This window comes from Lynx canadensis, chromosome E1, assembly GCF_007474595.2.
Source record: "Lynx canadensis isolate LIC74 chromosome E1, mLynCan4.pri.v2, whole genome shotgun sequence".
Taxonomy (NCBI): Eukaryota; Metazoa; Chordata; class Mammalia; order Carnivora; family Felidae; genus Lynx; species Lynx canadensis.
Window position 1 is genome coordinate 14652853 of NC_044316.2, and position 125291 is coordinate 14778143.

General features: G+C 49.3%; 5 protein-coding genes across 12 annotated transcripts; all 5 read left to right on the forward strand.

The window, feature by feature from the left end:
* The first annotated feature begins 250 nt into the window (after window positions 1-250).
* On the forward strand, window positions 251-2887 carry TLCD2 (TLC domain containing 2). The gene is made up of 4 exons (XM_030295361.1): window positions 251-447; window positions 870-952; window positions 1156-1238; window positions 1801-2887. The coding sequence occupies exons 1-4, from the start codon at window positions 278-280 to the stop codon at window positions 2251-2253; spliced, it is 789 nt and encodes a 262-aa protein (XP_030151221.1). The 5' UTR covers window positions 251-277; the 3' UTR covers window positions 2254-2887.
* Window positions 2888-22212: 19325 nt separating this feature from the next.
* PRPF8 (pre-mRNA processing factor 8) lies at window positions 22213-54503 on the forward strand. Its single transcript, XM_030294971.1, has 43 exons — window positions 22213-22282; window positions 22474-22584; window positions 23080-23248; window positions 24631-24795; window positions 24874-25092; window positions 25220-25432; window positions 25559-25684; window positions 25765-25870; window positions 26774-26964; window positions 27094-27213; window positions 27304-27493; window positions 27629-27748; window positions 27858-27992; window positions 28350-28479; window positions 28875-29071; window positions 29596-29802; window positions 29930-30093; window positions 30246-30372; window positions 30508-30700; window positions 30976-31163; window positions 31329-31567; window positions 31801-31947; window positions 32138-32348; window positions 32551-32667; window positions 44690-44937; window positions 45038-45217; window positions 45412-45547; window positions 45667-45836; window positions 45982-46111; window positions 46237-46383; window positions 46871-47031; window positions 47222-47413; window positions 47727-47964; window positions 48096-48224; window positions 49340-49453; window positions 49533-49706; window positions 50005-50198; window positions 50914-51153; window positions 51248-51389; window positions 53300-53440; window positions 53576-53715; window positions 53820-54022; window positions 54167-54503. Exons 2-43 carry the CDS (start codon window positions 22485-22487, stop codon window positions 54319-54321), a joined length of 7008 nt encoding a protein of 2335 aa, XP_030150831.1. The 5' UTR covers window positions 22213-22282; window positions 22474-22484; the 3' UTR covers window positions 54322-54503.
* Window positions 54504-55217: 714 nt separating this feature from the next.
* LOC115500469 (Rab interacting lysosomal protein) lies at window positions 55218-58941 on the forward strand. Of its 2 annotated transcripts, XM_030294898.1 has the most exons (9): window positions 55223-55766; window positions 55841-55934; window positions 56019-56125; window positions 56229-56474; window positions 56774-56901; window positions 57284-57406; window positions 58087-58170; window positions 58445-58531; window positions 58563-58941. In XM_030294898.1, exons 1-9 carry the CDS (start codon window positions 55539-55541, stop codon window positions 58666-58668), a joined length of 1203 nt encoding a protein of 400 aa, XP_030150758.1. In that variant the 5' UTR covers window positions 55223-55538; the 3' UTR covers window positions 58669-58941. The 2 variants fall into 2 exon arrangements, with proteins under 2 accessions (XP_030150757.1, XP_030150758.1); XM_030294897.1 differs by lacking the exon at window positions 58087-58170 and having other exon boundaries at window positions 55218-55766; window positions 58445-58941.
* Window positions 58942-59013: 72 nt separating this feature from the next.
* On the forward strand, window positions 59014-69818 carry SCARF1 (scavenger receptor class F member 1). 2 transcript variants are annotated; one of them, XM_030294889.1, is made up of 11 exons: window positions 59014-59511; window positions 59836-59897; window positions 60154-60255; window positions 61127-61652; window positions 63631-63849; window positions 64254-64382; window positions 65195-65298; window positions 65788-65908; window positions 67157-67278; window positions 67363-67509; window positions 68166-69818. In XM_030294889.1, the coding sequence occupies exons 1-11, from the start codon at window positions 59294-59296 to the stop codon at window positions 69023-69025; spliced, it is 2610 nt and encodes an 869-aa protein (XP_030150749.1). In that variant the 5' UTR covers window positions 59014-59293; the 3' UTR covers window positions 69026-69818. The 2 variants fall into 2 exon arrangements, with proteins under 2 accessions (XP_030150749.1, XP_030150750.1); XM_030294890.1 differs by having other exon boundaries at window positions 67400-67509; window positions 68166-68373.
* A 7563-nt stretch (window positions 69819-77381) lies between these two features.
* Window positions 77382-115049, forward strand: SLC43A2 (solute carrier family 43 member 2). 6 transcript variants are annotated; one of them, XM_030294892.1, is made up of 14 exons: window positions 77382-77461; window positions 78332-78529; window positions 87213-87420; window positions 88717-88772; window positions 89911-89987; window positions 101800-101892; window positions 103219-103352; window positions 103436-103638; window positions 104099-104245; window positions 107359-107497; window positions 108797-108926; window positions 110962-111035; window positions 112328-112451; window positions 112966-113127. In XM_030294892.1, exons 2-14 carry the CDS (start codon window positions 78370-78372, stop codon window positions 113125-113127), a joined length of 1707 nt encoding a protein of 568 aa, XP_030150752.1. In that variant the 5' UTR covers window positions 77382-77461; window positions 78332-78369. The 6 variants fall into 6 exon arrangements, with proteins under 6 accessions (XP_030150752.1, XP_030150753.1, XP_030150751.1 ...); XM_030294893.1 differs by lacking the exon at window positions 77382-77461 and adding an exon at window positions 77846-77940; XM_030294891.1 differs by lacking the exon at window positions 77382-77461 and adding an exon at window positions 77866-78169.
* The last annotated feature ends 10242 nt before the right edge of the window (window positions 115050-125291 follow it).

Below are 125291 nucleotides of genomic sequence, written 5' to 3' on the forward strand. Positions count from 1 at the left end.
GAGCCCCCAACCCGCCACCCACCCTAGGGCGGGACAGGATCTGTTGGCTGTAGCTCCGGGGCGTGGCTCCCCGGCTGCTCCAATCACCACCTAGCCGAGTGATGGGGGCGTGGTCGAAGCCTAGAAAAGTTAAAGCGGATTCCAAAGGCGCGGTGGGCTGGGGAAACCAAAGACCCGTTCTTGCGCGAAAACCAACTCACAGCCCCCGCAGCTGACATTGGGTGCGTCCCAGCTGAGAGCGCCGGCGCCCAAGGGACTAAATTGGACCTGCCAGGCCATGTGGGGGCTCCTTGTGACCGGCGCCTCCTTCGCCGCCTTCCGGGGGCTGCACTGGGCGCTGCAGCTGCTGCCCACGCCGGGATCTGCTGCCCAGGACCGTTGGAAGTGGCGGAACATCTGTGTCTCCCTGGTGCACAGCCTGCTCACAGGGGTCGGGGCGCTGCTCGGGTGCGGGGCTTAGAGGTTCGGGAGGCACCGGGGTGAGGGGGAGCGGTCGAAAGTTGAGATTAAAAGACCCATAGGGGCACCTTCAAGAATCGAAGCAGGACCTTACACAACCCTTTTTCCTTTTCCTTTTCCTTTTCCTTTTCCTTTTCCTTTTCCTTTTCCTTTTCCTTTTCCCTTCTCCTCCTTCTCCTTCTCTTCTCTTCTCTTCTCTTCTCTTCTCTTCTCTTCTCTTTTTTGTTCTCTTCTCTTCTCGTCTCTTCTCTTTCCTTTTCTTTTCTTTCCAAGTAGGCTTCACTCCCTCGAAGCGGGACCTTGAAAGTCTGACACTGGGTGGGGGCTGTGAATGGGTGGGTGAGCGTGCACAGCGGGAGAATGGGGTCTGAGTCTGCACGATGCTGACTATGGTCCCCCATCTCCTACAGGCTCTCGCTGTACCCTCAGATGGCTGCCGACCCGATTCACGGCCACCCGTTCTGGGCCCTGGTGCTGGTGGCTGTGTCCGTGGGTGAGTCTGCAGGGAAGGTTGGGCCGGCTTGGTGGGGAACAACCTTCCGATGGTAATTCCAGGTCCCCAGGGGTCAAATGTTTCTGGCAGCTTTGCTAAAGGAAACTAAAGACCTGGAAAAAGGAGGGGATGAAGATTCCTCTCCAAGAGGTACAACAACTTGGGGAGGCCTAATGGTCCTCCCCCTCATACCATGCCCATAGGTTATTTCTTGGCGGATGGAGCTGACATGCTGTGCAACCAGACCTTGGGCCAGGCGTGGGAACTTCTCTGTCATCATTTGGTGGTGAGACTTGGGGAAAGGGAGACAGGAAGGGTGGTATGCTCGGGGTGGGGGTCCCCAATCTCTCTTCAGGTTTCTGTCCAGTGACTTTCCAGAGTCTCTGACCCTGTTGGGGCTTGATCCTCCCAACTTTGGGCTGGTTTGGGGGGAGAGGATTGACTGCTAGCCACAGCTGGAGTCTGAGCACTGCCTAGGTAGCTTGGATTCCCTCAGGTGGCTCATAGATTGCAGAAATGTTGAATAGGGAGATTTTCTGAGAAGGGGGAGTCCCAGTACAGAGAGTGGGGATGGGGCATCAAAACCCAGGATTGGAAATCGGGGCGGGGTGGGGGGTATACTGTGCAGACGCTGCTGCTGCCCCAGGGGAGACAACCTCTGGGCCGAGGGTTATTATGGAAGTTATTTTAATGCCATTTAGGCCCCAATGTAAGGGTAAGCCTAAAGGGCAGGTTTTTGATAGCATACCACAAAATGCTTAGGAGCCCCTGTCTTAGGGATTGAGATGTTGGCAATGATGGTCAGTAGTTCCTGGAAGGTCCTCTGACCTCTGACCCCTGTTCCCTAGGTAGTGAGCTGCCTCAGCACCGCCATTCTGTCCAGCCACTATGTAGGCCTCTCTATGGTGTCTTTGCTCCTGGAGCTGAACTCTGCCTGCCTGCACCTACGAAAATTGCTGCTGCTTTCCCACCAGGCCCCATCCTTGGCCTTCAGCATGGCCAGCTGGGCCACCCTGGCCACCCTGGCCCTCTTCCGCCTGGTGCCTCTGGGGTGGATAAGTCTGTGGCTGATCCGGCAGCAACACCAGGTGCCTCCTGCTCTGGTCATCCTTGGTGGAACTGGACTGGTGACTGTGGGTGCCATGAGCATCATACTGGGCGTCCGTATCTTGGTCAGTGATGTCCTACGGTCTCGGCACCACCCGCCCATCCCTGGGCACAAGGAAACCAGGGACACAAGGAGATGTTGTGATGGTGAGCTTGTCACCAGGGATGGTTCCATTCTCAGCCTGAAAGACTAGAGAGAAGCGTCAGGCTCCTCTCCGGCCAGTCCTGGGGGAGACATGGCCAGGACAAGGACATGTGGTCTACAGTGCACTGTCCCTCGATGGGGTAAGGACCGAAAGGAATTTTCAGTATCTCAATTCCTTTTCCGGCTAACTCACACCCCTCCCCATTCCTAGGATCTAAGAAGAAATGCTGATGCTCATGATGGGTGGGAAACTGGGATCCTGGGCTATTGTTCACTGAATCCCATCATCAGATGACCGCTTCGTCCAGCAGACTAATTCAAGAGGTACAGCCAGTTCTACCAATAAGAGGTGGCAGGAGGCATGAAGCTAAATGAAACTACCAATGAAATCCTTTGCTTTAGCATGGGAACAGGTGAAGAAAGGTGAGGTCCTGTTAGGATCAGAGAGATCTGGCATGGAGGGGGTGGGGTCAGAGGAAGAAAGACCTCAACTGTGACCAAATTCTAGCAATGGGAGGAGGCCACACAGGTGCTATCAGTAGCCAGTGGGGGTGGACATAATAGTCACCAAGAGACAGAAGAACTGGGCCACTACAATTGCTGCTGATATTTCTGGTTCTCAAAGCCACACTACTGTGTTTGTACTTAATGTTAGTTCTACTGCCTTAAAAAAAATTTTTTTAAGAGAGAGAGAGAGTGTGGGGGAGGGGCATAGAGAGAGAATATTTTTGTAATGTTTCTGTATTTTGAGAGAGTGCATGCGAGCAGGGGAGGGGCAGAGAGAGAGGGAGAGAGAGAGGATCTCAAGCAGGTTCCGTGCTCCCAGCACAGAGCCTGATGTAAGCCTCCATCTCACAAACCGTGAGATCACAAGCAGAGCTGAAATCCAAGAGTCCGACGCTTAGCTGACTGAGCCACCCAGGCACTGAGAGAGAGAGAGAGAGAGAGAGAGAGAGAGAGAGAGAGAGAATCTTAAGCAGGCTCCGCACTCAGTGTAGAACCCAACTCAGGGCTCAATCTCACGACCCTAGGATCATGACCTGAGCCAAAATCAAGAATTAGATGCTCAACGCACTGAGCCACCAGGTGCCCCTGCCTTCATAATTTTTAAGAAGTCCAGCATCTTTCTTTTAAATTTTCTTAGTATCTTCTGATCTTTTCAAAGAAAATGCAGATTCTTCTTTTTTAATTTTTTTAAATGTTTATTTAGTTTTGAGAGAAAGAGAGTGTGAGCCGGGGAGGGGCAGAGAGAGAGGGAGACACGGAATCCAAAGCAGGCTCCTGGCTGTGAGCTGTCCGCACAGAGCCCCACACAGGGCTCGAACTCAAGAACCGAGAGATCATGACTGAGCTAAAGTCAGATGCTTAGCCGACTGAGCCACCCAGGTGCCCACCAGGTCTGTCTTCTTAGGACAGCACTAAAGCCCAGAGCCACGGCAGGGACTCAAACACCTGATCTGGGTGCCGACTATAGGGTTTTCCCAGGCCCTGTCTTTCATGGAAGAATGAAGGCAGAGGCAGAGGTAGATGAGGGAAGGCTTCCACTTGGCTGCAGAGGGACTAAGGTGTATCTGACTCCCTTCCAGGATTCCTTTGCGAGCTCTCCCTCTCCTTTCTCCCCTAGCACTTCTGCTGCGCTTTTGTTTTTCACCACACAAAATCTCTTTTCTTCAGTCAGAACAGCCAGGTTATGGGAAGTGTAGAGCAGATTAAGTTTACTATTCTACAAAGCAATGGACAGAAAGAGATAACCCTTAATCATCCACAGAAAAAATACATGAGCAGAAGCAAGAGACAGGAAAATTAAAACAAAAAAATCCTGCCCCAAAGCTGAGCTAGAGAAAAGGGATAGTAGAAGTGGACATACATAGATCAAGGGACAAATAAAAGGATCACCTGGGGGCGCCTGGGTGGCGCAGTCGGTTAAGCGTCCGACTTCAGCCAGGTCACGATCTCGCGGTCCGTGAGTTCGAGCCCCGCGTCAGGCTCTGGGCTGATGGCTCAGAGCCTGGAGCCTGTTTCCGATTCTGAGTCTCCCTCTCTCTCTGCCCCTCCCCCGTTCATGCTCTGTCTCTCTCTGTCAAAAATAAATAAACATTGAAAAAAAAATTTAAAAAGGATCACCTGTATGGAAGAGACAGAGGTGAAGACAGATGGAGGGCAAGACAGGGAATCTTTGGCAGAAACGCTGAGAAAGACCCTCATGGTTGCTGACAGGAAGCAGTCACAGAACTGGTAAAATGGTCATAAACAAAGAGGACAAGGACGAGGAAAATCAGTATAAAAGCTGACAGGAAGGGCCCCCAAGGGTGCAAGGCACAGATGGTTTAGACAGAGAAATAGAGTGAGTGACAAGGAGGAACGACCCGACTCAGGAGAGATGGAGGTAATAGAAGCCTTTAGAGAGGTTCGCAGAGCGAGAGAAGAGAGAGGTGGAGATAGAGGCTGAGGGGGATTCGTCAGGGGAGCTGAGAAGCAAAAGAACAGAAGGTGAAGAGGCACTCAATGGGAAGATTCACTGGCAGAAAAAGAAAGTAGGAAATATGTGGAGTTGGGGACAGAAAGACAAAGGACAAACGGCTACAGTGTATAACACAAAGCCAGAGACTGCCAGGAACTGTTAGGCAGAGACTGGTAGGAAGATGAGGAAAAATAAGAATCAGGGATGTAAATTGAGTTAGAAGAATAGGCAAAGGGACTGAGGAGAACCACAGAGAGTGAAAGAAGGGGGAAGGGTGGGTGGAGAGGGGAGCAGACTGAGTAAATAAACATCCAAAGGAAGGGGCACCTGGCTGGCTCAGTTGATGGAGGATGCGTGATCTCAGAGTTGTGAGTTCGAGCCCCACGCTGGGTGTAGATATTACTTAAAAAAAAAAAAAAATCTCAGCGTGCCTGGGTGGCTCAGTTGGTTAAGCGTCCAACTTCAGTTCAGGTCGTGGTCCCAGGGTTTGTGGGTTTGAGCCCCACATCAGGATCTCTGCTGTCAGCACACAGCCTGCTTTGGATTCTTTGTCCCCCTCTCTCTGCCCCTACCCCACTTGCTCTCTCTCTCTCTCTCTCTCCCCCTCTCTCAAAAATAAATTAAAAAAAACATTAAAAAATAAATAAAATCTAAAACAAACAAAAATGCCCCAAACTAAACCAACAAAACATCCAAAGGAAAAATCAAGGAGAAGGAGGGAACAGATAAGAAAGAAAGAAAGAAAGAAAGAAAGAAAGAAAGAAAGAAAAGAGATAGGGAAAAAAGGAAGGAGGGATAGTGACAGATACCCATCAGAGATCATTAAAGCACAAAGTGGGTGGGGCACCTGGCTGGCTCAATTGGAAGAGGATTCAACCCTTGACCTCAGGGCCAAGAGGTTTTTGTTTTTTGGGTTTTTTTAATGTTTATTTATTTTGAGAGAGAGAGACAGAGCACAAGCAGGGGAGGAGCAGAGAGGGAGAGGGAGACACAGAATCTGAAGCAGGCTCCAGGTTCTGAGCTGTCAGCACAGAGCCCTACGCAGGGCTCGAACTCACAAATCGCGAGATCGTGACCTGAGCCAAACTTGGATGCTTAACTGACAGAGTCACCCAGGTGCCCCTCAGGGTTGAGAGTTTGAACCCCATGTTGGGACTAGAGATTACTTTACAAAATTAAAACATCTTTTTAAAAAAAAGTTTATTTATTTATATCTCTAAGTTTATGTATTTATTTATTTGGGGGACAAACAGAGAGAGGGAAAGAGAGGCTCCTAAGCAGGCTCTGCACTGTCAGCAGCTCAAACTCACGAACCACAAGATCGTGACCTGAGCCAAAATCAAGAGTTGGACGCCTAACTGACTGAGCCACCCAGGCACCCCCAAAATTTGAAAATCTTAAAAATTTCCAAAAAGCACAAAGGGAAAGAACAACACATAGAGGCTGAGAAGAAATTGCCACAGTTGGAAGCAAACACAGGCAGACAATAAGAGCAGAGACATCAAATGTAATCAGACAAAAGCCAGAGAGGCAAAGGTATAGAAGTTGAGACAGAAACAAAACAGAGTTGTGTCAGAGAGGTTGTCCTTGATAGAAGCAGTATCTTCAAAACTCAATTTGCCATCTTAACTGAATACCTTCATTAACAAAAACACTATCTTGAGTTTTCAAAGCAAAAGAAATGTGACAAACTCACGGAAGAAATCCGTTCCCTAAGTATGTGTTGAGGTCAATATTGATTTGTTCCAAGCCCTGCATGTTTTCTTGTGCCGCCGACACAAGTTTATGGTTCAAGCGAGTACTCCTCAAGTGACTAATTGATAGTATCTTGTGAGAGATGCCAAGACCTTGACCATTATGGAAATATAGCTGTTCCTGTGGGTTAACTAGTAAAACTTGTACAGGAAGGGTAAGATTAGCTACTAGGTAGGGGTAGGACATAAGCAAACACCTGAAGAATTTGGAATCAGACAAATTTTCATCACAGTGACCCAGTGAAACTTCAGGAAGGCAAGACTGCATTATGATTGTAATTGATTAAGTAGATATCTCATCACAGAGACCAGTTATAGATGGTGTGGACCAGATATAGATGATGGGAATTGGAGAGACATGGTCAGTTGGGTCCCTAGAAAAGAGAAACTCAAAAATGCAGAGGTTGGCAAATGCTGCATTTGGTACAATGAGTTGGGTCACCGTGGTAGTGACCTGTCAGACCTCACCATGGCCTAGTGAAGTGGCCCTCAAGACTGACTCCATGCCTACCAAGCTATTGGCTGATGAATTATTTGTCCTCTGGCACAAGGGAGTGGCTTCCGGGATGGGAGACATTGATATTTTATAGTCTTGAAACACTATCCTGATCATAAATTAATAAATTGCTATGCACATAATTGCAGTCTTTTATGTATGCGGTTTCTTTGAGTCATGTTTTCTTGGTTCCAATGGCGGTCTGATTTATAATGAAATGCTGGACTGTGGAAGCTTTGCTTTGGGAAGGTCTCGTCTTGGCACCAACTTTTTGACCTACAAAGCCCTAAAGTGTTGGAAGATCCTCTACTATCAAGAAGCAAACCCAGAGCACCTGGATGGCTCACTCTGCTAAGCGTTCGACTTGGGCTCAGATCATGATCTCACGGTTGGTGAGTTTGAGCCCTGCGTTGGGCTCTGTGCTGAGAGCTCAGAGCCTGGCGCCTGCTTCGGATTCTGTGTCTCCCTCCCTCTGCCCCTCCCCCACTCGTGCTCTGTCTCTCTGTCTCTCTCTGCCTCGCAAAAATAAATAAATGTTAAAAAAAAAAACAAAAAACAACAAACCAAAACCCAATTTATTCAATAGAATGGGCTTAGAGCAAGAGAATAGAATCAGACAATTTAGAGTGATTTGTCAATGCCAAGGTTTGAAACCGAAAGAATCTTTTAGCCAAATTAATCTTGAATTAAGAAAATTAACAGAAATCTCTATAACTGAATTGTCAAGGCTTTATCGTATATAAAATCTGGATTTCTCAGGCTGAAAATTAGGAGCCCTCACTAGACAGGAAATTATATAAGGGAAGTTACTCTTTTTTTTTAATGTTTATTTTATTTTTAAGAGAGAGAAAGACAGAGCACGAGTAGGGGAGGGGCAGAGAGAGAGGGAGACATAGAATTTGAAGCAGGCTTCAGGCTCTGAGCTGTCAGCACAGAGCCTGACAAGGGAGCTTGAACCCAAGAACCGCAAGATCACGACCTGAGCCGAAGTCAGATGCTGAACAGACTGAGCCACCCAGGCACCCCAGGGGAAGTTATTCTTTAAAGAGTTGCACTTACATTGAAATGTTTATTAGAATCACTAACTTAAAGTCACAGCTTCCCAAACTAAACATTTGCCGTGCCTCCACCACGTCATCAGTCACCTTTTATGCTTTATCCTATCTAACCCCACTCAACAGAGATGAATCCCATTATTTAGTTGAGAAAACAAAGGCTCAGAGAGGTTGAATACTTTGCTCAGGTTTAACTAGCTAGCTAGTGGCAGGGTCTGGACTCAAACCCATTTTTTTTCTATGATCCCACCTGTGGTCAACATCTGCTATTTTTGCCTGCCTAGCAGTGTAGAGATTTTCCTTAGAAAACCCTCCTCTCTCACTCCCCTCTCAATGGGCATGTGACCTAAGCCTAGCCCATCAAAACACCATATCCTCTTTCCCTGAAATGAATGCTTAACACATAAGCAGAGCTTATGAGCCTCAGCACCTTGACTTCTGCTCGACCTTTTATCAACGTTTTTTTTTGTTTTTTTTTTTTGGGGGGGGACAGAGAGAGACAGAGCATGAACGGGGGAGGGGCAGAGAGAGAGGGAGACACAGAATCGGAAACAGGCTCCAGGCTCTGAGCCATCAGCCCAGAGCCTGACGCGGGGCTCGAACTCACGGAGCGCGAGATCGTGACCTGGCTGAAGTCGGACGCTTAACCGACTGCGCCACCCAGGCGCCCCATCTGCTCGACCTTTTAGCTTCGTGCACTATGTGTGCTAACATTGCTAAGCCAGTAGGATGTGAGGGAGCATCCCTGAACATGAAGCCACCACGAAAAAGAGGGGTCAGAGATGGAGATCTCTAACATCACCTGAGTGTCTAGATCAAGCTCTGCCTGAAGCCAGAACTTTTCTCCTGGACAATTCAGTTACAAAGCCAAAAAACTCCTGATTTGCTTAAGTGAGTATGAATTGAGTTTTGTTTTGTTTTTTCACTCGTAACAGTGAGTCTTTGTTAATACATCACCTTCAAGACTATTCAGTCTTCCTATTTCAATTTGCAGGAAATTGAAACGTAGAAAAGTTAAGTGACCCATCCAAGTACACCCAGCCAGTTTGTGGCACGGCCAGACTTAGAATCCAGGTCTCTGCTTTGGTTCAGGCCTCGTTGTTACACACTATGTTGTCTTTTTCTTTATAGAAAGGCCGAGGAAGGGAGAAACATCAAGGTAAAAAGATAGGAGGCAGCTGACAACCGAAGATCTATCAGATCAGATAAATTGCCTCTGGAGTGGCTGTTTCTAAGTCAGAATGCTTCGGTTTGAAAGCCAGACTTTTATATTCACCAGGTATTGATCCCTGTGCTTTTCAGGAATGTAGCAACTGCCTCTCAGAGGTGCATTTCAGCTTTCCCCTGCAAATAAGAACACCACTTAACTCCATGGTGTGAGCATATTCTTTCCCCACCTCTAACCGGGTGGGAAACCGCCCTTCTTGCCACATCTTCTGCAGGAACATTCTGCAGGAATGTGTAGGTTTGACACAGGTGAAAGGTTATTAGACACGCCATTGTGCCATAAGGATTATTCTGAGCTGAAGTCAATTGAGAAACAGATACAGGAAAAGTTGTCTGTCCTCTCCATCTCTGCCTAGAGGCAGAATGTAAATTTCCCTTTGTTTGTTTTTTTTTTTTAATTTATTTATTTTTGAGATGGAGAGAGAGAGAGCACGAACGGGGGAGGGTCAGAGAGAGAGAGACACAGAAACCTAAACAGGCTCCAGGCTCTGTCAGCACAGAGCCCGATGCGGGGCTCGAACTCACGGACCGCGAGATCATGACCTGAGCCGAAGTCAGACGCCCAACCGACTGAGCCACCCAGGCGCCCTGTAAATTTCCCTTTGTGAAGGTGTGAAGGTGTCCACCCCGCCCGGCGCCCACCCCCACATCTTTTATCAGGAAGGGGAGAATGACTCCTAATCACCAGAGACACTCTCATCACACCGGAGGTTGAATAAGATTTAATATGGTCTGCATAGCAGACCTTACGCAAATAACCCTTATTATCGCGGAAGTGATTCTTAGACTGAGCTCAACTGAGGGTGCAGGCCACGTGACCTTTGGGGGGCGGGGAGAAGAATGGGAGTTTGTTTGTGCAGTGCGACGGGAGGGTCCCTGCAAAGGGCTCCCTGCCTACCACCATCCAACCCCCAACTCCCCACTCTGGGGTAGTATCTGACCTTCCAAAGGACCCCTTCGCCTCCTTGAACTTCACTGGTTGGCACTGTGCAATCCTGGGAGCTGAGAGACTGACGCGGTGTGTGCCACAGATCCCAGGTTGGGGCATGGCTGCAGGAGGACCGAGGGGCCTGAAGCACGGGGCTGCCACAAATTCCTGCTGCTACTCTGCTGTTGTTCCCTAACCCTAACTCTTCACAAAGTCCAAAGGATTCCCGGACAGCAAGCAACGGTGAGGAGCCAGGGAGATGACAGAAACGGGGGGGGGGGGGGGGGGGGGGGGGGGGGGGGAGGGGCAGGGACACAGGGGGCCACTGCCCAGGGAGGGCAGCTACAGCAGCACTGCCTTGACGTGTATTAAATTTTAGACATTCAGGTGAACTTTGCATCCTGCTTCAAAGTCTGTTCATATCCGTTTTAATATATAATACCATTTGAAATTACTTAGGGGTTATGGTCTGTGATTTTAAAAATTTTTACAAAATGTCAAGTGAAATTGTCGGTTTTACCATCCAGGAGGATGTGCCATGGTTTTTAAAGTTTATTTTATTTTTTTTGAGAAAGAGAGAGAGAGAGAGAGAGAGAGAGAGAGAGAGAAAATGATTGGGTGGGGGAGGGGCAGAGAGAGAGAGAAAGAGAGAGAATCCCAAGCAGGCTCCGTGCTGTTGGTGTGGGACCTGATGTGGGGCTTGAAACCATGAACCATGAGACCATGACCCTAAACCAAGAGTCAGGTGCCTAACCAACTGAGCCACCCAGGTGCCCTGGAGATGTGCCATTTTATTCTGTGGCTCCAACAATCAATGGCATGCTTCACTGTTTCTTTATTTCTCCTTTCAACAAGAACTTATAAAGTATAACATTGAGTAAACAAGCCATATCTCTCGCAGGCTAGGGGAAGCCTGCAACCAGGATTTTGTTAAAGTGGGAAATTGGGAAAGAAAGAATCATCGGTGGAGGGAGACCAGGGGTAAGAAATGTAGAAACAGATCACCGTGAGACTGAGAACAGACAAACGACGTACAGGGAGGTTAGGATTGTTGCATTCTGACATCCGAGGGGTTGTCCAGAACCTAACTCGGGATCTTTCTTCCCAGACCTGCATCCTTCCCAGTGTTCTCCCAGTCTCCCAGTCTCCCGGTGCATGGCACCGCCATCAACTCACTGTAGAAGTCAGGAATTTAGAATCGTCCTCAAGCATGCCACCCCATGTCCACCCCATACATACGTATCTGATTATCACTCAGTTGGGCATGGATCCCACATCCATTCATTCCTTTTTATTTCCTGCTTTCCCACCCTGGTCAAAGTCACCACCATCTCTAGCCTGGGTGACATGACGATGACTTCATAACTATCCTCCATGTAGCAGCCAGCCTGGGATTGTTAAAATGCAGATCTGATTCTGTCATTCCCCTGCTTCATACCATCCGGGTGCTCCTCCTTCTTTTTAAGATAAAGGCATGACTCCAGGCACCTGGGTGGCTCAGTCAGTTAAGTGTCCGACTTTGTGAGCTCAGGTCATGATCTCATGATTTGTGAGTGCAAGCCCATGGTCAGGCTCTGTGCTGACAGCTTGGAGCCTGGAGCCTGCTTCGGATACTGTGTCTCCTTCTCTTTCTGCCCCTCCCCCTCCCTCAAAAAAGAAATATACATACATACATACATACATACATAAAGATAAAGGCATGACTCAGAGGCTGTCCTATCGTGTTCTGCATAATCTCCCCTTGTCTACTCTCTGGACTCTTGGGACTTTCTGTTTGACTCTTTGTCTCATGCTTCTTTCTCAGGACCTTGCACAATGGCCAATGCCTGGTAGGCTTCCCATTATCCCTTGCTCCTGTCTTTCTGGCTGCCCTCCTCCTACTGCACCCCCTGTATCTTATACACTCTCTTTTCTTTCTCTCTCTCTCTCTCTCCCTCTCTCTCTCTCTCTCTTTTTTTTTTTTACATTCTTACTTTTCAGTGCTCATTTCCAACATGTCTTTTTCCGAGGAAAGTTCCATGACCCTCCCCCTATAATTAGGTCAAATCTCTCTGTACTTTTCACTGGAAGCACTTATTACAAGTTTAATTGAAGAACCGATCGTGCTATTTTGAGGAAAGCCTCTAACATGATACATATAGAAAAAGAAAAGGGAAAACACACAAAAAGCAAAGACTGCATGGAGAATAAAACTTCAGAAAAGCTCTTAATTGTTTTCCTCAGATAGACAAGAGAATATATTGCAACCAAGACATAAGAACATACTAGCAAAAAAGAAAGAAAGAAAAGCATTCAGAGAAAACCAAAGAGAATATTTTGAAATTAAAAATGTGACACCGGAGGGGCTCCTGGGTGGCACAGTTGTTTGGGCTTCTAACTCTTTTTTTTTTTTAATTTTTTTCAACGTTTATTTATTTTTGGGACAGGGAGAGACAGAGCATGAACGGGGGAGGGGCAGAGAGAGAGGGAGACACAGAATCGGAAACAGGCTCCAGGCTCTGAGCCATCAGCCCAGGGCCTGATGCGGGGCTCGAACTCACGGAGCGTGAGATCGTGACCTGGCTGAAGTCAGACGCTTATTCGACTGCGCCACCCAGGCGCCCCTGGGCTTCTAGCTCTTGATCTCGGCTCAAGTCACGATCTCATGGTTCAGGAGTCTGAGCCCCGCATCAGGCTCTCTGTTTTGGATTCCGTGTCTCCCTCTATCTTCCTCTCCCCTATTTGTGCTCACTCTCTCTCTCTCTTTCGCTCTCTTAAAATAAATAAATAAACTTAAAAAAATGTGATACTGGAAATGAAAAATTTATGGAGGAGTTGGAAGATGAAGTTGAGTGAATCTCCCAGAATTAGGACAGAAAAGATGAGACAATCATGGGACCAGTCCAGGAGATCCAACATCAAAATAATGGAAAGAGGCGCCTGGGTGGCTCAGTCAGTAGAGCCTGTGACTCTTGATCTCAGGGTTATGAGTTCAAATCCCATGTTGGGCATCGAGTTTACTTAAAAAAATAATAGGGGCGCCTGAGTGGCTCCGTCAGTTGAGCATCTGACACTTGATTTTGGTTCAGGTCACGATCCCAGGGTCATGGGATTGAACCCCACGTTGGGTTCCGTGCTGAGTGTAGAGCCTGCTTAAGATTCTCTCTCTCTTAGGGTGCCTGGGTAGCGCAGTCAGTTAAGCATCTGACTTCGGCTCAGGTCATGATCTCATGGTTTGTGAGTTTGAGCCCGACTTTGAGCCCTGCGCTGGGAGTGTGGAGCTTGCATGGAATTCTCTCTCTCTCCCTCTCTCGCTCTCTGCCCCTCACTTACTCTTGCTGTCTCTCAAAAGTAAACTTAAAAAAGATTCTCTCTCTCTCCCTCCCTCTGCTCCTCTCCCCCACTCATGCTCTCTCGCTCTCTAATTCTATAATTAAAAGAGAGATAGTAATAATAATGGGAATCCCAGAAAGAGAGGACTGAGGAAAGAAAGACAATCATCAATGAAGTAATAAAAGAAAATTCCTCAAAACCAAAGAACACGAGCTGCAGGTACTACATATGGATGGGTCCGTGGACCAGTGAAAGAAAATAGGCTCACATCAAGCAACATTATAGGTAAATTTCAGGACATTGAGATTAATGGTCCAGTGGGGAGGGAAAAGTTATATACAAACACCATGCTGGGTGGCTCAGTCTGTTGAATGTCCAACTCTTGATTTCAGCTCAGATCACTGTTCATGAGACCAAACCCTGTGTTGGGCTCCATGCTCAGCATGGATTCTTTTTCTCCCTCTCCCTCTGCCCCTCCCTGTCTCATGCATCTGCGTACTCTCTCCCTCAAAATAAATAAGTAAACATTTTATTTTATTTTTTAATTTTTTTAAATGTTTTATTTATTCTTGACAGAGAGACAGCATGAACGGGGGAAGAGCAGAGCAAGAGAGGGAGACACAGAAGCTGAAGCAGGCTCCAGGCTCTGAGCTGTCAGCACAGAGCCCGATGTGGGGCTCGAACTCACAAACCGTGAGATCATGACCTGAGCCGAAGTCGGATGCCCAACTGACTGAGCCACCCAGGCGCCCCGTAAACATTTTATTTTAATTTTTTAATATTTATTTATTTTTGAGACAGAGAGAGTGTGAGCAGGGGAGGGACAGAGAGAGAGAGAGAGGGACAGAGGTTATGAAGTGGGCTGTGAGCTGACAGCAACGAGCCCAATGTGGGGATCAAACTCATGAACTGCTAGATCCTGACCTGAGCTGAAGTCAGACACTCAACCAACGGAGCCACCCAGGCTTCCCAACAAATAAACATTAAAAAAAAAAAAAGACTTTGGACATCTAAACAGCACATGGGAACTAAACAGTAATGGAGTGATGTCACCAAAAATCTGAAGGAAAATTATTTCAAACTAGGATTTGATACCGAGCCAAACTACCAATCGTGTGCGAGGGTTGTCCTCCAAAATTTATTTTCCATGCACCATTCAGAGAAAGCTACTGGAAGATACACTCCACCAAAAAGAGGGAGTTAAACAAGAAACAAGAGTACATGGATAATGAAAACAGGAGATTCAACATAAAAGAGAAGAACGGACTTCGCAGGATAATGTTGAATGGGGATCCTAGGAAGAGAGCTGTATGGTAAGCAAGTAGAGAGGGAAACAGGTACATTCTACAGCGGGTCATAAATCTCCAGAAGATACTTTTTTGGGAGACTATCTTAAATGTCTGAATATTTGGGAAGAGATTTAAAAACTAATGAGGAGCCAGGGGAAACATTGCGAGAATCTATAGAAAATTGAGCAAATGCATCTGTCAATTATAGACAAAATGAACAGTTGCTTAGGAAAGGAAATGCAATCACAGTTTATTACATGAATGAGCCGCAGATCCATGGGTACCATTTGCATAGGCAGGCACAATAAAGTTTTCTTGTTTGTTGGGTTTTATTTTTATTTTGTTTTGTTTTATTTTACGTTAAAACCTTGTGTAAATTGCCGATGATAGGCACACAAATGGCAGCTGGAGGTGAGTGCACTAAACGGGGGGATAGGAGAGGTAATAACTTACAGGGAAGGTTCAGGGGAAGTATAGATTCCCCCCTATTTTTCTGAGTCCCAGTATCTTCATCTGTGCAATGGAATGACAGTAATAGGATTATCATGAGAATTAAATGAATTGACATGTGCAGTGTGCATAGACAAGGGTCTAACACAGACTACATGCTATGTAGTGCTATTGATATTGCATGCACAATTACATAAGCTTGCTTGTTAATGTTGCCAAAATTATAATATAAGCAGGCGGGGAGAATGAGGTAGTGGGAAGGGCATACATATGTATGGGAGGCTAGGGGGAGTTGGATCTCCATTTTCTACAGTGGGAAGTGAGTGGATTATCTCAAAAAGCAAAAAGTCAAGTGGCTCAGTTGGTTGAGCAACCGATTCTTGGTTTTGGCTCAAGTCATGATCTCAGGGTTGTGGGATCAAGCCCTGCTTTGGAATCTGCGTTGAGTGTTAAGATTCTCTTAAGATTCTCTCTCCCTTTCCCTCTGCCCCTCCCCCTACTGGTGCATGCACGTGCTCTCTCTCTCTCTCTCTAAAAAAATAAAATAAAATTGGGGCACCTGGGTGGCTCAGTTGGTTAAGTGTGTGACTTTGGCTCAGGTCATGATCTCACGGTGCATGAGTTTCAGCCCCACATCAGACTCTCTGCTGTCAGTGCAGAGCCTGCTTTGGATCCTCTGTTCCCCTGTCTCTGCTGCTTCCCCACTGGTTCTCTCTACGTCAAAATAAATTTAAAAACTTAAAAAAAAATTTTTTTTAATGTTTATTTATTTTTGAGACAGAGAGAGACAGAGCATGAATGGGGGAGGGTCAGAGAGAGGGAGACACAGAATCTGAAACAGGCTCCAGGCTCTGAGCTGTCAGCACAGAGCCCGATGCGGGGCTTGAACTCATGGACCGAGAGATCATGACCTGAGCCGAAGTCGGACGCTCAATGGACTGAACCACCCAGGCGCCCACCCCCAAAATTTTTTTTTTGAGAGAGAGATAGAGAGTGAGCTGAAGAGGAGCAGAGAGAGAGGGAGACACAGAATCCGAAGCAGGCTCCAGGCTCTGAGCCGTCAGCATAGAGCCTGACGCAAGGCTTGAACCCATAAGTCATGAGATCATGAGCTGAGCCGAAGTCAGATGCTTAACTGACTGAGCCACCCAGGCGCCCCTCAAAATGATTAAATAGACTTAAAAAAAATAAAAGCAAAAAGTAGCAATACACACTTGTTTGGAGATATGAGAATAAATGCCAAATTAATCAGCTAAAATTGATAGCTGGGAAAGGAGAAATGGGCAGGGGAAGCATAGGCAGCTGTTCTTTGTCACAGATTCTATGAGACTATATAACTTTGTAAAAACTGAAACTACAAACATTCATCGTATAACTAGCTGTTTAATATCCACAGGCAAGCTCTGAGCAGGCACGGCCTGGGTCTGGTTGGCTGTCTTCTGTACCCTGGCACCCTGGCAAGGCCAGCACCTGGAGGTGTGTATTCAACTTTTGTAGAAATAAATCTTTAAGGGCAGGTATGCTTTGGAAAGACTTACTGGATTGAATAGGAGTTTGGACAAGATGATCTCTGATGTCTCTGCCAGTTCTATGATTTTAATCTACCTTGCCTCTTATCTCAGTTTCTCTCTCTCTCTCTTTTTTAAACGCTTATTTATTTTTGAGACAAAGAGAGACAGAGCATGAACAGGGAAGGGTCAGGGAGAGAGGGAAACACAGAATCCGAAGCAGGCTCCAGGCTCTGAGCTGTCAGCACAGAGCCCGATGCGGGGCTTGAACTCACAGACCGCGAGATCATGACCTGAGCCGAAGTCAGACATTTAACCAACTGAGCCACCCAGGAGCCCCTTATCTCTGTTTTTCTTAACCCTCTTGCTACAGTCCAAATTCTTGTCTTTCTTTTATGCCCAAATTTTCAAATGAATGGTTGATACCCATTGTCTCCATAGGAACCTCCTTGGCAACCAGCAACCTTATTGTCCCATAATTCTTCTGAAACTGCTCTCCGAGGTCAGAGAATTCTTTCTTGCCAAGATCATGACTTTTCTTAGTCTTCCTTTACTTGCATCATCTAACATGGTAGAGGGCTTCCTTTTCTTGAAGCTCTTCCTTCCTGTGGGCCTCTCCCAAATTTTCCAGCTATTACTTCCCCAGCTTTTTCTGGCATCCTCCTGTTCCAGACTGTGTGTCCAGGCTTTCTCATCTGCTTTTCTGTTATTCTTTTCATGGCTTTACTATCTATCAGCTTTGGTCTGTCAATTGAACCTCTGGTCTGAGCTCCTAGACTTCACACTTGCGTATTTCTAGCCAGAGGACTCCTTCATTTATATGACCCACAGCCACCTTCAAGTCCAGTTTTAAACTCCTTAAACAATGAGGAGATTGGTTTGGCTGCAATGAATGGGTCCATAATAATGGCAGCCAATATTGTCCCTTCAGATCTGTTCCCGGCTTTGTCACTTTGCTACTCAACTGAGCTCCATCAGACTAACTCAAGCTATGTTTGACCAGTGAAGAGAACTTAAGAGAAGATCTTAATTCTCTAAGTCTTAAAGTTTCTTCATTTGTAAATTATTTCTTTTTTTTAATATTTTATTTTTATTTTTTAATGTTTTTAGAAACAGAATTTCGTGATTCATCAATTACATGTAAGGATGTACCCTGTGTTCATCCCAACAAGCATCCTCCTAATGCCTCTTGCCCACTTAATGTAAATTACTTAATTTGCACAAATGTTTTCCAGCTTTAAAAGAAAAAGCTTGGAAAACATTGGCAAATAGATCGAATCATTGGTAAAAAGTCAAAGTGCTGCCTGAGCTCTGGAATTCAAGACCAGCTACAATTTAGCCCAACTTTTCCCATCCAACAGTATGCTTCTTGGCATGACCATAGAAGTTGATGTAGCAGTATGGTCAAGAACATAAGCCCCCTGGGCACCTGGCTGGTTCAGTCGGTAGAGCGTGCAACTCTTAATCTCAGGGTCGTGAGTTTGAGCCCCATGTTGGGGGTAGAGTTTACTTAAAAAACAAACAAACAAAAAGCCTATAAGCTCTGGATCCAGTCGCTTAGGGTAAGACGGAGGCTTCATTATTTACTCTCTGTGGGGACATTATTTACTGTCTGTGAGCAAGTTGTCAGTTTCTTTATCTAGAAATGAGGCTAGTAAGAGTAACTACCCTGTTGGATTATTGTGACAATCAGGTGAACTAATGCATATAAAGTTGTTAGAACCTACACATACTTCATGTAATTAGCCATGTAACCCAAGACAGATTACTCGACCATTCTGAGCTTGGGTTTCTCATCATTAAAATAGGGATAATAATAACATCTATCTTGTAAGGTTGTTTTGAGGATTAAAGTAGCTTATTTATTTATTAACTTAAAAAATAATGTTAGGCTCACATGAAATTTGCAAAAATAGCACAGAGAGCGCATAAAGAGAAACATATAGATCAATGTAATAAAACTGAGAGTCAAGGAACGAACAAATGGTCAACCGATTTTTGTCAAGGGAGCCAAGACAATTCAAAGGGGAAAGAATAGTCTTTTTAACAAATGGTCCTGGGACAACTGGATATCCACATGCAAAAGAATGCATTTGGACTCCTATCTCTCACCACACGTAAAAATTAACTCAGTGACTCAGTGTGAATCGTAGACCTACATGTAAGAGCTAAAACTATACAACTCTTAGGAAAAAACATAGGAGTTCATGTTTGTGAGTTGGATTAGGCAATACTTTCTTTCATTTTTTTTTCAATATTATTCAGGTGTTTTTAGGTTTATTTAGAGAGCGAGAGAGCACGCACGTGAGCTCACATACACCTGTGTGAGAGCATGCACTGGAGGGGGGAGGGGCAGAGAGAGAGGGACAGAGAGAATCCTAAGCAGGCTCTGTGGAGTGAGACAATGTGCTGTCAGTGAGGAGCCCAACTCAGAGCTTGAACTCATGAATCGTAAGATCATGACATGAACCAAAATCAAGAGTCTGATGTTTAACTGACTGGGCCACACATGTGCCCCTAATTAGGCAATAATTTCTCCAAGATTTGATGCCAAAATCATAAGCAATAGAAGATTTGGTAAGTTGAACTTTATCCAAATTAAAAACCTTTGTTCTTCAAAGAACACCGTGAAGAAAATGAAAAGATAACCTTAAGAATGAAAGAAAATTTTTGCAAATCATGTAAAGGACTTATATCTAGGATAAAGAACTTCCAGAACACAATAATAAAAAGACAACACAATTTCAATATGGGCAAAGGATCTGAATAGACATTTCTCCAAAGAAGATTTTGTATATATGTATATGTATGTATAGGTATACATATGTGTGTGTGTATGTATGTATGTGTATATTTTGAGGACGAACCTCAAAAACATGCTAAGTAAAAGAAGCCAGTCACAAAGGATCACTATTCTATGATACTAATGATGAGAAATGTCTAGATCAGGCAAAAAACTATAGACACAGAAAATAAATTAGTGGTTGCCTAGGGCTGAGGGGTAGGAGGTAGGAGGAAATGGGCAGTGAGTGCTAATGGCTACGAGATTTGTTTTGGGGATGATGAAAATGTTCTGGAACTAGATAGTAATGATAATTTCATGACTCTAAATATGCCCAAAGTCATTGGATTGTATACTTTAAAGAGGTGAACTTTATGGAATGCAAATTATATCTTAATAATGCTGTTTAGAAATAGCATGGGGGGGGGCGCCTGGGTGGCTTAGTCGGTTAAGCGTCCGACTTCGGCTCAGGTCATGATCTGGCGGTCCGTGAGTTCGAGGCTCAGGTCACGATCTGGCGGTCCGCGAGTTCGAGCCCCGCATCGGGCTCTGGGCTGGTGGCTCCGAGCCTGGAGCCTGCTTCCGATTCTGTGTTTCCCTCTCTCTCTGCCCCTCCCCCGTTCATGCTGTGTCTCTCTCTGTCTCAAAAATAAATAAATGTTAAAAAAAAATTTTAAAAAGAAATAGTACAGGGCCTCCTGGCTTGGTCAGTTGATGGAGAACATGACTCTTGATCTTGAGGTTATTAGTTTAAGCCCCAGTTGGATGTAGATTACGTAAAAATAAAATCTTTTTTTTTTTAAATAAAGAAATAGTACAGGGAATTCCCAGTAGCTTGCTACCTTTCACCCAGTAGCAAACTTCTTACATGACACTAGCAGAACAACTGAAACCAGAAGTTGACATTGGTACTATTGACAAAACTATAGACAATACTAGTGATAGGAAAAAATCTGTTACATGATGGCCGACAGTACTGATAAGGGAATTTCAGTCCCTGCCTGAAGACTTCCCTTCTGGGTTCTTCTTCCACCCTGCTTGCCTCAGGCTCCAAATTACTACTAATGAGGAATGCAGAAGTAACAGACTATAACTTGTCCCCTCTATTGATGTTCTGGGTTCAGACCTCTGGAGAATGATCTCCTCTGAACCCACCGGTGTAAAATAAACCTCCTGCCTTCTAAGCTCTCCAAGTGCCACTTGGTTCTTCTGTCAGGTGATCCAGACCAGTTTCCATAACACTTGGATATTACCAGGGTTTAGAACAATACCTCCCACCCAACCTTATGCAGGTGGAAGGACTCCACAACAATGACAATGATGAACATAATAATGACAAGAGTGGAATTTCTACTGCTGCCAGATTGATTGGCTGTTTTCAGAGCACGCCATATTGGTTCCTCTTTTTTTTTTTTTAAGTTTATTTATTTATTTTGAGAGAGAGAGAGCCAGTGCACATTAGCTGGGGAGAGGCAGAGAGAGAGAATCGCAAGCAGGCAGAGCCTGATGTGGGTCTCAAACCCACAAACTGTGAGATCATGACCTGAGTCAAAGCCAAGAGCCAGATGCTTGACCGACTGAGCCACCAGGCACCCCTATTGGTTCCCCTTTCTAAACTTCAACTCTAGCAGTTTCCACCACCTGGGATTTCTTTCTCCTTCCTCTTTCTTTACCCCCATCAAATCCCTCACATCTACCCATTTCCATCAAATCTTTACTAATCTTTACTTGTCTGGACTCTCCTTTGCATTTTTCTCTAATCATTTCACCTTTGAGTCCTACATTTTCAACCAGTTTGAGAGGTTGTATGGGTTACAATTCCTCTGCATACTCCACAGTAGACTGTGTGAGTTCAAACAAACTTACCTGTTGACTAAGTCAGATTTAAGGTTGTTAGGATGCAATAAGAGAGATAGAAAGTGAAACCAGGATGGCAGGAGATGGAGAGCAATCCAAGTAGCAAGACACAGGCAGAGCCTGAGGGAATCAAGAAGCATTTATGTCCAGTATATACTCAGTGGTATATAATACACTATATTACACAGTGTGATCATTGCCAGAGACAGAGAGAGAGAGAGAGAGAGAGAGAGAGAATGAGAGAGAGAGAATGGAGAAGGAGGGGAAAGGTCACCCAGCAATGTTGATCTCCATGGCCTCTTTATTGTTCTAGGTGCATTGACTAACTCCTTGACTTCACTGGCAGGGTTAAAATGTCCTGCCCCTGAACTCCCATCACATTGCATTGTAAGATCCTGGGTCCTTTGGCCGCTACCCTGTGAGTTCCATGAGGTTGGCTTCCCCTCTCCCCTGCTGTTTCCAACCCCTGATACATATTGAGCATTCAATAGATGGCTTAGTGAACGAATGCATGCATGAACAAAAGAAGGATGGACTCCGAGCTAGCGGACCTCAAACCTACATTTATGAAATTAGACACAGTATAACGTGCAGATTGTTACAAATTTATTTTTCAAAACTAAGGTCTGTCGTAGTCTGATGGACCCCAATCGCAGATTAAAGTCTAGCTCCATCTACCCCAGGTCCCAAAAGCAGCCCGAAAAAGGAGGGAGGCGGGGCTTGCGCCTACCCGACCCCACCCTCTTGCGTTTTAATATTTCCGCCTATGGACCGCCCCTCTGGTCCTATGTGCAACTCTAATTGGTGAGCTCTCTAATCCGTCTGGGCACTTGGGCGCCTATTGGATCGACTGCTGAACGAGAGTTGCGTACTTCCCGGCGTTGGGAACGCACAGCGGACGTAGGCTTGCCGCCATTGTGCTGCGAAGAAAGCGGCTACCTGTGTGGGGGCCTTTGGGGGTTCGTAGCGGGCTTTAAGGGCTGTGTTGCGGGAGGTGTGAGGGGGTCGGGCTGAAAGACTTGAGGGTTGGGCTGGGCCGGGCTGGGCATACTCTGAGCAAGGAGGAACTGCAGGTCGGGGGTGTTGACGCGTTCCTGCTGGGCCCGGGCCCTATTGCTCGATACAGTTTTAATTTCTCTGCCCCCCCCAGATCCTCCGGGAATGGCCGGAGTATTTCCTTACCGAGGGCCGGGTAACCCGGTGCCCGGCCCTCTAGCCCCGTTGCCAGACTACATGTCGGAGGAGAAGCTGCAGGAGAAAGGTGAATGAAGAACGCGTGCGGGACCCGCGCCTGCGGGCCGGGAGGCTTAGGGCGGGTGTGCGCGTGCGCGCAGCGGGTTTGCTTCTTTTCCCCGTTTTGTTAAATCGGCATGAGGTGTCAACTCACTTATAACCCCATTTATTTTTTAATCTAATAGGGTAGTTAAAGGTATCTGTTATTTGCAGGCACTGATCCAATGGGGAAACAATTGCAATGGAAAAAAAAAGCCCTACTCTGATAAGGGTTAAGTTGCAATGAGTGAGGTAGACAATAAAAAACTTAAACATGTGTAACAAGAATGTCAGACAGTCATAAATGTGATGAAGGAGATAAAGGAAAAAATAAAGCAGAGGGAGGTAAGAGAATTGTCAAGGAGTGCATCTACTGTATGCCCACCCCTTCCTCATACATCCAGACAGGAGCTTACCCTGGGGCAAGAGGTGGGGATGATTAGGCTGAGGGTGTGTAGATCTTTAAACTGAGTTGTCTTTGTAGCCCGAAAATGGCAGCAATTACAGGCCAAACGCTATGCAGAAAAGCGGAAGTTTGGATTTGTGGATGCTCAGAAGGAAGACATGCCCCCAGAACACGTTAGGAAGATCATTCGAGACCATGGAGACATGACCAACAGGAAGTTCCGCCATGACAAAAGGGTCTACTTGGGGTAAGGAACCTCTTGGAATTATTTCATTTACAGTTTGGCCCCTCTCCTTTGTTCCTGTCCCATAGGTTGTAGTCCTGGATAGCAGCTCTCATTTGGGGACAGGAATCCTCTATGACAGCCCATCTTGGTGGTTATAAGCAAAGGGAGAAAACTAGGATTCTGTGATAATTTTCAGATCTTGCAGTTATTCTCTTAAAAAAAAATTTTTTTAACATGTATTTATTTTTGAGACAGAGAGAGAGAGAGCATGAACAGGGGAGGGTCAGAGAAAGAGGGAGACACAGAATCTGAAACAGGCTCCAGGCTCTGAGACGTGGGGCTCGAACCCACAGACCGCGAGATCATGACCTGAGCCGAAGTCGGACGCTTAACCGACTGAGCCACCCAGGCGCCCCTTGCAGTTATTCCCTTGATTGCCCTGATTTCTTTTCTTGATCTGCCTCTAATTCGTCCTGTTGAAGCTATGTTAAGATGTCCCTATCTTTGAATGGGTTGAAACCCAGAACAGGATACTTCATTCTTATTGTTAGTAACTCCTCAGTGACCAGAATCCTGAAGTTCAGGATATTTAACTCCTGAAGCCTCTATACTCTTGTTTTTCTCTGCTCCCAAGCTGAGTAAATACAGGTATGAGTGCCTTAGCAAATCTCCTTTCTATTTGGACACAAAAATGTTAGCCACTTAATGGTCTAAGGTGGCCATCTAAAAAAAAGAGGGCCATATGTTTTGGTTATAAAAAGTATTTTTTGAGAACTCTACTAGGGATAGAGCAGTGAATAGGACGTAATGGTCTTTCTGGATCTTATAGTCTAGTGGCATGGCCGATATGAGACAGATGGTGACAATAAAGTATGACAAATATTTTATTATTTTTTTAAGATGAATAATTTTACTTAATATTGGTTTCTTTTATTTATGTTTTTAATTTGGGAGCAATAGACTGCAAGTGGAGGAAAGGGGTAGAGAGAGAGAGAATCTCAGCACAGAGCCTGACATGGGGCTCAATCCAATGACCCTAGGATCATGATCTGAGCTGAAATCAAGGGTTGGACGCTCAACTGAGACACTCAGGCGCCTCTTATTGTTATTATTTATGGGAAGGTACAGAGAACGTAGAATGTGTGACAGCCCGAAAACTATCTCTAGAGGAAAAGAAACCCAATACTGTAGGACTGTGAAGTTGAAGAGGAAGAGTGGCACAATTGGAGAGGAGGAGGCAGGGCTCCTGGTCAAGGAGGGCCTGTGTGCTAAGTTTGGGAGTTTGGACTGTAAGGCAGGCTTTTCTGTGGAATGCTGTACTCTGATAGCATGTGGCTTCTCTGCATGGCACAGGTAGCAGAATACCTTGTCACTTACAATCGTCTTTCTCCCTAATGTTGCAGTGCCCTAAAGTATATGCCCCATGCAGTACTGAAACTCCTGGAGAACATGCCTATGCCTTGGGAGCAGATTCGAGATGTGCCTGTGCTGTACCACATCACTGGAGCCATTTCTTTTGTCAATGAGATTCCCTGGGTCATTGAGCCTGTCTACATCTCCCAGTGGGGGTAAGAAGGGCTGGAATGGGGGGAGGGTGGTTTGGGGACAGTGAACAGAAACCATAGTATGACATTTTTGGCTTCTAGGTCAATGTGGATTATGATGCGCCGTGAAAAAAGAGACAGGAGGCATTTCAAGAGGATGCGTTTCCCCCCTTTTGATGATGAAGAGCCACCTTTGGATTATGCTGACAACATCCTAGATGTTGAGCCACTGGAGGCCATTCAGCTAGAGCTGGACCCTGAAGAGGATGCCCCTGTATTGGATTGGTTCTATGACCACCAGCCACTGAGGGACAGCCGGAAGTGAGTGATGGTTAAGTTACTGCTCCTGTGAGAGTTTTGGAATTCCAGGAGTCCTGGGGGAGCAATAGGTAGAATGGCTTGGCTAGCTGGTATACCTAACTGACAGAGGCCTGTCTTTTTTTCCTAGGTATGTGAATGGCTCCACTTACCAGCGCTGGCAGTTCACACTGCCCATGATGTCCACTCTCTATCGCCTGGCCAATCAGCTCCTGACAGACTTAGTAGATGACAACTATTTCTATCTGTTTGATTTGAAGGCCTTCTTTACCTCCAAGGCACTCAATATGGCCATTCCTGGAGGCCCCAAATTTGAACCTCTTGTTCGAGACATCAACCTCCAGTAAGTTGAAGAGAGTGGGGATTTTAGGCACTTTGGGTTGAATAAGATCTACTCTTGATCCTTGAGAAACGTTTGTAGTTTCCAAATTCCCCAGCTGGTCTGCTCATCCTTGATTTTGTACCCTAGGGATGAAGACTGGAATGAATTCAATGATATTAACAAGATCATCATCCGGCAGCCTATCCGCACTGAATACAAGATTGCTTTCCCTTATCTGTACAACAATCTTCCACACCATGTCCACCTCACCTGGTGAGAGCTAGAATACATGTTGGGGAAAAGAGAAGGCTGGAGAGTCAGGAGAACTTGAGCTGATTGTTCTTCCATTTTAGGTACCATACTCCTAATGTTGTGTTCATCAAAACTGAGGATCCTGATCTGCCAGCTTTCTACTTTGATCCTTTAATCAACCCAATTTCTCATAGGCACTCTGTCAAGGTGAGAAGAGGGAACATTTGACCTTAGTTCTTGCAAGAGAAATTTCATGACTGTGGCTTAAGTGTTACTAGATGGAAATCAGCTAGAGGGAGATGTGTTTGTCATCTGCTTTAGTGTTCCCCTTGAGCTTGAAGCTAATTTGACACTTTGGCACTTGGCTCAAACCAAGTTATTGGTGTTTAATTTGTGTTTCTGTGATTGGGGCTTTCTGTGTAGTCTGTTCGGGTCTGTTTGCATTATGGCTTTTTTTGGAATACTTTTATTAAGATAGAGTTCACATATCATGTAACTCACCTATTTAAAGTGTACAATTCAGTGGTTTTTAGTGTATTCTGAGTAGTTCAGCCATCTGTACAGGCAATTTTAGGACATTTTCATCATCTCAGAAATTCCTGCACCATTAGTAGTCACTCTCTATTTCTGTTGAACCTCCCTTGCCTAGGCAACTACTAATCTTTCTGTAGATTTGCCTGTTCTGGAGATTTCATATAAATGGAATCTTCCAGTATGTGATCTTTTGTGATTGACCTTTTATACTTGAAATAATGTTTTTGATGTTTACCTATGTTCCATAGTGTTCTTAACAGACCTCCTTCCCCCAGCTCAGGTTTTGGAGCTTGGGCAGGAGGTGATTGCGTTGTGTAAGGTACTGGGGCTCCTTGGGAGGCCCTTGGTGATGAGCCATTTGGGGTGTGAGGAGTGATGCTTGCTTTCCTGATTGGCCCTGGCTTGTTCTCTGCTCCCTTGGCCCCCTTTGCCCTGGCTCTTTAGGGCTTTTCTTGTCTGGCAGCCTAGTTTCCATGGCAGATGTAGCCACTGTGCTTGGCCCCAGAGAGTTTTCTTCTCATCCCAATTCTCTTCCAAGTTCAGTGGGAGCTGAACCCTTGGGCATTCTCGTTTCAGAGCCAGGAACCGTTGCCTGATGATGATGAGGAGTTTGAGCTCCCAGAGTTTGTGGAGCCCTTCCTGAAGGACACACCCCTCTACACAGACAATACAGCCAATGGCATTGCCCTCCTCTGGGCCCCACGGCCCTTCAACCTACGCTCTGGTCGCACCCGCCGGGCCCTGGATATCCCCCTTGTCAAGAACTGGTAAGGTTTCTATCTGGGGGGATGGTAACGAATGTATTGGAGAGAACACTACAACTGGGTGGGATTGCAGCCTTTACCAGAGGGACTGGAAGGAGAGATGGGCTAACTCTTCTTGGCTTGTTTTCCCAGGTATCGAGAGCATTGTCCTGCTGGGCAGCCTGTGAAAGTGAGAGTCTCCTACCAGAAACTGCTTAAGTACTATGTGCTGAATGCCCTGAAGCACCGGCCCCCTAAAGCCCAAAAGAAGAGGTAAGGTGCCTGAGGGTCATTTCTCAGACTTCTTTTGTTCCAGACATAATCAGGAGCTAACTCTCACTCTCCCTCTTATTCCCACCCCAGATACCTGTTCCGTTCCTTCAAAGCCACCAAATTCTTCCAGTCCACGAAGCTGGACTGGGTGGAGGTGGGGCTACAGGTTTGCCGCCAGGGCTACAACATGCTCAACCTTCTCATTCACCGTAAAAACCTCAACTATCTGCACCTGGATTACAACTTCAATCTTAAGCCTGTCAAGACCCTCACCACCAAGGTGTCTGCATTTCACCTTAAGGGTCTTCTGGGTTTGAGGGATGTTACTCGTTTTGCTCTGTCCTCTGGGGAAGGAGTACATCTAGTTTGGACCATTGCTAATTAATGTTTTTTCTATTTTTGGTATCTTCTCCAGGAAAGAAAGAAATCTCGTTTTGGGAATGCTTTCCATCTCTGTCGAGAAGTTCTGCGTTTAACTAAGCTGGTGGTAGACAGTCATGTACAGTATCGTTTGGGCAATGTGGATGCCTTCCAGGTGAGGCTAGGTATCCTTGATCCCTGCCCCAGGGGGGAAGCTGAGTGAAGCCTGATCTCATCATGGAACTGACTCTAGCTTAAAGCCTGATGGGGTAATTGTGTTGCAGCTGGCAGATGGGTTGCAGTATATCTTTGCCCATGTGGGGCAGCTGACGGGCATGTACCGCTACAAGTACAAGCTGATGCGGCAGATTCGCATGTGCAAGGACCTGAAACATCTCATCTATTACCGCTTCAACACGGTGGGACCCTGCCCTCATGCACTTACTTTCTCCGATCTGTTTTAATTTTTATGTCTAGTCAGGGCTTTTTCCAGGGACCTGTTTGGAGAGAGGCCTTAAGTATGTCCTTACTTGCCCTCACTGTGTGTACTTTAACACTTCCCCTAAAAGCCCACCTTTAAATAGGGAATTTCAGTTACTGGTTTGTACCTTAGAATTTCTCACCTATTCTATTTTAGATGTTGAAGTCCAGGAGTTTTGCTTCTTTTCCTTTTATTGTCTTTGATATGTTTCCCATGACCCTACCTGTGCCCAGTTTTCAATTGCTCTCTAAAAGAATTGCTAACTTATTTTCTTGATTTCTGCTTGGGGCCACAGGGCCCTGTAGGGAAGGGCCCTGGCTGTGGCTTCTGGGCTGCAGGCTGGCGGGTCTGGCTGTTTTTCATGCGTGGCATCACCCCTTTGTTGGAGCGGTGGCTAGGCAACCTCCTGGCCCGACAGTTTGAAGGTGAGTGGTTTTCTCTGTGTCCAACATTTTTTTTTTTTTTAAATCCCTTCAAGGGTAGATCATATGTTCCCATTCTGTCCCCTCCCCTTGTTTGAGACTGAGAATCCCTTCCTGCTGGATTGCCTCTAAGTCCCGCTCTTCAGTGATTCTGACTTGGCACTGTGTTTCTTGGGTTTCTCTCCGGGGCCTTGAGGCTATCTTGGATTTGTAGGATGGAAATTCCTCAGAAGCATTGTTGTGACTATCTGAGGTAGCTTGTCTTTTTTGCATGTGCTGGGTGTGTGGACACTTTGTTTATACTTGTTGATTTCAGTGTACCCATGGTTAATGAGGGGACATGATGGTAGAGACTCACTGAGAGCAATGAATCTTGCCTTTAATCAATTCACTTTTAGGCCGACACTCTAAGGGGGTGGCAAAGACTGTAACAAAGCAGCGAGTGGAGTCACATTTTGACCTTGAGCTTCGGGCAGCTGTGATGCATGACATTCTGGACATGATGCCTGAGGGAATTAAACAGAACAAGGCCCGGACGATCCTGCAGCACCTCAGTGAAGCCTGGCGCTGCTGGAAGGCCAACATTCCCTGGAAGGTGGGTGTCACCCCAACTCTGAGAAGGCAGGAACATCATTTTCCTAGGGTTAGGGTTACCGCTCCCGGGGACACCTGGTGAGCTCAATTGATTGAGCATCTGACTCTTGATTTCAGCTCCGGTCATGAACCAGGGTTGTGGGATGGAGCCCTGCATTGGGCTTCTCTCTCCCTCTTCCACTCTCTGTCTGTCTCTTTCTCTCTCTTAAAAGAAAAAAAAAAAAAAACTTTGGGGGGGGGCCGTGCCTGGGTTGCTTAGTTGGTTGAGTGTCTGACATCAGCTTAGGTCATGATCTCACAGTCTGTGTGTTCAAGTCGTGCCTCAGGCTCTGTGCTGACAGCTCAGAGCCTGGAGCCTGCTTCAGTTTCTGTGTCTTCTCTTCTCTTTGCCCCTTGCCCACTCACACTCTTTCTGTCTCAGAAATAAATAAATGTTAAAAATTAAAAAAAGATTATCATTTTCAGACTCCTTTTGGCAGCTATGTGGCTCCTGTCACTTTCTCACTGTGCCTTTTGCACTTTCAGGTGCCTGGGCTGCCAACACCCATAGAGAATATGATCCTTCGATATGTGAAGGCCAAGGCTGATTGGTGGACTAACACTGCCCACTACAACCGAGAACGGATCCGCCGTGGAGCCACTGTGGACAAGACTGTTTGCAAAAAGAACCTGGGCCGCCTCACTCGGCTCTACCTGAAGGCAGAACAGGAGCGGCAGCACAACTACCTGAAGGTTGGGCAGCTTAGGCTGGGCTGGGTGTGGGGAGTGGGCAGGAGAATAGACCGCAGAATTGGGACTATGCCTTGTCCTGTGGGGATTAGGCTACACTGGGGGGCTAATTATCATGTCTCCTTTGCAGGATGGGCCGTACATCACAGCAGAGGAGGCGGTGGCAGTGTATACCACCACTGTGCACTGGCTGGAGAGCCGGAGGTTCTCACCCATCCCGTTCCCCCCACTCTCCTACAAGCATGATACCAAGTTGCTCATCTTGGCCTTGGAGCGGCTCAAAGAAGCTTACAGGTAAAGAGTAGAGAGTGGATTCCTTTGGGAAGGTGAGAGCGGGAAGGACAGCATCATTGTCACAGTCCAAAGAAAGAAGGTTTAGCTTCCGTGGTTTCTGGTTTTGGTTTCCTTCTTGGTTTTTCCATTCATCTTTCCTGTTTCCTTATCAGTGTGAAGTCTCGGTTAAACCAGTCTCAGAGGGAGGAGCTAGGTCTGATCGAGCAAGCCTATGACAACCCCCATGAGGCATTGTCCCGCATCAAACGTCACCTCCTCACTCAGAGAGCCTTTAAAGAAGTGAGTAAGATGCTTCCACCACCCCCGCAAGTTGTCTATTGCTATTCGTTCATGGCACCAAGAGTAGTGGGTTGCTACCAAGAGTAGTAGTAAGTGATTGGTGGATCCGTGTAAGCCAGCTTCCCTGTTCTGCAGGTGGGCATTGAGTTCATGGATCTCTATAGCCACTTGGTGCCGGTTTATGATGTGGAGCCACTGGAGAAGATCACTGACGCCTACCTGGACCAGTACCTGTGGTATGAAGCTGACAAGCGCCGCCTTTTCCCACCATGGATCAAGCCTGCTGACACGGAACCACCCCCTCTGCTTGTTTACAAGTGGTGCCAAGGTAAAGTTTTTCTGGGTTTGCCCTTGGGAATTGAGGTGAGTTGGGTTGATTTGAGGTGAATTGAGTTCTACATTAAAGTTCTCATCCAGGCAGTGTAGCTGACTCTTGCTGCGTAGTGCCAAGGAAATAGTATTGACGTGAAACTGAGCAACGCTGGCACTCCTATCAGTCCACACGTGTGAATGGAGGGCAGTGTGATGAGGTTATGGACTATGGTAGCTACTACAGGATGGGAATTTCTAACCTGCTGGACACCTGTCTTGACTACTTCTCAGGCATCAATAATCTGCAGGATGTGTGGGAGACAAGTGAGGGTGAGTGCAATGTCATGCTGGAATCGCGCTTTGAGAAGATGTATGAAAAGATCGACTTGACCCTGCTTAATAGGCTGCTGCGACTCATTGTAGACCACAACATAGCCGACTACATGACTGCCAAGAACAACGTGGTCATCAACTATAAGGTATGTCTTAGGGGCAGGGTAGCAAGGAATTGGGGAAGGGGTGTGTCTGGCTCCCTGAGTTAGGATTTGCTGAAGGGAGGACAAAAGAGGATAAGCCCCCAGAGAGGCTTCAGACATGGCCTTGGGTTAAGAATTGCCAAGAGTTTGTAAATCTTTTCTTTCTAGGACATGAACCATACAAATTCTTACGGGATCATCAGAGGCCTGCAGTTTGCCTCATTCATTGTGCAGTACTATGGCCTGGTGATGGATTTGCTTGTGTTGGGATTACATCGGGCCAGTGAGATGGCTGGGCCCCCTCAGATGCCAAATGACTTTCTCAGTTTCCAGGATATAGCCACCGAGGCTGCCCACCCCATCCGTCTCTTCTGCAGATACATTGATCGCATACATATTTTCTTCAGGTGAGGACCTTGCCTGGAGTCTTATCTTTGCAGGGCATCAAGACATATGCCCAGCCTCTGGACACAGCTTTTGTTCCTTAGTTGAGGAACTAAGGTTCCTGCTGCTGGATCGGGGCTCTAAAATGGAATGAAGTCCCGTGAGGGGGTGGGGGTTGGAGGTGGGCTCTACAAAGCTGTAGGTCTCATGAGGTTCCAGTTTATTTGGGTCTCAGCCACGCATCTTGCTGGTATAGGTTCACAGCAGATGAGGCTCGGGACCTGATCCAGCGTTACCTGACAGAGCATCCTGATCCCAACAATGAAAATATCGTTGGCTATAATAACAAGAAGTGCTGGCCCCGAGATGCCCGCATGCGCCTCATGAAGCACGATGTCAACTTGTGAGTTTAAGTTGGGGGCTGTGGAAGCTGGAAGGACATTGGTCTGAGGGACCCAGAAAACAGGGAATTTATGACTTTGTGTCCTGTGTGGGAGGAGTGTACTCTGTTAGGATATTGTCAGTCTGGCCTTCTGAGGGAAATTCCTTCAGGTTCCAGGAGACTAATGTGACCATATGTTCCCTGTGAGCAGGGGTCGGGCAGTGTTCTGGGACATCAAGAACCGTCTGCCACGATCAGTGACTACAGTTCAGTGGGAGAACAGCTTCGTATCTGTGTACAGTAAGGACAACCCCAACCTGCTGTTCAACATGTGTGGCTTTGAGTGCCGCATCCTGCCTAAATGCCGCACCAGCTATGAGGAGTTCACTCACAAGGATGGGGTCTGGAACCTACAGAATGAGGTACAGTCCGGAAAGGGGCTAGAAGTAGCATTTCCACCCCCATACCTTCGGGATACATAGGGTGAGGAACATCACACCTTTTCGTTATCAGTCATTTGAGCTTTGTTGGGTGGTAGGGCTTAGTGAGGGGTTGTGGTGTCAGAGTTGGTCCTTGCTCCCATAACAGTATCAGAGACAAATTAACCTTGACCTTGTGATTTAGGTTACTAAAGAGCGGACAGCTCAGTGTTTCCTGCGAGTGGATGATGAGTCAATGCAGCGTTTCCACAACCGCGTGCGTCAGATTCTGATGGCCTCTGGCTCCACCACCTTCACCAAGGTATATAAGTCAGTCAGCCCCAACCTCCTTCACATCCTCTATCCATCTCCTGTCCTTTTGAACTCTTCCCTTGGTTTGCTCTCCTTTTTTCCCAGTTTGGCTCAGTGTACCAGTTTCTATGCTTTATGATATAGAACCTTAGAGTGTCAAATCAACTCAGTTCCTTTCTGAGAATACCCTGTAGGGATTGTCCGTGTGATGACTGAGTTAAGGTAAGAGTAGAAGTGGGATTCTTTAATTGGGACAAAACTTGACGTTTTTTACATCTTCCCAGGGGGCTTATTGTCTATTCATATAGCTCATTTTTTAACCAGTAACTGTGTATGTTAAAAAGCAAGTATAACTAGTATTCATTTTCCCCTTCAGTTGCTTCCAGACACCCACCTGAAGGCAGCTGGAGTTAAGAAAAAATAATCTGGAGATTTGTTAACAGTGCATACCTAAGCTTCTGCGAGGTTTAAAACGTTACCTTGTTCTTCCTGCTGTCTTTCCATGGTGTCGTAAAGGTGCACATAATGTCTTGGCTGATGCTCTCAAGAACATCAATAATGCCAAAAAGAGAAATTCAGGTTCTTACTAGGCTGTGCTCCAAACAGTGCTTTTAAGGATACATTTCTGTATCTCAGTTTTTATGTTTTATGTAAGTAATCTCTATACCCAACTTGGGGCTCAGACTGTTACCTTGAGATCAAGAGTCGCATGCTCTTCTGGCTAGGTCAACCATGAGCCCCTTAGTATTTCTTAACATTTCTTACACATTTTGAATATAGTACAAGGGGAGAGTTTACCTTTTCAGGTCGAAGGGTCAGGTAATAAGAATTCCATAACTCATTCATTCCATTGGTGTTTATTGATAACTACTGCGTTCAAGGCTCTGTGCACACTGCATGTACCTTCGAGCTCACCTACCTAGTTGGAGAGACAAGATCCATAGACAAGAGAACTATACTAGGATGTAGTGTTTATAAAGCTATGGTGTTATTTGGGAATCTGTGAGAACACTCAAGTTAATGACTAGCCCAGTCTGGGAGAAGGAGAGGAGAGTCTTCCTGAAAGAAGTAATGTGTGATGACGTAGATGAGGGAGGGCCTTCCTTCAGCCTTAGGTATGGAGAGGTAACTAGCATGAAATGTGTGGAGCTGTGCAAATTCAGGGTTTACTGGAGTAGGGACTGTTAGGAGATGGGGGCGAGACAGATCACCAAGAGCCAGATCATGGAGGGGATTGCATGGCTTGTTAAGAATCCTGTGAGGGTTTTTTTTTTTTTAATGTTTATTTATTTATTTTGAAAGAGAGCACTTGCACCTGTGTGAGCGGGAGAGGGGCTGAGAGAGAGGGGGAGAGAGAATCTCAAGTGGTTCTGTGCTGTCAGCACAGAGTCTGATGTGGGGCTCGATCTCATGAACTGTGAGATCATAACTTGAGCCAAAATCAAGAGTCAGATGCTTAACCAACTGAGCCTTCCAGGTGTCTAAAGAATCCTACAAGGTTCTTAAGCATGAGAATGATTTTTCCAGCTTTCTGTGTTAGGTCCTTCACTCTTGTAGCTGTGGGGAAGATGGTTTTAGAGAAATTGGGTGGGAGATCAAGTTTGGGGATTTCTGCTTAAGTCCTGATGATAGAGATGAGAGCAGTGAGGAGACAGGAGTAGATCTGAGAAGCAGTTAGCAGGTGAAATCAGCAGCCTCATTTTGGTGGGACGCCATAGGGAAAGGAAAATAACACTCCGTTTTTGGCATGGCTGACTAGGTGGATATCGGCACTGCCAACTGGAAGAGTACAGGAAGAAGAGCAGGTTTAGGAGGGAAGATAAATGGATTTCGTTCAGGATGTAAAAAGTTTGAGGTTCCTAAGAATATCCAGATGGAGCTGTTTGGCAGGCACTTCTTATATCCTCTGTTTTCAATTCCAAGATGAGTGTGTGTGTATGTGTGTGTATATATGTATATGTATGTATATATGCAAATGTATACACACACACGTGTGTGTGTTTTTTCCACCCTAGTGATGCCTATTAAATTGATAATCTCTTAGATTTGCTGTAAAATAGTTTGAGCTTGAAGCTTCAGAGAGAGAAATGAAGTGAGAAAATGAGAGCAGTCAGGGGTAACTTTGAGGCTCCTGTAGGATGTCCAAGTGGAGATATTTTGCAGTCTGAAGCTTGGAGAAGATATCTGGGTTGAAGATGCAGGTTTAGGAGTCTGGTGGTTTAGGAGGTGTTTTAAAACTCAAGAGCGAGCAAGATTTCACAGGGTAAGGAATGAGAAGAGCAGAGGGACAGGTTTGGAACCATAGGATACACTGAGCAACAGCATGGCCAGACTGGGAGAGTGCTGGGTCATGGGAGCCAAGGATGTCAGGAATTGGGGCGGGCATTTAACAGTGTCAGTTGCCTAAGAGTCTTTCAGTTAGATAAGGCCTGAAAAGTATCCATTGGATTTGGCAGTCAGGACGTCATTGGTGACCTTAGCAAGAGCTGTTTCAGAAATAGTGGGGATAGAAGCCAGATTGCAGTGGGTGAGGCTTTATGGGAAGTGAGGGAGTGGAGACAGCAAGGACCGACAAATTGCCAGAGCTAGAAAAAGAGGAAGGGCATGAGATGCCACCTAGAGGGAGATATAGGTCAAGGCAGTATTTTTAAATGGTATTGAGTGAAGAATGTTCTAATTAGGAAGGAGCCAGGAGCAGTTCAGGGTGCAGTAGACCAGTGTAGTAAGTGATGGAGCAGCGTTCCCCAGAGTTGAGTGGGGGCAGAGTAAAGGGGAAGCAGAGGAAACCCTCCTCTAAACCTAAAAGAAAAGAGGTCTGGATATATGTGAATGTAAGGTTGAGTGGGAAGTTATAACAAATACTGAATTTTTCAGCTTTGCCTGGGTTGGTCACAGTGGTGAGGGTATGATACAGTTTTTGAAGAAACTGTGTGCTCCAGGTGGGTTTCAAGAAAATAGAAGACAGCTGTGAGTGTGAGTTCTTCCCAGAAGCACTCAGCTACTCAGTGACAGGATGGGCAAAGTGGATATATTCTATTGGTAGTTCAGGTTTTGGGGTTTTGCTGTAGGACTGTTGTGGAGTGGTAAGGGATTGAATGCAGGAGAATCAAGAGTGCTGGCCCCTGTTGGGATCCTGGATTATTGGGGGTAGCGGGGAGTGAGTAGGAAGAGACTAGAAGAGGCCAGTGGTCTTGAGTTGTAGGGATCAAGGGAGTAGATGTGTGAGAGGTGAGAGCCTGAGTAATGTCAGAGATTAGGGAGGCGATTTACTATAGTGGGTAGAAGTCAGATTGGAGTTCAGATCATAGCTCTGTCACATAACTAGTTGAGATCTTGGATAAGTCACCCACTTTGGGCCTCAGTTCTCTCTATAGAATGGGGATACCAATGATGGGGTGCCTGGCTGGCTCGGTAGAACATGGAACTCTTGATCTCGGGGTTGTGAGTTTGAGTCCCATGTTGGGTGTAGAGATTATGTAAGTAAATACACTTTTTAAAAAAAATGGGAGGCAAACCATAAGAGACTCTAAAAAACAGAGAACAAACTGAGAATTTTGGAGGGGTGTTGGGTGGGGAGATGTGCTAAATGGGGGTGGGCACTGGGTGTTCTGTGTAAGTGATGAATCACTAAATTGTCCTGAAACCATTATTATACTATATGTTAACTTGGGTTTAAATAACATTTCAAAAAAGTAAATTAAACCAAGAATACTGGGGCACCTGGGTGGCTCAGTCAGTTAAGCGTCCGACTTCAGCTCAGGCCATGATCTCACAGTTTGTGGGTTTGAGCCCCGCATCAGGCTCTGTGCTGATAGTTTAGAGCCTGGACCCTGCTTTGGATTCTGTGTCTCCTTCTATCTCTGCTCCTCCCCGCCTTGTGCTCTGTCTCTCAAAAATAAATAAACGTAAAAGAAAAAACAAAAAACAGGAATACTGATGTATTACCTAGCTCTGAGGGCTTATTGTGAGAATGAAATAGCAAATGTAATAAGTTAAATTATTCAGTAAATTGTTCAGTAAATGTTTGCTCTCATCAAGTAGAGGGATCCGGGTTTTGATCAGGTAGTAGAATATTGGAATTTGTTTCCTGAGGTGTGTTAAGGTAAAATAGTTCTTGTAACACTTCCAAGGTTGATAATAGAAGGGAAGCATCCATTAGGGTGAGAGGTGGCTGGACCTTGTGGCCCTGTTCTTGTCCTCTAAAATTGGACTCTTGCAGTCATTGCCACCACTGCCACTTTAGGTGCTCTCACCATCCTTGCTTTTGGGTGTGTGCAGCACACTAGCCCAAGCGTGCAGGCAGGGACCCTTCTCTTCGGTCCCAGTGGGAGCTAGAAAATAAGGCTGGAACGTTTAAGCAGGGCTTTCATAAGGGCCAGGCATAACCGGGAAAACAGAGATGGGCATAGATAGTCTGACTTACAAGGTGCAGCCTACTTAGCTTCAGGTTCCGAAGGGCCTTACTGCTGCCTTCCTGCCTCTTTCACTGCCTTCCCAACACGGCAGGCCCTGTTTCCCTCACCAAGGTGTCCCTTTCACCATGTCCGGATGACTTGAAGTCTAAAGCCTGAGGCAAAGGCCTCAAGAGAACATCTTTGCCTGGCAGGAGATGTATTTCTCTGTTCTTTTTTTTGAGTTTCGTTTTGACTTCTATTTCACATTATTTATTTTGAGACTTAATTTTTTAAAACAATTCAAAAAAGGGCACCTGGGTGGCTCAGTCAGTAAAGTGTCTGACTTCGACTCGGGTCATAATCTCACGATTCATGAGTTTGAGCCCCATGTTGGGCTCTGTGCTGACAGCTCGGAGCCTGGAGCCTGCTTCAGAATCTATGTCTCCCTCTCTCCATGCCTCTGTCTCTCTCAAAAATAAATAAATGTTAAATTAAAAAAATTTTTTTAAAAACTAAAACAATTTTAGTTTTATAGTGAAATTGAGAGGGAGGGACAGACTTTTCATGAACTCCCTGTCCCCGTACATGCAAGCCTCCCCTATTAACATCACGCACCAGAGTGGTACGTTTTTTACCAAGAATAAACCTACACTAATGCATCATGATCATCCAAAAGCCATAGTATACTTTCGGGTTCCATCTTGGTGATATATATTCTGTGGGTTTGGATAAATGTATAATGACATAATCGATTATTAAAACATACAGAGTGTTTTTGCTACCGTAAAAATACTAACAAGACCTAGAAAATATCTAGAATCCTGTTGTCCTAACATCAGTTTTTATTTTTCCACATTCGTTTCGGGTCATGAGGTGTGTTGAGCAAGTTGTAGAAGTTGAATTTGTTTCTTTTATGAAGACTTAAAGGCATAATGAGTGTAAAGTTCTTAACCTTGGTACCTAGCACATGTAGTCACTGATGCATTTTCTTTCCTGCCTCCCTGAATCCCCAGCAACTCTGGCTATTCTTCTTTTTTTTTTAAGGCTTTTTTGTTTGTTTGTTTTTTATGTTTTATTTACTGATTTTTTTTTTTTTTAATTTTTTTTTTCAACGTTTATTTATTTTTGGGACAGAGAGAGACAGAGCATGAACGGGGGAGGGGCAGAGAGAGAGGGAGACACAGAATCGGAAACAGGCTCCAGGCTCTGAGCCATCAGCCCAGAGCCTGACGCGGGGCTCGAACTCACGGACCGCGAGATCGTGACCTGGCTGAAGTCGGACGCTTAACCGACTGCGCCACCCAGGCACCCCTATTTACTGATTTTTGAGAGAGAAAGAGAGCAGGGGTTGGGGGGGCGGAGAGGGAATTCCAAGCCCCAAGTGTGGAGCGTGACATGGGGCTCCAGCTCACAAACTGTGAGATTATTACCTGAGCTGAAATCAAGAGTTGGATGCTTAACCGACTGAGCCGCCCAGGGACCTGCTATTGTAAAGGAATGTAGAATACTCCTGTTATTCGTAAAGGACTGTGGTACTTCTTGGGAATTCAGACTTACTCCCCTCCAGGAATAAAGCACTGGTAACTGCAGAATACAACTGGTGTGTTTTGTGATAAAAACCATGCAGCTGGCAGTTCCTAGAGCCAATTACAGTCGAAGAGCTTACTGAGCCTCACAGTTGTCCTACTCAAGTCTGTTTGACTTTACTCCCAGATCCAGCCCATTCTGGCCCATGGCCTTCCTTTCTGTTTGTCTGTTGTCTTCGTTGGTTCATCTTGAGTACAAGCTAGATGCTCAGTGTAGCTTTTGTGATTTGGTTCACGCTGTTACCTAACTCTAGAAAGTCCCTTTTTTTTTTTTTTTAAACGTTTATTTATTTTTGAGACAGAGAGAGACAGAGCATGAATGGGGGAGGGTCAGAGAGAGAGGGAGACACAGAATCGGAAGCAGGCTCCAGGCTCCGAGCTGTCAGCACAGAGCCCAACACGGGGCTCGAACTCACGGACCGTGAGATCATGACCTGAGCCGAAGTCAGATGCTCAACCGACTGAGCCACCCAGGCGCCCCTAGAAAGTCCCTTTTATCTTGCCTATCTGAAGACGGCTATTTGCTCAAGACTAATTTCCATGGTTACTCCAGCCAATGTGATCTTGCACTTCAGTAATTGTCCAGAAAACATAGTCCTTACCTTAAAATCTTGATTATATCATTTGGTATTTTGTAGTTTGCCTTTTTTTTTTTTTTTTTTAATCTTAAAGAACCAGCTTTGGTTTCATTGATTTTTCTCTGTTCTGTTTGTTTTCAAAATGCTCTTATAGTATTTTTCCTTTTGTTTACAGTTGGGTGTAATTTGCTTTAAAGTTTTCTGGTTTAAGGTAAAAAGATCAATTTGGGATCTTTTTAAATATAAGCATTCACTGCTATAAATTTCCTTCTTAGTACTACTTCAAGCTGCATCCCTCAAATTTTGATTAAGTTGGGTTATTTTCATTCAGTTAAAAATATTTTCTAATTTCCCTTGAGAGTTTTTATTTTACCCATATGTTATTTAGAAGCATGCTGTTTAGGGGTGCCTGGGTGGCTCAGTTAGTTAAGTGTCTGTCTTGAGCTCAGGTCATGATCTTGTAGTTTGTGGTTTTGAACCCCGTGTGGGGCTCTGTGCTGACAGCTCAGAGCCTGGAGCTTCCTTCAGATTCTGTTTCCCTCTCCCTCTGCCCTTCCCCCTGCTTGTGCTCTGTCTCTCAAAAATAAACAAACATTAAAAAATTAAAAAAAAAAAATAGAAGTATGCTGTTTAATTTTAAAATATTTGAGGGTTTTCCAGATATTTTTGTTATTAGTTGCTAGTAATTGTTATAGTCAGAAAACATACTTTTTATGATCTTCGTTTTTCCAGATGTCTTAATACTTGTTTTATGGTTGTGAACTTGAAAAGAATCTGTATTCTGCTTTTGGGTAGAGTGTTTTATAAATGTTAGTTAGGTCCAGTAGGTTGAATGATTGTGTTGTTCAAGTCTTTGTATATTTGTAATGACTTTTTTGTCTACTGTCAATTACTGAGAGAAGAGTCTTGGAAATCTCCAACTATAATTGCGGATTTATTTATTTCCTCTTTCAGGTCCATTTTTTTGTGGTTGGGGTTTTTTTGTTTTGTTTGTGGAAGGGGTTATTCAGAGACACAGTTAACTTTATTAGAGACATCCAAACTTTTAGCATAAAGCCACGTGACATTTTTCAAGAAAATTATATATTTTTTGAGCATGAAGAATTTCTGAAGTTCAGAAATCTGGAATTCTTAAAATACTTAGAACAAAATTACTCACATAGGTTGTAATTGTATAAAAAGGCAAATAAATGATCAGGATGTTTTGTTGAACATAATTGAAAGTTGGGCAAAATGTATTGGCTTGCAGATGGAAAACCAACAAGGAATTCATCTAAGATATTAGGCTTAGGGGAGAGGGGAGCCATTGCATTGATATCAAAATGCAAACTGACAAACCTTTTGTCCAAGGAACATTGAACCTGCATACAAATGATGACCAGGGGAGTGTGCCAGATGGAGTGTTGTCATGTACCTAAAGAGACAGCTGAACTTAGAATTGGGCCTTACAGTGGAAACACATAGATACTTCTGTACATACAAGCAACTCTGTTGATACCCTGAAAGGAATATGTAGTGTTCATGATTATTTTTGAGTTTTCTGCTTCAACATCCACCTGTTTTTACTTTATATAAACAGTTTAGAAGCTCTGTAATTAGGTATGAAATGTATTTAGGGTTAACATATATACATATACATATTTTTTTTTTAACACTCTTCAAACATTTTGGTGGGGGTGGGGGGGAAGAGGGGGAGAGAGAGAATCCCAAGCTGTCTCCACACTGTCAGCGCAGAGCCCAATGTTGGGCTCAAAACCAAGAGTTGGATGCTTAACTGACGGAGCCATCCAGGTGCCCCAAGTATTATTATATCTTCTTAATTGACTTTCTTATCATTATGAAATGTTCTTAATTCATGGTAATATTTTCTGTCCTAAAGTCTGCTTTGTCTGATAGTAGTGCTACTCAGACTTTGTGTTTGCATGGGTGTCTTTTTTCATCTTTAAGCTTTTTTTTATTTAAAAAAAAAAATACATGTGTTTTATATTTATTCATTTTTGAGAGAGAGAGAGAGCACGAGCGGGGGAAGGGCAGAGAGAGAGGGATACACAGAATCTGAAGCACGCTCCAGGCTCCAACCTGTCAGCACAGAGCCTGATGTGGGGCTCGAACTCACAAACGTGAGATCGTGACCTGAGCCGCAGTCGGATGCCCAACTGACTGAGCCACCCAGGCGCCCCAGATTTTCTTTTTCTTTTATTTATTTATTTATTTATTTATTTATTTATTTATTTATTATTTTTATTTTTTTTTTTAATTTTTTTAAACATTTTTTTTTTTCTTCAACGTTTTATTATTTTTGGGACAGAGAGAGACAGAGCATGAACGGGGGGGGGGCAGAGAGAGAGGGAGACACAGAATCGGAAACAGGCTCCAGGCTCTGAGCCATCAGCCCAGAGCCCGACACGGGGCTCGAACTCACGGACCTCGAGATCGTGACCTGGCTGAAGTCGGACGCTTAACCGACTGCGCCACCCAGGCGCCCCAGATTTTATTTTTCTTAAGTAATCTCTACACCCAACGTAGGGCTTGAACTCCTAACCCTAAGGTCAAGAGTGGCATGCTTCATGCTCCACCAGCCGAGCCAGCCAGGCACCCTGAGTGGGCTTGTTTATTTCACTCTTTGCTTAGTAACTACATTTTTTTTTTTTTTTAAGATTTATTTTTAAGGAATCTCTACACCCAACATGAAGCTCAAACTTACAACCCCGAGACCAAGGGTTGCATGCTCTAATGACTGAGCCAGCCAGGCGCCCCTACGCTTTTTCTTTTTTTTTTTTTTAATTGGTTGCTCTGTACATCACTGACTTACCATGGTCTACTGTCACCATTAGTCTTCTACTAAGATCACTTTACATATAGTGTAAGAACCACACATTACACTTCCATTTTCCCCTTCATTCTTTGTAGTATTTTTGTCATATGTTTTAACTTTACCTGTATTATAAATACATTACTTTGTTGCTAATTTTGTTCTAAACAGACTTTATTTTTTTACAGAAACTACAAAATGAGCAAAAATATCTTTTACATTTTACTCACATACTTTTTCTGGTATTCTCTGTTACTTGATGTAGATCCAGATTTCCATCTGGTGTTGTTTTCATGGTGCTTAAAGAATTTCCTTTAACATTTCTTATAGTAATGATCTATTGGCAGTGAATGCATTCTGCTTTTGTCTGTCTGGGAAAGTGTTTATTTTGTCTAATTTCTGTTAATGTAAATCATTGTTTTCTTTTGCAGTTTTACAGAGTCATTCCATCGGTGTATTTTTTTTATTTCAGATATTATGATTTTCATCTCTGGAAAGTTCCATCGAGGTGTTTAGTATCTTCTCTCCTTATTATGTTCATATGTTCCTTTATATACTCCAGTGTAATTATAAGATTTTTTAAATGCTGTTTTATAGTCCTTGGTTACTAATTTTATCACCTGTGTTATTGCTAGGTCTATTTCTATTGATTGATTTTTCTTCTGGTTATGGTTAATTCATTCTTTTTGCATGAATGATCATTTTTATTACATGCTAGAAATTTTGAATTTTACATTATTTATAGGTTTTGTTATGTTTTGTTAAAGAGTATTGAGTTGTGTTCTGGTGTGCAGTTCAGTAACTTGTGGGTTAGTTTGGTCCTTTGAAGGCTTGCTTTTAAGTGTAGTTATGGCAACTCTATAGCACCCTTTGTTCTGGGGCTAATGAACCTCTGCTGCTGGGTTGATAACCTTCTGGGGACTCTACCCAATTCCCATGTATTACAGGTTCTCTCTAGTTGGCTGGTGGGAACACAAACTGCTGCCAACCTTATATGACCTGTGGGACTTGCTCAGCTTTCTGATCTCGGGTGTTCTTGGAGTTTTACTCCATACACATTGGTACTCATCCAAAATCATGGGGAATCCCTTCATGGATCTCCAGAAATCTCTTTTGGAGACCTTGCTTCTCTCCAGTACCTCTGCCCCACAAATTGTAGCTGCCTTGGCCTCCTGAATTCTAATCTTGATCTCTTCAATTGAGCGAGACTATTGGGCCCTGTTTCTGTTACTCCTCTATGTGTATGCTGCAGCTTAGAAACTCGGCAGTAAGTTGTGGGGGACAGTCGTGGAGTTGACTTCATTTGTTTCCTTTTCCTCAAGGGTCATGGCCCTTAGGCCTATGTTGCCTATTTGTCGGTTATCTGAAGATACTGTTTTATATCTTTTGTTCAGTTTTCTAGTTGTTTATAGTAGAAGGCAATTTCTGTGGCCCCATTAGTTTTTATTTCCTCTATTAATTTTTAGTAGTTTTTCTCATCCCTTTTTCTCCCCCACCCACCCCAGGATTACTTACTATATTTGCTCTTAAGTGTTTATATTGCCTTAGTTGATTTTTTTATTGAGATGAAATTCACATTGTAAAAAAAAAAAAAAGTACAGTTCCGGGACACCTGGTGGCTCAGTCGGTTAAGCGTCCAACTCTTGACTTCGGCTCAGGTCAGGATCTCAAAGTTCATGAGTTTGAGTCCCACGTTGGGCTTTGTGCTCACAGCACGAAGTCTGCTTCAGATCCTCTGTCTCCCTCTTTGCTTTGTGGCCCTCTCTTGCTCACACACCCTCTCTCTCAAAAATAGATAAACGTTAAACATTTTTTTAATAAAAATTAAAATAATGAAATGTACAGTTCTTTGGTTTTCGGTATATTTATAAAATTGTGCACCTGTCCCCACTAATTCTAGAATATTTTCATTACCCCAGAAAGAAACCCTGTATCCATTAGCAGTCATTTGCTCCCCATTGCTCCCCACCATTCAGCTCCTGGCAAGCATGAGTGTACTTTCTGTCTATATGGATTTGCCTGTTCTGGATATTTCATACAAATGGAATTGTACAATATGTGACCTTTTTTGGTCTGGTTTCTTTCACCTAACATGTTTTCAAGATTCATCTACATTGTGGCATGTATTAATACTTGAAGAATCCTTTTCACAGGTGAATAATATTCTGTTATACGGATATACCATATTTTGTTTATCTTTGTCAGTTGGTGGACATTTGAGTTTTTTCTACTTTTTGGCTGTTATGAATAATGTTTTCATGAACACTTGGTACAGATTTTTGTGCAGATGAATGTTTTCATTTCTCTGGGTTATATACTTAAGAGTAGAATTACTGGATCACACAGCAATTCTGTTTAACCTTTTAAGCTACCAGGTTGTTATTCAAAGTGATTGTACCAGTACACGTTCCCACCAGCAATAGTAGAGGAGTGTTCCATTTTCTTCACATTCTTGCTAACAGTTGTCACTGTTCTGTAGCCATTCCTGTGGGTGTTAAACAGATTTTCCAGTGGTTTTGACTTACGTATACTTCCCTAATGACACTGAGCTCAAGTCTTCCTTGAGAACTAGGAAGAGTGTAATCAACTGGGCCAAGTAGTCCCCACCACTTGTCCCCTCCCATGGCTCACCTATAATTTACCTTTTCCCCACTGTTTTCAGATTGTGAATAAGTGGAACACCGCTCTTATTGGCCTTATGACATATTTTCGGGAAGCTGTAGTGAACACCCAGGAGCTCCTGGACTTGCTAGTGAAGTGTGAGAACAAGATCCAGACACGTATCAAGATTGGCCTCAATTCCAAGATGCCGAGTCGTTTCCCTCCTGTTGTGTTCTATACCCCTAAGGAGTTGGGTGGACTTGGCATGCTCTCAATGGGCCATGTACTCATCCCCCAGTCTGACCTCAGGTAGGACTTGCTTGAAAACCTTCTAGATCCTGAGGGAAGGGGATGTTTCTTTACTTTTAGGTTTTATTTTTTCTCTAATCTTGGTTGTGCCCCCAAACAGGTGGTCCAAGCAGACAGATGTAGGTATCACACACTTTCGTTCAGGAATGAGCCATGAAGAAGACCAGCTGATTCCCAACTTGTACCGCTACATACAACCATGGGAGAGCGAGTTCATTGATTCTCAGAGGGTCTGGGCTGAGTATGCACTGAAGAGACAAGAGGCCATTGCTCAGAACAGGTACACATCCAGGAAGACATAGCAGTCCTGTCAGGGGTGTGCAGCCTTGCATGGAGGTCAGGAACAGAGCGTGCTGTATTTTAATGGAGACCAGGGAAGTAGGTTCTACATCTGACCCATCGGTCCTTGGCCAGGGAGGAATGCTAAATAAACTTTGTGTGAGCACATATTTGACTTCAGTGTTTTTTTGACAGACGACTGACCTTAGAAGATCTAGAGGATTCATGGGATCGTGGCATTCCTCGAATCAACACCCTTTTCCAGAAGGACCGGCACACGTTGGCGTATGATAAAGGCTGGCGTGTTCGAACTGACTTTAAGCAGTACCAGGTACATGGAGGGGATAGTACAGAGATTTCCCCTGCATTAGAGGAACCCACGGCTGTGCCAGGAATCTGGCTGGGGCAGTAGGCTCCCAGAAGCTTGATGGTGCTTGCTTTGCCATCTAGGTCTTGAAGCAGAACCCTTTCTGGTGGACACACCAGCGGCATGATGGGAAGCTCTGGAACCTGAACAACTACCGTACAGACATGATCCAGGCCCTGGGTGGTGTGGAAGGCATTCTGGAACACACACTCTTCAAGGGCACTTACTTCCCTACCTGGGAGGGGCTTTTCTGGTGAGGATTCTCGTCTCCCCTTACGGTAACCTGTCATAACCCTCTGAGCTCATCCCTATTGTGCCTTTGTGTTCTGTGGCGTTTACCAGAGACCAGTGCTCTGGGAGATGGCAGGGTATCACTTTACCTGGTCTCTTTTTCCCAGGGAGAAGGCCAGTGGTTTTGAGGAGTCTATGAAGTGGAAGAAGCTAACCAATGCTCAGCGATCGGGATTGAACCAGATTCCCAATCGTAGATTCACCCTCTGGTGGTCCCCAACCATCAACCGAGCCAATGTGAGTTGTGATTGCTAGACCTGGAAGACAGGAAGCTAAAAACAAGAGTTTGTGTTTCCTTCATTGTGTCCTGAAAACAAGTGTCTTGATGTCTGGGTTCACTTTCACTCTCTTTTTCCGGTCAGGTATATGTAGGCTTTCAGGTGCAGCTGGACCTGACAGGTATCTTTATGCATGGCAAGATCCCCACACTGAAGATCTCTCTCATCCAGATCTTCCGAGCTCACTTATGGCAGAAGATCCACGAGAGCATTGTGATGGACTTATGTCAGGTGGGCCAGAAGTGAGGGGAGAGGGTACCATGAGAAGTCAGGTCAGCTCGGGCTCAGTCAGTTAAACATTTGACTCTTGGTCTTGGCCCAGGTCTTGAGTCACGGTTGTGAGTTCAAACTCCACCTTGGGCTCTGTGCTGGGTATGGAGCCTACTTAAAGAGAAAAGAAAAAAAGGAAAACTGTATTTGGGGTGCCTGGATGGCTCAGTCAGTTAAGGACTCTTGATCTCAGGTCATGATTTCAGAGTCATGAATGCAAGCCCTACATTGCGCTCCATGCTGGATATGACGCCTACTTTTAAAAAAAAAGAAAGAAAGAAAGGAAAAGAAATGAAAAAGCTCACTCTTGGTATGGGAAGTCCACCTTGGAAGCACCAAGGAGGAGACCTGCATTGTGGTGCCAGGTGCCACATTATCTGGACTCCTACAAGTCTCGTTCTAAGTGGGCTCCCATAAGCAGTCATAACCTTTCTACCTTTGCCTTCAGGTATTTGATCAGGAACTGGATGCACTAGAAATTGAGACAGTACAAAAGGAGACAATTCACCCCCGAAAGTCCTATAAGATGAATTCTTCCTGTGCAGATATTCTGCTTTTTGCCTCCTATAAGTGGAATGTCTCCCGGCCCTCATTGCTGGCAGACTCCAAGTAAGTGCATTATATAACACAGCCCTTGGCATCCAAGAAGCTTGTTTACTATTCTACCTGTGCTACTTTGGAAACTTTCCTTTTCTTTTTGAGAGTTAGATGTAGCGATTGAGAGTTCATGTAGTTGTTGGACATTGGTTGTGTCAGTGGCTTCCTGACGCCTGGATTCCTAACCTCTTTCCACCCTCAGGGATGTGATGGACAGTACCACCACTCAGAAGTATTGGATTGATATCCAGTTGCGCTGGGGGGACTATGACTCCCATGACATTGAACGCTATGCCCGGGCCAAGTTCCTGGACTACACCACAGACAACATGAGTATCTATCCTTCACCCACTGGTGTGCTCATTGCCATTGACCTGGCCTATAACCTGCATAGGTAAGTTGGTGTTCAGAAGCATGTATGTAATGTCAGCCCCATACTTTATTTTTAAATTTTATTTATTTGAGTAAACTCTGTGGCCAGTCTGGAGCTCAAACTCAACAACTCTGAGATCAAGAGTCACATGTTCTACTGACTGCACCAGCCAGGCACCCCAGTCGGCCCCATACTTTAATGTACACGTTTTTTTAGTTTGCCTGTATGGCCCTTTACTCTTCTGGGTCATTGACCTTTTCTTCTTGCCTCTGTGTACATGGGCAGACACTTGTCAGCCTGGTCTTCACTCTTCTTGACTCTTCTATTCTCATAGTGCCTATGGAAACTGGTTCCCAGGCAGCAAGCCTCTCATACAGCAGGCCATGGCCAAGATCATGAAGGCAAACCCTGCCTTGTATGTGTTACGTGAACGGATCCGCAAGGGGCTGCAGCTCTATTCATCTGAGCCCACTGAGCCCTATCTGTCCTCTCAGAACTATGGTGAGCTCTTCTCCAACCAAATTATCTGGTTTGTGGATGACACTAATGTCTACAGAGTGACTATTCACAAGGTGAGAATTAGAAACAACCTAGGGGTGTGGGACTGTATATGCCTGTGAGAGGGTGATGAGGCAAATGTGTGCATATGGGAAGGTAGGGTGGATGTGTCTAGGCCGCACTAACTGATGATATCATTCTTTAGACCTTTGAAGGGAATTTGACAACCAAACCTATCAATGGGGCCATCTTCATCTTCAATCCACGCACAGGGCAGCTGTTCCTCAAGATAATCCACACATCTGTGTGGGCTGGACAGAAGCGTCTGGGGCAGGTGAGCTGGTTAAAGGGTAGAGAGGCTGTGGAACCTTGCTGCCCCTTTTTCTTTGGGGAGCAGGGAGCCAGGGCACATCCTCCTGTTTCTCTCTGTGAGAGATTATGTCTCATTTGAACCTTTGCTCCAAATTACTTAACTTGGGGAGTACTCTACAGGGGGCCCAGCAGTATGTGAGGTCCTTCATTACCTACCAGTTGGTCTCTGTGTTTCTTGCATCTCCCATCTCTAACCTACCTTGAACAAGACTACCAAGAATCATCTTTCTAAAGGGAACCAAGTATGCTTAAGACCTCATTTTTGCCAAATCTCTACCTCTATCTATCTAACTCTTTTTTTGCTGAATTAACTATTTTCTGGCTTCCTAGACACTTGATAATTTGGCTGAGCTACCACCTGTCCACCCATGGTTTCTCTTCCTTTAAAACCTGCTTCCTGGGGCACCTGGGTGGCTCAGTCGGTTGAGCGGCCGACTTCAGCTCAGGTCATGATCTCGCGGTCTGTGAGTTCAAGCCCCGCGTCGGGCTCTGTGCTGACAGCTCAGAGCCTGGAGCCTGTTTCCGATTCTGTGTCTCCCTCTCTCTCTGCCCCTCCCCTGCTCATGCTCTGTCTCTGTCTCAAAGATAAATAAAACATTAAAAAAAAATTTTTTTTTAATGAAAATAAAAAAATAAATAAAACCTACTTCCTCCTAGTGTCCCCAAACTCTGACATCCATTTCCACTTCTGTGGCTTTGCTCATGTATCTTTCTTTCTAGAATGATCTCTCCTCTTTACTCTGTTAATCAAGTCTTCCTTATCCCTTAAGACCTGTTTCTTTGTATAGCTTTTTATCAGTTTTAGCCTTAATTTATTTTGTCCCAGACACTTGGTATTATATAATCAAATACCGGCTTGTGGTATATCTTGGGTGAGTTTTGTCTGGCCAGCTAGGTTGAAAAACCCTTTTGGGCAAAGCCATCTGACACTTCTTTTGCACCTCCAAAGTACCTAACATTCAGTAGCGGTGTGCAACAGAAAGATAGGTTGATTATCTCAAGACCTAGGCTGTTTTGTTCTAGTTGACCTGTGGTGATAGACACTCAATTTCCATTTCCTCCCCTCTTCCTTTTTAGCTGGCTAAGTGGAAGACGGCTGAGGAGGTGGCTGCCCTGATCCGATCTCTGCCTGTGGAGGAGCAGCCCAAGCAGATCATTGTCACTAGGAAGGGCATGCTGGACCCATTGGAGGTGAGAGGTGGATGAGGTAGAAGAAAGGAGGGCTGAGACGTATAGGCTATTTCTAATCTTGGACTTGATCTTGTCTCAGGTGCACTTGCTGGACTTCCCCAATATTGTGATCAAAGGATCGGAGCTCCAGCTCCCTTTCCAGGCTTGTCTCAAGGTGGAAAAGTTTGGGGACCTCATCCTTAAAGCCACTGAACCCCAGATGGTTCTTTTTAATCTCTATGATGACTGGCTCAAGACTATCTCATCTTATACGGTATGAAACTACCTAACAAAGAAGGTCACTCTAAGAGGAGTGGGTTTGGGGTCATAAGACAATCTTGTGCCTTCCTTAAGTTTTCCCCAGGTCCCCTATGGGGCCATTTTCACATCTTCAGCCTGTGGATGAGACAGCAATTCTGTGCTCTGCATAAAAAGTTGACTGGGAGAGCGGTGGAGGCTCTACCTTAGAGTTTGAAATCAATTTCTGGGTTCCCTGAAAGAACAGAATCGAGGAAACGGGGAGGACCTCAGTGTCTGACCCCCCCGCCCTTTGTTGCCATACCTCTTCTCAGGCTTTCTCCCGCCTCATCTTGATTCTGCGTGCCCTGCACGTGAACAATGACCGGGCGAAGGTGATCCTGAAGCCAGACAAGACGACCATTACAGAGCCACACCATATCTGGCCCACTCTGACTGACGAGGAGTGGATCAAGGTGGAAGTGCAGCTCAAAGATCTGATCTTGGCCGACTACGGCAAGAAAAACAAGTGAGCGCTGGTGGTTGGGAGACATCCTAAAAGGGTGAAATGAATGGTTTGGTATGTGGTTTCTGGGTTTTTTGAAACATTTAAGGCTCAGAAATTTCTCAAGGAATTGTCCTGGAGATGCCTACAGAAAAAAGATAGTGTCTTCAGATAATGTAGAAAATGTCAGTGTTTCAGGGTTTCCGTCTGATTCTTGGGCATTGTTTCATGTTGCCATTTTGAGCAGGGCATTTCTTTACCGTTCATGTTACAGGCAGTTTTAACATCCACATCCCCAGGTACCACTGCTAACAGCACACACACCCCTTCCTTCCCTCTTCCTGTCATTTTGGCAACCAAGAAGAAAAATGTCCATAGATGTCCAGGTACCCCCCCCAGGATGACTGAGGTGACTGACAGTACCAGCAATGATTGAGAACGTGTTCTAAGGGTTTCTGTTTTTGAGAATTGTTCTATAAACCAGGGCACTTCTTGTCAAGGAAAAGAGGGAGGAATGGCTACTGAGCACGTTTGAGTGTTGCTGAAAGGGTGTACATGCTCAGGGCCATCCTGGGCTGTGATAAATCTTAACCGGTATTGGGGCATCTCCACTATACACTTGAGGATCGTCTGGGGTAAGGGTATGGAGTCCCTTGTCCTACCAAGTTACACTCTTGCCATTGAGGCATAGTTGACCAAGGGAAGGGATCTTGTGGTGTGACCCATGCTGTCCCCGCAGTGTGAACGTGGCATCACTGACACAATCGGAAATTCGAGACATCATCCTGGGTATGGAGATCTCGGCACCATCACAGCAGCGGCAGCAGATAGCAGAGATCGAGAAGCAGACCAAGGAACAGTCACAGCTGACAGCAACACAGACTCGTACTGTCAACAAGCATGGTGATGAGATCATTACTTCTACCACCAGCAACTATGAGACGCAGACTTTCTCCTCTAAGACTGAATGGCGGGTTAGGTACTGTAAGGGGAAGAGGTAGGGATGGCAAAGCCTACTGATGCTGCCTGTGGTGCTCGGCCTGAGAAATGCTTACATTCCTCACCATTTGTAGGGCCATCTCTGCTGCCAACCTTCACCTGAGGACCAATCATATCTATGTTTCATCTGATGACATCAAGGAGACTGGTTATACCTATATCCTTCCCAAGAACGTGCTTAAGAAGTTCATCTGCATATCTGACCTGCGGGCCCAAGTGAGTAAGTGTGCTCAACTAAGCCGTAGTGTGTGCCTGGCATTTTACATGCCTAAAACTCACCTGAGACTGCCTGGAACGCAAGGTACATAAGAGTGGCCGAAACAGCAAGGAGGGTTTTGGCTCCCACCAAATATTAAAACGTTATAAAGCTATGGCAGTTAAGAGTTCCAAAAGTTTTTGGAAGAGGATAGCATATAGTCAGAAAGGGATTCCTGTGTACATAATAAATGTGTATCAGATCTGTAGGATTAAGGATGCTTTGTGGCACTGGAACAGTCAGAACCCTGCCTCACAGCACTTAAAAAATGCAGGTGGAGTAAAGACCTGAATATAAAATACTAAGCTGTAGAGTATTAGAAGAAAATATCTATTATTGTAATGCTGAGATCGCCTTTTTTTTTTTTTTTAAGTTTATTTATTTATTTTGAGAGAGACAAAGACAGCCTGAATTGGGGAGGGGCAGAGAGAGAAAGGATCCCAAGCCCAGAGCCCAACGTGGGGCTCGAACTCAAGAAACCATAAGATCATGACCTGAGCTAAAACTAAGAGTCAGACGCTTAACCAACTGAGCCACCCAGGCAGCCCCAAGATAGCCTTCTTAAGATACAAAACCATGGGGCACCTGGGTGGCTCAAGTCGGTTGAGCATCTAACTTTGGCTCAGGTCATGATCTCACGGTTCATGGGTTCAAGCGCTGTATCAGGCTCTGTGCTGACAGCTTGGAGCCTGGAGCCTGCTTCGGCTTCTGTGTCTCCCTCTATCTCTATCCCTCCCCTGCTCACTGTCTGTCTCAAAACCAAACATTAAAAATTTTTTAAAAAGGACACAAAACCGTAATCAAAATCAATAACTTGTGTGTGACAAAGGGTGCTGCAAAAGACACACTAAAAACAGGAAGAAAATTTTGCATAATTCTAAAATAAGGTGGATTAGAATCTAGAACAGGGAAGTTGATTTTTAAAAGTAATTGTAGGGGCGCATGGGTGGCTCAGTCAGTTGAGCATCCAACTCTTGATTACAGCTCAGGTCATGATCCCAGGGTTGTGAGATTGAGCCCTGCATGGGGCTCCACACTCAGTACGGAGCTTCTCTCTCTAAAATAAAAATTAATAAAATAAAAAAATAACTAGAAGAATAGGCAAAGAATATGAAGGTAGTTCAGAAATGGAACTACAAACGGCAAATGTCATATGAAAAGTTGATTAGGGGGGTGCCTGGGTGGCTCAGTCTTGATTTCAGCTCAGGTCATGATCTCACAGTTTGTGAGTTTGAGCCCCATGTCGGGCTCTGTACTGACAGTGCGGAGCCTGCTTGGGATTTTCTCTCTCTCTCCCTTTCTCTCTGCCTCTTCCCTGCTTATGCTCACACTCCGTTTCTCTCTCAAAAATAAACAAACTACCTTGAAAAGATGTTTAGCCTTACTAGTAATCAGGTAATTCATATTGTATACAATACCCAATTTGTGGCCTCAGGTTGGTGAATTTGAGAAGATTGTTAATAGAAGATTGCGGGTGGGTTTATAGGACACAGGTCCTCTTTGTCGATGGCCGGGTAAGATTCAAAATACCACCTAGTGGTGGACTTAAAGATGTATTCATCTTGTGAAAATTCATGAGCTGTGTGTTGGTGTGCTCATTTATTTATGGATACTGTTTAATCGATTGGGGAGTGTGTGAGCAATGCAGATTCTTGGACCCCACTTGAGATTCTGATGTGATAAGTCCGAGATGAGGGCCATGTTTAACATTTCGAACAAGCACCCCAGGCTACTCTGACGCAAGAGATTCTGACCACGTTTTGAGAAGCTCTCCTTTGTTCTTGGGGAAGGGAATGAAACACAGGGCTGACAGCCCAGAGTCTGGAATGGTACTAAGAATCGTTTTGGTTCTTGACCCCTTTGTTTCCAGATTGCAGGATACCTGTATGGGGTCAGCCCACCGGATAACCCCCAGGTGAAGGAGATCCGCTGCATCGTGATGGTACCGCAGTGGGGCACTCACCAAACCGTGCATCTTCCTGGCCAGCTGCCCCAGCATGAGTACCTCAAGGTCAGTGGGGGTGTGGGAGAATGGGAGCTTTCTTCTGTGAGAGTGGTGGAAGGAAGGCAGCCGTGTTGTTCTCATGGGGTGATTCCCGTCTGCAGATGGGGCTCCAGATAACTTTTCACCTCTCTTTGCCTATAGGAAATGGAACCCTTAGGATGGATCCACACTCAGCCCAATGAGTCCCCCCAGCTGTCACCCCAGGATGTCACCACCCATGCTAAGATCATGGCTGACAACCCATCTTGGGATGGTGAGAAGACCATTATCATCACCTGCAGGTAGACTTGGGCCCCTTTGGGAGGAAATGGGGTGCGGCAGGCATTGCAGCACAGGGCCTAGAACGGTGGCCTGAGCTCTGACTCTGTCTTCATCGCTCTGTCAGCTTCACACCAGGCTCCTGCACACTGACAGCCTATAAGCTGACCCCCAGTGGCTATGAATGGGGTCGCCAGAACACAGACAAGGGCAACAATCCCAAGGGCTATCTACCCTCGCATTACGAAAGGGTCCAGATGCTGCTGTCAGACCGCTTCCTTGGCTTTTTTATGGTCCCTGCCCAGTCCTCATGGAACTACAACTTTATGGGTAAGTTCAGCATGGGGAAGTGGGGCTGAGGTAGGCCATCCCCCTTAGCACTTGGGGCTTGACTCTGGTTTGGAGATGGCCAGGGTCCAGGCTGGGTGAGGCAGGTGCACCTTGTTAACACCAGACCATTCCTTCTACCCCAAGGTGTGCGGCATGATCCCAACATGAAGTATGAGTTGCAGCTGGCAAACCCCAAAGAGTTCTACCACGAGGTGCACAGACCTTCCCACTTCCTCAACTTCGCTCTCCTGCAAGAGGGCGAGGTCTACTCCGCGGATCGAGAGGACCTCTATGCCTAGTTGTATCCTCACCTCCCCCTGCTTCAGACGCTCCACAGGCTGGAGTCTTTTACCCCCAAAGACAAGCTGGTGACATTCAGCAGCTTGGCCCCATTTTTCTGTCTTTGTGCTTCTTGTGTTATTGATCTCTGGTGGCTTGTAGTCCTGAGTAAAGTGTAATAATAAATTTTGTATAAATAGGAGTTTTTGAGTTGTTGTTGTTGTTTTCCTCCTGAGCTCAAATTCTGGATGTAGGGAGGCTGGACTTGTTCATAGCAACATGCTGGCCTCAACCTTAAAGGGGCATGAGCCTCCTTTTCATGGGCTGTGGGACTAAGTAAGTATCCCTTAGATTCCGGGAACTGAGGTGGGGTTGGGCTTTCACACCCTTACTGCTTGACCACATTTGTCAACATCCCTTCAAAATATTTGCAAACCGGGGCACCTGGGTGGCTCAGTCAGTTAAGTGTCCCGACTCTTGATTTTGGCTCAGGTCATGATCTCATAGCTGTGAGATCAAGCTCTCTGCTCTGGGTCTGGACCTGCTTAAGATTCTCTGTCGTTTTCTCTTTCTGCCTATCCCTGCTCTTGCATGTGTGTGCACTCGTATTCGTTCTCTCTCTCTCTCTCTCTCTCTCTCTCTCTCTCTCTCTCTCTCTCTCTCTGCAAACCAAATCACTCCTATTCAACATCCTTTGGAACAGTTGCTGCCATTTTCTGAGTCTGGAAGCTTGTGGATTTGCCCCTCCCAACTGTGGTGCCCAGCCTAGCCCCTTAAGCTTTGTGTCACTCCTGGTTGGGGAAATAGGCACGTGGCTTCACAGATGACTGTCTCTGAGACCAGGGACAACCCTCCTACCTGTCACCTCTTGCCTGTAGTGCTTGGCTGCCAAGTGGAGCCTCATGACACCAGACACTGGGGTGGAGCCTGGACTGGAGGCTGTGGGGAGGGATTGACGAAAGTGACCACTTAGAGCCCTGAGCCTTAGCCCTGGGACGCCTGGCTGGAAGCAGGCAGTCCTGCTTCCTGTGACCTTGGGGGATCCGAACAGGACAGGGCCCAGGGGACCCAGTGCACTACCTCCTTCCCCACGCCTTTTCCCTTAATCGCTCCTCCTCTGTCGCCTCTTCCCCGCCCTCTACTGCCCTAAACTGCTTCCTGAGCCGAAACTGTTTGGCTTTTTCCTGCCCTAGTTAGGGTTGGAGGGGGGTGTCGCAGCCCTTGGCCTTGTGGAACCATGGAGCCCAGGGGGACGATACCCGGGGTGCCTGGCTGCGGGCCTCGAGTGGCCGCCGGGTCAGGGACGGCCGCGGAGCTCGTGTACCATCTAGCAGGGGCCCTGGGCACGGAGCTGAAGGAGCTGGCGCGCCGCTTCGGGCCGGAGGCGGCGGCCAGGCTAGTGCCGCTCGTGGTTCGGGCGCTGGAGCTCCTGGAAAAGGCTGCCGTGGGGCCCGACCCGGACTCAGTGAGTCACCGCCCCCTCCCCTCGCCACCCGCAGGGCTGGTGGGAGCGTAGCCCTCACCGCCTGGACTCCCCAGCTGCAGGTGTCAGCGCAGCAGGCCGAACTAGAGCTGCGGCGGCTGCGCGAGGAGAACGAGCACCTCCGCAGACAGCTGCACTCTGGGCCACACGGTGAGTGCGGGCACGACCAGGGTGTGGGGTGGGCCGGCTCAGGGCCCCCACCCCAAGCCGCTGCTAAGTTCGCCCCTTCCTCAGAGGAGCGCGCTCTTCTGCGGCAGCTCAAGGAGGTGACCGACCGCCAGCGAGACGAGCTCCGGGCGCACAACCGCGACCTGCTGCAGCGCAGCCAGGAGACGGAGGCGGTGAGGGCGGGGCGGGGCGGGGCGAGGGGCGAGGGGCGAGGGGCGGGGCTCTCCACCTCACCCACCGACACCCCGCCTACCTTCTCTTTTGCCCCGCCCCCAGCTGCAGGAGCAGCTGCAGCGCCTCCTGCTGGTGAATTCAGAGCTGCGGCACAAACTGGCAGCGGTGCAAACCCAGCTGCGTGCCGCGAGGGACCGCGAGAGCGAGCGGGAGCTACAGCGCCAGGGGGCAGTGGAGCTGGCTCAGGAGCCGGCGCAGGACCAGGCCAGGGGGGCCGGGTACGAGCAGAGGCAGGAGCCCGAGCGGGCAACCGCTGAGGCGGGGGCCCCAGGGACCCCTGAGGACCCGGTGAGTGCCCGTCGTAGTATTCGCAGGTCTGGTACTTGGTGGGCACTCGGGAAAGGTTTGCTGTGCGGCGTTAGCAGGTCCACCGGAAAATTGGAAGGTGGCATACAAGTGTGCGCCCCCCCGCAGCCGGCCTCTGCTCTCACTCTCAGCCAGAGCACTGGTCTGTCATCTGTTGCAGCGCCCTTGCCTCCCAAGTCTCCCTGCCAGTCACTTGCTCTAGCATTCCTGGGATGGCCCCGGGGGGGGGGGGCAGGGGAACGCCAGCAGAGGCACCCCCATCGACCAAACCCGTCCTTCAGCCAGGGCGCCCCTCCAAGGTAGGACAGTGCAGCTTCAGTCGAGAGGAACTTGAGCAGATCCTTCAGGAGAGGAATGAACTCAAAGCCAACGTGTTCCTGCTGAAGGAGGAGTTGGCCTACTTCCAGAGGTGAGGGCAGTGGGCAGGGGCTGGGAAGCTGGGGATGGGGGCGCTCCACTCACACCCGTTCCCAGATCTCAAGTCACCAGCTTCATTTTTTGGCTCACTGATATATCCACAGTGACATGTGCCAGGCACTGTGCGGGACACTGGGAGGACACAGCACCTGCCCTCCAGGAACTTCTTCCAAATGAGGGAGGAGGTGGTACAAAGAGTCACAGCAGTGGTCAAAGAAGTACTCCTAGGAAAGGGCAACAACTAAGCTAAGGTCTGAGGGGTGTTAGCAAGGCGGAGTGTTTTAAAAAGGGGGGGACAACATGCACAGGTACTTGGGATGAGACCTACTGTTGGCATTCCCACTGCTTACTCGGCCCCTCTCCCTCCTCTGCAGGGAGCTGCTCACGGACCACCGGGTCCCTGGGCTTCTGGTTGAAGCCATGAAGGTGGCTGTCAAGAAGCAGCGGAAGAAGATCAAGGCCAAGATGTTAGGGATTCCAGAGGAAGCAGAGAGCAGGTAAGTCCCTGCCTCCATTCCCACTAGCCAGCTCTCCCTTCCTCTTTCTGTTGAGCCTGATGTCCCAGCCTGGTCATGCTCTAACCCAGCCTAGTCACCCCTTGAGCTTACCACCTTAGCCTCCTTACTGCCTGAGCCTGTCACCTAGTTACGGCTTAAACCTGCTAACCTGGCCTGGTTACCCCCTGAGCCTGCTGTCCTGTCTGTTCTGCTGAACCTACCACTCTGGCCTGGTCACCCCCTGGACCTGCCGTCCAGCCTGTCCTGTTGGGCCTTCCATTCTGGCCTGGGCACACCCTAGCCTGCCACCCTTCTCTCTGGATTGCACTGCACCCACGTGCCGTGCTCACTGTACCTCCTGGCAAAGAAACCTGGTAATGCTGCTTCTCCACATGAATTTTTCAGTTTCCTGTCTTGGCTGGATCTGTTTGTTCTCGGAAGTTTCAGACTGTAGTTCCAGCTATGTCAGGGCCGGCCGTCAGGCTGTAAAGTAAAAGCCTCAAGATGTCCTTCATCTCCCCAGCACCACCTTCTCTCTAGCCTTGAGGGGCCCAGGGTCACTCTGTCCTCCCTTGGCCATTCCTGGGCGCTGTGCAAAGGCCTGAACATAGCTGGACTCCTGGTGTCCCCTAGGGCCTTGATTAATGACCCCTACATCTCCTCTCTCCTCTTTGCCTCAGTGACGATGAAGACAGCTCATGGCTCCTACTCTCCAGTGATAAGGGAGCCCACCCTCCACCCACTGAGTCCCGAATACAGAGTTTGTATGTTGGGAGAAGAGGAAGGGGAAAGGTTGTGGGAGTGAAGGAGGGGCCCCACCTTTGTTCTTTCCCCCTTTCCTGCTCCACTGATATTCGTTTTGCTGCCCTGAGCTCTGAGCATGCCGCCCCACATTGGCCCTGGCCCCTTTGCCCCCTCAATACCTCATGCTGCCCTTTCTTCCTGTTGTATCCCTTTTCCCACCAACCCCTGCCCTCAGCCCATATCGTTGACCTCTCTGGCATCCAAGCTCAGCGTGCCTCTTGATTCTCCCCCCAGCTTTGGCCTGTCCTATCGGGGTGAAACAGAGGCCCCTGAAGCCCAGACCAGCAGCATGGCCCCCAGTAAGCTAGGGGGAGAAGAGGAGACCCCACAGCCACCCCACTTGGAGCCTGTGGGCAGCCCCACAGTCCTCAACTCCTGACCAGCCGTGCTCTGCACTCGATGAACATCTTTGTCTCAGCTGCCCCAGAGACCTGACTTTGGAATCTGGCTATGGGTAGATGTGTGGCCTCAAATGAGGACAGGGCTCCCTCCTTCTCAGCCCTCCCCAGGCTCTTTCGTGATCCTGGCCTGAGCCAGGGGATGATGAAGAGCTCAGCCTACCTTCCTTCCCTGTATCCCTGTGCCAAGCCTCCGGGGTCAGATGAAAGTGCTTCCTCCCTGAGTCTCCGTTTTCCCATTTGTAAAATGGAGAGCGGGCTACCTACCTCCCAAGGGTCTATGTGAACGGCCTAAGCCAATGTAATAAAGCCGCTGCCCACGATACCCAGAAACTGCTTCATGTCTGTGTGTGACTGGTCTGCCCCCGCCTGACTCTGCCAGGACCAAAGGCAGGCTGAGGTTTCCTCACAGGGTCTTGTTGGTTGTTAGTGGGTGGGGAAGTCTCCCAGCTAGGGCCTCAGTTGGGTAGCATGACCTAATGGAAAGATGTGGCTCCCACTCGCACCCCACACCCTCGCCTGTCCCCAGTACTCTGGGATTTGCAGCTTCATCTTCCTGCCCCCTCCACACTGAGACCAGCCCCTTAAAGCCCCGACTCAGCCTTTGCCCTCGGCTTTCCTTTTCATTTCTCTGGCGTCTGGTCTTCCCAGCACCCACCCGCCCGCCCTCTCAGGGAGGTGCCTCATGGCAGCCCGCCTCTCGGCACTGGTTTCCTCAGGAAAGGCCTTGGAAGGAAGCAGGGAGGGGGTTGGGAGCCGTGGGGGCCAGACTAACCCAAGCCCTCCCGCTGGACTGGCCGCCATGGGGCTGAGGCTGCTGGTCTCACTGTTGCTGCTCTGGACACAGGGTACCCAGGGGTCCAACCTGGACCCCAACGGGCGGCATGTCTGCACGGCCGGCAGGTGGGTCTTTGTAGGAATCTGATGGGGGGGGGGGGGTGTGCCTGAACTGGTATTGCGGCATTGCAGGGAAGGAGGACATGAGGGAAGAGGTCATGGGCTGAAGGGAGGGGGGCTTGGGGACAGCCTAGAAGGTGGTGGGTAGTCAAGACAGAAGGTGGGAGGGCCAGGGAAGGAAAGGGAAGGAATTGGGGACACTGGGGCTGTGACTCTTGGCTAGGCCTCCCTGATGGGGCTGAGGCAGCCTCCCACATCTCAGCCAGAGACAGTGATCCACCTGCGGAGCCAGTCTGTCTGTCCCCCGGCTGACCCCTCTCTGCCCCACAGCCCCTCTGCTGAGCTCCAGTGCTGCCCAGGCTGGAGGCAGAAAGACCAAGAATGCACTATCCGTGAGTAGCCAGAACGGATCCCCACCTGAGAAGAAAGGAGAACATAGTCCAGTGACCCTTCCTGCCTCCCCTCCTGGGGCCTCCTATTTCCCCTTCTGAGCCCTAGAGCTAGGGTCCATCCTGACACCAACCCCCCCCCTGCCCTGAGGGAATGGCTCTTGACGGGGCAGGGCGCTGGGAGCCAGTGAGAGGGGCAGAGTGTCCCCTGGTTGGTGCCATGCCACCGTCCTTCCCACCTGGGTGGGGTGTTTTTCAGCCATCTGTGAGGGGCTGGATGCTTGCCGGGAAGATGAAGTGTGCGTGAAACCAGGCCTCTGTCGATGCAAACCTGGATTCTTTGGGGCCCAGTGCAACTCCCGTGAGTCCTGAGTTTCATCTGGAGGATGAAGTTGTCAGGCGGAACCAGGGAGGGGAGCGGGGAGGCAAAGCGGGTAGAAATGTGATCTTAAAACGGCAGAGCCAGAATCCCTCCAAGCCTCACTGAGGAAATTGAGGCCCAGAGTCAGGAAGTGACGCATTCCTGGAAGATGCCCTGAGTCATCTGGTTTTTACCCATATCCACAAAGCCCTACCCACACTTTCAGTTCTGGGCCCTTCACCATCCACAACTTCTCAGAAAAGATGGTGGTTATCCCTGTTGATCACAAAATGGACACGTTCTCCATCTCCCTCGTGTGCATTTTATACATGTGTGGAAGGTGGAAGGAGATATCTGGCAGGGCTCTGCCCTGTCCTGGTGGGCAGGATGGCCAGAGAGCAGCCACCAGGAATCAGGGCTGAGAGGAGACACAAGGGGGGAAATGTGGCTTCTCTTGTGACCCTCATGGTCAGTATCCAGGCAGGGGTGGACACTGGGACACTCTGTCATCTCTAGTGGGGTGGGGGTGGAGGGAGGGGGGGATGGGCATGAGAGAGAGGAAGGGACGTGAATGAAATCCTACTGCTGTGTGACTCTGGGCAAACCTTTCCCACTCAGGAACTTTAAGTGTGTTCTGGAGTATGAAGTGGGAGTCTGGGCCACTCCAAAGGCTTTCTGTAGTTCGTGAGTCTGAGGCAGGAAGTGAGCTGTGCCCCAGGAGGTTAGGCTGCCAGATGTTCAAGGGTCTGTCTCCGGCTCTTGGAGGGTGGGCCTGGCGCCTCTCTTCCTTGTGGAAGGGCGCGCGGGGCGGAGATCCGCGCCTGGCCCTGAGCCCACTGACCCCTTTATGTTCCCCACCCGACTCCTGCAGGCTGCCCGAGTCAGTACTGGGGCCCAGATTGCCGTGAGACCTGCGCCTGCCACCCACACGGCCAGTGCGAGCCGGCCACGGGCGTGTGCCACTGCCAGGCGGAACGCTGGGGCAGCCGTTGCGAGTTCCAGTGCGACTGCGGCCCCCACGGGCGTTGCGACGCCGCGACGGGCGCGTGCCGCTGCGAGCCCGGCTGGTGGTCACCCACTTGCCGCCGTCCGTGCCAGTGCAACCCGGCGGTGGCGCGCTGCGATCAAACCAACGGCTCCTGCCGCTGCGAGCCGGGCTGGTGGGGCCGCCGCTGCAGCTTCCGCTGCGCCTGCCACGGCTCGCCGTGCGCGCAGGAGACCGGCCGCTGCGTCTGCCGGCCGGGCCGGTGGGGTCCCGAGTGCCGGTATGAGTGCGAGTGCGTGCGCGGCCGCTGCAACGCCGTCTCCGGCCTGTGCGCCTGCCCGCCCGGCTTCCGCGGCGCGCGCTGCGAGCTGCCCTGCCCCGCCGGCAGCTACGGGCCGCACTGCCGCGACAGGTGAGCGGGGGCCGCGGGGCTGCGGCTAGGCTGCGGGGCGGGCGTGCGGGGTTGGGGGGAGGCGGGTGCTGACGGGGCTCACGCAGCAGCCGGACAGAGGCACGGGCCGCCGGTGGTGGGGGTGCGGACAGAGCGCGGGGAGGGCGGGCGAAGGAGCTGAAGGGAAAGGGAGAGAAAGGGGATGGGCCCGGCAGGGGCGGGGGCGCAGGGGGAGCGTCGCGCGGTGCCCTCGGCAAAAACATACAGGGACGGGATGAAAGGGGGAAAAAGACCCCCGATGCCCCTAGGTCCGGCCTCGCCCACCCTACGTCCGGTTACTGTTAAACGGACAATAGGAGTACTAGCAAGCTCTACTTAGAAGCAGAGAAAAGATGAACCACGTGACGAAATGATTGCAGGGTCCCTTTTAGACCTCGTGGCTTTCAAACTTTGGCCGGCCCCACCCACAATAAGAAATGGGTTTTAGGAGTGCCTGGCCGGCTCGTAGGTAGAGCATTTGGCTCTTGATCTGGGGGTTGTGAGTTCAAGCCCCATGTCGGGCGCTGGGGATGGCGCTTACTTAAAAACAAATAAAACGAGCAAAACAACAACAAAAAGAAATGCGTGTTACATCCCCCCTATCTCATTCACACCCCTCTGTGGTAAAAGCTTAACAACATATACTTATCTTTGCTTCATATATATAATATATATTACATATGTGTGTATAGATACATATATGTGTGTATAGATACACACATATATGTGTATATATACTGTAATGTTTTTATTTTTCTTTTTTTGATGCTGGTCTGCTAAGTTGATTTTATGAACAAATGAGTCTGATCCAAGCATATGACTCCAAGTAATTATCTGGGGGGAACCTTGTCAAGAAACTGTTAAGAATCAATAAGAAATTAGAATAAAGTAAACCTTGTTGGAAAAGTTGCTAAGAGAGTAGATCCTAAGAGTTTGCATCACAAAGAAAAAAGCCATTGTTTTCCCTTTTTTGTACCTATATGAGATGAGGGATATTAACTAAACCTACTGTGGTAATCATTTCACACTATATGTAAGTCAAGTCGTTATGCTGTACACTTTAAAGTTGCATACTGTTGGGGCACCTGGGTGGCTCAGTCGGTTAAGCGTCCGACTTCGGCTCAGGTTGTGATCTCGTGGTCCGTGAGTTCGAGCCCCGCGTTGGGCTCTGTACTGACAGCTCAGAGCCTGGAGCCTATTTCAGGTTCTGTGTCTCCCTCTCTCTGACCCTCCCCCGTTCATGTTCTGTCTCTCTCTGTCTCAAAAATAAATAAACATTAAAAATTTTTTTTTAAGTTGTATACTGTCAGTTATATCTCCAAAAAACCGGGGAAAGCATTTTTTAATATATTTTTTAAGTTATTTATTTTGAGAGAGAGAGAGAGGGGAATAGGGGCAGAGAGAGAGGGGAGAGAGACTCCCAAGCAGGCTCTGCACTGTCAGCCCAGACCCCGATGGGTCACAAACTGTGAGATCATGACCTGAGCCGAGATCGAGAGTCCAAGACTTAACTCCCTGAGCCACCCAGGTGCCCCAGCATTTTTTTTCAAACATATGATAAACTTGAAATTATAGTGATGAAAACAGACATGTTTTAATTTTTATGGAACTTTATGTTACGAGATAGAAGAGTCACATTCAGACCAGACCTCAGAGATGGCGTGGGTAGGAGGAAGAGAGGAGAAAGGATAGGAGGGAGAAGGTTGGCCAAGGTATCTTGGCTGCTCTGCCTGGGCTAATCCTGGGACCCTGGGAAGGATGGGTCCTGGAATGGGAAGTTGGAAGGAGAGGGCTGGAATCCTACGGAGATCATCAGTCCGGCCTTTTTGTTGTACAACATGGGGAAACTGAGGCTGAGACCTGCCTGAGTGTCCTGGATGCTCTCCAGTGTCCCTGGAGGCCTGGGTGGGCATTCCATCCATGGGCTCCTCAGTGCTCCCATGACTCCTTCTCTTCGCAGCTGCGGCCACTGCAAGCAGAACGAGCCATGCTCTGCAGATACAGGCAGCTGTGAGTCCTGCGAGCCGGGCTGGAATGGAACCCAGTGCCACCAGCCCTGCCCACCCGGCACCTTTGGCGAGAGCTGCCGGAAGCAGTGCCCCCACTGCCGGCTTGGGGAGGCCTGTCAGGCAGACACTGGGCACTGTCAGCGCTGTGACCCTGGGTGGCTGGGGCCCAGGTGAGGGGGCCAGCCTGCTCAGGGTGGGGGGCCCCCCTCCTTCAGGGTCCTCATTCCAGCCCTGGGATAGCTGGCCCCTCCCCCACTGGGGGCCTGCCTCCTGGCCAAGACTGACGGAAGAGAGAGGGGTGCTGATGAGGCCCCGGGCAGGCTTCTCTTCCAGCTCCCTCACCGCTCAGGTATCCTGCTCTCTTCCCCCTCCAGGGATCTGTAATCTTGTCACCTATGGGATTTGGCCCCAGGTTCAAGGCCCTGTTAACACCTGAGCTTCATTGCTGAGGCATAGACAGTTGGGGCCCTGAGTCCAGAAGCATGGGGGAAGACGGGTAGGACCTTTTGGGGGGGGGGGGTCTGCCCTGCCAGACCTGCCCTGCCCTCCTCTTCCGAGTCTCGCCTCACCTCAGATGTGAAGACCCCTGCCCGCTCGGCACCTTTGGGGAAGGCTGCACCTCTACCTGCCCCACCTGTGTTCAGGGGGCCTGTGATGCTGTGACTGGGGAATGTGTCTGCGACGTTGGCTACTGGGGACCCAGGTGAGAACTGGGGCCCTGGCAGGGAGGCACGGGCCTCGGTCAGGCGTCAGTGCAATCTGTGTCCTAAACTTCCCTTCTCGGGGCTTCTCGGCCTGGCTGCCTCCCGGATACCCACCCAGCAAGCTCTTAATGAAGAAGTAGTCCTCCTGTTGTGAGGTCTGCACCTTCTGAAGAAGGGTCAGAGCGATCTAATCTTAATCTCAAAGACCTGGCTCCGGAACTAGGCCGGGAAGTTATTTAGGGGTGGGACTCCCAACTCCATTGTTGTTCCTGTGAGGCCTTCATGTGGTGAAACATAATCAAGGTCAATGTCTCCAATGTCAGGTTTTCCGCCTCTAGGACAGAATGTAGTATCAAATGGAAGAGACCTCATCTCATAGAAGAGAGGACCAAGGCCCAGAGAGTTTGGGGCAGGGCCGGACTCAGACCTCCAGACCCTGAGGACGTTTCTCTGGATGCCGTTGGCATCTTGCTTATTTCACATTAGTGTTGGATGGGCCAGGGACGAGCATCATGAGGGGTGGATCTTGCCCTATACTCTGGGGTATACCCTGGGGGGCTGGGGACCAAGGGGCAGCTTGTGGGGTGGCCTCTCTGGAAGATGGGCTTAGGGGCTAGGGGATTCTCCCAGACATGGCCAGGGGTACTTAGAATGTCCTCAGAGGTCGGAGGAGTCTGCTTGGGCATCCTCCAGGGAAGTCTGCATGACAGGGGTTGGGGAGCAGTGCCCAGAAATCCACCTTCCCCTGTCCCCTGCCCACCCCTATCCCTTCTCACCAAGCCTTCAGCCTGTTTCTCTTGTCACCCCATAGCTGCAACACTTCATGCCCATCTGGCTTCCATGGCAACAACTGCTCTATTCCCTGTGAATGCCCGGGGGGATCCTGCCACCCTGTCTCTGGGGCCTGCCAGCTGGGTAAGGTGAAAAGGAGGGTGTGGGGTGCAGTGACCAGGGAAAATGGGCCCTTTATATGGCTTCGGGGACGTATCACTTGCCAGGGAGGCTGGGCTCACTTCAGAGACATTCCCTATACCTGAAATCTGTATGGATGCTCTGGAGACCCCTGAAGATATGATACGGCCCTTGCCTGCTGAGACACCAGGCTCGCATCCAGGGCTGGCATCCGTGAGCAGGCAGGTCTGGACACCGGGATGTGTATCAGGCGTGACAGTTGGGAGCAAGAGCTTGTGGAACATGGGCCGTGAAGAGGGGACAGGGTAGCAGAGAGGCTGCCTTGGGAAGAGGGCCTCCAGGCTGAGCAGAGCCTGTCTCTCTCAGAAGAAGGGGAGGGACCCACAGGTGGAAAATTCCGGGGTGGGGGAGGCAACTCAGAGCTGGAGATGAGATGCGATGTGTGGAAGACAGGAAAGCCCTGAACTTTCGGCCATCCCCCGCTCTCCCCAGGGCCTCACGGTCAGGATGCCGCCCTCATCGCAGGCATCCTTGTGCCTCTGCTGCTGCTGCTCCTGGGCATCGCCTTCTGTGCCTGCTGCTGCTGGGCCGCCCGGTTGGACCCCAAGGACAGGTGAATGCCGGCTCGCCCCTTCCTCACCCCCAGCTCAAGCCACAGGGTGGGAGCAAGGTAGCATCTGGTTTCCTTTCAGCGGTGGGGAAGGGCTGGTCTTGTCGCGCACTTAGAGGGCATGAGGTAGTTGGCAGTGGCCATGGCCTGGAGACACCAGGTCGGCTGCCTGCCTTCCCTGCGAGTGTCCGAGTTGCATGAGTGCGTGCCATGGGCGCTGGGCACCAGGATGGCAAATCTCAAACCTGCAGCAGGAGGCCGAGGGTTTAGGGACCCGAGGGGGAATGCGGGGAAGGCAGAAGCAGCAGGGCAGCTCTGGGCACGGAGGGGAAGAGACGAGGCCTCAACACCCTCCACCACCCTCGAAGGAGAGTTCAGAAGTCGGAGCAGTGGTTTAGCAGAGATGGTAGCTTCCTGAGAAAAGGAGATAATAGGAAGGATTTGGGCTTGCGGGGGCCTGCTGCAGGGGAATGTTGCTTGCACAGGGCTTTGTTCCTTTACAAAATCCCTTGGAGACTCACAGCAGCAAGGTTTAAAGCAGGGAATGTGGGGGCAGGAGGATTAGCGTTCTCAATTCACAGAGAAGGACATGGAGGCCCAAGGTGACCCAGCCTGTCACTAGCACGCACAAAGCCCCTGCTCTGTTGTTCTGGATTCTCTGTCTGGTGCTCTCTTATTACTTCGTGCACTGAGCCTTGAGCCCCTTTGTGCTATGGGGGATTCTCAGATGAGCAGACCCAATAGCCCCTCCCCTGGGGGTGGGGAGGCCGGAGGCCGGGAATGACAAAGGCCATCAGAGGGTTGGTAACAATGAAGCAGCCTGGGGATGGGGTCAAGGACAGGCTTCCTGGAGGTGGTGCCACTTCCAGAAACATAGCTGAGCTGGGGACTCAGCCAGATGATAACACAAAGCTGCATTTGGGGGAACCTCAGCAGGTGCCTGGAGCTATACTGGGTCCTGAAAAAGAGTCTCAGAGCTAGGAGTTGTCCCCACTTTACAGATGAGGAAACTGAGGCCCGGAGAGGGGGAAGCCAGAACCAGAGTTGCTACCCAGTTCTATTTGAGCTATGCTGCCCTCTCTGACAGGCCCAAATCCCAGGCTCAATGGTTTGGGTTTTACTCTGTTGTCAAAGGGCACCGCTGAGGTAGACAGTCGCTGTGTCAGCCTGCCTCTCTCACATCGTTCTCTCCTGCCCCCACGCTGTCCCAACCGGTGGTCTTGTGCACTGACTGCCCTCCTTTCCCCTCAGGCCAGCAAGAGATGAAGCCGCCGTGTCCAGGGTGAAGATGCAGGTCTGGGGGGCGCTGACCAGCCTGGGCTCGGCGCTACCCTGTGGTTCCCTCGGCAGCCACAAGCTTCCCTGGGTGACAGGTGAGTATGGGTGCTGCAGGTCAGGGGCTGGGACGGGACAAGGTCTTCCATGGAGCTCCGTGCCTGACCCAGAGCCCCCTGCAGTCTCACACCACGACCCGGAGATCCCCTTCAATCACAGCTTCATTGAGCCGCCCTCCGCCGGCTGGGCCTCGGACGACTCCTTCTCTTCTGATGCTGAGTCTGGCGAGGAGGACGAGGGCCCTGCCTACTGTGTGCCACCCCAAGAAGGTAACCAACCCCTCAACAGCCCACGTGGCCCCGAGCAGCCCTGCCCACTACTTCTTTATTCCTTCAGCAAACGTGTATCAGGTGCCCATTCAAGTGCAGGTCACTGTTGCTGGCTGGGGGACATAGTAAAGAGCAACACGGATTCCCATCCTCACCAACCTTCTAGTGTGGTGGGCAGGAATCAGACACGTGTAGGACCGGGTGATGCATGCTTTGATGGGGGGACATACACGTAGGGGCTCGTAATCCAGCCATGTCAGGGGTGATTAGGGGCAGGGAAGATGTCTCCGTGTTCGTGATATTGGAACTGAGCCTGCTAGACTCAGGAGTCAGGAGTCAACAAAGCGCAAGTTGAGGAGGGATGGGAACGGTGTTTCAGGAGGACGGAACAGTGCACGTGAAGGTCCAAGGTGAGAGGGACATGACTGTGTGGCACTGAAAGAATGTTAGCTTGGTTAGAGTGTGGCATTAGTTCAAAGTGGGAAGGGGTGGGGAGAAAAGTGTGTAGAAGGAGTAGGCTCTTCTCCTGTCTCTGTGCCCTCGCCCTCTTCCTTGCCCCACTGATGAGGATCCCCAGAAGATGCTAAACTGAGTAAACAGGACGGATTGGGGTGGCCAGCCCAGTTTTGGCCAAGCTCTTCTGTCTCCTCTGCCAGGGATGGCCACTGTGGCCCACGGAGAGTTTCCAGAGACCAGCCTGGCTGGAGGTCCCATCCCTCCCCCCGAGGACGCCTCCACACCATTCCCTATCCCACGCACTTCCAGCCTAGCACGGGCCAAGCGGCCATCAGTCTCCTTTGCTGAAGGCACCAAGTTTGCGCCACAGAGTCGCCAAAGCTCAGGGGAGCTCTCCAGTCCTCTCCGAAAGCCCAAGAGGCTCTCCCGTGGGGCCCCGCTGAGTCCGGAAAGCCAGGAGGCTGAGGAGTCCATGGGCCCGGAGAAAGCAGAAACGGATGAGACCCTTTCTGGTGCTGCCAGCCCCAGGGATCCAGCCATTGGCCGCCGCCGGCTCCCACTTGGTGGCCGGACAGTGGCTGAGCGTGTGGAAGCCATTGAAGGCAGTGTCTCAGAGGGCTCAGGCTCCGTGACCACGATCTACATGCTGGCAGGGACACCCCAGGTATCTGAGGGCCCTGTCCGGTCTGTTCTCCGTCGTTTTGGTAGCTTCCAGAAAGGCCAGGCAGAGCCCAAGGTCAAGAGTGCCATCCCCAAGCCGCCACGCCGGGCCCTGAGTCGAAATAAGGACAGCCCCGGGCTGGCCTCCGGCACTGCCAGTCAGAGCCCCAACTTAGCCCCGAACCATGAGCTCACTAGGGCCTTAGAGTCTGCAGGAACTGGACGAGAGGAAGTGGCCAGGGGACTAGGCGATGGCACCAAGAACTTGGGGAGGGCCCAGGAGCTGGCCCCTGAGGGTGGCCCCCAGGAACAGGATCCCCAGAAGCTGTCTGATGAGGAGGGGCAGGAGGAGCCCCAGTATGAGAATGTTGCACCCATCTCTGGGCCACCAGCACCCTGAGAACCTTGAATTGGGGGAGAAGGAAGACTATGGATGGAGGGTAGGCATACGAACTGCCCCTGGCTCAGATTGTGTTTTGCTGGAAAAAGATCCCAGGGCCAGGAAAGACATACCAGAGCCTCTGCCCTTTCGTGGGGAAACGTCAGAGTTGGAGGCCAGTTGGCTCTGGGCCCTGGCAGTGCTCTGGGAGTGGTCTCGAAGGCCTGGGCAGCGACCCCATTGGGTGTGGTCAGGAAGGGGAAAGAGATGACCGTGGGGACTTTTTCTCTGTTGTCCTGGACTCTGTTTGCCCCCAAAGGCTATTCTTTTCTTCATTTGGAAAACATTTTTCTGAAATGGGAAACAACCTAAATATTCAATGATAGAAGATTGGCTAAAGCAAGATTGCTTATGATACTTTCCTAAACAACCATGAAAAATCATGTTGTGCAAGAAGATTTAATATGGGAAATATGGGAGACTGTTTATGCTTTACTGTTAAGTGTAAAAAAGTAAGTTTTCTTCTTATAAATTTCATTTCCTTTTCCTTCACGATACATGTTTAGAATCCTTCCGTTTTGTGTGTGTTTTGTGATTGTTTTGCCAACTTTTTTTTTTGGTATATGCATAAAAAAGATTCGGGGGAACAGCATCAAGTGGCATTTTTTTTCTGGGAGATGAGATAGTGGCTGATATTTATTTTCTTCCTTCGTAAACTTCTGTATAATTTGTAAATGTTCTATAGTGAACATTCTTTTTACTTTTCTCCCTAGATTTAATTTTTTTTTTACAAAAAAAAATATTAAAAAACAATGTTGTTAAAAATAAAAAAAGTACGGGGGCGCCTGGGTGGCTCAGTCGGTTGAGCGTCCGACTTCAGCCCGGGTCACGATCTCGCAGTCTGTGAGTTCGAGCCCCGCGTCGGGCTCTGGGCTGATGGCTCAGAGCCTGGAGCCTGTTTCCGATTCTGTGTCTCCCTCTCTCTCTGCCCCTCCCCCGTTCATGCTCTGTCTCTCTCTGTCTCAAGAATAAATAAACGTTAAAAAAAAATTAAAAAAAAATAAAATAAAATAAAAAAAGTACTAACATTACAGATATGTATAGAGTAGAAAGGAGATTCCCCCTTTCCCCAGAGGAGTCTGAGGGACAGGGGAGGGGCTAGACTTACTTGTCATTGAATGCCTTTTGGTTCTGAATTCTTTTCTCACATACTTGAATTACCCAGTCAGGACAGAAACGGCAGCTCCCCCTTCCATCCCAGAGCTCAGAGAATCTTACAGACAGCTTAGATCCTTCCTTTTAGAGGTTTTCCTGTGCGCATATCGTTGTAGAATTTGGTTTTTTACTTAAATATACTCTGGATATCTTCTGATGTCAGTAATTATAAAGCTACCTCTTTTCATTAAAAAATGGCTGCATGGGATTCCATCATGTGGAACTAACACAGGTTATTTAAACCATCCCCTACCCATGGGAAGTTGGGTCATTTCTAATTGTTTTGATACAATAAATGATTCGGTGTACAACTTTGTCCGTATTTCTTTTTGCACTCATGGAAGTTTTTTCTGTAGAAGAGATTCCTACAAGCAGAATTGCTAGGTTATAGGGTAAGAACATTAAACAGTTGAGTACTGGGGTGCCTGGATGGCTCAGTCACTTAAGCGTCCGACTTTGGCTCAGGTTGTGATTTCACGGCTTGTGAGTTCCGGCCCCTCGTCGGGCTCTGTGCTGACAACTCAGAGCCTGGAGCCTGCTTCCGATTCGGTGTCTGCTTCTCTCTCTGCCCTTTCCCGCCTTGTTCTCTCTCTCTCTCTCTCTCTCTCTCTCTCTCTCTCTCTCGTAAAAATGAATAAACATTAAAAAAAAAAAAGTAACCATTTGGGTACTTATTCCAAATTACCGTCCAAAAAAGTTATGTGGTTTTGCATTCTCGCAAATGATGATAGGAACTGTGTTCCCACACCCAGTCTAATAGGTTGAAATGGTGTCTCATTATTATTATTATTATTATTATTATTAATTTTATTTTTTTTTTAATTTACATCCAAATTAGCGTATACTGCAACAATGATTTCAGGAGTAGTTTCCTTAATGCCCCTTCCCCATTTACCCCATTCCCCCTCCCACACCCCCTCTAATAACCCTCAGTTTGTTCTCCATATTTATGAGTCTCTTCTGTTTTGTCCCCCTCCCTGTTTTTGTATTATTTTTGTTTCCCTTCCCTTAGGTTCATCTGTTTTGTCTCTTAAAATCCTCATATGAAGGAAGTCATATGATATTTGTCTTTCTCTGACTGACTAATTTCACTTAGCATAACACCCTCCAGTTCCATCCACGTAGTTGCAAATGACAAGATTTCATTCTTTTTGATTGTCGAGTAATAACTCCATTGTATATATATACCACTTTTTCTTTATCCATCCATCCATCGACGGACATTTGGGCTCTTTCCATACTTTGGCTATTGTTGATGGTGCTGCTATAAACATGGGGGGGGGCATGTGTCCCTTCGAAACAGCACACCTGTATCCCTTGGATAAATGCCTGGTAGTGCAATTGCTGGGTTGTAGGGTAGTTCTATTTTTAGTTTTTTGAGGAACCTCCATACTGTTTTCCAGAGCGGCTGCACCAGCTTGCATTCCCAGGTGTCTCATTATTTTAGCACAATAAAAATAATAAAGTGATAACATGCTAAAGCTTCTTAAAAAGTTAACATCTTTGTACAGATAAAAGCTTTTTTTTTTGCTTTTGTTTTTTTAGCTATCAAAAATTATATCATTAAAATGTAAATTTCTATGATTATTCTAAGGTTGAGCTGCTTCTTGTATCTTTAATAATTACTTGTATTTTTTCCTATGAGCTATCTAATTATATTCTTTCCACTATTTTATTTTATTATTTTATTTTTTTAATGTTTTTATTTTTGAGACAGAGAGAGACAGAGCATAAACAGGCGAGGGGCAGAGAGAGGGAGACACAGAATCCGAAGCAGGCTCCAGGCTCCGAGCTGTCCGCACAGAGCCTGATGCGGGGATCGAACTCACAGACTGTGAAATCGTGACCTAAGCCGAAGTCGGACGCTCAACCGACTGAGCCACCCAGGCGCCCCATATTTTTTTAGATGTTTATTTTTGAGGGAGAGAGTGTGAGTGGGGCAGGGGCAGAGAGAGAGGGAGACAGGGGATTCAAACCAGGCTCCAGGCTCTGACAGCAGAGAGCCTGATTAGGGGCCTGAACCCACAAACAGTGGGATCATGACCTGAGCTGATGTCAGATGCCTAACCTACTGAGCCACCTGGGTGCCCCTCTTTTCTCAGTTTTCAGGTGAGGTGTTTCTCTTTTCCTCACTGATTTATAATTGCCTTTATGTATATCAAGGATATGAATTCTTTGCCCCATTTGTGATTGGTCGGTTAATGGTGTTTATAGTTTTTTTTCCCTCTGTAGAAATTTAAAGTTTTAAAAAAAATGTTTAATGTTTATTTATTTTTGAGAAATAGAGACAGAACACGAGCGGGGAAGGGGCAGAGAGAGAGACACACACACAGAATCCAAAGCAGGATCCAGGCTCTGAGCTGTCAGCACAGAGCACGATGTGGGGCTGTGAGATCATGACCTGAGCCAAAGGTGGATGCTTAATCAACTTAGCCACCCAGGCACCCCAGAAATTAAAAAAAAAAAAATTTTTAATGTTTATTTTAGAGAGAGAGAGCAGAATGCAAGCAGGGAAGGGGCAGAGAGAGAGAGAGACAGAATCTGATGCAGGCTCAAGGCTCTGAGCTGTCGGCACAAAGCCCGATCCAAGGCTCAAACTTGTGAACCAAGAGATCATGACCTGAGCCGAAATCAGCTGTTCAACTGACTGAGCCACCCAAGTGCCCCAGTGCCCTAGAAATTTAAAATTTTAATTTAGACAGTCTTTTTGTCTTATGAGTTTCATGTCATTTTTAGTGGAAAGGTCTTCTCTACCCTAAAACTAGTGAAACAATCATCTGCATTTTCTTCTAGTACTTTAAGTGATTTTATTTCTTTATGATTTTCCAGCAGTGCTGGTTTTGGAGTTTTAACATCCTTGATAAAAAGACTGAAAAAAGGGGCACCTGGGTGGCTCAGTCGGTTGAGTGTCTGACTTTGGCTCAGGTCATGATCAAGTCCCACAACGGGCTGTCTCCTGTCAGGGAGGATCCTCTGTCTCTCTCTCTCTCTGCCCTTCCCCTCTGTAAGCTGGAACTCTCTCTCTCAAAAATAAATAAACATTAAAAAGACTGAAAAAAAAACAAACAAAACCAGCATTTCATTTAAATAGCTATGGATTCAAATCTCAGTTCTGATATACTTGTTTTGTGACTTTGGAATGGGGTTAATGGCCATCTCCCAGAGTTATGGAGGGGATTAAATGCCACAAACTAAAGCACCTAGTAAATTTTTGATTCTCAATGAAGGGTAATTATTATAGTCATTACCATCATTCTCCCAGCTTTGAATCCTTTGTCCCTAGAAGCTTGTACCTTCCACCCCTTTTCATTTGTTCATGTTTTCACTCAGTCACAGTATTGTGCATCTGCTTCATGCTTCCGTGTTAAGGAGGGTGGTGATTTGAAGTTGAGTGAGACCTAAATAGTTCATAGTCAGTGGGGAAAGGGAGAGAGAAACAGATGAACTGATGGTTATAAAACAGTGCAATCAGTAGACTAAGATAGTGAATATTTTTGGGAGTGGTTAGGGAAGGCTTCCTGAAGGAGGTGCTATCCAAGAAGAGGGTATGTTTGAGGGCCAGAGGTGAGAGAACAGCACGTGCAGGAACTACAAGCAATTCCCTGTGATTGAAGCATCAACTGGTCTCTGGGGGGTGGAAGACTGATGGGGAGGAGTCTGTGGGTCAGGCTGAAGAACTTGAACTTTACCCTACAGGACAAATAGTAGAGTTTCTGAAGGATTTTAGCAGAAGTCACATTTACTGAAGTTAGATTTACATTTCCCACAGCTCACTGGGATGGGGTTGGGTAAAGAAATGGATTTGAGGGGCTGAGATTGGAGGCTGGATGAACAGCAGTTGCAATCCTTCGGACACAGATGATTTTTTTTTTTTCAAATATCATATATAAATATTTATTTTTTTAACTTTATTTTTTATTTTTTAAAATTTACATCCAAATTAGCATATAGTGAGGCAATGATTTCAGGAGTAGATTCTTTAGTGCCCCTTACCCATTTAGCCCATCCCCCCTCCCATAACCCCTCCAGTAACCCTCTGTTTGTTCTCCATATTTAAGTCTCTTAGGTTTTGTCCCCCTCCCTGTTTTCATATTATTTTTGCTTCCCTTCCCTTGTATTCATCTGTTTTGTCCCTTAAAGTCCTCATATGAGTGAAGTCATAAGATCTTTGTCTTTCTCTGACTGATTAATTTCACTTAGCATAATACCCTCCAGTTCCATCCACGTAGTTGCAAATGGCAAGATTTCATTCTTTTTGATTGCCGAGTAATACTCCTTCGTATATGTATACCACATTTTCTTTATCCAGTCATCCATCGATGGACATTTGGGCTCTTTCCACACTTTGGCTATTGTTGACGGTGCTGCTATAAACATGGGGGTGCATGTGTCCCTTCAAAACAGCACACCTGTATCCTGTGGATTGATCCCTAGTAGTGCAATTGCTGGGTCGTGGGGTAGATCTATTTTTAGTTTTTTGAGGAACCTCCATACTGTTTTCCAGAGTGGCTGCACCAGCTTGCATTCCCACCAACAATGCAAAAGAGATCCTCTTTCTCCACATCCTCGCCAACATTTGTTGTTGCCTGAGTTGTTACAGTTAGCCATTCTGACAGGTGTGAGGTGGTATCTCATTGTGGTTTTGATTTGTATTTCCCTGAGGATGAGTATTGTTGAGCATTTTTTCATGTGTCGGCCATCTGGATGTCTTCTTTGGAGAAGTGTCTATTCATGTCTTTTGCCCATTTCTTCACTGGATTATTTGGGGTTTTTTTGGGTGTTGAGTTTGATAACTTCTTTGTATATTTTGGATACTAACCCTTTATCTGATATGTCATTTGCAAATATCTTCTCCCATTCTGTCGGTTGCCTTTTAGTTTTGTTGATTGTTTCCTTTGCTGTGCAGAAGCTTTTCATTTTGATGAGGTCCCAGTAGTTCATTTTTACTTTCGTTTCCCTTGCCTCTGGAGATGTGTTGAGTAAGAAGTTGCTGCAGCCAAGATCAAAGAGGTTTTTGCCTGCTTTCTCCTTGAGGATTTTGATGGCTTTCTGTCTTACATTTAGGTCTTCCATCCATTTTGAGTTTATTTTTGTGTATGGTGTAAGAAAGTGATCCAGGGGCGCCTGGGTGGCGCAGTCGGTTAAGCGTCTGACTTCAGCCAGGTCACGATCTCGCAGTCCATGAGTTCCAGCCCCACGTCAGGCTCTGGGCTGATGGCTCAGAGGCTGGTGCCTGTTTCCCATTCTGTGTCTCCCTCTCTCTCTGCCCCTCCCCCGTTCATGCTCTGTCTCTCTCTGTCCCAAAAATAAATAAACGTTGAAAAAAAAATAAAAAAAAAAAATAAAAAGAAAGTGATCCAGGTTCATTTTTCTGCATGTCGCTGTCCAGTTTTCCCAGCACCACTTGCTGAAGAGACTGTCTTTATTCCATTGGATATTCTTTCCTGCTTTGTCAAAGATTAGTTGGCCATACGTTTGTGGGTCCATTTCTGGGTTCTCTATTCTGTTCCATTGATCTGAGTGTCTGTTCTTGTGCCAGTACACAGATGATAAATATTTAGGAGATACGGCTGTATTGGTGGGGTGGGGATGGGGTGAAGGAGAGGGAGAATAACAGCAGTTGCCCAAAAAATATTTGTTGAAAAGATGGTTTTATGGTAGTGGTGCTATTATCTGAGAAAGAATGGGAGGGACAGTTTTGGGGGTAGAGAGTGAATCATTTTTGATGGTTTTTGAAACAGTTCAGAGATGTCTATCGAACAGCTGCCTGAAGACGTCCCTTAGGCAGGTGGAAGTAGGAGGGAGAGAAGGACTGAAGTTTATCAAATGACAGTCGCAAGTGAGGAGTGAGTGGGTGAGATTCTGTGAGGGTGGGTAACCTGATAGGTAAGCAGCCAGTATCTCCCCCAAGCCCACAGCGCCAGGCGTGGTGTGAGCAAGGTTGCCAGCGGTGGGTTCATGGCGGCAGGGGGCGCACTCGGATTCAAGGACATGAAAGGGGAGGCTGTCGAGGCTCCCAGAGCCCTGGAATAAGCCAGCTCCCAAAGCGAGCCGAGGGAGACCAAGCTGAATCTGGGGGAGCCCGAGGGTCCTCAGAGATCGGGCTGGCAACTCCGATCCGGAAGACGCATCTGGGCTGCTGAACCTCCCCAGTGCCGGGGCTCCATCCCCCTGCCCTAGCAGTCCTGGGGACAGGTCCAGCTCTGATCAGACTGGAAGCCCAGAGTCCTCCCGACTCCACGCGCTTTCCCTGAGGCGCTGCCCGCCGCGTCACCAGAGAGGGCCCTTAAAGGAGACGTCCGGGAATGGGGCGTAAGGGGGTGGTGGCGGCGCAGGACAATGGGGATGGGATGGGCAACTCTGGGTAGGGGTCCCCAAGGAGACCAAGGACAGCAGGAACGGGTGGGCGAGGGATCAGTGGATGGGAGAAAACCATCCTAGGGTATAGACAAGCCCCAAACTCCCACCTAGGGATCCCCCAAGAGCATCTTCTAGGGATCGGGCAGATGGCACCCAGGAGAAGGGTCGATGAATCAGGAGAGCAGGGAAGAGGCATAGCACGCCTGCACAGGAGTCCGGGGATCCGGGATGTGCAGACAGCGCCTGGATGGAGAACACTGGGGACAGGAGAGCGAGAAATCAGAACACAAAGCCCGAGGCAGCCGGGGATGGCAGCGTTGCGTGGGAGAGGCAATGGAGACGGCAGGAGCGAACGACCCACACGGAGCCAGGGCATCGGGACGTGGCGCCCAGGACAGAGGGGAAGCTGGGGACTATGTAGCGGGCTGGAGTAGAACGGAGTGCAAGAGCCCAGCTGGGTGTGCGAGGGAGGCAGGCATGCAGTCCACCAGAACATCCACAGAGGGGACCGAACCCAGGGTCAGAGCTTCGGAGTAAGGCTCTAGAGAGACGCTGGGGCAATGCCCCGGGGAATTCCCAGCCCGGCTGTTACTCCAGTTTAAGGCAGCAGTAGCAGTAGAGGCAACCCACCGCTGCCCCCGGCAACCCCCCCCCCTACCCCCCACCCAGCTCTCTTGTTTGTCTCTCAAGTCCGGCCGGAACCGGCTTCTGCTCGCCGCCGGGCGGGCGGGTAGCTGCTGATTGGCCAATGCCTGTTTCCAGCCCCCACTCAGCCAATCAGCGTGCGACAGTGTTTTCGTCTTGGGGTCGAAATAAAAGCTCTGGAATAAAAGGAGGCAGAAAAGGCGCCGGCCGGGCCCGATACACGCCAGTAGAAGCCGGGTGAGCTGGGTCTTGGGGATCTGGGAGAAGGTGCTAGGGGGACAGAAGGCGCACGAATAGGGGCATAGGGAGAAGATGTATAACTATGAGAGGAAACAGATTGGATGAAGGTCTGCCAGGGAAGAGATGACGAATGGAGGAGGCAGCTCGGAGATGGAGGGACTGGGGGTCCTTTTCCATGGGAACAGACTAAATGGCGCGGAAGCAGCCGGAATGGGGGTCGTGCAGGTGGCTCGCGCCGCCGGTTTGAACCGGCTTCGCCTCTCCCATGCGGGGTTCGCGTGGCCGCAGCGCCTAGCGACCTAGACAGCGGCCAATGGCACAGCAGTTCCTAGCCGTCCAGCCTATGAGCGGGCCGGGGGCGGGCCGTTCCGGATTCCCTGCGCTGATCTTGTGGTTGAAGGAACCAGCTCTGGGGAAGGGTCTCGAGTGAGGGCGGGAGGGCGCCTGTCAGGGTCCCAGGGAGTGGCAGTCCTCAGGTATGGCCCTGCCCAGGTATCCGGACCTGAAGGTGCCTCCCCTGACAGTCCCCAAGCTATGTCAGTCCTGCGGAGAGCCAGGATTAATTCCACGTCCCTGAGCATGCGTTAGTCCCTCCTGTTTTCATGCTTCAGGTTTCCTCGGGATGAGCCAAGGGAGAGGTCTCCCTGCCTGGCCGGGGCCGCTGTCCCGTAGCTGAGGGCAGACGTACGAGCCAGCCGCGGACAGGTTGGCCTGGGACCCAGGCAGGGCTGGGGCTTCCTTCGCTGTGCGCACCCACGGTCCGGGCCGCGGAGGGGTGACAAGCTGCGCGCGCTGCGGCAGCGGCCCGGGTTGGCCACACAGGCTGGGCAGGGCCGGGCGCTGACGCTGACTGGGGTCTGTGTGCAGGTGGCTGCAGAGCCGGAGCAGGGCCGCCGCGCCGCGCCATGGCGCCCACCCTGGCCACTGCCCATCGGCGCCGCTGGTGGATGGCCTGCACAGCCGTGTTGGAAAACCTCCTCTTCTCGGCAGTCCTCCTGGGCTGGGGCTCGCTGCTCATCATGCTCAAGTCGGAGGGCTTCTACTCATACCTGTGTACTGAGCCAGGTGAGACGGGCGTCTCGGGCTCGGGGTGGTTCCCGGAGTGGGAGCTTTGGGAGAGGGCGAGATGGCAGTGAGCACCCGGCCCGCAATACCGCCTGCTGCGCAGCGCCTCCCATTTAGCAAAAGCCCCATTTGATCGTCAGCCAGCTCAGCTGGGTACATATCATTGTCCCTGTTTTGTGGGTGAAGAAACTGAGGCTCAGACAGATCTGCTGACTTGTCCAAGGCCACACAGTTGAGGACTCTGGTAGTTCCAGAACCTCCAGGTCCGGGATGTTCTTTCCGCCACCTAGGAACCTTGCTGGATTTCTCTCCTCCTGGTGTCTGGCGTATCACTTGACTTGAACTAAATATGTTGCTCTCTGACTGTGAGAAAGAGGAACTCCTGACTCAATGGTTGGGGTGCAGCAAGAGAGAGAGGAAGTGGCTTGGCCTCCACCCCATCGAAGTTTCATCTAGAATCTAGATGTTTTTTAGGCCATTATGGAGTCTCTTAAGGGCATGTCAGCTACAATTTCTTGTCTGTTTTTGCTGCTTTATGATTTTCCAAAGGACATTTCTCCCACAGGCCATGAGAATGTCTCTGTGGCCTTCTATCTGCCTATCATGGTAGGGGAAGGCAAGGGGAGTATTTAAGGAAATAACACTAGTTCTGTCCTCTCCCTTTGCTGCATCATTGGTGTTGCTGAACGCAGGTTGAAGATGCTTGTCTACAAGGAGTGTAACCCCCACTCCTACCCTCACATGCCCCCTGACCCCGTTTAAGGATCCTAATTGCTATAGGCCAGTAGATTAAGCCAAGAAGTGGGACCCAAGTCCCCACCTCTACCCTGCATCCCCTTTCTTAGGTAACCTTGATAGGAAATGTTTCCCTCTGCCCTCCTGTTGTCCCCAACAGGGGCTAGCTAATAGTTGAACTCCGGAATATCTCTTCCCAGTTCCTTTGTCAGCCAACCCCTGTGCGAGTCCCCTTAGAGGGAGATAGCTTAAGTCTGTCCCTCTGAATCACACCGCTGGCATGCCTTTTCTTCCTAGAGTTCTAAATTGGGGGGGGAGAGAAAACTTTGGACCAGCTCACGCTGCCTGGAACCCCATGTAGAATCCTTCTTGTTTCCCTCTCCTGACAGTCCCAGGAGATCCCCAAGTGTTTCAGTCTCTAGGCAAGCTTTGCGGGACAAGTTTAGAGCAGGAGAAATGGAGGAAATGTAGAGAGGCCACCTGGGAGAGAGGACAGAGAGTATGTCATTTATAACCTTTAGCCTTTAGCTACTCAGAAATATTTCCAATAGCCTAAAGGTTCTTGGCAGAACTTTCCCCACATCAGCAAGAAATCTTGGGAGATGGGAGAGTCATTCAGACCTTGTTCCTTGAACGAGCTTTCTGCTTTGCCCAAGAGATGTTAGCAGATTATCTGGAAGGAGCAGGTTGGAGTGTTTGGCTCCTCCCCCGCCCTCCTGCTTTAGATCATGACCCTTCCTGCTTGCCTCTTTGATGGATTCTTTCAAGGTACAGCGAGGGTTTTAAGAACAGCAAGAAACATCATCATCCCCAGATGAAGCTTTTAGCATCTCGTCCAGACTGAGGGACTGTTGTGGTCAATTTTTTTTTTTTTTTTTGGACCTCTTGTGGAAGGTCCGATTCTAGGGTTTTATCCCCCAGATTGTCCACTGCTTAATTATTTTATGGTATTGGCAGCATCGAGGCTGGTCATTTCACTCCTGCCTCGACCTTGGCTTCTTTCTTCGTTAAAATGGGAGGAGTCCTGGAGATTGTGCCGACACAGTGCTGAGTTGGTGTTTAAGCCCTAGAGAGGCTTGACCCGTCCCTTCTATAAAGCAAAGTGAAGGTGAAGGGTCAGGTTGTAGGTTGAACATCAACTTCTTATCCCGTGCCTCTGCCCCTGCCTTTGATTTTGTTTTTTCTGACTACCTGGCAAACCTGCTGACCCAGCATCCTTTATGGACAGGCCTGCCGGTTCCACTTAGCTTATCTCTGGCCTCGCTGCTCCTTGCTTCTTGGAGTCCAAGTAGCCTGTTGCCTTTGGGGGCCAGGAGTCTCCTCCATGCCTAACTGGGAGTGTCTGGAGGATTTAGGGTCAAGGTTTCTGCTTAGGCCTAATATTTTCAAACTTGGTAGGTGGCTGAACTACAGAGAAGCCTTTGGGCCATTTATTGAATTAGACTGTGAAAAACATACTGGTCTACATATGATTGAGATGCAAATTTGTCAGCTTTTGGTTGCTTTTAGGACCTTTGATTTGGTTTGTTCTCTAAAGAAAATTTGCCTGAACCTGTTGAAAGGTTCTTGGGACTCCAGCCAGAATCTCACCACAGACACGGTGTTGGGTTCCAGCATAGTGAGGTGGGAGAAGGAAAGAAAATGCGCGTTTCTCTGTTGCCTCTCAGCTCTTTTTGCCTTGCCCACCAGACAGGATTGATAAGGACTGGGGGTGGGCCTTTGGGCTTTGCCTCCTGGTGTGGATAGGAAGCTGATTGGCTTCCCAGCCCAGGAAGAACAGGGCTTTTCCAGAACCGTATCCTTCTGGCCTCCGGATGGCTGTCGTACCTACCCACGCTTGACCTCTTTCTTCGTTCTCTCTGTCATCTGATGGCCCTCTTGGAGAGGGTCAGATCAGGGGGCTGTTAATCTCCTCTTCCTCTAACCTCCATGTTCAGTAAACGTTTAATTGAGGTGCTGTGCTGGGGGTGTAGAGCAGTCCCGAGGGAGTCTGTAGTCTGCCAGCATTAAACACACAGACCATATAATTCCAAGAGGGGGTCAGAACTCCAGTGGAGAGCAGGGTGCCAGGAAGGAGAGCCACAGAAGGCACCTGGTTCAACTTGGGTGTCAGGGCCTCTCTGATGTTTAGAGGGCCAAGAGGGGTGAGTTGGGAGAGGAGGGGGCAAGGAGAGTGGGAAGGAGCCAAGGCCCATTGGGCCTAGGAGGCCACTTGGGGAAGTTGGATTTTATTTAATTAATTAATTATTTAAAAAAATTTTTTTTAATGTTTTTATATTTTTATTTTTGAGACAGAGACAGAGCATGAGCAGGGGAGGGACAGAGAGAGAGAGGGAGACACAGAATCCTAAGCAGGCTCCAGGCTCTGAGCTGTCAGCACAGAGCCTGATGTGGGGCTCAAACCCATGAACCCTGAGATTCTGACCTGAGCCGAAGTCGGACGCTCAACCAACTGAGCCACCCAGGCGCCCCGGGAAGTTGGATTTTATTCTCAAGGCAGGAAGAAGAGACAGAGGCAGAAGAGGGTGACCATCACGTTCACCTATTAGATTCTTAAAAATTGTTGAGGTCTTGCCACATTCTGGGCGTGGGGTGGGGGGGTGGAGTCGCGGCCTCTGCCTGAGGAAGTCTCAGTCCAGCTCCTCCGTGGATGCTGAGGCAGATCCCAGTTCTGTGCTCTTGACCACGGCAGTCTCTCTGCCTGTGGTGGCAGGGGAGCTGAACCCCTCACGAAACAAAGCTGGGCCCTGAAGGGGCAGAGGTGCTGCTGTCACAGCAGGGAAGCAGAGCCAGGACTGGCCCCCTGCAGGTGGGCTGAAGCTGCAGATGTGGACAAGAGACATTCCCAGTTGCTTAGAGACCCTCTTTTAACGGTCTCTGCCTCACTCAAAGGCTGCTGGCCTTTGATAGCTTTTGAAAACCCACCCTTTTACTTGTATTGCTATGAATGTGACTGTTTCCATCCCTCCCACAACCCCCCCCCGCGCCCCCCCCCCCCCCCCGCCCAGTGTAGTTTGGATTAAAAAAAAAAAAGTATTCTGTAGCAACGGGTAAGGTCTAAAGGCTGGTGCCCTCGGCCTCAGGATGCATCACAGAAAGGAGCTGGCGCCCTCAGCGTCCCTTCCTACCACCCCTGCCTTCCTCCTGCCCATTTCGTGACCCAGTTTCCCTCCCCCACATCCGCTGGCCCCACCTGCCTTCGTGGTGTTGCATTAAGGTTCTGTTCAGCTTGGGTTGTCTTTCAGGGAGGATCTTGGGGACGGTCCCATTCACACTAGGTGTCATTAAGAGCCACCTGGTGCTGTCCCCAACACTGTGATAGCCTTGGGCTGTCTCCATTCCCTCAGCATATTTTCTCTGAAATGCCTCTAACTCAGGTGGTACAGCATCAGCACAGCCTGAAGGTTAAAAGCAGGAACTTTGGGGTCTGGCAGCCTGGATTCAAGTTCAGCTTCCCCATAATGTACTGTCTGGGAGACCTTGGGCAAGCAACTTGCTGGTGTCCTCGTGTGGCGTCTGGGTGGGGGTGAGAGGGCACTGAGTGAAACAGAACGAATACCACTGAATATAGCAGCCAGCATACACAGGCACTCCGGGACCGCAGCAAGGGGCTAGGCCCTGGCCTCCCCACGATGGCCCTCTGTCTGTGTCCTGCCTTTTGTTTGCTCTGTGTCTGAGACTGACCTCTCACCTACATCCCCCTGTTGGACTGAGATGCTGCTTCCTGTTGCCGGATAGACTAAGGATTTGGGAGACAGACAGGAGATCCTGGGGCAGGGACCATCAGCAGGGAGGTCCAGGGGCCTGCATCCTGGGTGGAGGGCCCAGTGAACAGCCAGTCAGAGAAGGGGGCTGCTCAGAAATTTGGAGGGGTCTCCAGTCCCGTGTCCCTCGCTCCCTTAAGCATCATGCAGCCAGCTGTTCTGTTCCTCATTCCCTTTGTTTCTCTGGGGCGGGGGGAGCTCCCTCTTTGACCCAGAGATGTCAGGGGAACCTGAGTGGGGTCATAGCACCCCCTTTTGTCCCCTACTTTCACTGTGCAGATTGTGTGCGAGTCTTCTGGGAGGAGGGCTGAACAGTGCAGGCATTGTTCTCTCTTCCCTGCCCCTAAGCAGCCTCGAAGCTATTTTCTCAGCACACTCGGGCCACACCAATTCCTTGCCTGTCCTCTTGATTCACCTTTCCTGGCTGGGCTGGGCCAGGCCACCCTGGCCGCCCACTGCAGAGACATCTGTTTGATAAACAGGTGCAAGTGAGGTGCAGAGCAGGCCGGTTTGGAGTGAGGCCTGAGCTCTAGGCTGGGAGCAGAGGGGCACCCCAGGGCTTGACACTTCCTCTGTGCTTATCTGTTTGTGTCTTTCCTGGCCCACGGTGGCCCAGGTGAGAGCAGAGGGAGAGGAACAGCTTGGGTGTGGCTGTGTTTGGGCATCTCCTGGATCTGTGACTATTCATGTGGACTGTTTACTGCCAACAAAGCTTCTGGGCTCACCGAAGATTTAGTCCCCTCTAGGAGCAAGGGACACTTTTGAATTGCTTCATGGGCAGACGAAGAGAGGCCACCGGGACCCCCCACCCCAGGCTGACCTGTTGCTGGACATCCCTGCCTAGAGGCAGGAGGGCAGAGGGCCAGGCAGCCCTGTTGGCAGGGATTTTTTTAAGGAGAGAAAGCCGGTGGCCCAAGGTGTGTAAGGTCCCTGCTCCTGTGTGCAGTGACTGTAAGATGAAAGGCGGGGGACAGATATCCTTCCCCCTGGTGTTGCCTTTCTCCTTATGAGCTTCTCTGTCTAGCCATCTCTAAATAATTCGAGATGTTTCCGTGGACATCCCCAGTTATGGCAAATCAGGGAGACTGCTTTGGGTACATTGCCTTGGGATTTATCTTCTCTCTGTTGGTGAGTATCATCATGGATTTAGGAGTCCAGCTCTGGGGAAACTGAGGGTGGACACCCTGGGGCCTCTACCCAGAGATGGTGCTGCCTGGCTCCATCAGTTCCCAGTCCAGCTCTGGCTCCCTGCCTGTAGCAGCAGATCCTGCCGTGCTCCCGAGTCCTGAGTTATTTTGTGTCATTTATTTATTTTTAATGTTTATTTATTTGTGAGAGAGAGAGAGAGAGCGCGCACATGTGTGAGCAGGGGAGGGTCAGAGAGAGACGGGACAGAGGATCTGAAGAGGGCTCTGCCAGCAGCGAGCCCGATGCGGAGTTTGAACTCACTAACCGAACCGTGAGGTCACGACCTGAGCCGAAGTCGGACGCTCAGCCGACTGAGCCATCCAGGCCATTTCGTGTCCTTCAGTGCCGTCATGGGCTCCAGACCCTGCATGGCCGCAATCAGGGTTCGCCAGCCAACGATCCTGGGCCCTGAGGGGCCTTCTGCGCCCATCCAGCCTGTCACACGTGTGCTGCTTTGCCCCTATCTGCACACCAACGTGGGGATGGCCATTGCTGTGTGGGGACCCCGTCCTCCCGCTTCCTGTTGCTGCTGGCCGAGCTGTCACCAGAAACCAGTGCCAGCCTGTGAGGCAGCCCGGCCTGTGCCAAGGCTATCCCACAGTGGATGAGCGGCTCGGGCCCGCTGGCTAAGGCAGGGTGTGTGGTGGTTCTGACCCGGACGCTGATGGACTCAGATGATCCTGTTTGTCCTGTGTTTGGGCTGTCAACATGGTGGAGCCTCTTTTGGAAAACTGGAAGTGGCAGAGATTGGGGGTGAGGGGAGAATCTGGCGTGCTGGGTCTTGTCTCTGTGGCTTTAGGAGGTTAGCAATGTGCCTGTCATCTCCGTGCGTCCCCTCTATTTTCATGGTTCCGTATGTCCTATTCCTTTCTTCTCTCTGGGGCCTTTTGGCTGTTGTGATCTGAATCCGTTGTTTTCATTCATTCAGTAAATAGCTACCATACACCAGGATCTGGGTGAGGTGCTGGGGACACAGCCCCCAGCCTAACAGGCGACTAGATGCAAATTCATGCTACGCACACACAGTTATGGGACCCTGCACCCAGTTACTTTGTCCGGCTCCGCCGCCACCCAGGTGCACCCTCCCAGGATTCCCATGATAGTAATAATAATAACTCATAACTATTGTTCATTGAGTACTTTCTACGGCCATGTGAGCCCCAGAGCGTTATCTGGATTTTCTCATTTATCTCCCGGGCAGACTCTAGGAGGTAGATACTACTATTACGTTATGCCATTTTACACATAAAGAAACTGAGATAGAGTGGGATTAAGTCACTTTTCTGAGGTTATACAAGTAGGAAGTAGAGACACCAAAATTGGAACCCAGAGGCCAGGTTGTAGCACCTCACCCTCAACCAGTGTGCCCCCAGCAGGGCTTGTTGGTTAGGAGGTTGGCATATAGCATGATTCACCTTAAGTGCATCCTTTTCCGTGACCCTGGGGCAGCCCTGAGAGGCCTGGGCAGGCCTTTGCAGCCCTCAGCTTTATAGCCCTGGCGCCACAGGGCCGCAATCCGGAGTCAGGCAGTTATCTGGAGAGAGGTGTTTCCTTGACTCTCCCGGTGTGACCTCGCATCTAATCAGAGGCTGCTCCTCGTGGGATTAGTCAGCATCTCTTAACTAGCAGTCAGGGAGGGAGGGCTTCTGTGCCGCCTTCCGGCCTGCACTCCACCCTCCAGCCCTCAGCTGCTTCAGTGCTTCTTCCTCCCTAGTTTTTGTTGTCTTGGTGCTGGGTGGATTTTGGAGAGGCCGTTAAGGGCTGAGATTGCAGCTCAAGATTGTGGCCACAGGGGACAGCAACACTTGACCCCCAGCAAGAAAAATAAGAAAGGTGAACCTCAATGAGTGAAAGCAAGTAACTTGGGACTGTTTTAAAAAAATCTTTCCTGGGGGGCCTGGGTGGCTCAGTCGGTTGAGCGACCGACTTCGGCTCAGGTCATGATCTCACGGTTTGTGAGTTCGAGCCCCGCGTCGGGCTCTGTGCTGACAGCTCAGAGCCTGGAGCCTGCTTCTGATTCTGTGTCTCCCTCTCTCTCTGTCCCTCCCCTGCTCATGCTCTGTCTCTGTCTCAGAAATAAATAAATATTAAAAAAAAAAATTAAAAAACAAAATCTTTCCTGGGGTGCCTGGGTGGCTCAGTCGGTTAAGCGTTCGACTTTGGCTCAGGTCATGATCTCACGGTTTGGGGGTTTGAGCCCCGCATCAGGCTCTGTGCTGACAGCTCAGAGCATGGAGACTGCTTCAGATTCTGTGTCTCTCTCTCTCTCTCTGACCCTCCTCCGCTCACTCTCTTTCTCTGTCTCTCAAAAATGAATAAACATTAACACATATGTTTTTTTAATTGAAAAAAATAAAAAAACCTTCCCCAGGAATTCTGTGACACAGTATGTGTGGTGGTCGATGCTGTGAAAATACCCAGGGGAGGTAGCAGGTGTAGGTATGAGAAGTCTCCTGTACTTAGCAGTAAAGGAGACCCGCTCACTCTTCCCTTTGGTTGACTGAGGAGAACCGGAGTGTTGCGGTGAGACCAGCAGCCTGTGCTTGCCAAGTGATCTAGGATCGACAGCCTACATACTGGCTGCTGTCCTTTTCCAGGGACAGAGCTGCTGAGGAGGTTTTAGCCCACCTGCAGCCCCACAGCCTACACTGGGTCCTGAGGCCTATTCTTCCAGAGCATAGGTTACTCTAGAATGGGACTCCCAAGCTGGGGCTTGTGTGTTTCAAGGGACACATAAATCTCCTCAAACTGTGGACAAGACTTCACATGCATTTTCTGAGGAGCAGGAGTAGAGCCTCCTCCATTGGATTCTCCAAAGGGTTTGTGCCCTCCACAAAAGACCAGGGCTGGGGCCAGATGGACAGCCACACCTGCTGTGGGGGAGCCAGAGCCAGCCCTGACATTTCCAGTGGGGTCTGAATGTGCATTTGCCCTCTGATCTTTGGGAATCCTGGCCTCAACCCTGTGGTCAAGTTTCCCTCCTTCTGCACACACAGAGAATGTCACCAACGGCACAGTGGGGGACACGGAAGAGCTGGAGCACGAGGAGGTCAGCTGGATGAATGGCTGGCTCAGCTGCAAGGCCCAGGATGAGATGCTAAACTTGGCCTTCACCGTAGGCTCCTTCCTGCTCAGCGCCATCACCCTACCTCTAGGCATTGTCATGGACAAGTATGGCCCAAGGAAGCTCAGGCTGCTGGGCAGGTCAGTGCAGGGGTTGGGGGTGGGCAGGTGGGACTCCTGGGGCTGAGGTCCCCACTGTAGGGAATCCTTGTACCTGCTATCAGATGCACGGTGGACCTCCCTAAATGCCCACCCGGAGTGGGCTTCCTACTCATTCCACCACCAAATCAGTAGGTCCTGTGATCCTTGAGACATGCCAATACTGCATAAAAAGGATCAGGGCTCCAGGCCCGCCTGGGAGGGTTTGGAGTTGCTTATCGTTAAGAACACTGGTTTCCACCATCTTTTTGACCTCTCCCATCAGAAAAAAAAGATTTTGAACGTGTACGTCCAATATAAGCATGGAATTATCAATTATATACACATATGCCATTTTTAATGTTTTATGTTGCTTTATGATGCATGTACAAAAAAATGTCAATTAAAGTGGCTAAGATTAAAAATGATAAAATAGTTTCAATTTTTAAAAATTGCAAAAAAAAAAAAAATCACTGAATTCCAGTCCTGAAACCAATATTGCACTGTATGTTAGCTAGCTAAAATTGAAATTTAAAAAAATTTTGCAAAAAAAAAAAAAAAAAAAAGTGATAAAGCAGAAGTCCTCCTGTTTCCATCACCCCCCGGCACTGCAGTGGTTCATCTTGTGCACTTCCTGATATGGTCCGTAAAGCTCCAGTCTGCCAGACTCAGGGTCAGTCCCCCAAGAAGCTAGCCCTCTCAGGCCAGCATCCTCCCCAGACCAGGTCCACTGGGAATGATCACATGCAGGGCAGTGGTTTGCAACGGGTGAGGCCTGTGACCGTGAAGGGCATGGGTAGGGGATCAGTTTCACTCATTCTTTGGAGCTTGAGAGGCCTCTGTCCCCAGGATGGAGCCAGGCAGCCAGGACTCAGAAACTGCCATTATCTCCCTCATGCTCAGTGCGGTTCTGTTCCTCCCCTGGCACGACGGGCAGAGGAATCTGGAGAATGGATTGTGCTCTCTCTCACTTCAGAGCTTTGGCCTCTCCAGTCTGAGGATGGGAGGGGAAGGCACAGGAGATAGTGGTATTTACCAGATCTGCCTTCGGGCCTTGAATTGCAGTTTAAGACACCTCCTAGCTATGAGACTTTTGAGAAGGTAGTTTGTTTGTTTTTTTCTTTCTTTTTGTTTATTTTCTTCATGAGTAAAACGGAGCCAATTATACTCCTTAGAAATGTTAAATTAAATGAGAGAATGTATATACATTTTCTGAAAACATCTGACCTATGGTAAATACTTCCAAATAACACTATTTACAATAATAATAAATAATGTACTATTTCTGCTTGTTTTTAGTGCCTGCTTTGCTGTCTCCTGCTTGCTGATTGCATATGGAGCAAGTAACCCAAACTGTAAGTGTGCTTTTCCTCTACTCTTTGGTCAGGGACTGGGGAGAGAGTGCCCAGAGGTGCTCACAGGTCCATCTGCTCTAGAAAGCCATGCCAGGCCTTACTGCTCAAATTAGAGGGGATGCCTGTTAGGCCTTCATGCAGCTACTTATCTCAAACGGGTGGCTGGGTAAGACAGCAGTCCCCCAGACAGACGTCTGAGAGAAGCTCCGGGGTGTACCGTGCTCCCATCTCATCACAAGCCAAGCCAGTCCCTGATGGCCTCATTGATGCCAACCCCAGACAAGTTCTAAGAACCAGGCTAGCTGAGGGGTGTGTCCAGAAGTTGGGAGCGGAGTCCCCTGAGGCAGCCTAGGCCAGCACTGTGAAGTTGGCTTAAAAGCTGGGGCACCTAGGGGGCGCCTGGGTGGCTCGGTAGGTTAAGCGTCCGACTTCGGCTCAAGTCACCATCTCATGGTTCGTGGGTTCGAGCCCCGCTTCAGGCTCTGTGCTGACAGCTCAGAGCCTGGAACCTGCTTTGGATTCTGTGTCTCCCTCTCTCTCTGCCCCTCCCCTGCTCACACTCTGTCTGTCTCTCTCTCAATTAAAAAAAAAAAATTAAAAAAAAAAAAAAAAGAAGCTGGGACACCTGACTGGCTCAGTCAGAAGAGCGTGCAACTCTTGATCTCAGGTAGTGAGTTCAAGCCTCATGTTGGGCATAGAGCCTACATTTTTAAAAAAATGGCTTAGAATCCAACTGGTCCCCAACCCTGTTTAGGTGGAGCTGTTGCTTCAAAGACTTTCAGAACAAACACCAAAATAGAACTTGGGTTTCATCAAAATCTTAGCTGGGCTCATCTACTGATTTTTGAAGACCCGTATTTTTGGTTTCGGTGAAGCAGCTTCTTTGGGCCTCTGGCTTGCTCTAAGGTTAATGGAGAAAGGAGGGGGTGGCGTCAGACCTTTAGCAGGAGTCCAAGTCCTGTAAAATCAAAGAGGAGGGGGATGAGGAGGAAGAGGCTGTTCCAGCTCCCCCTCCCCGGGTGTCCGGCGCTAGCCCCCGATGGCCCGTCGTCCATTCTGCTTGCTCTCTGCGAGGCAGCGGGCCAGGCCTCCCGCTCAGCCGTGGTTCCCGGCTGATGAGCCTTCTGTTTCCTTCCAGCTCTGTCTGTGCTCATCTTCATCGCCCTGTCTCTGAATGGCTTTGGTGGGATGTGCATGACTTTCACCTCGTTAACAGTAAGTATTGATTTTTTAAAGCTCTCTCGTTTGGTCATCTCCTTGTGAATCTGAGGCAGCTTTTGTTGGCTTCAGTTGCCCTGCTTTCCGTTGGCCTACCTGCGCCTGGACATCCCAAGCAGGAGAGGCTGCTGGTGATGAAGCGGCCTAGCAGCAAAGCCAGTCATGGCCTCCCGGGCTGGGAGGTTCCGGAGGCGGGCCCGAAGGCAGCAGAGCACGGCTCTCGGAGTGAGCCCATCCCCTGCCTTCTGATCTTGGCTTAGGTACCGAGGAAGCCACCTCGCTAGCCACGTACCCAGAGAAGACAGGAGCAGGAAGGAAAAAAGCTGCTGCCCACTTTCTTTCCTCTCCTTTTCCATGGCAACTCTGGCTAATAGTGCACTCTAGAAACAATCCTCCCTTGGAATCTCCTCGCCCTTCACCATTGCCTTTGTCCAGAATGGAATGGAAAACTCAGGGGAGTACCCGGCTGCGTCTCTTCTTGGTTTTCTACATGCCAGGGCACAGCGAGCTGACCTGAGGAGGGAGATGTTTTCTTGGGATGCTTGAGCGCCTACCTTACCTATAGCAGTGGAACACCACAGAATGTGTTTCTTTTTGAGGTGAGAGTGGTTGCAGGAAGGTCCAGGTTGAAAGAAAGAGAGTCAAAGAAGACCAAAAATGTCTTCCCCAGGAAGACGAAGGGAGCTCTCTGCAGGCTTGCCCTTCAGAGCTGGCTGATGGGAAAGAAGTGAGAATACTATGTTTCTCAGAGAGATTTCCACCCAACAGCAAAGTCTGGCTTGCCTTAGTTTCCCCGTGAAAAACTTACATGATGTAATATCTACTGTCGCCATTCGCAGGGCACTCTGGTTTCTGATTTCCCTTTCTACTAGTGAGTCGAGTCATGCTATTGAGGGGCCCTGGGACTGCTGGTCTTCTTGGAAGGAGCTTAAATAGGTAGCTGGCATCTCCATGACCCCTCTACCTGCAGGCTGTGAGCCCATGGCCAGGCCCAGCCCAGGGCCTATCCTGTTCACTTTGCCTTATTAACTTTGTCCTGGTGGGAAGGGGTAACCGTCTGGTGGAGGCACATGGAAATGGGGAGTTCAGAGAGATCTGTGTTGGGTGAGAAAGGCACAGCACAGGGCTGTGTATGTGGGATGCTCAGGGTGTGGGTGACAACTCGGGTGTGGGTGACATGCACAAATCTGGGAACTCTGCTTGCCTTGCCCTCTGTGACAGGAGGGAGATTTACTCTGTACTCTTTTGTGCATTTTTATTTGTTTTTTTTTTTTAATTTTTTTTTTTTAACGTTTATTTATATTTGAGACAGAGAGAGCCAGAGCATGAATGGGGGAGGGTCAGAGAGAGAGGGAGACACAGAATCCGAAACAGGCTCCAGGCTCTGAGCGGTCAGCACAGAGCCCGACGCGGGGCTCGAACTCACGGACCGTGAGATCATGACCTGAGCCAAAGTCGGATGCTTAACCGACAGAGCCACCCAGGCGCCCCAGGTCCCCAATCTTTCTGATTTATGATGATGCTAAGGTGCACACCCCCGTATGTATATTTCTGTAAAATAAACTCCCAGAAGTGGGATTGCTGGTCTTCCCCATACTGGTTCTGGTGGACCGGCAGGAGTAAGAGTGGCCCTTTCTCCACACCCCTTCCTGTGCCCTGTTATTAGTCTTTTAAACATTAGCCAGTCTGATCTGGTGAAAATGATATACCATGATTTTTTTTTTAATTTGCCTTTAATTGTTTACGAGGCAGAACATCTTTCCACCTCTTTTTTTGTGATCTTTTGTATTCTGCGAATTGCTTCTTTGTGCGATTTGTCTGTTTTTCTACAGGGTTGTTGATCTTTTTTAAGTGTTTTGTAAGAGCTCTTTTGTATATAAAAAAAATTAGCTCTCTTTTTGGAGTGAGCGAGGGATCTTCCCCTAGGGTTTTGAGGCCTCCGGGTGATCATGAATAAACTTAAGGAGGACTGTACACCCCCTTAAAGTTGTATGCAAGCAAATTGTGTGTGCGTTTCTCTGCGGGAGGGTCTGTTGCCCTCATCAGCCTCTAACAGGTCTGTGTGCTAACACAGACCAAAAGCACTCACAGTCCAAAAGCACTGTAGCGGGAGCACTCCCATTGGCTCCTCACCCGCCCACTGGGAGGTCAAAGGTACAGAGGATACAGAGTGACCAGGCAAGAAAACCATCTGATTGTTACCTAAAGCGTTTGGTTAGCAGCTGTCTGTTTAAGGGAGGCTGGTGGCTTGTCTCCTAAGGTCTCCATTCTTGTGTCTAGAGCAGGGGTTAGCACACTGCTGCCCCTAGGCCAAATCCAGACCACTGCTGGGTGTGGGGCAACCGATCAGGTAGAGGCCAGGTGGAAGCCGGAGGCGAGGGCAGGGAAAGAATTCACCCAAGGCAGAACAAAGGAGATGGGAGTTTATTGAATACACTGCAAGGGAGCGGTGGGTGAACAGCCAAGGAGAGACATCTGCCAGGAGGCAGTGGTGGGGGGCTGTAGTTAAGGTGGGGAGTGAGGAGTTATGGGAATGTATGCTCCTTCTTCGGCACCTGTGCCCAGTTGTAAGTGGCCCATTGGTCAGCTGGGAGTTATGGCTATTTTGAGGTGGGTCACCTAATGGGCCTGTTTGTACTCAGCCCAGTGGTCACCGTGCGCCCTTTTCCCTTACTCAGGTTTCCATTGCTCAAGCCTGTTGCCTAAAAGAGGCCTCTACAGTGTGGGGTGCAGATTGTAAACAAAGTTTTTATTGGAACATAGCTGTGCCCACTTGTTTACTATTGTCCGTGGCTGCCTTTGTGCTGTAGGGGCAGAATGAGGGAGTTGTACAGAGACTATATGGCCTGCAAAACCTAAAATACATACTGTCGGGCGCTTTACAAGCTTTGGTGCAGGGCGCCAAGAAGCTGCTCAGTTACTATTCCTTGTCAGAAGGCAGGTGTTGCCCTCACCCCCTCATCCCCTCACCCCCATCCTACTGATCCCCCTCCTAGATACATGGGCCAACTCCCTAAACACTTTCTAAGTCATTCCCCGCCTCCACTACTGCCCCTGGCCCAAGGGATCTCAGTGGGCATTCTCTTGTCCCATGTGGTCTCAGATGGGGGCTCTTGTGGCTGTCCTTTCCAGAATAGACCCCAAAAGGGGAATGAGAAGCAGGTCAGTGAGGACAGAGCCAGAGCTCTTGGGCAATGTTTTAGGGCTGGCCGAGGCTTCTGCTGAGCAGAGCTCAATCTCTTTCTGACACAGCCCAGGCCTTTAAAAAGCAGAACTGCCAACATTGCCCCCCAAAGACGCCAAGCTAGCAGCACAACCGCACTTTCTGTTTTGTCTCCCACCCATGTTCTAATTTGGGGGACAAAGGAGTCTTTAGGGTCGCCTTTAGGAACTTCCTAAATCAAATCTCCTATCACTTCTTTGGGGCCGTGGATAATCACTCTGTGATAACCTGGGAATTTGGGGGAATGTGTTGCCATAGAAATGCTAATTTGGGGACTTTCTGAGTTCTAAGAAGTTTTGTGTAGTATGGGCTGTGGTATAAATAAAAATGACCAGGAGCTGTGAGCGGTCACCCCATTGGTGGAGAAGAGGCCCCAAAGTTGGCAAAATGCCTTTTCCCCACAGGCCAGGGCGAGATGGTCAATAGTGCCTGAGAGGCCTGTACTCCTGGGTGATCCTTCCTTCCAGAGCGGAGGCTGCTCCAAAGGGCAAGACTGAAATCCCATGCCCGTGGGCTGCCGACAACCAGAACTGACTTTCCTGGGTCCCCACAGCAGAGGGCCTGAACCTCGTGACATCCTCAGGGGAGGGTGAGGTCATTCCATGGGAACAGAGCACTCCCCGAGGTGCAGAGCCCAGCCTTCCCGCTGGACATCTGGACAGAACACTTTGGTCTGTTTGCCCAATGTCTAGCGTTTGTACAACCCTTTAACTCGCTTCATTGGCTGGAGTGTAAATACCGGCCGGCGGCTGAGGCGGCATCTTTGGGTTGCCACCCTGCGATCCAGGGCCCGGGGTTGCTTAGAGATGGGAGCAGATGCGACCAACATTGTGAACATATCTTTTCCACTTCATTACTCTGCCCCCTGTCCCTGTCGGCGGGAGTGGGTTCTGAGCTGGAAACCTTACAGCAAAGTGGTTCCAAACTGTTGTCAGGCTCCTTAATGAAAAATTTCTCTGTGGGCTTTTCCTATTTGATTCATTGAAGTCTGACTTTAAATCTGAGGAAGAAATGGTCCCATGGGAGTTGGGACTAGAGTTTGAGGAGAAGAGAATAAATATCCCTCTTTAAATACCAAGAAGAGGTGAGGCAAAGGAATCGGGCACAGCAGTGAAGCATGTGCCCCCTGGTGGGGGGATGGGAATTCGGCGTTGCTGCTCAGCTGGCCCATTTCTACCACCAGGAGAAAATCCCCACAGCACCCCAGCCAGCTCTCTGGGAGCCCACTTTGGGAGCCCAAAGTGCCAGGTGAGCAGGACTTTCAGTGCCCGGAGCCAGCTCTGTCTTTTAGCTTCTATCCCGGGCCTTGAGAGCCCACTAACCAGCTGATCGCCACCGACCTGGAAAAAATTCACCCATCCGAGAGTTCTGCCTTATGAATTTGTTCACCATGTGACATGTTTGGGGGTGAACAGAAGGTGTAGTGGAGGCATCGGCAGGGCTGGCCCTGGCTGGGAAGGCAAATGAGGTGGTTTCGGGAGTGGAACCCCTCCTCCCCACCCCTACAGCACTGAAGCGGAAAGGTGACCACAAGGACCTTTTCCTGGCAGTGTGTGCTTGGAGCTGCCCGGTTGTTTGGGGTTAGGAAATAGCCTAGCTTTGCTGAGTCTGCTTGTCCAGACTGGTACCTGGATCCCGGCCTATACAAGTTGTACAGGGCTCTGGGTGTGTACACCAGCCACCTCTGGAAGGGGCCTTGTGTCTTTTCCCTGAGGGCCAGGGTGCACCCTTAGCTGGTGGGCTTGGGGGACCATGGATTTGGAAAGTCAGTTCCAGGGGCTATACGGTGGTCCTTCTGTCCCTGCCTGCCAGCCAAGGCCTGTCTTTGGGGCCCCTGAGTAGAGAGGCATCTTAAGGTCCTGCAAGGACGCTAGCCAGTCCTCACCATCACAGAGCCTAGGCCTCTGGGTCCTCTTGTCCAGTAGCCATGTTCTGTGGCCAGAACTCCAGGGGAGGGCTGCCTGCAGCTGCTGTTTTCCCCTCTGGGAAGGTCACAGAGCCAGGGCCTGTTTACAGTGCAGCCACGGGGCTGAGAATGAGTCACCACTGGTATCCCCGAGTGAGCTAGGCCGTGGGTTCTGCCCCGCGAGCTATTCCAGCCCCAGCCCTTGCAGAGACAGCAGAAGTGGTTATGGGAAGCACCCAGAGCCTGGGGAGGGGGCCTGCGCTCCCCACCTGTGAGTGCAGTTGTGAATCCAGAATCAGGAAACCGCTCCTGCTGAGTGTTTTCCCCTGTCGTCTGTCATTGTAGCCTGGCTCCAGCTTCCTACTTGGCAGAAGAGCTCGTTCTTCCCTCTCCACCTAGCGCTTGAGGCCCACACTAAGGCACTCTGCTCAGTGCCCAGCCATCACTCCATCATCAGGGCTTCTGAGTAGCCATTATGTGCAGATGAGGTCATTTGGAGCCAGAAGGAGGGAGAGGGTGGGAGGGAGGAGGAGACCAGAATGGGAGGAGACAGACATGAGGATGAAATAGGAGAAAGTCCAAGGGCAAGTGCAAGTCTACTTGAAGGTGTGGCCCTGGACCATGGGAGGTCAAGAGGAGGGAAGGGGCAGGTAGGTCCAAAAGGAGCATCAGAAGGGACGTAAAAAAAACTCTAGTGGGGAGAGCAGACAGAGTGCTTAATAAGGAACAAATAGGAGCTTGAGGGGCGCCTGGGTGGCTCAGTCAGTTAAGTGGCCGACTTCGGTTCGGGTCATGATCTCTCGGTCTGTGAGTTCAAGCCCCGCGTCGGGCTCTGTGCTGACAACTCAGAGCCTGGAGCCTGTTTCCGATTCTGTGTCTCCCTCTCTCTGACCCTCCCCTGTTCATGCTCTGTCTCTCCCTGTCTCAAAAATAAATTTAAAAAAAAGTTAAAAAAAAAAATTAAAAAAAAAGAAGCTTGAGAGGTGATGGTAATTGCCCTGGGGGCCAAACTCAGATTTCCAAGAGGCAGAGTAGTCCAGTGGCTATGCACGGAAGCTTGAACTGCTTAATCCCAAATTTGACCCTTACCGGTTTGAGGGTGTCCCTCAACTTTTCTAATCCTAGAGTTTTATACCCGATAAGTGAGTGTAAAAAGTGACCCTTGGAACCTACCTTGGAAGGTTGTTTTGAGGGTTTTTAAGATAATACCTATAGTAGGTATTAAAAATCATTGCTATTATTATGATAATACTATTGTCTTATTATTATATGCTATTATACTAATATAATTATGCCATATTATTATATATTATTACTTAATAATAAGAAAAATCATCTAATCAAGCTGCTTCTGGGCATGGCAAATGGGGAAAATCTCCTGGCAGGCATGACAGCTTTAGGAGGAAGGGAAGGAAGTGGCTTAAAGGAAAAACACAATTAGTATTAACATTTAAAAAATAATTAGCGTCCTCAGGGAAACCCTCTTTTCTCCTGTGCTTGCTATTCTTTTGTGACCACACATTGACATTGTCAGGATGTTTGTACTTTGGGGTTCATTGGTCAAGGTCACCCTTGATGTTCTTTTCGGAGAGATTTCATCTGACAGAAATGCTACGTAGGCCCTAAAAGCTGACACACACTTTGACTACCTATTTAAATACTTCTGTTGATCAAAAGAACACCATGAACTAAGAAGAAGGTAAAGTAACTAAGAAGTTAAATGACAAACTAGGAAAATATACCTGCACTCTATGGGCAAACCGTAACTGTCTTTAATATAAAGAGCCTATACGAAATCAATATAAAAAGATTAACATCCTCATAGGAGAAAAGGACAAGTGAGGAATATAAATGGCTGATTTTAAAAATTATAGAAAATGTTGAAAGTCATTAGTAATCAATAAATGTAAATTTTTTAATTTCGTTTTTTAGTCATGGAAAAATTTAAATATATACATGGTATTAGAATAGTATAATGATCCCATGTGCCCATCTTGAACTTCAACAATTATCAGCTCACAACCAGCCTTGCTTTGTTCCTGTCTCTACCCACCATCCAGACTATTTTGAAGCAAATATTACTCATTCATTTCATCCATATACACAAAGAAATGGATTTTAAAACAAGGATGTTGGTAAAGTGGCAAATATTAAAAATAACACGAAATGCCAGAGTGGATACAGTGAAATAGACACTCTACTGTGCTTCTGGTGGGAGTTACCAATTGGTGTAACTTTCTGGAGGGCAGTTTGGCACAGGATATCACAAAAACTTAAGAATGTGTATTCCCTTTTGCCTAATGATTCTACTTTTGGGAATTTACCTTAAGGGAATAATAGCTATGTGCACATAGGCTTATCTTTAAGAATGTTAATTAAAAAGGACTTGAATTCCAACATCAGAGAAGTGGTTGCATAAATTATAGACCATCCAGATAAGGAAATACCAGACAGTCATTACAAATTATGTTGAAGGTGAATACTAAGTTAGAAAGCGTTTATAGGGGTGCCTGGCTGGCTCAGTCAGTGGAGCATGCAATTTTTGATCTCAGAGTTGTGAGTTCGAGCCCCATGTTGGGTGTAGAGATTACTTAAAAGTTAAAAAAATAATAATAATAAAATTAAAAATCTTAAATAAATTTAAGAAGTAAGAAAACATACTATATCAAGTAAAAGGGAAAAATTGTAGAACGACATGTAGCATATGATCCCAGTTTTGTTTAAAAGCTACAGTTATTTATAAGACAAAGGTTAATGGGAAATATATAAAAAATAGTTAATGGGTATATCAGGGGGATTTTTATTTTATTCTTTCTTTATGTATACTTTGTTCCAAATGTTTTACAATGAACATACATTACTTTTGTAATCAGAAAAAAATAACCCTAATTTAAAATAAAGGATATAGGTGTTGGTGAGAACACTGTGTAGTACGGTTTGACCTGAGGCTATACTCCCCCTAGGTATCGCCCTACTGACCAAAATAACACGTTGGGGCAAATTTTCTTGGTGTCGCTAAGAGTGTTCTAGGCAGGGAGAAGTTGGGCAGCTAAAAAGCCACTGTCCTTGTCTAGGTATGAGGGCAAGGGCCTCATCCATGGGCAGATGGGAAGTCAGTCCTCTTTCTCAGCTTCCTGTTATTCCTGAATCTTTTCTGGGGAGAAGACTCCAGAAGATCAGGCCAGGGTTGTATGCTAGCCCGAGTCCATTGTTCTGTTGGCCTCTAGCCTAGGTTAGGATTAAGGCAAACTTGAGCTTAAGAAGGAAAAAGGCTAGCTAGTAAGCTGTCTCCTTTTTAAGAGTATTCCCAGCCCTGTTGAAGAGTTGGGAGATACCTTTTTGTGCTTCAAGGTGACTACAGGCAACAAGAGTGTTTTTCTGGCTTGACTTTGTACCAAGTAGCCTTTCCTGTACCGGGCGCTTGGCCTCCATGCGCTCTTCTGGTTCGGTTCCAAGGCCTCTTTGATCCCTTTCTTCCTTTATTTCCCATGGCTGGGGTGGCATCCCAGGTTGGAACAGTTCCTTCCTTCCACATAAGCAGAACAAATCTTTGGATTCTCCCTGGGGCGGATATGACCCCAGAAATGCCTCCGCTGCAAGGTTGCCTTGCTGGGTGAGCCAGCACAGAGCAGCCCGAATATGTGAGCTCAGGAACAGAGGCATGTCCTCTGAACCGCAGCATACCTGGGAAGCAGGTGTGCAAAGAGTAAGATTAGGCACCTTTAGTAGTCACCTAGGTGTTCCCGGGCACACGTGAGCATTCACATTGCCTCTGTTTCCTGCTGGGGGGAATTTCAATATGCTCTCTATCCCCCTTTGATCCTATCTGAGAAGCCTGAGTGGACAGAGGGTCCACTCTATGTCAGGGCTGGAAGAAGAGCTCTTTGTGTGCTTGGAATTCTTAGGGGAGCCTAGATGGCCACCCTGGCCCTATGCCATAGAATGGCTTATTGGCCATACACTATAGATTTATTCATTTTCCTTTTTAATCCTGGGACCCCAAATCATCTTATGTATCTTATTCATGTATTTTTTAACAGTGATGTTGAGACAAATTTACATACCATACAATTCACCTAAAGTATACAATTGAGTGTTTTTAGTACATTCAGAGTTGTGCAGCCATCACTGTAATCAATTATATCACCCCAAATAGAAACCCTGTACCCATTGGCATTTCCTCCCTATGCACTCCCAGCTTCCTCTACCCCAGCCCTGGGCAACCACTAATCTATTTTTTGTCTCTATGGATCTGCCCATTCTAGACATTTCGTATAAATGGAGTTATACGATATGTGGTCTTTTGTAACTTGTTTTTTTCATCTATCATAATATTCTAAGGGTTCATCCATGTTGTAGTAGGTATCAGTACTTGATTTCTTCTTGTGGCTCAATAACGTTCCATTGCATAAATAGACCACATTTTGTTTACCCATTCATCTACTGATGGACATTGGCCTTGTTTGCCCTTCTTTGTTATTGTGAAGAATGCTGCCACAATTTTTTTTTTAACATTTATTTGTTTTTGAAAGACAGAGTGAGACAGAGCACAAGTGGGGGAGGGGGAGAGGGGAGGGGGACACAGAATCCAAAGCAGGCTCCAGGCTCTGAGCTGTGTCAGCACAGAGCCCGACACGGGGCTCGGACTCACGGACTGCAAGATCATGACCTGAGCCGAAGTCGGACACTTAACTGACTGAGCCACTCAGGTGCCTCCCAATTTTTTTTTTTTTTTTTTTGAATGCTGCCACAATTTTGTGAGTCCATTTGTTTTCATTTCTTTTGGTATATACCTAGGAGTGAAGTTTCTAAGTCATATGGTAACTCTGTGTTGAACTGTTTGAGGAACTGCCAGACTTATCCAAAGTGGCTGTGTACCATCTGATATTTCCACTAGCAGTGGATCAGGGTTCTGATTTCCTATATATATGATCAACATTTGTTATTATTTGATTTTTTATTATAGCCACCCTAGGGGGCATGAAGCGATATCTCATTGTGGTTTCAACTTGCATTTCCCTAAGATTAATCATACTGAGTGGATTTTCATATGCTTATTGGCCATTTGTAGATCTTCTTTGGAGAAATGTCTGTTCAGATCTTTTGCCCATTTAAAAAATAGGTTATTTTTTTATTATTGAATTTTAGGAGTCTTTTATATATACATAGTGTATAGACACATGTCCCTTATCAGATGTATGATTTGCAGACGTTTTCTCTCTTTTGTGCATTGTCTTTTCCCTTTCTTCGTGGTGCCTTTTTTTAAAAAAATTTTTAATGTTTATTTATTTTTGAGAGAGAGACACAGAGTGCAAGCAGGGGACGGGCAGAGAGAGGGAGACACAGCATCCGAAGCAGGCTCCAGGCTCTGAGCTGTCGGCACAGAGCCCAACGCAGGGCCCGAGCTCACAAACCGTGAGATCATGACCTGAGCCAAAGTCGCGTGCTCAACCAGCTGAGCCACCCAGGAGCCCCTTGCTGGTGCCCTTTGAAGCACAAAAGCTTTTAATTTTGGTGATGTCCCTTCCTCATTTTTAATTGTGGGCAAAACAGGCAGAAATGATGAGGGGCAGGAAAGGCCAGTTCAAACTGCCTGCACTCAGCAACAATGGATTGGCTCCCAGGCAGCAGTGTTCCGTGTTTAAGAAAACCCCAATGTGATTTCCGGACAGATGGGAGAGGGGGTCATAGATTAGGTCCATATGAACAGCCTGAATTCAGTGAAGCAGGTTGGATAGCTACACAGAGAGTGATCTCGATGCTCTGGACACTGTGGATGTGGGACGGGAGAGCTTCACAGCATGGCAGTTCCGTCTCTTTGGAGGCAAGGGAGAGGAGATACAAACTGGCTGTTTGGGAGGATGTACTTTGCCCTAGGTCTGTTTGCCTCTGTGACTGTGTTGTCACATTTACTGTGCCTGGATTTGTGTAGAATCGCGGGCTGGGTGGGTCTGAGCTTTGAAGTTGTGGCGGTAGGCCCAGAATGAGCTGATAGGAGGTGTGTGAGCGACCTCGCCGGGACAAGAGAATGAGTCTTTCTTGCCATCGGTCTCCTCCGATGCCCATCACTGGGGTAAAATGTGAGATGGAGAGGGAGGGCTCTCCTTGCACTTAGAAACCAGAAGCAGGAATCCCAGACTAGGCTGGCTCCCCTGTCAGCCCTGAGGAACTGTAGAATTCAGATTGGCACCTTCCAGAAGCCTACTGTCTTAGAACCAAAAGCAGCTTTTGCTGACATCTGGTCCTTCTGGGACACTGATATTTTTATGTATACAGTGACACTCTCATCCCCAAATAGATTCTTATTTTTAACAGGCTTTCTCCCTTTGAGGGATGCCTGAGGCTCCCGACTTTGCTCGCTGGCATCTCAATGAAACCCTGCAAAGACGCAGAGGCTCCTGGCATGAGCAAAGAGGAGGGACACTCACCAGCCAGGAAGTCCAACAGCTCAGAGTCTGACTCGGTCTCCGAGTTCTGCATTAATCTCCCCTCCCCTTATCAAACTAAGTCCCAGATGAAAAGCCGTAATTACCCACTCCCCACACCACCCCCTCAATGACACAGGAAGGAGAGCTGATAAGAAATGGAACCTGAGGATACCTTGATTCCTTCCCCCACGCCTCCCCCACCAGTCCGCTGCCCATTCCCTCAGCAGGTCTCCCTTGCTTCTTGTCTTTCAGCTACCCAACATGTTTGGTGACCTTCGGTCCACGTTTATTGCCTTGATGATTGGATCCTATGCCTCCTCAGCAGTCACCTTCCCAGGAATCAAGGTGAGGGTGTGACCAGCCTCACCCTCCTGTCCTAATGTCTGAGCAGAGCCCTCTCCCAAGGCTCTTTCAGCCTCCTCTGAAGAGGGAAGTAATTGTGGGTTCTGGGGTTCGCCCCTCCCCCTCCCCACCACCCACACCTGGGAGGATGCACCTGGCCACCACAAGAGTAAGAAAAGAAAACCACTGAGCCATGGGAGACGGAAAACTCAAGCATATCACACAGGGTGTTACCGCAGGCCGCCTTTGCATTTCTGGGCTGGGGTAGAGAAGAGGGATGGGTGAGTTTGTCCCAGGTCACCCCACCCCCAGGTCTGTTGTTGTTGGGCTGTTACTCCTCATTAGCCAGAGCGCTGCTCTTGGCTAAGTTGGTTCAGCTGTTTCCCTCCCAGGCAGGATTCTGAGCCCGTGGAAGTCACGCAGGGTCAGGAGGAAGCAAACACCTCACAGTCTGTCAGCCCCGGCACCCGCTCCAAATACTGTTGCCCCTGCCAAGTCTTCGAAAGGGGCTTGTCCCACCTGTGGTCTCAGCACCAAATCAAAACCCCTTTCCTGCGATACATGGCGGGGAGGCCATGGATTAGGAGGAGGAGTCATAGACGCGGGCTGGCCTCTGGGGAATCAAGGTACCTGGAGGGTGTGGAGCCAGCCATGCTGTGGCCTCCTAGGCGTTCTCACCCTTCCGGAGTGTGGAGAAGTCTACAAGTTCCTCCTCCACTCTTCTTGCTGTCTAACCACTGGTCCCCTCCCTGGAGAGCTGGGCAGCTGTCTGCCAGGATGCTGGCGACTCTTGTGCTGGAAATAAATGGTAACAGTGACAACAACGACTAATATGCTTGCTCAGCAGGCTTCCCACCTGCCAGGCCCTGTACTGAGCACTCTGGGGATCACACCTGCAGCTCCTTGAGGCTACAGGACAGTGTTATGCCCATTTCAGAGAGGAGCAAAGTGAGACATCCATCTGCTTGTTGGGTGTCTGGGGCACCTGCCACGTGCACCCTTCAAGGCACATCCGTGAACAAGGCTAGCAGGTTCCCGTTCTCAAGGAGCTGGACTAGTAACGGACTAGGAAAGTAATCAAGAAGTCAGTAATCTCAGCCAGGGCTGTTCACTGTGAACTTGTGAGGTGACAGTGACGGAAGCAGTCAGGGAAGGCCTCTCCAGGGAGGTGACATGTGGTCCAAGTTGGAGGCACAGGAGGTTAACGACGTGCCTCCTTATGCAGCTCAGCACAGGAAGAGCAGGGCTGACAGATGCCCGCCACCTGCCGTGGCTTCCCTCTGCTAACTCTGCCCCCTGGCCCTGCACCTACCCCATTGTGCCTGTCAGGTCATCTACGACTTTGGTGCCTCCTTCATCATCATCCTCGTGGTCTGGGCCGGCTGCTCCGGATTGGTGTTCCTCAACTGCTTCTTGAACTGGCCCCTGGAGCCTTTCCCAGGGCCTGAGGACATGGACTACTCGTAAGTGGATGTGCCGTCTGCCCCACCCCCGCCCTGGCCAGGGTCCTGGGCAGCACCGATGGACACTCTCCTGTGGCCTCCAGGGTGAAGATCAAGTTCAGCTGGCTGGGCTTTGACCACAAGATCACAGGGAAGCAGTTCTACAAGCAGGTGACCACGGTGGGGCGCCGCCTCAGCGTGGGCAGCTCCATGAGGAGCAGCAAGGAGCAAGCGGCACTGCAGGAGGGCCATAAGCTGTGCCTGTCCACCATTGACCTGGAGGTGAAGTGCCAGCCAGACACCGCAGGTACCTGCCTCATGACCTCACCTTCAGGGCCTGCCTAGGACGTCGGCGGGGCCGTCTGCACCCAAACCCACACCTCGGCGGCGGGGAGGAGGCGGCCAACCCATCCCGGAAACCCCTTCACTGGGGCCAGCAGCAACTGAGGGCTTCGTGGGTGCCATCTCACTTAATTCCCACTTGATCCCCAGAGGGCAGGCAGCACCCTGCACCCGGGCTGACAGATGAGCACACTGAGGCCCAGAATGGGGAAGGGATTCTTCCAACTCACTTCACACACCTGGGTGACCCAAGTCCAGCACCCACACATTTAACCTCCCCCAGGCCCATCCCTGCATCCAGCATAGGGTGATCTGGTCAGCAAATCAGGCTTCCCCTGGACGGTGGGTAGGCTGTGGGCCGGCGGGGGGGGGGTGGCGGGTAGGGGCGTCGGTTCTCCTGAGCACCCCTGGTCTTCTCCCCGCAGCGGCCCCCTCCTTCATGCACAGCGTGTTCAGCCCCATCCTGCTGCTCAGCCTGGTCACCATGTGCATCACACAGCTACGGCTCATCTTCTACATGGGCGCCATGAACAATATCCTCAAGTTCCTGGTCAGCGGTGATCAGGATGTAGGTAGGTGGCCCCCCGACCTCGATGCACTTCCCCACAAGAGGGCACCCCGCGATCCGTGCTCATTCCTACCCGCCTGAGGTTAAGCCCACCGCCTGGAAGATACTAGTCCGGAAAATGGCAGGCTCCGAAGGATTCACTGCTGATGAGAGCCATTTCACCCCAGCCGGCCCCCACTGTTCTCTCCCGTTGCCATTAGAATTTCCCGGTTTAGAGGCGGGGGAGGGGGACTAAAATAATTACATGTGTTCAGGGTGTGGGGCGTATGTTTTTCATTGCCTCGGGGCCATTGGCAAGCCTGTTTGTGAATGAAAACACTGTGGGGAACGGAGTACTCCACCTGAGAACTTGTTGAAAGACAGGCAGTCAGCCCCGTTGCCAAGGGTCTCCCTGCCCTGGGAAACCGCAGGCACGGCCGTGGAGAGGCTCTGTGCGAAGGGGCAGGGGTGGCCCACACCGCTGGGTACTCAGGGTCTGCACCCAGAACTGGGAGGCAAGGCTGGGCAGCGGCTTCCTTGTGCGTGTGATCCAGTCGAGGCTTGTCAAGTTCGGTAAACAGAGCTGATAACGCACACACCACTTTTCTAAAACAGCACAGAAGGTCTTCAGCTGATTAGAGGTTTTGATTCTACAAAGAAAATCAGTACTTCCTCAGGGCCTGAGCTGAGTCAGCTTTAGTCATCCCTAAGCTGGACAAACACAGTCGGTAAATCCTTTTTATTGGCATTCTCACTGGTGTGCAACTGTTTGTTGGTTTAGTTGGTTTTCCCCAGGGGTAGTTACACTAGGGATTACAAGGAATCAACTATAGGTTTTTTGGTGTGTTTTATTTTTATTTTTTTAAATTTTTTGAGAGCGCGTTCGCACAAGTGGGGGAAGGGCAGAGGGAGAGGGAGAGAGAGAATCATAAGGAGGCTGCACGCCCATCTCCCGATGAGGGGCTCCATCCCACGACAGTGGGATTATGAGCTGAGCCACAAACAGGAGTCGGACGCTCAACTGACTGAGTCACCCAGGTGCCCCTGAAATACAGTTTTTAAAGGGGATGAGTCAGTGAGCAGCCTGCCTGGAATTCTCTCTCTCCTTCCTGTCTCTCTCTTCCCCTACCCCATGCACATGTGCACTCTTGTGCTCTCCCTCTCTCTCTCTTAAAATAAATAAATAAACTTAAAAAAAGAGAGGGGTGCCTGGGTGGCTTAGTCGGTTGAGCGTCCGACTTCGGCTCAGGTCATGATCTCACAGTTCATGAGTTCAAGCCCTGTGTCGGGCTCTGTGCTGACAGCTCAGAGCCTGGAGCCTGATTTGGATTCTGTTGTCTGCCTCTCTGCCCCTTCCCTGCTCACACTCTGCCTCTGTCTCTCTCTCTCACTCTCTCTCTCAAAAATAAATTAAAAAACAGCTTTAACAAAAGGGAAAGATGACAAAGGGACCTGGACAACACTGGTTCCACTGTGAAAATGGATGTCCTGTGGTGAAGTTACCATGTGCCCTTGCAAAATTTCATAATGGACGCTGACACAGTAAAGGCCCTAAGAGAGCCCTATAGGAAAACATACCTATTTAACTTTGTTTTGTCCAATGATTTTTCCCCAAACTTCCACCACAGGAACATTGTTATGGTATAACGCTCATTAAAATCTGTGGACCACACTTTGGGAAAAGCTGATCTATCATGTCTAAACACCCTCTGTTATAAACTCAGGGCCCGAGAAGTGAAGTGAGGGCCCACTGGCTCTTAGAAGGCAAATCTCCCTGCTGCTGAGTCGTGGACTTTCACTCCAGTTCTCTAAGAAATCTTTTGCTGCTCAAGAGGATTTTTTTTTTCCCAACTGTTTCCCACATTCAAAAAGTCAGCTTTAAGAAGTAGAGGAAGTTGGGCCAGGAAATCCAATCTGCAGCTGACGGGGCACCGGTTTTCCCCACTCTGCTCCTGTGAGCTGTTGTTCCCGACCCCCACAGCCCCGGCTGTCCCCAGAGGGGCTGCTTCAGGCTCAGGGAGCTGGTGGAATAGAAGGGACCGGCTCTGGCTGTCGGAGGGAGACCCATGGTGTCAGTGTTTGGCTGGGGGTCGGGACGGATTCTTTGACCTCTCCTTCCCTTGGAGAGCAGTAGGAGGTGTGACAGAGTATGACAGGGCAGGGTACATGAGGGGCCCTGGTTGGCCGGGTCTTCGGCACCCACGCCACTTCCCCCTCCTGGTCCTCGGCAAGCACCGCAGGCCTGATTCACCAGCCTGCCTGTGACGAGGCCCCGGCTGCACGTGACTGAGGCCACAGCAGACCGGAAACCATCAACAGATGCCCGTGCTGGGCCTCACCCGCCTGCACTCCCAGAAGCCTGACTCAAGCTGGGCGTCCCCTGGATGCTCTAAGAGTCTGGTCTTGGTGGGAAATGGCATGTGTGTGCTGGGCCCAGAGCTGGCCTGCTACCACGCCCCATCTCCCTATAATAACCATTGAGATCTCTGCTGCTAACCTCTCTCCTTTCTGCTTTTTTACTTTTGCTTTCCTGATGCAGTGATGGCTACCGGTAAGCCAGGGGGATTGTCGAAGAACACTGCAACATCCCCTCCAGCCAGTCTCTGACCAAGAAACATCCCTCTTGGCCAGAACTGTGGGTGGGGGAGGGGCAGTCAACCCTCAGCTTCTATTTGCCTGAAAAAAAATCTCATCATAATTTTAAGGCTCTTTGAAGGCTGGAGCCCTTACGTCAGAGCCCCTGTGAGTGGTGCCTTCCTGGTATATTTCTAGAGGCAGAAAACTAATGACTAGTCGTACACAAAGCCTCAGTCCCAGGCATTGGTAATTTTGTGGTTCCCGAGTCATAGACGCTTCCTGGAGCTTCTGGGGGATGTCGTTGTGACATACTGGATTTCATTAGCTGTTTCTTGGAAATAAGCAGACGATTTGGAGAAGAGAACAGGGTGCCTGCCCCTTGCTCCACCTTTGATTCTGGAGTTCAAAGTCTCTGGGCTCCCCTCAAGGCCCACGGTGAGGGGTGGTGGGGGGTGGTCTGTGGAAGACCCCGGAAGGGCCTATGGGGTCTCAGGCTCTTCCAGCACCTGCCTCAGGCTTCTGCTAGGGGCCCCCCACGACGCAGCCCATTTTCCTCCCCAGTTGGCCTCTACACCTCCATCTTCGGTGTGCTCCAGCTGCTTTGCCTGCTGACAGCCCCTGTCATTGGCTACATCATGGACTGGAGGCTGAAGGAGTGTGAAGATGCCTCTGAGGAACCTGAGGAGAAAGACGCCAACCAGTGCGTAGACAGGGCCTGTCCCCTAGCTTCTGGCCCCAGAGTCAGCTGCTAGGCAGGAACCGGGTGGGTGGCCTAGGTTTTGAAGTCAGCGGGAGAGGCAAGAGGGGGTCGTGCCCAAAGCTATTTGTAAGGGCTTTCCGACACTCTCTCACTTAGCTCAGCACAGATTTGAGTGTATCACTTCGTTATGGAGATTCTTTGGTACCCGAAAGTTTGGAAAAGCACTGGGCTTGACAGAAGAATGGGAGAAACCGGAGGAAGGTCTGTGTGCAGACACTGGGTGTCCAAGGACCCACTCAGGAATACCACAGTGGTAAACCGTGGTAAAGTCCTGCTTGCCTGCGAGGCTCACTCCACTCGGTGGGAGTAGTAGGCTGCTATAACCGCAGAACTGCTAGATCTGTTCATAATTGTCAGCATGAAACAAGGTACAGGAGCCCCGTGTTCGTAAAGGTTGGGCTCCAAGATCAGAGGGTGAGTTAAATGCTGTCTTCATGACTCCACCTTAATATAATAAGCCACTGTTTATTGCTCTGGGCCCCATGCCAAACACTTGATGCACAGTATCTCAGTCAAGCCTCCCAGCACCTGGATGAGGCGCGTACTAGTGTTGAACCCATTTTTCAAATGCGGGAACTGAAGTTAGGACTTTGAGTAGCTTGCCTGGGGCCACATAGTGAGGAAGTGGTGGGTCTGGGACTCCCCGGGTCTCCAGCACTTGGCATTCATTGTTGCATGTCCTACAGTTGTCCGTGGGTTATCTGTGTGGGCAGTGGGACTGGGATCCCTAATAGTGAATTCACAAGGAAATAGCTACAGAGAATGCTCCGTTTTCTAGGTCAAGTCCTAAAGCCATCTGGTTCCATCTATTGCTTATTTGTTTCTCCTTTACCCCTTCCTGCCCCCAAAGGGGAAATCCACTCCCTCCCTTGTATGACTTATTATCTGGCTTATCATCAGCTCCCTGCGGGATCTGGGTGAAGTTGGAGTCTGCGGTGAAGCGGGGCTTCGCCACATCCCGACTTGGGTGTGCTCTGCTGCTTGCCTCCCCGTCAGTCTTCACTGAGGCAGCGCAGTGTGTTAATGACCTTGCATCCAACCTCTCCACTGCGGTTCACACCCAGCACTCAGTCCAGAGGGCGCAATGGGGGCGTCCCTAGGGGTGGTCTCGCCCTGACAGTCCCTCAGATGTGCTCGGGTGGTCTCCGAGTCTCGCATCGTCTGCAAGCTGTGACTTCCTGGGAGAGCCCATCCTCCTTCAGGGAGCTCCCAGCTCCGGTGTGTGCTCTGTCTCCACAGGGGCGAGAAGAAGAAGAAGCGAGACCGGCAGATCCAGAAAGTCACCAACGCCATGCGGGCCTTCGCCTTCACAAATGTGCTGCTTGTGGGCTTTGGGGTGACCTGTCTCATTCCCAACCTGCCTCTGCAGGTGGGTACGGGGAGAAGGAGAGGTCGGGCGGGATGTGGGACAGTGAGACTAGAAGGGACGTGATGTGTCGTGGAAGCCATCAACAAAGACCATGGTGACTTTTCATTCATTTATTGCAACCAACAGCCAACCAGCCCGCTGTTATTTACCAAGGGCTTCTTACTTGCCAGGTTCTGTGCTTAATGCAGGGGGTGAGCTCTAAATGAAACTGGGATTGCCTTTCACAGAAGACTCTTCTCTATGAAGGCATATCCTTCTTCATGGCCTTTTGAGCATCCTGCATGCCGTGAATACCACCACCATACCGTCCCCCAGAACTATGTGGGGTAGTTGTATGGCTCCTTGTTTTGCTTTCGCTCACACAGTTGAAACCTGAGGTCCAAAGAGGTCTGGCTAATCTGTGGCATTGATGGGACCATCTACTCTGGTACAAGAATGCCTACGGGGTATCTGTGTTGTAGAGAGTTGGGAAAGACTGTGATGATCACTGGGCATCAGGGTTCAAAAGTTTAATTCCTTTTCACAAGATTTCTGTTGCTTTTGAAAGCTGACTTTTGGCAGACATTGCAAGCAAAGTAGATTTTGTCACCTGCCCAGCTCTACCCTTACGTCCATGAAAGTGTTCTAGTGCCAATCTCCAAGTTTGTTTATTTTTATTATGACGATTTTTTAAATCCCCAAGTTTATGAACTTTGAAGGGACCTGAATAATGGCATTGCTTCCACATGGGTTAGCTCAAGTCCAGATAGTATCTTGGGCCAGGTCCAGAAGGAAAGCCAGAGTCTCTCTCTCTCTCTCTCTCTTTTTTTTTTTTTTTTTTTCAAGTGGCCATGTGTTGAAGTACATTGAACACCCAGCTGTGCACCACCCATGGGTACTATCATGTGCATGTGCCGACATTCTGTGTGAGACCAGAGTAAACCACTGGAGGCTTGTTCCAGTTCCCAGTGAGAGTGTCTTTGTATTCCTGATGCCCTCCCAGCTTCCTGGTGGCTGTCCCCTCTTACAAGGCTGGTCGATAGATCCTTGCCTTGACCACCTTGTCTAATGAAGGGGCAATGCTCACTAGGGACAGTCTTCTGCTTTTTGTTTTATTTAGTTCTTGTTGAAAGAAAAGTTATGAAAAGGCAACAAGACACTTGAAGTGGAAAGGGGGAACCTGCACAAGGATGTGTGAGCAAGCATAGTTGGGCACAACCCTCTTGCAACACTGCAGAGAGCAGCCCCTGCCCCCTCTGCCGCCCACATTCCTGGGAACAGGTCCTGGCTGCTAAGCAGGATGGCAGGGCCGTGTGCAAAGGGCGAATAAAGGGTCCCAGCGGCTGTGGCAAAATGGACACAGCTCTCTTGCTCCTGAGGAATTATCTACAAATGCTTCTTGGAGCTTGCCAAGCCGGCCAGCTGTGGCCTTTTTAAGAAGCTGAACTTTCGGGTAGGGAGAAGGAAAGCTATCAGCCGTTAGGACCTGAGTGACCAGGCACAGAGACCTCTGGGCACCATCCTCAGGTCAGCAAAGGCAGGAGATCAAATCATGATTAATGACCTCCTATTTAGTGCTGTGTCAGTACATCTATAACTGCTGACTCTGGGTGGAGGCAGGAGGAGCCCTGTTTGCCAATTTCCTTGGTGTAAATGCTTTCACCATGGCTGATTTCAACTGATATGACGTCCCCAAATGTGCAGTTGAAAAGAGATTCACAATGACACGCCATCGTACGGTACTCCCGCCGTACTAGACTATAAACGTAGAAACCCCCAGAGCACAGATAATAGCAAAATAATTAAGAAATGGTGAATTCTGAGTATCCGTTACCTCTGTTTTTATATAATTTGTTTAATTCTAAGTCTTTATGAATTTAATTTTTCGTAGTGACTGTCTCATAGCTGGCTCACAAAATCCCTGACAACTCGGGCATTGGCCCTTGGAGAGCTGGTGTGAGCCAACACCAGTTGCCAGTGCTGCCATTGCTCAGGACCCCAAGGACTGTGGGGACCCTCGCATTTCTCTGCTCACACTCTGCTCTCCCTCTCTCAGATCCTCTCCTTTATCCTGCACACGATTGTGCGAGGATTCATCCACTCTGCCGTCGGGGGCCTGTATGCCGCCGTGTAAGTGCTGGTTGCCGGGGGTGGCCTGGGGCCGACAGTAAGGGAATGACCTGAGGGAGGTTCGTGGGAGGACCGAGGTCCTGGAGGGGGCCAGCCTGCCATCTGGGCTCATCTTCTTGTGCCAGGGGATGGGTACCGGGGCTTCTGTTGGGTGTGTCAAGGGAAGGTCACACCTGGCGGGAGGTGGGTCAGCGGGCCGACAGTTGGGTGCCCACAAGCCTTGGCATCTAACACGAAGTCAGTTCCCCCGCCAGGGTCAGTGCTCCCGTGTAGCTTGTTATGCCTCGGGGATGGCTGCTCAGCTGAGCCCCGGGACTGCCCCTGGTTGCTCACAGGAAGGACAGGGGAGGGCTCTGGCTGCCCAGAACTACAGGGCCTTCCACAGGGGCAATGACATGGATAACTGAGCCCACAATGTGTCAGACTGTTCTCACCCAGAGTCTCAAAGGGCCTGGTTCTGCCACTGGCCTTTTTGGGCCTTGGCTAAAATGAAACCTGCCTCCTTTTCCAAGAGGCCACACATCCAGAAGGAACCACAGTTGTTTTTCCCCCTTGGGCTGGGGCTTGGCTCAAAAATGGAACTCCATGGGGGCACCTGGCTGGCTCAGTCAGTAGAGGATGTGACTCTTGGTCTTGAGGTTCTGAGTTTGAGCCCCATATTGGGTGTAGAGATTAATTAAAAATAAAATCTTTAAAAAAAAAAAAAGGAACTCAAACACCGTCTCCTGTGTGTCTCTGACCAAAGACTAGCCTGTTCCTCGCTGGGAGCCCCTTCTCACCTCCGGGGCCACAAAGCCTGACATTTCGCTGAGATTTTCTCTCCCCTCCCATCAGCATCCCACGGGGGTCATTCCAGGTCTGCCTGTCGTCCCCCACTCCACCCGATGCCAGGAGGAAGTTGCTGCTGCCCTGGCAGAGTCTGAGAGTCCACCAAGAGTGTGATGCCGAGTTTCCGTGATTACACAATGCTCCTCTGGATGAGGGCGTAGCGGAGCCAGGGCCAGCCTCCAACCTGCTCCCTGGGCCTGTTTGCCAAGCCGCAGAGTCCTGCTGGCACCACTTTCCACTCAGCTCGTCCAGACACCCATGGACCTGGGGCACGCCTGGGTGGAGTGGGGTCCTCCCCAGAATCGGGGGTCTCACGCCGGTCTGAAAGAGAAATTCACAGTCACAGGACTGCTTGGCAGAAACTAATCCGAGGCAGGCACACCTGGGGCCAAGTTGAGGCCGAGGAGCATTGGGAAAGCCTGAGAGTGGCACCTGTGGTGACAGGTCCCCTGTCTTCCCGGCAGGTACCCCTCCACCCAGTTTGGCAGCCTCACAGGACTGCAGTCGCTGGTCAGTGCACTCTTCGCTCTCCTGCAGCAGCCCCTGTTTCTGGCCATGATGGGTCCCCTCCAAGGAGACCCTCTATGGGTAAGAAGGGTGTGGGGCAGTGGGGTATGGGCATCTGCCCACTCAGAGCTGGGAGGCATTGCTCAGGAGCTTCCAGGGCCCCAAGGAGAGGCAGTTTGGAGCTTCGGTTAGGATGAACTCAGGGTCCCTCTGTGAGCGGTGGCTGTGTAGGAGAAGAAGAGTATCCTTTCTGGACCTGATTTTGGGGTAGCCCTCCTGCTGAGGGTTGGCATTTTTAACCAGGTACTGTGAACGTGCCCCACTGCTGGCCCCACCCCTGGATATTCACAACTGGAGGTCAGAGGTGGAGGGCCCAGGCCCCGAGGGCTTCTCAGCTGGGAATCCTGATACTGGAATGTGGAGCCACGGGCCCTGGGCCCTTCGTCCAGTTTCAGCTTTTCCTTTCCCCTCCCGTGACCTCCCCTCATCCAAACCTGAGTGTGGGGAAGGCTCTTGAGCCGGGCTCTGCAAAGACCACAGCTCCTGCCCGGCCCCCTGCCTCATGTGACGTCAGCTCTCATTTCTACTTCTCCAGGTGAATGTGGGGCTGCTTGCCCTGAGCATGCTGGGGTTCTGCCTCCCCCTCTACCTCGTCTGCTACCGGCGCCAGCTGGAGAGGCAGCTACAGCAGAAGAGGGAGGATGACAAGCTTTTCCTCAAGCTGAACGGCTCCTCCAACCCAGAGGCTTTCGTGTAGCGCTCACCGCCTCGGAACTGTGGCCTCCTGCCCTTGCTTCAGTGACTCACCGGTGTCCTTCTCCCCATCCCAGAGGACCTCCGTGCACCCTCAGGATCCTCTCCTTCACCATTTTGGAGTCCACGCTCCCTCCCAGGGCCCTGGTCCTGCCTTGGAGCTCTGCAGCGCTAGGACAGACGGGAGAGGGCCCGGTTGTGCGATGTTCCTACTGCTGGAAGCAAGGGCTGGCCTGGGCTTTGCTCTGCCACTGTCGAGGGGCCCCGGAGCCTTGAGGCACAATGGTGCCTGCAGGAGGAGCAAGGAGGACCTCCAGCAGGCAGGCTCTCTCTCCCTTAAGTGTCTGGATTCTGCCTCTTGCCAAAGCAGAGGGGTCTGCCACCTACTGCCTGCCACCTGCCCCTCAGCTGCATGCCCACTGGCCACACCTGCCCAAGGACAAAGGCTTGCACTGTCTGCGCGCCCTCGCCTGGCCCCTCAACCTCCTCCCCGGCCAGTCTGAGGCTGCCTGAGGAAGGAAGGACCCGCTTCCTGTTGTTGGTGCTAACTCCTTTGTAATTCCAGCCCCCTGTGGCCTGTCCGTGACCTGTCCTCCTGTTATAGGCCTGTGGAGAAGCCCCCATGGCTTAAAGCCTGAGGAGGGGACGGAGGGCTGGATAGTCATGCACGGCTAGGAGCCAAGGACAAGGCTGCTTAGCAGTCCCTCACCTCCTCCCTAGGGGCAGGGAGCAAGTTTCCACTGCCACCCTTCATCCAGTCTGTGACCCGAAGGGAATTAAAACAGCACCAACAGGGCGCCCCCTACACACACAGCTGTTTTTATGGGGGTGGAAGCCAGGCTGCTGCTGACAGATGAGGAGGTCCAGGCCTGGCCGGGGAGATGGACGGTGAGGGGCCTAAGTGTGTGTGTGTGTGTGTGTGTGTGTGTGTGTACATGTGTAAGTGGGATGTGTGACCCTGTGATACGTGTGAGGGATGTGTGTGGTGGGGTGATGGTAAGGTGTGGGCTCTGGGTGTCTGCCCTCATCTTCCTGGGGCCACCCAGGAGCCAGCCAGGCCTGCCACAGGCCCAGGGTCCTGGAGGCAGCCTCACTCTGGGCCTGGAGCTGGTCTGAGGCCGTGGGGCCACAGCGCCCCCTGCCGGCAGACTCCTCCAGGGCCCTGGAGCTGTTTACGGGAAGAGGCCGCCCTTCCTCTGCCAGGCGGGCCTGGCTTTCCAGCCCCCCACCTGACTGCCTCCAGAAATGTGTCTGAGACTTCCTGGGAGTGCTCAGCAGGGTGGGTTGATTTTTAGGTTTCTACTTTTGGGTTTTTTCTTTTAAGTTTTATCAGACTCCTTTTCATAAAGCAATAAATCCATTTTCCTCCTGGTAAGGGACGCCCCTGCTAAGCATTTCGGTTAATGGCTACACGTGCCTGTTTTGAGCTTGAGGAGAAAAGGCGAGACAAGATTTCTTGCCACTGAGCAGCCCCAGTCCTACCCAGCCAGCCGTTCCCCATCTCTCTGGGTGATTGCCATCTTAGAAGCTGCAGTGGGGCCAGGAAGAGACCTTACTCCCCACCCCGCCCCCAAACAAACTGCGCTTGTACAGACATCTTAGAAGTGTGGGCCAGACTGCCTCTGCTGTTTATCCCAGCCAAACAGCGAGTCCTGATCCCTTCCATCCCCGACTCAGATTTCTTATTCCTGGATCCGCTGCCCTGAGGGTTCCTCCTGAGCTCAGGACACAAGGTGACCCAGGAGAACCTCAGGCTCAAAGAGACAGAAGCAGAAAGTGGTGAGGGAAACTGGTGGGGAACAGTAAAGGACAGACCCAGGCCCAAATTCGAGTCCTGCATTAACGGTCGAGCACCTTGAACACACCTAATTTTCCTAGATTTCAGTCCACTCAAACATTAAAAAATAAGATATTTGTTTGAAACAATTATTTTTACTGTTCTTAAAGTTTATTTTTGGAAGAGAGCAAGCGAACAAGCCGGGAGGGGCAGAGGGAGAGAGGATCCCAAGCAGGCTGTGTGTTGTGGGCGCAGAGCCCAACTCAGCGCTGCATCCTACAAACCGTAAGATCGTGACCTGAGACAAAACCCAGAGTCGGACGCTTAACTGACTGAGCCACCCAGGCACCCCTAAAACAAATAGTTTTAAAAAGGAGAGAGAACCAGACCAACATTTTCCAAACCGTTCTTCAGAACACTAGTTCTGTGAGATGTTAATTATTCAAATTAAAAAAAAAAAAAAACAACTTTCCTGGTCAGGGGCACATGGCTGGCTCAGTCAGTAGAGCATGTGACTCTTGATGTTGGGGTTGTGAGTTCAAGCCCCATGTTGGGCACAGAGCTTTCTTTTAAAAATAAATAAATAAATAAATAAATGGTCAAATTTGGGAAATGCAGAGTTAAAGTCAGGCAGGTGTTGTACTTTTGTCATGTTCGTGGACCTGTGGCTTCCAAGGCCAGGTGGGGTATGGTGTTAGCAGTCAGAGCCGTCCTCCACGGATGGTCCAATGACCACCGGCAGCAGGAACTCCTCGGGTGCTTGTTAAAAAGGTCGACGCCAGGTGTCGCCTCTGGCCCGGAGAATTGACAATCTACATTTTGCTAAGCCCCACCTGGTGATTCTGGGGCACCCAAATTTCGAGACCTAGGGACACAGAGGAGTACAATTTGGGGAGATGGCTAATTAGCAAGGGCCTTTCCGTATTGAGGTTGTACAGACAGGGCCCGTGTCATCCCCAGCAGCGCCCAGGCCCGGCCAAAGGGAGCTGCTGCCTATCTCTCCCAACCCACCTGCAGGACATGGGCACTTTGTGAGAAGAAGCAGGCATTGAGAAACTAGAGGGCAGGCTGGAAAAGAGTCCAAGGCCAACAGTGCATGGAGCAGTACCAGATGGGTCAGGTAACTGCGCCCCCACCCCCTTGTCGGGGGCCAGTCATTCTGCTCTGACAGTACGGAGTTGATGGGTTACATATTTTCCTGTTATCATCCTTGAATCATAATAACCCAGGAGTTAGATACTATCCCTATTTTATAGCTGGAAAACTCGAGGCCCAGGGGGTGGAGTAACATGCTTAAGGTTAGAGCCAGGACTCCTGAAGTCATTAGAGCATCCAAGGCCCTCTAGACCAGGACATTCTATTTGGAGCATCAGCCCCAGGGCCCACTGGGCCTTGGGAGCAGGGCAGCAACAGCCCAGGGAAGGGAAGCAAAAAGCCAGGCATGGTCTCTATTTCCTGGAGCCAAGAGCTTCCTCAGAGCCTGGATTGAGCTCTACTTAGTAGAGTCATCTTGGCCCTGGAGACTGATGGGTACAAGGGGGAGCAAATCTCTGGTCACCCCCACCCTGAGAAGAGTGCCCTGGGGTGGGAAAGGGACCACGAGCTGGTCAAAGGCAGTGGACACCAAGTGGCCACAGCCCTCTGGTCTCGTCCCACCCCCCCAGCCTCCAGGCTCCTGGTGGGAAGGAGCAGGAAGTGATGTCTGGTCCTGCGCTTTTGGTCGGAGAGAGGAAGGGGGCTGGGCCGTCCTCAGGAACGTTGCCAGGGGTCTCCTCCTGTCTAGTCTTCCTGGACTCCTATCTGGGAGTCTAGTCATTCCTTTGTGGTTGGCTTCCTGCAAACGCTGCTGGGGAAAGTTCCAACACTTCTAAATCCCACAGTTATGGTTGCAGGCCCCTGTGGGTTCCTTTTGGTTTTGCTCCATCTCCTTTCCCTCTTGTATCCAGAATCGGCGTGGTCAAAGGAACTTCTGCTCAAGCCCCCATGGTCATGGCCCCTGGGCTATGCAGTCTGAGGGGGGCATCACTCTGCCCTGGGCCCCAAGGACACTGAAAATGGGGACACACCTGGTATTGGGGGTATATGTGCAGGACTGCCCCAGGCAGCAGCACATTCAGCTCCGTGGAGTTGTTGATGCACTTGCATCAGCCTGTGTGAGTCTGAGCAGACACGTAAGGTGGGGGTGTGGGGACGAGTGGTTGGCACTCTGTGGTCAGGGGCTCCTGTCAGAGAGCTCTGAGAACTCTTCTCGACAGGATCGGGCTTCAGAGGCTGTTTAAACACCAGCTCCCCTCTTCTCTGAAGGAGAATATGATGGCTCCTCACAGGCTCTTGGGGTGGTGGGGCGCCTTACCTGTTCCAATTGCCAGGGGACCAGCTCAAGGGTGATAGCCCATTTTTCCCAAAACGGTATAGGTCGTGGGGTTGTGAGGATTAGGAGCCCAGGACCCCCAAAGTGAAAGAGTTGGTTTTCCATAGGCTGCAGCCCCCACCCCGGTCCCCCAGGGTTGGGGGCAAGGTCAGGGTGAACAGGTAGGCTCTGTGAGGCTGTTTCCACCCATTTCCTAACTCACCCAAGCCCTGGGGTGAGGACACAGTGTCAAGAAGGAGGTGTGGCATCCTCCACGTGGGTAGCCTGCCACAGTGCCAGCCTCTCCCTGCCAGCAGGGGGCCACCACCTGTGCCCCTGGGTCTCTGCAGACAGCACGTTCACCTTTGAAGTCAGTCATTCTCAGCCTCCTGGGTGGATCCGAGACTGAACCCGGGCCCCTGGCAGCTCCCAGCCTCTTGACCCATCCCAGATAAGGCTCCATCTTCCCGTGCCAAGGAGGCAGTGAGAGGAGGAGCAGAGGTTAGAGGCCCCACGGCATATACTGTCTCCGTGGCCTTAGGCAAGTCTTGAGCCTCAGTTTCCCTACCTGTAAAATGGAGGTGATCCCCTCACTGGGAGGTAGGTGGACATGGGCATAAAGCACATGTACAGTGGTATACTGCGGATAGCACAGGGAACAAAGACCGTCCCCACCCTAACCCCATCCATACAACGTGACATCTACCTTAGGCAACTCTGACCGGAACAGACTTGTGGCCAACTAAAGGAAGTGAGGTCCGTTTCCGCTGACCTGTATCCCTCTCAGAACCCCTCTCGAAGCAAAAGCCTTAAGAAGTTGTCCCTTTGTTCATCTTGTTTATTGTTATTTTTCGTTTATTTCTCACATTTTAGTAAGTGACTTGGCCCCAAAGCGTCTCAAGATAATTTCTAAGTGGTGGGTGTTCAGGCGCCCCGACAGTTCATGCTAAGCGGGGTGACTCGGGTCACTGCATGTAGGTGGCACCTCCGTACCACCTCCTGCACAACTGCTGGGCTGTGCCTCAGTGTGTGCGTGTGTGCACGTGTGAGTTGAGATGTGCTCAGGCACATCGGGCACGTCAGGTGTGAACGCGTTTTGAGGAGCGTGCAGGAGCTTGTCTGTGTGCTGGAGAAGAGGGAGAGGGTCTTGCCTCGCTGAATCCCTTTCCATGGCTGGGAAGGCCTAGGTCCTTAGTGGTGCCTGAAGGGTTCATCGGTTCCCTGTGTCAACCAGGGTCAATAGTGACACTGCTCCTCAGTAACTGACCCTGACTCCCGGCCCTATTGCTGTTTCTGGCACCTGGCTTACTTCCTGGCACACAGTAAGCACTCAATAAATGTATGCTGAGAATGACTAACAACTACTTCCTCCTCTGCTCCTGTGTCTCTTCCTAAGTCCCCCGTCTTTCTGCCCCTTACCTTTTGCTCAGATTCTGTGTCACTTGTCTGACATGTGCTCCCTGACCCCCACCCCTCCCCTATGGTGCCCTTGCCATGGCCCAGCTTTGCTGGCTTGGCCTTCTGCGTGGCCATTTCAAGAGGTGGGGGAGGGACAGAGTGAGGGACCTCTTGGGTGGGGAGACCAAGGCTTCTGGTGAATTCTGGTTCTAAAGGGAGCTTATCCTCGTCTCTTTTCTTTCGTACTAAGGTGGTGGTCATGGGCATGAGTGCTCCTTCTAAGATTTCCCACCATACTGGCTGCCCTCCTGCCAGGGCCCTGGGCAGTGGCAGTGAGAGAGAGAGAGAGAGAGAGAGCGCCACTGGCCTCTCCGGAGAAGCCACAAGGAGATCCCCATCCCAGGGAGGGAAGGGATGGCCTGGCCCCTCACCCTAATTGTGTGGAGGAGGCTTGAGGCCCAGGGGAGGGATGTGCATGGCCTCAGGGGCCAGCTGGGGAAAGGATGAGAGGGAATATTACCTGGGTATGTGTGGGAGCTCCTACCTGTCAGGATTGCAAATTCAAAAGCTAAGGCTCTGACACATCCCTTTGCTACCTTTCCTTTTCCCATGTTTGACTGAGAAAGCACAGAGAAATATTTCTCTAACGTAAGTAGAGCCACAGCATAAGGTCTCTGGTAATGCAGGCATTGTTAGACCTTGACCTCTATGCCAGGGACACAGGAGGACTTGGGGGGGGGGCTGGGGGGACGTGGAGGCCACAGCCTCCATCTAAGGGGCAGCCTTGACCTCACTCTATCGTGGCCACGTGGGAATGAGCCTAGTGTTGTCTGTCAGATCTTCTGAGTTTTTTCAGGAGAAGCTGAAAATCCTAAATTTTATTATTTTTTTAAAAATTCTCTTTCTCGGGGCACATGGGTGGCTCAGTGAGGTGAGCGTCCGACTCTTGGTTTTGGCCACGTCACGATCCCAGGGTCGTGGGATCAAGCCCAGTATCAGGCTCTGCCCTGAGTGGGGAGCCTGCTTGGGGTTCTCTCTTCCTCTGCCCCTCTCCCCCACTTGTGCTCTCTCTCTCTCTCTCTCTCTGTCTCTCAAATAAAAATTAAAAAAAAATTTTTTTTTAATTCCCATTTTCAATTGTCGGCTCAAAACAATTTTTAAAAACTCTCATGGCTGCTCAAATAGCTTTCCACTGTATGCAGACCAAACACACCAGAGGTAAGGAGAGAGGAGAATGTGCAGGGCCTCCTTGCCTCTTTCGGGTGCCCAAAACAACTGCTTGTCTATTTCCTTGGCTCCAGCAGGTGACACGTTTGTCTTGCATCAGATTGTGGCCCTATCTGGCCTGGGACCTTTTCATTTTTCCCTTTGTCTCCCCCAAGTCTGGTGCATAATGAATGCTGTGGAGGGAGCACGTGGGTTAAACACTCTAGTCTGGCTTCTAGAGGGGCCGAGTCTCCATTTAGGGACAGGGAATTGTCAGGCAAAGTGCAGGGCAGAAGCAGCCCGCCCTTACTGGCTGAGTGCCTGCCCGTGGCCTGGACTGGCCGACACCCTCCTCCTCCCAGTGGGTCCAGCCCAGCAGCCAGGGTCACGCCTTTGTCTGTTTTCTTGTCCGGTGTCTGTCTCTCCACTAGAATGAATGCCTCTTGACAGCTGCCCCATGCTCTGTCCTGGTCACTGCAATACTTCCAGGGCCCAGAATGGTGCCCGGCAAGGAACAGCTGCTCAATAAATATTTGGAAGATGAAATTTGAAAATGGAGAGAGACAGACAGAAATGAACTGAAAAGGGGCTGACACACACTGAGAAAGGGGAAGAGCATGCCCTCGCCAGCCAGGAAGGGACACAGCAGAAGACGGAAACAGTGAAACACAGTCTCCTCGAGATACCCAGAGGTGGGTTCCAGGTGTGGCTGTGGCCCAAGCAGTCACAGGGCCGGCCAGCCAGGAGGACCTGGGCGGGGGTCGGAGCTTTGAGATACACAGACGTGAGGACGAAGGCAGGAGGAAGTCCAAGGTGGAGCTAACAGCACACAGGCCGGGGCAGGAGACCGCTGGGAAGAGAAGATGGCAAAAACACTGGCTGAAGGTCATCACCCAGACAAAGCAGTGTGACAAAGACTGAAACCAGAGGGCTGGGGAGAGGCAGAGAGAGGTCTGAAGAGGACAGGCAGGAGGAGAAGTGAAGAGAGACAGAGAGAGGAAAGGCAGAGACAGAAAGATACAGAGAAACAGAGGGCAGAGAGAGACAGAACAGAGAGGGAGACAAAGGTACAGAGAGATACAGAGACAGAGAGAGATACAAAGAGACAGGAGAGACAGAATTGGTGAGGGAATATGGGAGGGAGAGAAGACAGAAATTCTGGTGCAGATAGAGATGGAAAGAGGGAGAGAAACAAATAAGGAGACATGATAGGAGGTCACTGTGACACTCGAGATTTTAAGCCTGGAGCCTGGAGAAGTAGTTTTTTTAATTATTTTTCATTTTATTTGAGAGAGAGATGGGGGGGGGGGAGGGATGCAGAGGGAGAGAGAAAGAGAATCCCAAGCAGGCTCCACACTCATCGTGGAGTCTGACGCGGGGCTCGAACTCCTGAACTGTGAGATCGTAACCTGAGCCAAAACCAAGAGTGGGACGCCCAACCCACTGAGCCACCCAGATGCCATCGGAGAGGTAGATTTAAGGGGCGGTGGCGTCCATCCCTCTTTCCTCACAACACCCCTTCCCCAATAATGATGATATGGAAATGTGCCATGCACTGCACAAGATGGCCTCAAGGACACTGCCTCGTCTCCTGATTCCTAGCAGGCAGGCACAATCATTGCCCAGTTTTACAACTGAGGAAGCTGAGGCACAGAGAGGTTAAGTACCTTGCCCAAGTTCATACAGGCGGAAAGTAGTAGGGCTGGGACTGGAAGGCATGGGGCACCGGGGGGTCTGCTCCCACAGTGGGGCTGAGGACTCCCAGGGGGCCAAGCTAGAAAGTGCTGTGGCACCCGCATGTGAGGGCTAACTCTTAAACACACCCGAAGCAGAGCTTGCTAGAGTGGAAGATGTAAGAAACATCGCAAAGCTAAAATGTGGGGGAAATGCAGACCTTGTTCAGACACTGAACTTATCTAAAAGAAACTGCAAAATATTTTTTAGATAATAAGAGAAATCTGAATATGAACTGGGTAGGAGATAATATCAAGGAATGATTAATTTGGGGTGCCTGGCTGGCTCAGTTGGTAGAGCATGTGACTCGATCTCAGGGTCATGAGTTCAAGCCCCACGTTGGGGGTCGATATTACTTAAAAAAAAAAAAAAAGAGGAGCATCTAGGAGGCTCAGTTGGTTGAGCATCTGACTCTTGACTTTGGCTCAGGTCATGATCCCAGGGTCACGGGATCAAGCCCCGTGTCAGGCTCCAGGCTGAACATGGAGCCTGCTTAAAGATTCTCTCTCTCTTTCTCTCTGGCCCTCTCTCCCACTCATGCTATCTCTTTTTCTCTCTCTCAAAGGAAATAAATAAACATTAAAAAAAAAGAAATTGTTGGGGCGTCTTGGTGGTTCAGTCAGTTAAGCATCCACCTCGGCTCAGGTCATGATCTCAAGGTTCATAAGTTCCAGCCCCACATAGGGCTCTGTGCCGACAGCTCAGAGCCTGATGCCTGCTTCAGATTCTGTGTCTCTGTCTCTCTCTGCCCCTCCCCTGCTCATGGTCTGTCTGTCTGTCTCTCTCTCAAAAATAAATAAACATTTAAAAAAAGAAATTATTAATTTTTTAAGTATGACAATGGCATGGGTTTTCGAGAAAATATTCATATTCCTAGAATGCATACCAAAACATAGAGGGGTGAGGTGGTATGATGTCTGAGATCTGCTTTAAAATGTTTCAGAGGGGTGCCTGGGTGGCGCAGTCGGTTAAGCGTCCGACTTCAGCCAGGTCACGATCTCACGGTCCGTGAGTTCGAGCCCCGCGTCAGGCTCTGGGCTGATGGCTCAGAGCCTGGAGCCTGTTTCCGATTCTGTGTCTCCCTCTCTCTCTGCCCCTCCCCCGTTCATGCTCTGTCTCTCTCTGTCCCAAAAATAAATAAACGTTGAAAAAAAAATTTTTTTTAAAAAATGTTTCAGAAAAGGGGTGAGTGGGTGGCTTAGTTGGTTAAGCGTCTGACTTCAGCTCATGTCGTGATCTCACGGTTTGTGAGTTTAGTTCGAGCCCCGCATCAGGCTCTGTGCTGACAGTGCAGAGCCTGCTTCAGATCCTCTGTCCCCTCCTTCCCCTCTGCTCCTCCCCCACTCACCCGTGTGCGCGATCTCTCTAAAAAATACGTAAACATTTAAAATAAAATGTTCCAGAAAAGAGATAAAGCGTGAGCGGCAAAATCTCTCTAACCGTTGGATCTGGGTGACAAGGACTGGGGGTTCCTTAAGGCCCTGGGTGGCTGTCCCCTGTCCCCGGAACAGAGATACAGTTCTCTAGCTTGGCACTCAGTCCCACCTGTGTGCCCACGCAGAACACGCTCGAATGCTAACCAGAGGCCCTCGTAGCATTCTGCCTCTGCACCTTTGCATGTCATAGTTTCCCTCTGGAGATGCCATTTCCTCTTCCAATGTGGCTCAAGTGCCTGTTGTCCCAGGATGCTTCCCACGCCTCTGCAGCCCAGAGAGGCCTCTCCTTGGACCTGTTCTTTGTGTCACACATGTTCCCCTTTGTCACAAGCTACCTTGTGTCACGAGTTACAGTTCTCCAAAACTGCAAGTCCTCCTCCCTGTGAGCGACTCAAGAGCAGGGGCTGTTTCTCAGGCATTTCGATTATTGTTTTGCTTCTTACTTTCCCCAGAGCCCAGCACAGCCCTCCAAGCCCCTTTGTCTCAGCTTTTGTTAACTAAGAGTCTGCTTAGCAATAATTCCTCTCATCATGGAGGGCTCAGTGTAAACCTCGCCTCCTCTAAGCGCCTTCCCTGACCACCCCATTAATGTCACCTGCCACTGCCCACAGTCACCATGTTCAGCCTCTCCGGAACATTTATCACTACTTGAAGTTATTTCTGTGTTTGTTTATACTCCACTCCCTCACTCTGAACAAGGGAAGGACCTGGTTTTTCTAGGTCACCCCCCGTGTCCCAAGTGCTGAGAAAAAGGCCCAGGACAGGGCCAGGAGCTCAATCAGTATTTACTGAGTGAATTCACTAGTTGTCCCAACTAGACTTCAGGCTCCCAGAGGGCATAGTTCGGTTACTTTCTGGAGAGAACTAGCACATGGCGATTGTTAAACAACTATTCACTGCTATTATGTAGGAGAAAAAGCCCTCTACTGAAGGGTCAGGGGATCAGGGTCCAGTTCAACTTGGACTTTGGGTGGTAATATCTCTTCTCTTGGCCTTCCTTCAAGGGGCTTGGATTTCTGGGGCAATCCACGCACCTACTTTAGGATTTGATGAACGAGTGGCCAACATGGGCAATACTCAGAGCTGTCCTGGGGTACGAGTCATGGCTTGACAGCAATATGCCACCTACTCCACCCTCCCTTCCCAAATCCGTACAGTGGCAGCCCACCCACCATCACCTGGCTGTCCCTCAAGTCCAACCGTGGAGTCATTATCTTCTGCTGTGCAAATCCACCTTTCTGGTATTCTTCTGAAGACAGTACTGCCCACCCAGCCTCTCAGGCCAGAAACCTGGGTGGTTTTCTTCCTTTCTCCCTCAGCCAATTAGTCAACAAGCCTTGCTGATATTACCTCTTGAGCTGCTTCCCTCCACTGCCCTTTCCCATCACTGTCATCTTCACCTGGACTTCTGCAGAGGCCTCCTTACTGGTCACCCTGCCTCTGCTCTGGCCCCCGCCGTCCCCTCTCCACCCACCGCTCAGAGTGAGCCTCCAAACACCAAACCTGCTTAAAACCCCTAAAAGGCCCCAGCTCCCTTAGGATGGACTCCAAACAACTTATTATCACCTGTCAGGAACTGCATTATCTGCCCCCAACCCTCTCCGCACTCTGCCTGGTAAACCCTCCCTTTCCAAGCTCTCTGCAGACCTCAGCTTAGAACTTCCTCTTCCAGGGAGTGCCTGGCTGGCTCATTCCATAGAGCATGTGCCTCTTGATCTCAGGGTCGTGAGTTTGAGCCCCACGTTGGGTGTGGAGATTCCTTTATATAAAAAAAAAAAAATCTTAAAAACAAAGTGAAAAAAAAACAAACAAACCCTCTTCTTCCAGGAAAATTTTGAGGACTATACCCCCAGTGTAATCCCATCAAGCTTGTGTTTCACTATTCACGGGCCTTTTCTCATTTCTGCTCGGTTCATTCTCTCAAAAAAAGCACAGGTTTTGGTACACAGCAGGTACTCTGCAAACACTTATTGGATGAATGACATCACACTAAGACTATTAGGTGAAAATCTCCATCACATGCTCTCTATGGACTTGAACAAGCCATTCATTCACTTTTCAGCAATTCCTTTAGCCTCTGCCTCCTCCTCCTCCTCACCTGTAAATGCGGACAGTAATGGTAACTTTTTCCGGTAGAGTTGTTGTGAGGAGTCAAGCACTTAGAACAGCAGTTGCATGTAAATTTGGCTATTTTTAATATTTTCTTGGCACAACTGCTTCCTTGATCTCAACCCACCCCGCTGAGGGGGGCCAAACGTACAGGTGCA

Coding starts and splice junctions, on each gene's coding strand:
- TLCD2 (XM_030295361.1), top strand. CDS start 278: ATGTGGGGGCTCCTTGTGACCGGCGCCTCCTTCGCCGCCTTCCGGGGG. Junction 448..869: donor GGGGTCGGGGCGCTGCTCGG/GTGCGGGGCTTA, acceptor CATCTCCTACAG/GCTCTCGCTGTACCCTCAGA. Junction 1,239..1,800: donor TTCTCTGTCATCATTTGGTG/GTGAGACTTGGG, acceptor CCTGTTCCCTAG/GTAGTGAGCTGCCTCAGCAC.
- PRPF8 (XM_030294971.1), top strand. CDS start 22,485: ATGGCCGGAGTATTTCCTTACCGAGGGCCGGGTAACCCGGTGCCCGGC. Junction 25,433..25,558: donor GTTCGAGACATCAACCTCCA/GTAAGTTGAAGA, acceptor TTTGTACCCTAG/GGATGAAGACTGGAATGAAT. Junction 45,548..45,666: donor CTGACTTTAAGCAGTACCAG/GTACATGGAGGG, acceptor TTTGCCATCTAG/GTCTTGAAGCAGAACCCTTT.
- LOC115500469 (XM_030294898.1), top strand. CDS start 55,539: ATGGAGCCCAGGGGGACGATACCCGGGGTGCCTGGCTGCGGGCCTCGA. Junction 55,767..55,840: donor TGGGGCCCGACCCGGACTCA/GTGAGTCACCGC, acceptor TGGACTCCCCAG/CTGCAGGTGTCAGCGCAGCA. Junction 56,126..56,228: donor GCAGCCAGGAGACGGAGGCG/GTGAGGGCGGGG, acceptor CCCCGCCCCCAG/CTGCAGGAGCAGCTGCAGCG.
- SCARF1 (XM_030294889.1), top strand. CDS start 59,294: ATGGCAGCCCGCCTCTCGGCACTGGTTTCCTCAGGAAAGGCCTTGGAA. Junction 60,256..61,126: donor TGGGGCCCAGTGCAACTCCC/GTGAGTCCTGAG, acceptor CGACTCCTGCAG/GCTGCCCGAGTCAGTACTGG. Junction 67,279..67,362: donor CAAGCTTCCCTGGGTGACAG/GTGAGTATGGGT, acceptor AGCCCCCTGCAG/TCTCACACCACGACCCGGAG.
- SLC43A2 (XM_030294892.1), top strand. CDS start 78,370: ATGGCGCCCACCCTGGCCACTGCCCATCGGCGCCGCTGGTGGATGGCC. Junction 78,530..87,212: donor ATACCTGTGTACTGAGCCAG/GTGAGACGGGCG, acceptor CTGCACACACAG/AGAATGTCACCAACGGCACA. Junction 103,639..104,098: donor GTGCCAGCCAGACACCGCAG/GTACCTGCCTCA, acceptor TTCTCCCCGCAG/CGGCCCCCTCCTTCATGCAC.